This window comes from Moschus berezovskii, chromosome 15 (genome assembly GCF_049115385.1).
Source record: "Moschus berezovskii isolate FMDL1 chromosome 15, NW_MosBer_1.0, whole genome shotgun sequence".
Taxonomy (NCBI): Eukaryota; Metazoa; Chordata; class Mammalia; order Artiodactyla; family Moschidae; genus Moschus; species Moschus berezovskii.
Window position 1 is genome coordinate 9,677,676 of NC_142474.1, and position 143,554 is coordinate 9,821,229.

General features: G+C 48.7%; 2 protein-coding genes and 1 pseudogene across 4 annotated transcripts in view; 1 reads left to right on the forward strand and 2 right to left on the reverse strand.

Moving 5' to 3' along the window:
* The window catches only part of LOC148775334 (trophoblast Kunitz domain protein 1-like), a 9,104-nt gene extending 5,405 nt beyond the window's left edge, over positions 1 to 3,699 (reverse strand). The window contains exons 1-3 of the mRNA XM_088844344.1: positions 3,606 to 3,699; positions 1,511 to 1,594; positions 235 to 306 (exon numbers count right to left, since the gene is read on the reverse strand). Coding sequence (XP_088700470.1) covers positions 235 to 306; positions 1,511 to 1,594; positions 3,606 to 3,699 — 250 coding nt within the window. The remainder of the gene's footprint in view (positions 1 to 234; positions 307 to 1,510; positions 1,595 to 3,605) is intronic.
* Positions 3,700 to 35,616: 31,917 nt separating this feature from the next.
* On the forward strand, positions 35,617 to 93,787 carry LOC129554953 (maestro heat-like repeat-containing protein family member 2A). Of its 3 annotated transcripts, none has more exons than XM_088844346.1 (42): positions 35,617 to 35,692; positions 36,781 to 36,876; positions 37,090 to 37,271; positions 46,066 to 46,197; positions 46,407 to 46,569; positions 47,801 to 47,899; positions 48,495 to 48,646; positions 49,134 to 49,277; positions 50,566 to 50,658; positions 50,891 to 50,969; positions 51,092 to 51,205; positions 55,568 to 55,644; positions 56,601 to 56,720; positions 56,995 to 57,105; positions 59,965 to 60,148; positions 62,145 to 62,185; positions 62,762 to 62,903; positions 63,610 to 63,662; positions 64,002 to 64,109; positions 69,046 to 69,165; positions 69,344 to 69,466; positions 70,582 to 70,734; positions 73,185 to 73,307; positions 74,423 to 74,502; positions 75,774 to 75,882; positions 76,639 to 76,734; positions 78,837 to 78,941; positions 81,126 to 81,249; positions 81,797 to 81,915; positions 82,631 to 82,783; positions 83,205 to 83,359; positions 85,272 to 85,431; positions 85,503 to 85,696; positions 86,361 to 86,498; positions 87,110 to 87,227; positions 88,536 to 88,682; positions 88,776 to 88,961; positions 89,492 to 89,647; positions 91,874 to 92,005; positions 92,746 to 92,848; positions 93,103 to 93,168; positions 93,666 to 93,787. In XM_088844346.1, exons 1-42 carry the CDS (start codon positions 35,617 to 35,619, stop codon positions 93,785 to 93,787), a joined length of 5,148 nt encoding a protein of 1,715 aa, XP_088700472.1. The 3 variants fall into 3 exon arrangements, with proteins under 3 accessions (XP_088700472.1, XP_088700473.1, XP_088700474.1); XM_088844347.1 differs by having other exon boundaries at positions 59,965 to 60,109; XM_088844348.1 differs by lacking the exon at positions 35,617 to 35,692 and having other exon boundaries at positions 36,789 to 36,876; positions 59,965 to 60,109; positions 87,110 to 87,221.
* LOC148775335 (ubiquitin-ribosomal protein eL40 fusion protein pseudogene) lies at positions 67,797 to 68,206 on the reverse strand (annotated as a pseudogene).
* Positions 93,788 to 143,554: the final 49,767 nt, after the last annotated feature.

Sequence of the window (143,554 nt, forward strand, 5' to 3'; positions counted from 1 at the left end):
GGAGATGTTTAGGGCAAAGTGGGAGTGGAGGTGAGCAGAGCCTCTGTGCCCTGGTGAGCACAGCACCCTCACCTCACCACAATTTGTTCCCATCTCATAAGCTCTGTGAGCCAATATCTATGGATTTTTATTGAAGTTTCACTAAATAGGGATATCTATTGAATCCTCGACCAGTAGTAACTGATTTCAGTTTCAGTGCCATCCCCTCTCCCCACAGGTGCAGAAAGTTCAAACCTTCAAGGCATTTTTTGAATGTTTCAGCCGCTTTTCTTATGATCTTGCATGCCTTGCAGATAATTTTGGTACCTATGAAAGAAAAAAATTCCAAAATTTGTAGAAGTCTTGGCCCATAAGCCAGGATGAGATTCAAATATGGAAAATAAATTGATGCCAAAGTGGACAAGGGAAGAGGCCTGGAGACTTTGCTAATATTGTATCAGCCCTGGTTCCATGAGCCAGCCACACAAGGGCTGTGTCTCACGCATTCCAAGCAGCTAAGTGGTCCCAGGTCTTTCTAATTAATTTTTATTGTACAAGGATAATCATTGTGATGCATAAAGGTTCTTTCTCGTCCCACGCAAGTAGGTAGAGAAATCTTTTCAAATGAACATATCCTGGTGGAAATTAACCAAAATTGGCCAAGAAATGTGAATAAACTCTTTATATCTGTGGCTGGCACTATGTTCAAAGAAATCAAGTGGCATGTACCTGCTGTTCAGAAGAGGAAGTTGTAGATGACTTGCCGCAGGACACATGGCATGTGGGTGGCAGGGTCAGGACAAGATACATCCCTGCTATAACCCATTTGTTACACTATCCTGTTCTGCCAGGAACTCTGAAAATACCAATAACTGCTGAGAGCTTCTGGGTGCAGTGTCCTACTTTCATTACTCCCCTGTCCTCAGGACTCACTGAGCTCCCAAAGCTCAGGGAGAGTGAGTCTGGGTTTCCCTGACACCAGATACATGGTGTCTCTAGAAACAACATCCAATTCCCCAAACACCCACTAAGTGTCCAGCAAGTCAATTTACTTCTGACATAAAATTGAGGGAGTTGGTACAGACTCCGCGTGTTGAGGGCTAAATCTGTCCTCAGATGCCAACCATGCTGTCCCGAGTCATTCATGATTTGACAAAGTGGCTAAAACTGGGAAGTTCCAGTTATTGAAACTCCATGTTCAATAACTCAATAGATCTGATGACCAACTCAGGTCAGCCACTTATATACTGATCTCACATTGTTGTTGTGAAGGAAAATCTAAGGACAGTGGAGTAAGTGAGACGTGCAGGGCAAAGTGGAAATGGATGTACGGGGAGCCTCCAAGCCCTAAAGAGCACAGGACCCTCACATCACCATCATGTGTGACCACCCCAAAATCTCTCAGAATGCCTGTATCTGTAGATTTTTATCGCAGTTTCACTAAACAGACACACTGATTGATTCACTGTCCAGTGGTGGCTGTTCTGTCTCAGTGTCCTCTTTTCTCCCAAGAGATTCAGAAAGTTCAAACCTATAATCACATCATCGACGATTTCTTTAACCACAGATGATACTACAAGCTTCTCAGGTCCCCTTGTAAGGCTTGTCTCCAGACCTGTGAAAGACAGCAAATTCCAAGAGTTTCTGGAGATGTGGGACATGAACTAAGGATCAAATATGGATCATAAAATAATAGTCATCAGTGGACAAGGGAGGAGACACATGTGAATAACAGAATAATAATCAGAAGGGGACAAGGGGAAGGACCTGGAGACTTTACTAACATTGTTGTCAACCTTGGTCCAAGGAGCCAACTCACACAGGGCTGTGATTCATTCTTCCCCTACAGTGGCTCTGCTCATTCATCCCAGGTATTTCTGGTTATTTTTTATAATAGAAGAATAAAAATTATTTGATACCTAAATATTCTTTCTTGCCAAAAACAAGTAGGTAGAGAAATTGTTTTCAGATTAACACATCTTGTTGGAAAATGCACTAAATTCACCATGATATCTGATTCATCTCCCTTATATATATGACTGGTAATCTGTTCAAAAACCCATGCAACCTATTCCAATGAGAAAATTGCAGATGACTTGCCCCAGGACGTGGCATGTAGGTGGCAGGGCCAGGACAAGTTAGCGTGTCACAACCCATTTGATACACTCCCTCATTCTCCCAGGAACTCTGAAAATACAGATAAGTGAGAACAGTTTCTGGTTGTAACATGTACTTTCATTTCTCCCTTTTTCTGGAGCATCACCTGAGCCCCAAATCACAGGGCACAGTGAGTCTAGGTTTGCCTAGGTTTCCCTGACATCAGATATGTGGTGTCTCTACCAACAGCAACCAATTCCCCAAACACCCACTGGTTGTCCAACAAGTCCATTTGCTTCTGATTCCAATCCATGGAGTTAATGCAGATTGTGCGGGTTGAGGGCTCAAGACTATCCTTGGTTTAGATGCCAGCCATGAGGTCCCGAGTCACTCATGCTTGTGACTAAATGGCTAAAAATGGGGCATCCATGACCCCACCTTCACATTCAACAATTCAATAAAACCGGAGGCTGGACTTAGGAAAAGCCTTACTTACTGTCCTCAGAAAAATATACGAAATAAAGCTCAAGGCAACAAAGGGAGGAGATGTGTAGGGCAGAGGGGGAGAGAGGTGTGCCCAGCCCCCATGCACCAGTGAGCACAGCACCACCGCACCATCCTCCTGCATTCACCCACCTGCTAGCTCTCTGAATGCCAACATTTCTGTATTTCTTTCCAGGTTTTGCTAAACAAGCATATTGGTTGGCTAATCGGCCATGGGTGATTTTTCTCACTCTCTGTTCCCGCCCCTTAGCTCAGAGTGCTGGAATGAGAGGTGGTGAAAACTGTAACCTTTAAAGAGGTATTTGAGGTTTCTTAGAGACCAGCCCCATTCTTAAGGTACCCTGAGTCACCTTTAGTGACTCATCTCATAACCACTAAAATCAGTAAATTCCAAGAGTTTAGGAGGCCTGGGCCATATCATAAGAAGGATCAAATATGGATCTTTTTATTACTACACTACAGTGTGGTTCATGGACAAGGCAGGACCAGGATTAGATAGTCTCACAAATAGGGTCCCTGATCTGGTATAGTTAGGTGGGATTATTTATCTTTATATATATGAATTTTAATGTATCTCCTCATGCACATCATAATGTCAGTGGAGTTAAAAGCTTGCAACTTCCAACTTCCCTGGTGGTTCAGCAGTTAAGAATCCGCCTGCCAATTCAGGGGACGTGGATTCAGTCCCTAGTGTGAGAAAATTCCACGGTGCCTCAAGGGAACATGTGAACCTCAACTACTGAGTCCAGATGCCTAGAGTCCCTGCTCTGCAACAAGAGAAGCCACACCAATGAGAAGGCCACACATCGCAACCATAGAGTAGCCCTTGTGACTAGAGAATATCCTCACATATCAAGGATCACCAAGGCAGCCAACGCCAAACAACAAAATCCTGCCCAACTTGACGGGAGAAATCCAGAGAGGGTTGGCAACACCCACCCCACCACTGATCCCCTCCCCCAACCCTTCTATGGACTCTCCTAATTTCATGAGAACCTCTAGAGGAAAGGTGAGTCCAGACATACCTTGGTCCAGGGAACGGTGTTCATACACCGGAGAGCCATCTACCAGGATAACCAGGAGGGAGAGAAGGGCTGCAGAGAGGCAGAGGCAGTTCATCTTTGTGGCCTTGCAGGAGGGCTCCTGAGGATGCTGGGGACGGACTGAGCTTTTAATGTCCTGGCTGAGGGGTGGGATCAGGCGATGAGGAGGAGAATGAGGGAGGGGAGGAGCTGGGTCAGTCCTGTTTATTGCGTAATCTCGCTCCTAACCATGCCTCCTGCATCTTTCTGCAGGGGCCAAAAGTCCAGTAAGAGCAGAACCTAGACATGACTATGCCTGCGGGTCTCCTGTCAATACAGATCATGATTTCAGTATGTTCACTCGGGGAACATCCCAGGACCTAGAGCAGTGCATGGCACGTGATGGACGGTCAGTGGGTGGATGAGACAAATCACAGGACCTATAAGTGAATCTCAGTGTGTGAGCCCACGTCCTCCTTTCAGCCTCCTGCGGGTGTCATCTCACCTGGACCTCAATGCCCTGACCCCCTAGCTCAGAAGACAGGTGTGACACAGGTCACCTTCCTGCAACCACTGTCACAGCTTCTCCACTGCATGGACACTTACTCTTTACCAGACTCTACTCCAGGCAGGAACTTAGCTGGGGAAGTTGATGTCCTCCTGGACTGTAACCCAGTGTGTTCACTTTGATCACAGCATGAGCATGGAAATAATGGAATATTGAGGGAATATTGATACTGTGACTTATGTAAGAAATATTAATTCGGTCTTCTTCCTATTCCTGACACAGAGTTCCTAACGCTGCTGAAGTTTCCTGAGAGATGAGAGAAACAAGACTTTTGTCATGTGAGGAAGATGACTAGTAAACACTCAGCCTAAACCAAGAATAGAGTTGGTTGCCTGGGTAACCAACACTTGATTGGAGGAGTGGCAATCTTCATTTCCACCTTTCCTCTTTCCCTGCTCCCACACCTCAGGGAGGAGTGAGGGCTGGAGGGTGAATCCATCACAAATGCCTAAAGATTGAATGAATCATGATTTGGGATGAAGTCTCACAAAAATCTTAAGAGAGCAAGTCATATATGTTCTGCTAAGGAAATAAGATCTAGTCAAGGAACGACACAGGTACACACTGCACCGTGGCTCACTGGACCACTGCAGCAGCCTGCCCAGGGGCCTCTGTCTCTGCCCTTCACTCCGTAGAGGTCATTCTCCATTCTGCAGCCTCAGTAGGTCAGTTCAGTCAGTTTAGTCTGTCAGTCATGTCAGACTTTTTGTGAACCCATGGACTCCCGCACGCCAGGCTTCCCTGTCCATCACCAACTCCCAGAGCCTATTCAAACTCCATTGAGTCAGTGATGAGTCATTTCCATTGAGTCAGTGATGCCATCCAACCATCTCATCCTGTCCTTCCCTTCTCCTCACACCTTTAATCTTTCCCAGCATCATAGCAGTGAGTGGTGAAAGTCACTCAGTCGTGTCCAACTCTTGAGACCCCATGGACTGTAGCCTGCCAGGCTCCTCTGTCCATGGGATTCTCCAGGCAAGAATACTGGAGTGCGTTGCCATTTCCTTCTCCAGGGGGTCTTCCTTACCCAGGAATCGAACCCAAGTCTCCTGCATTGCTGGCAGATTCTTTACCACTGAGCTATGAGGGAAACTCCCAGCATCATGTCTTTTCAAATGAGTCAGTTCTTCGCATCAGGTGGCCAAAGTATTGGAGTTTCAGCTTCAATATCAGTCTCTCCAATGAATACTCAAGATTGAACTCCTTTAGGATGGACTGGTTGTATCTCCTTACTGTCCAAAGGACTCTCAAGAGCCTTCTCCAATACCACAGTTCAAAAATATCAATTCTTCAGTGCTTAGCTTTTTTACAGCCCAACTCTCATATCCATACATAACTACTGGAAAAACCAAAGCTTTGACTAGATGGACCTTTGTTGGCAGCCTCAGGGATCCTCTTAAAATTTGAGTTCTATCACATGGCTCCCATAACCAGTCTCTCAGTGACACCCCAGCTCTCTCAGAGTCAAATTCAGGTTCTGATAATGTTCTACAAGGCTCCTCATGACCTGCCCCCATGGCCTCTCTGCTTCATCCCCTTCCACTCCCCTCCCCTCACCCACTCAGCTCCAGCCACCCTGCTGGGCTGCTGGGCAAACACACTGGGCTCATTTTTGGCAGCCTCTGCTCAAGGCCTCCTTATTCCAGAGTGCTTCCCTGACCCTCTAAGCCTCATGAATCCCCATCGCTCTCTCTCTTCACGTCACTCATCATCCCCTGCCATAGGATTTTCCCATGTCTTCATTGTCTGGTGGTCTCAGAAGGCATATAATTTTACTGTATTTTGTTTATAACTGTTTTCCTAAACAAAGAAATATACCTTCTGGGATATTGATGTTGAGAGAGAGAGGCTTCATCACCAAATAGACTAACAGGAATTTTATTATATCCAGACTCTTCAATGACTGTGTACTTAGCTTGAGTATGACATGAGAGATTCGATTACTTGATAAATATTTATCAAATATGTAGGCTTTATGTCCCAGAAGGTATATCTTTTGGTGTGCGTATGTGTGTATATATATACACATACAGACAGAGAGAGCTTCCCTCATGTCTCCATGGAAAAAATTGCCTGGAATGCAGGAGACCTGGGTTCAATCCCTGGGTCAGGAAAATCCCCTCAAGAAGGGAATGGCTAACCAATCCACTATTCTTGCCTGGAGAATTCCATGGACAGAAGAGCTGATGGGCTACAGTCCATGGGGTCACAAAGATCAGACACAACTGAGCCATTAACACTTCTATTTTTTTTCACCTGTCTATACAGTTATGAGTCTCCTCTATAACTGCATATCCTGATAGGGAAAATTAAATAATAGTCTGACAGGACAACAAAATGAGGTGCATTGAATTTTTATTTATATCATACCAGCCTGGAAAGAACAGTCTTTGCACCTTCAAAAGTACTGCATTTTCTGCTGTTCCTACACTTGTCTCCAAAGGTAAGAAGCCCAGTGTTCACTCAACATTCTGATTAATTTCATTACACAGAAAAGATCATTATTTGAAAGATAAATTTTTTAGAGGGATGGTGAGGAAATGTAGGTAGAAAAGTCTTTTGGACTAAAACATTTTGGTAGGAAGTGGACATCATTGTCCACAAATGTGTAAACTCTTTACATTCATGACTGGTAATTCTTTCAAACAACTCATGTAACCTGGTCCCATGTTCCGGAAATGAAACTGCAGATGACTTGCTCCAGGTCAGAAATCCTGTGAGTAGTAAGATCAGCACAATCCAGTGTTGATGATTTTAATTGAGGGTTGGATGCAGGTCATTTGATTGAATCTTTGGCCACTGATGTCTGAACCCATATCAGTACCCTTTCCTGTCCCCAGAGGGACTGGGTTTGATAGTCCTAACCCTCTAATCACCTGATGGCAGGCAGTGGAATCCAGTCCTATCCAGACACTATCTTAGGCCCCAACCTTCACTCATCTCCTGATTTTGATACAGAAAATACAAGTATTTCAGGTGGCCTGGGGCATGGACAGAGACAGGGGTCAAATTTGGATTTCATTATGGCGTTACAGTAGGATCAGGGTCCAGGCAGTGACCAGGAATAGGCTCTCAGTTACGAGATCCCTTATCTGGTAGAATCAGGTGGGATTTTGTTTTTTTCAAAGCAGAACACATAATGATACATTTTGAGAGTCAAGGAATGTCCCTGAAATGAAAACTGCTAAATTTACCCGAGGAAATGCAGAGAGCTTTTGCTGTACCCACCCCACACCTGTACCTCAGTGCCTTCCTTGGACTCCTCTCATCACCTGTCCCCAGCCTGTGGAGGAGAAGTGAGCCAGGGCTTTCCCTGGGACCTGTTCCTGGTTTTACCAGGTGTCCAGGAAGACAAAAAGGGCTAAAGAGAGGCAGAGATGGCTCATCTTTGTGGCCTTGCAGGAGAGCCTCGTGGGAAAGCTGGGGGCTGACTGAGCTTTCTGTACCCGAGCTGAGGGGTCAGAACAGCTGACAAAGAGGGAAGGGAGGAAGGGGTTGATCTGGGATCAGACTTGGACAGTGTGCAAGTTCCCCACCTCTCATGGTTCTGCTTCTGCCTGTTGGGGCCAAATGCCCAGTATCATTGATTCTCACAGTTGCTTAAGCCTGTGGGTCTTACGGGAAACACAGCTTATGATTCCAAAGGGGGAATTTTGTTCCAGTATGGCCACTCAGGGAGAATCCCAGCTCCTAGGGAGCACTGCATGGCACATGATGGATGGTCAGTGAGTGGATGAGAGCAAATCAAAAGTGGATCATTGATCAGTGCTGTTGGCTCAGCGGGTGAAGAATCTGCCTCCGATGCAGGAGACTCAGGTTTGAACCCTGGGTTGGGAAGATCCCCAGGAGAAGGAAATGGCAACCCACTCTGGTATTCTTGCCTGAATAGTCCCATGGACAGAGGAGCCTGGTGGGCTACAATCCGTGGTCTCAGCTTGCAGAGTTGGAAACGCTGAGTGACTAAGCACAGCACACAGTTGATCAGTAGTGTGTTAGATCTTATCCCCTTTTCAGCTGAGTTAAATTCACCCATTCCAGTCCATTATAGTTCACTGGTTCATAAAATGTCGATGTTCACTCTTGCCATCTCCTGGTTGACCACTCCCAATTTGCCTTGATTCATGGCCCTAACATTCCAGGTTCTTATGCAATATTACTGTTTACAGCATCGGACTTTACTTCCATCACCAGTCACATCCACAACTGGGTGTTATTTTTGCTTTGTCTCCATCTCTTCATTCTTTCTGGAGTTATTTCTCCACTGATCTCCAGCAGCATATTGGGCACCTACAAACCTGGGGAGTTCATCTTTCAGTGTCCTGTCTTTCTGCCTTTTCATACCATTCATGGGATTCTCAAGGCAAGAATGCTGAAGTGGCTTGCCATGCCCTTCTTCAGTAGACCACGTTTTGTCAGAACTCTCCTCCATGACCCGTCCGTCTTGGGCGGCCCTACACGGCATGGCTCATAGTTTCACTGAGTTAGACTAGGCTGAGGTCCTTGTGATCAGATTGGTTAGTTTTCTGTGATCGTGGCTTTCATTCTGTCTGCCCTCTGATGGAGAAGGACAAGAGGCTTGTGGAAGCTTCCTGATGGGAGAGACTGACTGCAGGAGAACTGGGTCTTGCTCTGATGGGCGGGGCCACGCTCAGTAAATCCTTAGTCCAACTTTCTGTTGATGAGCAGGGCTGTGTTCCCTCCCTGTTGTTTGATCTGAGGCCAACTATGGTGGAGGCAGTGAAGACAATGGTGGCCTCCTTCAAAAGGCCCAGTGTGTCCACTGCTGCACTCGGTGTCCCCGATCCTGCAGCAGGCCACTGCCGACCAGTGCCTCTGCGGAGACTCCTGGACACCACGGGCAAGTCTGGGTCAGTCTCCTGTGGGGTCACTGCTCCTTTCTCCTGGATCCTGGTGCACAGGGTTTTGTTTGAGCCCTCCAAGAGTCTGTTTCCCAGGTCCTGTGTTAGTTCTGGGGGCTCTATGGTGGGTTAATGGTGACCTCCTCCAATAGGGCTTATGCCATATCCACGTCTGCTGCACCCGGAGCCCCTGCCCCTGTGGCAGGCCACTGCTGACCTGTCCCTCTGCAGGAGACACGCACACACAGCTCTGGCTCAGTCTCTGTGGGGTCTCTGGGCCCTGGTGCGCACAAGGTTGTTTTGTGCCCTCCGAGCATCTCTGGCAGGTATGGGGTTTGATTCTAAATGTGATTTTGCCCCTCCTACTGTCTTGCTGGGGCTTCTCCTTTGCCCTTGGATGTGGTGTACCTTTTTATGGTGGGACCCAACATTTTCCTGTCGATGGGTGTTCAGCAGTGAGTTGTAATTTGGAGTTCTCTGAGGAGAAGATGAGCACACGTCCTTCTACCCCACCATTTGTTTCCATCTCATCATGCCTCCAGGTAATTCTTCACAGAACTTTTGCAGAACATAAGCACCTTGAGGGCAAGGACAGTTTGTTGTTCTTCAATATATCCCTATTCTCTTTCCAGCATCATACACTCCACTTTACAGGGACCTGGAGTCAGCTTTTGTCCTGGAACAAAGAACTATCTGAAACTGAACTGACACCGCACTGCCCACAACATCTCCAGAAAAGTCCCTAGATATATTTTTACTATTCTCACTTTAAATTTTTTTAAGTTCTTTATTACTCCTTCCTCATTTTGATAACGTTCTAGTATCTTGTAAAAAAAACTATTTTAAAGCAAATTTCATATATAAACATTTTATAATTTTTTGCTTGATTTTGTTTTGTATTTTTAATATTGTATTTTTGGTAGTCTAACCTCTCCTCTAGAATTTTAATCCTTGCTTTTTGGTATTTGTTATCAATTTTGTACCTTTAAGAATCTAATCTTCAGTATCCATTTTCACTTGGGGTGAGATGACTGGCTTCATGCTCTCTCCCCTTCTGACTCTCCCTTTTCTGTCCCTGGCCACCTCTGTCTCCTCCCTCCCTCTTCTCTTCTCTGTGTCACTCCGTGAACCTCTCTGGGTGCTCCAGACTGTAGAGAGCACATAGGGAACTGATCACTGGCTAGATTGCTTGCACCCCTTTTGACTCCCCCTCTTCTCCTCCTGGCCACCTGATCTCCCTCCTCCCTCTTCTCTTCTCCATGTAACTCTGTGAACCTCTCTGGTGTCCCTCATGGTGGAGAATTTTTCACCATTAACCTAGATGTTTTATCATCTGTGCTGTATGGATGGAGAAGTCTTGAGGCTATTGTAAGAATAAGACTGAAAGCCAGAGGCAGGAAGCTTAAATCCAAAACTTGAGAACACCAGAGAACTCCTGATTCCAGGGAACATTAATGGACAAGAGATCATCAAAAAACCTCCATACCTTCACTGAAACCAACCTCCACTCAAGAGCCAACAAATTCCAGAGTAAAACATACCACGCCAGTTCTCCAGCAATGCAGGAACACAGCCCTGCGCATTAAAATACAGGCTGCCCAAAGCCATGCCAAACCCATAGACACCCCAAAACTCACTATAGGACACTTCATTGCACTCCAGAGAGAAGAGATCCAGCCCCACCCAGCAGAACACAGACACAAGCTCCCCTAACCAGGAAACCTTGACAAGCCACGAGTCCAACCCCACCCACAGGGAGCAAGCTCCACAATAAAGAAGAACCACAAACTTCCAGCCTACCAAAAGGCCACCCCAAACACAGCAATCTAAATAAAATGAAAAAGCAGAGAAATATTCAGCAGGTAAAGGAACATGATAAATGCCCACCAAATCAAACAAAAGAGGAGGAGATAGGGAGTCTACCTGAAAAAGTATTCAGAATAATGAAAGTAAAGATGATACAAAATCATGAAAACAAAATGGAGTTACAGACAAATAGACGAGAGACAAGGATTGAGAAGATGTAAGAAATGTTTAACAAGGACCTGGAAGAAATAAAAAGGAGTCCATCAATAATGAATAATTCAATAACTGAGATCAAAGCACTCTGGAAAGCACCAACAGTAGAATAACTGAGGCAGAAATAGGACAAGTGAGGTGGAAGATAGAATGGTGGAAATAAATGAAGCAGAGAGGCAAAAAGAAAAAAGCATTAAAAGAAATGAGGACAACCTCAGAGACCTCTGGGACAACGTTAAACGCTTCAACATTTGAGTCATAGGAGTCCCAGATAAAGAAGACAAAAAGAGAGGCCATGAGAAAATACTTGAGGAGATAACAGTTGAAAACTTCCCTAAAATGGGGAAGGAAATAGCCACCCAAGTCCAAGAAAGTCAGAGAGTCCCAAACAGGATAAACCCAAGGCAAAACACCCCAAGAGTCCCCTGGACTGCAAGGAGATCCAACCAGTCCATCCTAAAGGAGATCCGTCCTGAGTGTTCACTGGAAGGACTGATGTTGCAGCAGAAACTCCAATACTTAACCACCTGATGCGAAGAGCTGACTCATTTGAAAAGACCCTGATGCTGGGAAAGATCGAGGGCAGGAGGAGAAGGGGACAACAGAGGATGAGATGGTTGGATGGCATCACCGACTCAATGGACATGAGTTTGGGTAGACTCTGGGAGTTGGTGATGGACAGGGAGGCCTGGTGTGCTGTAGTCCATGGGGTCACACAGAGTCGGACACGACTGAAGTGACTTAGCAGCAGGAGCAGCAGCAAGAGACCTTGGTTCCTTCCCATTTGGGGAGATCCCATAGAGGAGGAAATGGCAACCCCCTCCAGTATTCTTGCCTGGAGAAATGCATGGACAGAGGAGCTTGGTGGGCTACAGCCTGTAGGGTCACAAACATTGGGACATGACTGAGGTGACTTTAGCACACGCAATAACATGAGGTGGGAAAAGGCCTGGACCTGGGTGAGGTCAATTACTGAAGCAAGAGGGCTTTCCACTACCTCTGAGGAACAAGGAGACCTATTTGGAAGAGAGACTGAAACTCCACTCTGGCACTGAGGGAACTTCCTGCTCTGCTGGTGAAATTCTATATCAGAAAGTGAAACTACAACCTCCAGGCCTGTTTCTTCCTTTCTTTACTAGAGTTGGCAGCACATTAAAGAGCAGTCAGGAGCCAAGGACAGTAAAAGTCTACGTGCTTCTTGACAATTTGCCTTGTTCTGTGCTGTTCCAAGCACATTAGCTGCATAAACAACATGGTTCTCAAACGTAACCAAATCTGGGGATTTCTTGATGCAGACACCACTATTCTCTTTTAGAAAGAAAGAATCTGTGTTTCGGGGAGATGAGATGACTTGCCCAAGACTGCACAGCAGCATAGTGAGTTACTTAAGCCAATATCTTTTCGTTAATAACAACTCATTATCCCATTGTTGTCCTTGTTCAGTCCCTAAGTCCTGTCTGACTCTTTTGAGACCCCATGGGCTAGAGTCCACCAGGCTTATCTGCCGTGGGATTTACCAGGCAAGAGTAATCGAGTGGACTGCATTTCTTCTCCAGGGGATCTTCTCCACCCAGGATCAGTACCATGTGTCCTGCATTGGCAGGTGGATTCTGTACCACTTAACCAAGAGGGCAGCCCTTAGGAAAAGGTAGCTTGTTTTTATTTAACTGTCTTATGAGTTCAGTATTTTTATTACTATCTTGGGCCGTCCCAGGTCGCTCAGTGGTAAAGCAATGCAGGAGACGTGTGAGACTGTTTCAATCCTTTTGTTCAAAAGATCTCATGGAGCAGGAAATGGAAACCCACTCAAGTATTCCAGCCTGAAAAATAGCATGGGAAGAGGAGCCTGGTGGACTGCGGTCCATGGGGTGGCAAGAGTCAGACACATTGAGCACACCCACACCTACCGATATTTTAGAGATGAAGAAACGAAGTTCACCTAAGGAAAAGTTTCTTGCTGAAAGAAAAACACCTGAAAATCAGAAAAGGACACTTACCAAAGTGTTAGTCATATATCCCAGTTCTTGACCAAGTACAGCTCTAACCTCTGTCTAGTCTTCCCTTCTTCGAGGTAGGTCTTCCCTTGTGGCTCAGTTGGTAAAGAATTCACCTGCAATGCGACAGACCTGGGTACGATCCCTGGGTTGGGAAGATCCCCTGGAGAAGGGAAAGGGTACCCACTCCAGTATTCTGGCCTGGAGAATTGCATGGACTGTATAGTCCCGGGGATTTCAGAGCCACACACAACTGAGCAACTTTCACTTCCCTTCCGTTCAATTCTTAGATTTAGCATTAAGATACCAAATCAGAGAATTACCTCACCTCTTCAGAGCCTTCATCCAGAGCAAAGACAGCTTCCTGAAACCCTCCACCAAGTCATATAATCCAGCCTATGTTCTATAAGTTCTTTTGAACATTGTCTTTATAAGACAGCATATTGTTTTCAGGATAATTCCTGTTCCTTGCTGTAGTAACAAACCCAACAAATTCAACTAGGGACGGGGGTATTTCTACTGGTCTCCTGCTAGAAATACTGAGAAGCAAGATCGTTACCCTTATTTTACACTAAAGGAAAGAAAGCTCGGGGACGCTGAGACATTTGCCCGAGACCCCGAGGAAGTGAGTCACAGCAGCAGCACCAACTGTGCTCCTGTGTATTGCAGCTCTGTGTTTGCCGCGGTCCCCAGGCCTGTTTCCCTCATCTGTCATGAGATGGGTACTGTTTGTCTTCCCAAGGCGCCTCCATCCTGCATCTTCCAGAGGCAGAAGCAGGAGATCATCAAACGCCCTCTGCTGGGGAGAGCCGGAAACTGCCACATTAGGAAATGAACACCAGCAAGTGACTTTATTTTTCTGGGCTCCAAAATCACTGCAGATGGTGATTGCAGCCATGAAATTAAAAGACGCTTACTACTTGGAAGGAAAGTTATGACCAACCTAGACAACATATTAAAAAGCAGAGACATTACTTTGCCAACAAAGGTCCATCTGGTCAAGGCTATGGTTTTTCCAGTGGTCATGTATGGATGTGAGAGTTGGATGGTGAAGAAAGCTGAGCCCCGATGAATTGATGCTTTTGAACTGTGGTGCTGGAGAAGACTCTTGAGAGTGCCTTGGACTGCAAGGAGATCCAACCAGTCCATTCTAAAGGAGATCAATCCTGGATGTTCATTGGAAGGACTGATGTTGAAGCTGAAACTCCAACACTTTGGCCACCACATGCGACGAGTTGACTCACTGGAAAAGACTCTGATTCTGGGAGGGATTGGGGCAGGAGGAGAAGGGGATGACAGAGAATGAGATGGCTGGATGGCATCACCAAGTCGATGCACATGAGTTTGAGTGAACTCCAGGAGTTGGTGATGGACATGGAGGCCTGGCGTGCTGCGATACATGGGGTCACAAAGAGTCGGACATGACTGAGCGACTGAACTGAACTGAAGTGTCATCTCCATGCCTCCATTTCCTCTCTTGAAGGACTCAGGATGGTTAATACAATAATGCAAGCAAAATTCAACAGAGAGCCCGGGGCACTAAAGGGTAATTGTCATTCTTTAACTGATCTAAGCCGCCCCCTCCCCACAGGTGACTTCAGGGAATCAGATACCTTAGAAAACTGGACAAAGGAGCCTCAGGCCCATTCTCCTTCTGAGAGTCCATGAGGACAAACTACCCCAAAATTTGACTGAACTTAGAAGAAAGGAATAAAAGCTGTCATGTGGAAGAGTCTGTCTCCCATGGTTTTGTGTGGCTTGTATAGCTATTAAGAGGTCAATGATGCTACAATGAACTTGCTTTCTGTACCTGGTAGGGCACAGTCTCTGGCCAGAGCAAGAGGAGGTGCCCACAGTTTGCAGAACAGAGAGAAGACCCACCGTTTCCATGGACCCTATTGCTTAAGGTTTGTAGTTGCAAATAACAGACTCCACTCCAGGCAGTTTAGTTTTGAAAATGCATTTATAGAAATAGAAGCCACAGTGTGTGAAGCTACAGAAAGGAAGATTGGAACATCATTGTAGGGTCAAGGGTCTTCTTTATCCCAAACTCTTCTCTCATTATGGATGCTGAGAACTGGATCCTGGAAATTCCACCTTGGCCACGCACAAGAAGAGCAGTGACAGTGGGGAGGGGGATGACGCTGAGGATGCCGTGAGGATGGGGGTGAAAACAAAATCCTGGCATCAAACCAAAGGGCTACGGTTACTTCGGTCATGAGGAACGTGCTCCTACATTCCTTCCTCCCTTCCTCGGATAATTATGAACTCTCTCCTTCATGCCAAGCGTCGAGCTTAGGGGTCTCACGGTGTTGAGAGCCAGCAGGATGAGGCAGAGGTAAGACGTGAAGACAATGGAGGAAAGGAAATAAGCAAGCGCAGCTGAGTCATGTAGGAAGAGAAAGAACTGGAAGGAGACTGAACTGTTTCAGAAGCAGACACAGCACAGCCCCACAGGGGTCCTCCTCGGGCTTCAGAGCTTCAGGGGATCATTCCTCTCAAGTCCGCTGCAAAACGAAAGGAACTTGTTGAGTGACTTCATTGTCGTCCCACAGGTGGACCCCAGTCACCTAGACAGATCCTAGACTTTCAGATAATATGGAACCACAGTCCTCACGCCCCCAGTGGCCTAAAAGAAGAAAGTGAGCTCTGCAAGCCTAGGTAGGGCACTGCAGGCCTGCCCTGGAGGGTGGCTGAGTCAGTGTTCCCAGCTGAGAAAGGGGAGCACGTGATCAGGCTGAGATGACCACAGAGAGGCCTCTGGGGTTGACCTTCTGCCGTTCTCTCCCTGGAGAACTTGCTCAGTGTGTGGTTTCACAGGACACTGCGGCCTCTTCCTGCAGCAGCGAGGAGGAAGACGCCCTGCAGGGTGAATGGTGTGTGGCCCCTGAGCTCCGCCCCTTTCCCCAGCCCCTCCCCTCCTCCTGTGCCCTGCCCCCTGTCTTACCACAGGGACTATGCCTTTGGATTGCAGGTCTCCATGCACTCCTTTTCACTTGGGAAGTTGTTTTTGTTTCCTCCACAAATGCCGTATATAAACTGATCACAGAGGCCGGCAGAGGCATTGTAGAAGTACCTGACCATCACGGTCTTGCAGACACCCGTTAATATAGGCTCCATGCAGAAATCAGGCTTAGAAGCTCCTGGAAGGAGAGGGGCAATGGCTCCGTCATGAGGACGGTCATCACTGCTCCATACGAGCATAACAACTAGAACCACCAGTTCGTTTGCAATAGAGAATACGAGGTGGTGGAGGATGGTCAAATTGAAAAGCCCATTTGAAGCCTCCTTTTTCAGACAGAATTATGAATGTTGTGTGGCATGATGTGATACGCAAATGTATCATGTACAAATGTATGTCTCTTCAGGAGTAATTTTCAGCAAAATTCATATAATGCCTTTGAAGTGAAGTGAAGTGAAGTCGCTCAGTCGTGTCCGACTCTTTGCAACCCCATGGACTGTAGCCTACCACGCTCCTCCATCCATGGGATTTTCCAGGTAAGAGTACTGGTGTGGGTTGCTGTTTCCTTCTCCAGAGGATCTTCCCAACCTAGGGATCAAACCTGGGTCTCCTGCATTGTAGGCAGACACTTTACCATCTGAGCCACCAGGGAAGTCATAATGCCTTTGATTAGCCTTAAAACTTCTATAGGATTCCCTGGTGGTCCAGGAGTTAAGAATTCTCCTTCCAAGAAGGGAATTCTGGGTTCAAATCCTTGTTAGGGAACTAAAGTCCCAAATGCTGTAGGCACTGAGTCAGCAGGCCATAATTACTGAGCCTCGGACCCACAACTAATCACCAGTCCACCCAAATAAATGCATAAATGCTCAAAAAAACTCATAGCTTTACAACAACAAAAAGAGGCCACAGGTGAAAAATATTCCTTATATGTCAATACTTATTGAGTATAGACACCTGAGTTTTATAAGACTATTAATGTTCTCTGCACTGATCTGTATGGTAAAAACATTTCACTACTCATAAAAATTGTGATGGAATCATGCTATAAAGGAAAAAGGCATTTAACAAAGCATACCACTCTGTTTACTTTGTTTACCTCATGGGATTCTATAAAATGAATAATGATTCTACTGATATTATAAGAGGAAATACATATAATTGTCTTTTCATCTTTTCCCTGACACTGTGCCTAAAAATCTTGGTATTTCTCATGTGATAAAAACAATGAAAGTGTCTCTTGGTACATGAAGTCAGTGAGTTTGTTAATACCCTCATAAACCAGAATGAACTCTGATTGCACAGGAAAGGGCTGCCTATAGGAGGGTGGGAAATTTCATTTCTACCCTCTTCCACGGTGTTTTATCCACCACCCCGCACTTTCCCTCAACCTCAGGGAGGGTAACGGAACCATCTATTGAACAATCTCCAATGGTTAATGATTTAATACATCATGACTAGGTAATGTTCTCATACCATACACCCTCTTCCAACAACACAAGAGAAGACTACACATGGACGTCACCAGATGGTCAATACCAAAATCACGTTGACTATATTCTTTGCAACTGAAGATGGAGAAGCTCTATACCGTAAGTAAAAAACAAGACTGAGTGCTGACTGGGGCTAAGATCATGAACTCCTTATTGCAAAATTAAGACTTAAATAGAAGAAAGTAGGGAAAACCACAAGAACATTCAGGTATGATATAACTCAAATCCCTAACGATTATACAGTGAGAGTGACAGATTCAAGGAATTAGATCTGATAGAGTGCCTGAAGAACTGTGGATGGAAGTTTGTGGCATTGTACAGGAGGCCGTGATCAAGACCATCCACAAGAAGATGAAATACAAAAAGGCAGCATGGCTGTCAGAGGAGGCCTTACAAACAGCTGAGGAAGGAAGAGAACTGGAAGGCAAAGAGGAGAGATGTGCCCATCTGAATGCAGAGTGCCCAAGGATAGCGAGGAGAGGCAAGAAAGCCCCCTCAGTGGCCAGTGCGAAGAAGCAGAGGGAAATAGCAGAGTGGGCACGACTAGAGAGCTCTTCAGTAGAGATGCCAAGGGAATGCTCCATGCAAAGACGGGCACAATAAAGGACAGAAATGGTATGGACCTAACAGAAGCAAACAATATTAAGAAGAGGTGGCAAGAATGCACAGAAGAACTGTACAAAAAAGATCTTCACGACCTGGGTAAAAAGGTCACATAAAGATCACAGTGTGATCACTGGACTACAGCCAGACATCCCGGAATGCAAAGTCAAGTGGGCCTTAGGAAGTATCACTACGAACAAAACTAGTGGAGGGGATGGAATTCCAGTTGAGCTATTTCAAATCCGGAAAGATGATGCTGTGAAAGTGCTGCACTCAATATGCCAGAAAATTAGGAAAACTCAGCAGTGGCCACAGGACTGGAAAAGGTCAGCTTTCATTCCGATCCCAAAGAAAGGCAATGCCAAAGAATGTTCAACCTACTGCACAATTGCACTCATCTCACACAAGAGCAAAGTAATGCTCAAAATCCAAGTCAGCTTCATCAGTACGTGAACAGAGAATTTCCAGATGTTCAAGCTGGATTCAGTAAAGGCAGAGGAACCAGAGATCAAATTGCCAACATCCAATGGGTCATCAAAAAAGCAAGAGAATTACAGAAAAACATCTACTTCTCCTTTTTGACTACACAAAGCCTTTGACTGTGTGGATCCCAACAAACTGTGGAAAATTCTTCAAGAAATGGGCATACCAGACCACCTGACCTGCCTCCTGAGAAATCTGTATACAGGTCAAGAAGCAACAGTTATAACTGGATATGGAAAAGCAGACTGGTTCCAAATGGGGAAAGGAATCCATCAAGGCTGTATATTGTCACCCTGCTTATTTAACTTATATGCAGAGGACATCATGAGAAATGCTGGACTGGAAGAAGCACAAGCTGGAATCAAGATCGCCGGGAGAAATATCAATAACCTCAGATATGCAGATGATACCACCCTTATGGCAGAAAGCAAAGAGAAACTAGAGCACTTCTTAATCAAAGTGAAAGAGGAGAGTGAAAGACTTGGCTTAAAACTCAGCATTCAGAAAACTAACATCATGGCATCCAGTCTGATCACTTCATGGCAAACAGATGCAAAAACAGTGGAAACTGTGACGGATTTTACTTTCTTGTGGCCCAAAATCACTGCAGATGGTGACTGCAGCCATGAAATTAAAAGATGCTTGCTCCTTGGGAAAAAAAGCTATGACCAACCTAGACAGCATATTAAAAAGCAGGTCTGCCAACAAAGGTCTATCTAGTCAAAGCTATGGTTTTTCCAGTAGTCATGTATGGATGTGAGAGTTGGACTATCAAGAAAGCTGAGCGCCGAAGAATGGATGCTTTTGAACTGTGGTGTTGGAGAAGACTCTTGAGAGTCCCTTGGACTGCAAGGAGATCAAACCAGTCCATCGTAAAGAAAATCAATCCTGAATATTCATTGGAAAGACTAATACTGACGCAGAAACACCAATATTTTGGCCATCTGATGTGGAGAGCTGACTCATTGGAAAAGACCCTCTTGCTGGGCAAGATTGAGGGCTGGAGAAAAAGGGGACGACAGAGGATGAGATGGTTGAATGGCATCACCGACTGAGTGGACATGAGTTTGAGTAAACCTTAGGAGTTGGTGATGGACAGGGAAGCCTCACCCTCAGGGAGGGTAATGGAACCATCTATTGAACAATCTTCAGTGACTAATGATTTAATGCATCATGACTAGGAAATGAAGCCTCCACAGAAACTTCAACAGAATAAGACATTCATGTTATTCAAAAGACATGGGATCCACCCAGGGAACAATATAAATAAACACTCCTTGTGAACCACTGCAGTAGCCTAATCACTGGGGCTCTGTCTCTGCTCTTTACTCCCTAGAGGCCACTCTCTGCACTGTGGCCTCAGGGATTCTCTTAATTCAGTCTTATCCCATGGCTCCCAGGAGACCAGTTCTTCAGTGAGTCCCCTTTTCTCTGACAGTCAAATTCTGATTCTTATAAAGCCCTACAAGGCTCCTCATGACCTGCTCCCTTTACAAATCATTCATGATTGGTAATCTGTTCAAAGAGGCCTCTATGCCTCCTCTGCTTCTACTCTTTTCCCCTCACCTACATACTCATCTCCAGCAGCACTGGCCCCTTCTGCTACTCAAAGCACAGCAGGCACGTTGCTTCTGCAGTCTCTGCTCAACACCTCCTATCACAAAGGGTTTCCCTGACCCTTTAGACAAAAAGCACAGCTTCCTTTCTCTGCCTCACTCTCTACCTTCCAGAAACGGATAACCCACCATAACATTTCTCCCCTTTGCTATTTTATGTCTCCCTTCTGGAAGGCAAGTTATTTTGCCATGTTTCCCCACCCCCAAGCACCGTGATTTGTAGGGACTTAATAATTCCCATTTTCATTCTCTCAACAAGTGCAAGGTCCTTCAACACCAAGGATATAATTGATTTCCTTGTAGTACACAGTCACCTTGACCATGGGGCACATTGACATAATGGTCAATCTCCCTCTACCCTTCAGTCTGCTTAGACGACAATGAAATGGTCTTCATGGGTGATCATTAACCCTGAAACCTCTCCGAACCCAAATATTTATGGATTTTTATGGAGGTTTTCAATAAATAGCCATATTCACTGAGTTTTTGGCCTTTGCTGATGGATCTGAATATCAGGCCCTGCCCCTCTTCCCAGAGGTGCTGGCAAGAAAGTGGTGAAATTTCAAAATTCTAACTGGGTGTTGGAGTTTTGGGGAAGGCCACCGCCCAGTACCTCTAGATTTCCTGGGTTGCTTTCCCTGAGTGGTCTCATGACCTAGCAAAGAAAGTAAATTCCAAGAGTTTCAGGAGGCCGGGGCAATGAACCAGGACTAGGATCAAATATGGATCAAATACAAATATTAAAATAATAGTCAAAAGAGGACATGGGAGAAGGCCTGGAGGCTTTACTCATATTGTCTCAGCCTCGATCCCACGAGCCAAACCACACAAGGACTGTGTTTCTTGTGCTTCTGCGGTTGCTGCTCAGTGGCCCCAGGTCTTTCTGCTTATTTTAATAATAGAGGAATAATCATTTTTGACACTTCAATATGTTTTCTTCCCTAAAGGAGGTAAAAGGATAAACTTCTTCAGATTAACATGTTGGTGGAAAATGACATAATTAGTCATTAAATATGAATAAATTCTTTGTACTCATGATTGGTAATCTGTTCAAAGAATGCTTGCAACATGTGTCCCCTGTTCAGATGAGGAAACTGTAGGTGACTTGACCTAGGACAAAACTTATGGGTGGTAGGGTCAAGACTAGTTACCATGATATTACAACCTATCTAACACAATACACGATTCTACCAGGAATTCTGAAAATACAGCTTCTTTGTGAGAGTTTCTGGATACAGGGTCTACTTTCATTACTTCCTGGCCTCAAGCCTCACGTGAGCCCCCGAATCACAAAGCAGAGTGAGTGATGTCACACCAAATATGTGATGTCTCTACCAACATCAATCAACTCCCCAAAGACATACTGGGTGTCGCCTGGCCAATTGACGTCTGATATGAAATCAGTGCATTGAGTGCAGACCCCACCCACTGAGGGCTCAAAAGTGCCCTCACTTTAGTGCTAGTCAGCTGATCCTGAGTTATTTATGCTTGTGGCCAAATGGCCAAAATGCGGAGGTTCCCTGATCACCCCTCTGCGTTCAATAACAGAAAGGAATTGACACCCAAACTTAGGAAAACCCGTACTGCCTCTTCTCAGGTGAACACACACATGCAGCTCACAAACAGTGAGATGGAGGAGATGCAGGACAGAGGGGAGCGGAGGTGTGTGGAGCCTCCTGCCCCAGAGAGCACAGCACCCTCACACCACGTACTTGTGCTCCTCACCCGGAAAACCCTCTGAGCCAAAACATTCTTGCACTTTTTGGAGGTTTCAAGAAATAGGCTTATTGATTGAATCATTGGCCCCAGGTGATTGATACCGATCTCAGGGCCATTCCCTCTCCGCAGAGATGCAATCACCACAAACCTTTATTCTCCTTTTTGAGTATTTGTGTTGGGAACTCCTGCACTGTGCGTTTCTCGTGGTATCTTCTGAAAATCATCTTCTCACCTGTGAGTTTCAGGAGGCCTGGTCATGAAACAGGAAAAGGATCAAACATGGATAAGAAAATAGCAGTCAAAATAAGACAAGGGAAAGGGCTTGGAGACTTTGGTAAAGTTGTCTGTCTTCGTCCCACAGCCTACCACAAGAGGGCTGTGTTTCTTGCTCTCCCTGCAATTGCTCTTCTCCATGGTTCCACATCTTTTGGTTAGTTTTCATAACATGAAAAATCATTATTTGATAAACATTTTCACTTGGTAAAGCAAGCTGGTAGAGAAAATTTGTTTCAGATTCATATAATGTGGTGGAAAATGGACAAATCTGGCTGTGACATGTGAATAAGTTGTTTATATTTCTGGCTCATCGTCTGTTCAAAGAACTCATGTAACATGTTTCCCTTAATCTGATGAGGAAACTGCAGGTGACTTGCCCCAGCACACAAGCATGTGGGTGGTCTGGTCAGGACAAGATACTGTCATGTCACAACCCATTTGATACACTGTTGATTTGCTAGGAACTTGAAAATACAGAGTTTCTGGGTCCAGGGTCCTACTATCCAATTCACCTCTCCCCAAGCCTCAGCTGAGCCTCCAAATCACAGGGCAGGGGGAGCCTCCGTTTTTTCCTGATATGAAACACATGGCTTCTCCACCAACACCATCCAATTCCATGACATTGACATTGAAGTCACTCAGTCATGTCCAACTCTTTGCGACCCCACGGACTGTAGCCTACCAGGCTCCTCCATCCCTGGAATTTTCCAGGCAAGAGTACTGGAGTGGGTTGCCATTTCCTTCTCCAGCAGATCTTCCCGACCCAGGGATCGAACCCGGGTCTCCCGCATTGTAGGCAGACGCTTTACCGTCTGAGTCACCAGGGAAGTCCTACATATGTAATATATTTATTCATGACATTCATAATATCAGTGGAGCTCAATACTTGCAACTTCAGACTTCCTTGGGGTGCAACAGTTAAGAATCTGTCTGCCATTGCAGCGCTGATGAGTTTGAACCCTGCTTTGGGAAGATTCCACGTGCCTCGGCACAACTAGGCAGGTGAACTGCAACTGGTGAGCCCAGATGCCTAGAGCCCCTGCTTTGTAACAAGAAAAGCCACCCCGATGAGAAGCTCACACACCACAACCAGAGAATAGACCCCAGAACTAGAGAATGTCCTCGTCTGTCGAGGAAGACCAATGCAGCCAACACCAAAATCATGAAAATCCTGCCCCACGTGACAGGAGAAACGCAGAGAGGGTTGGCAGCACGACCTCTCACCTTCCTGCCCCCCATCCCTTTGGTGGCCTCCCATCATTCCCTGGAACCTGCAGAGGAGAGCTGAGTCCAGACATACCTCGGTCCTGAATATTGTTTCTAAATGCTGGGGTGCTCTCCACCAGACTGACCAGGAGGACCAGAAGGGCTGCGGAGAGGCAGTGCCGGCTCATCTTCGTGGCCTTGCAGGAGGGCTCCTGAGGATGCTGGGGACGGGCCGAGGCTTTAACATCCTGGCTAGGGGGTGACCTCAGGTGATGAGGAGGAGAGTGGGGGAAGGGGAGGAGTTGTGTAAGTCCTTATTATTGCCCAATCTCCTTACCTAACCATGCCTCCTGCTTTTCTCTGCAGGGGCCTAAATTCCATTCATAGCAGTTTTTAGACTTGACTATGCCTGTGTGTCTCTGTAAACAGATTGTGATTCTAATATGTCACTCAGGGAAAGTCCCAGCACCTAGAACAGTACATGGCGTGTAATGAATGGTCATGAATGGATGCGAGCCGATCAACGGGCAGATAAGTGATCAGCAGTGTGTGAGCCCGCGTCCTCCTCTCAGCCTCCTTTGGGTGTCATCTCACCTGGACCTCAATGCCTTGACCCCCCTCACCTAGCTCAGATGACAGGTGTGACACAGGCCACCTTCCTGCAACCACTGTCACAGCTTCTACACTGGATGGACGCATGCTGTTTCCCAGACACTGGTCCAGGCAGGAATTTGGTTGGGGAAGCTGATGTCTTCTTGGGCTATGACCCTCCAGTGTGTTCACTCTGGCACAGCATGAGCACTGGAATCATGGAATATTGAGGTTATATTGATACCGTGACTAGAAAGAAATATTAATTTGGTCTTCTTCCTATTCCTGACACAGAGCTCCTAACACTGCTGAAGTTTCCTGAGAGATGACAGCAATAAGGAGTCTTTTATCATGTGAGGGAGGTGACTAGTAAACACTCAGCCTAAAAGCCACTCTAATATTGTAATTAGCCTCCAATTAAAATTTTTTTTAATTAAAAAAAACACACTCAGCCTAAACCAAGGATGGAGTGTGTTGTCAGGGTAAGCAACACTTGATTGGGGGAGTGGGAATTTTCATTTCCATCTTTCCTCTTTCCCTGCCCCCACACTTCAGGGAGGGGAGAGGGGTGGAGGGGAGGGTGATCCCATCACAAATGCCTTAAGATTGAATGATTCATGATATGTGAGGAAGCCTCCAGAGAAACCTCAACAGAGCAAGTCATTCATGTTCTTCTAAAGCACTGCGATCTACCCAAGAACAACACAGGTACATACCACCATGGCTCACTGGACCACTGCAGCAGCCTGCCCAGGGGCCTCGGTCTCTGCCCTTATTTCCTAGAGGTCACTCTCCAATCCGCAGCCTCAGGGTTCCTGTTTCAACTTGAGTCCTATCACATGGCTTCCATGACCAGTCCCTGCGTGACTCCCCAGCTCTCTCAGAGTCAAATTCAGATTCTTACAAAGTCCTACAAGGCTCCTCACGACCTGCCCCCGTGGCCTCTCTGCCGCATCCCCTTCCACTCCCCTCCCCTCACCCACTCAGCTCCAGCCACCCTGGTTCTGGCTGCTGCTCAAACACACCAGGCTCATTTTTGGCAGCCTCTGCTCAAGGTCTCCTTATTCCAGAGTGCTTCCCTGACCCTCTTCAGCCTCTTGAATCCCCATCACTCTCTTTCCACACCCCTCATCATGACGTGGCATAGGATTTCCCCCATCTTCATTGTCTGTCGGCCTCTTAGATAGCATATTATTTGACTCTATTTTGTTTAGAGCTGTTTTTCTACACCAAGAAATATGCCTTCTGGGACAAAAAGGATAAATATTTGTCAAGTAAATGAATCTCTATGTCACACTCATGCCAAGAGTACAGTTATTGAAGAGTCTGGATATATTAAAATTCATGTTAGTCTATTTGATAATGAGGGCTGTGTATGTTTATAGATAGATAGATAGATATGGTTTCCCTCATGTCTCAATGGTAAAGCATGCCTTCAGTGCAGGAGACCTGGGTTTGATCACTGGGATAAGACGATCCCGGAGAAGAGAAGGACTACCCACTCCAGTATTGTTGTCTGGAAAATTTCATGGATAGAAGAGCCTGGAGGGCAACAGTTCATGGGGTCACAAAGAGTCAGATCCAACTGAGCCATTAACGCTTTCACTTACTTTCACTTGTCTATATAATAATGTGTCTCTCTGACATCATATATGCTGACATGAAAATGAAATAAGAGCTTGACAGGACAATAAACTGAGGTGCATTGAGATTTGACTTGCGTTGTACCAGCCTGGAAAGAACAGTCTTTGCACCTGAGCAAACTCTCAGAAGTACTGCATTTCTAGCTCTTCCTGCAGTTGTCTCTGAAGGTAAGAAATCCAGTTGTCACTCAATGTTCTGATTAATTTCATAACAGAGAAACGATCATGATTTGACAGATGAACTATTTTTAGAGGGATAGTGAGGAAATGTAGGCAGACAAGTCTTTTGGAGTAAAATATTTTGCTGGAAAGTGAACCATCACGGACCACAAATGTACAAATTCTTTATATTCATGACTGGTAATCCTTTCAAAAAACTCATGTAACATGGTCCCCCTGTTCAGGAGAGGAAACTGCAGATGACTTGCCTCAGAACAGAAAGCCTGTGAGTATTAAGATCAGGATAAGTCACAATCCATTTAGTCAAGTACGTGATTCTGCCAGGAATTCTGAAAATGCAGAGAACTGGGAAGGGGTTCTGAGCGCTCTCCCCAGATAACATAGTTCCAGGCACCTGAACCTCATACCAGACATAAATGATAGGGAAGAGTGAGTCCAGGTGTTGTCCAGTCTCTGGACATGCGGGTTCTCTTCCAACAGCAACCAGTCCCCAACACCCATGGGCTCCAGGACTCGGTTCACTTCTGACACTAAAGACACAGAGTTGACAAAGACCCCACAGGGAGAGGGCTTGGTCCCTGAGGACTGTCCACACTTCAAGTGTTGATCACGAGTCCTGTGGTTACTTAACACGTGTGGCCCGCTGGCTACAAAACTAGAGGTTCCATGACCCACCTCCAAGTTCAATAACTTATTTGAACCACTCACAGAACTGAGGAAAGCCCTTTACTTACTGTCTTCAGTTATTATAAAGCACGAAGCTCAGGGACAACAAAATGGAGAAGAAGCATAGAGGAATTGGGGAGGTAAGGCTGCCAAGCCTCCAAACCCTCTCAGGACTCGCCCCTTTACAAACCCTTGATGTTATCACCTCCTCTGAAGCTCTCTGAACCCAAGCTGCATGGGTTTTCATTGAGGGTTGGAGGTAGGTGATTTGATTGAATCCTCAGCTATTGGTGACTGAACTCAGTATCCTCCAGAAGGAGTAGGGTTGATAGTTCCTAACTCTGAAGATATAATACAATACAGAGACAGTACCCTCACAAATTCAAAAAGACTTCCTAAGAATGGCCCACGTCAAAAAAACATCTTAAAGAATGAAACCAAGCATAACCTGAGGCTCACTTCTTCACAGCCCTTTATCAGTTTGTGATCACTCTTGTGGTCCACGTCCCCAGTGTCTCATTTCTCTGTTGATTTTATTCACAGTGATTTCCAGAGAAGGCACTGGCAGCCCACTCCAGTTCTCTTGCCTGGAAAATTCCATGGACGGAGGAGCCTGGTAGCCTGCAGTCCATGGGGTCACTAAGAGTCAGACACGACTGAGTGACTTCACTTTCACTTTTCACTTTCATGCATTGGAGAAGGAAATGGCAACCCACTCCAGTGTTCTTGCCTGGAGAATCCCAGGGACGGGGGAGCCTGGTGGGCTGCCATTTATGGGGTCGCACAGAGTCGGATACGACTGAAGCGACTTAACAGCAGCAGCAGCAGCACAGTGATTTCATTAGGTCACGCAGACAATTTTCATTTTCACAGAGTACAGTCTCTTTCTTTTCCTTTGTCTTTCTAAAGGATACTTTTTATGCATATGAAGGTCTATTCTATTCCATGTAAAGACTATAAAAATATTCATCAGTATATTCTTCCTGGCACTCCATGGTTGAATTTCATTTCATACACTTACATCTTTGTTCTAGGAGAACAAATCCTTCTCTAATGAGCTTTTTAAAAATATGCTCTTAGCTTTTATTCTCTTACATTTTTTTCATTAGGGCAAACGTGGAAATAATCTTGTCAAATAAAACTGACATATTTCCACAAATTTCCCTTTTGAGAAATTAGAAGTAAATTGCATTGCAGATCTTTATTTTTTTTTTTTAGGCCGCATCACTTGCTGTGCAGGATCTTAGTTCCCTGACGAGGGATCAAACCCTTCCCCCCTGCAGTGGAAGCACGGAGTCCTAACCAGTGGACCACCAGGGAGGCCCCTGTAGATTACCTTATAAGGTTGCAGATTACCTTGAGCAAAGAATGACACTTGAGCAACCCTGAGCCTTCCTAGTTAAGAAGCAGAGAGTGTGTATGTTTGGCCAGGCTTTCTTTCAGCCTTTCTGCCCCTTCTTGTAATTTGGGGTCCTTTACCTTGGTTCCACATATTTCATATATTCAGTATTTTTATTTGGTTACATATTTTACATTGTGTTGCTGCTTTGAATAGGGTCTCTTTTCATTATTTGTTTTCTTTGTTTATAGGAGAGATGATGGTTTTGCCTGTTACTTTTGCAGAAAGAATGACTCTATCTACCGGAATTACAAATCTGGAGGCTTCAGCAGCCTTGCTCCCCTCTACCCCCAGAGGATGCCTGTCTGAGTGATGAAGAGTCTGGGAGAGTCCTGATGAAATTCCTTAAGCCACTGTATCCAGTCGTGACTTTGAAAGCTATCTGAGCCAACGAAACCCTATTTATTTGTTTACTTTCCTTTAAGCTAGGTGAGTTATTGTAATAAGGTTGAATTATATGCATTGGCTTATTAAATACTACATACAAGTTTCTTTCAAATGGGCATCTGGCCCTGAACCGAGAGCTGATGAGATCTTATACCCACAAATCTATAGCACTTAGCTACAGAAGATATACATTGCTGGGTATATTTTACATATGCTATTATGAAGGGTGCATATTTGAACAAATGAAAACTTTAGTTGACTTCTCTAAAACTTCTTTTTAAACGTCTTTACTGAGGTATGATTGACATACCCCTAAATGAGCCCATTTAAGCTTTAAAAACTTGAAGCTCACACCTTCACCAAGTTGGGCGATGGCCATCACGGCCAAGGTTAGGACATTTTCATCACCCTAAAAAGAAATCCTGTACCCCCTGGCATCACCCCGCATTCCCCTCGTCTGTGACAACCTCCCGTCTAATTCTGTCTCACTGGAGTCGCCATTCTGACATTTTGCAGAGGTTGAGCGCCTCGTCGGCGGCCTTCGCGTCTGGCTTCCCGCACTCGGCGGAGCGTGTTCAGGGATCACCCTTTCCGTGCAGATGTCAGGGCTTCATTCCCTTTCCAGGCTGAATGACGCTCTGTTGCGTGGAGACGGCGCGTTTCGTTTACTCTGCGTCCACTGATGAACACGTGAGCTTTTTCCACTTTTTGGCTGTCTGAATGATGTTGCTCTGAATATTTACACAAAAGCTCTTGTGTGGACGTATGCTTTCACTTCTTCTGGGCATATATAATTAAGAGCATAATTGCTAGCTCATAGGTAGCTCCATATTTAACATTTCAAGGAAATGCCAAACTTTTTCAAAAACACTGTACCATTTTGTATTTATACCAGCAACATATCAGAGTCCCAATTTCTCCATATTCTCGTCAATATTTGTTATTCTCTGTCTTTTTGATTATAGCCATCCTTGTGAGTATGGAGTAATGTCTTGTGGTTTTGCTTTGCCTTTCCTTAATGGCAGTGATCTTGAAATTTTTTCATCTGATTTCTCGCCATTTGTGTATCTTTCCTTCAACCATTATTCAATTGGCTTATTTGTCATTGTATTATTGAGTTATAAGAGTTCTTTATATATTGTAGAGACAAGTCCCTTCTCAGGGGCTAGATTTGCAAATATTTTCTCTCATTCTCTGGGCTGTCTTCTCACTTCCTTGACGGTACCATTTTCAGCACAAAACTTTTTAGTTTTGATCATGTCCAATTTATCTATTTTTTCTTTCATCACTTGTGCTTTGGGGTGTTATTTCTCAGAAGGCTTTGCTGAAGATTTATATTTGTTTCACTCTAAGAATTTTATATTTTTACCTTTTATGTTTACACATGTGGTCCATTTTGAGTTAATTTTTGTGTATGGTATGAAGAAGGGGCCCGACTTCATCTTTTTATAAGTGGCTATGCCAGCTTCCCAGCATCATTTTTTGAAAAGACTACTCCTTCCCCACTGAATTGTCTTGGCACTCTTTTGAAAATCAATTGACAGTAAATGTGAGGTCTATTTCCAGACCCTCAATTCTATTCCATCATACACCTATCCTGATGCCAGTGTCACCCTGTCTTGTTTACTGTAATTATGCAAGAAGTCTTGAAATTGCAAAATCTGAGTCTTCCAGCTTTGTTCATTTTTAAATCATTAACTGTGTTGGCTGTTCCAGACCCATTATATTTCCGTAGGAATTTTAGGATCAAGTTGTCAGTCTCTGGGGATGGGGGCGGGAAGCCAGATGGGATTATAGTGAGGGTCGTGTTGAATCTATAGATAAATTGGAAAGTGTCACCATCTTAAATAGGTTGTCCTCCAATCTGTGTACATGAAATGCTTTCCATTGGTTGAAACCTTCTCTGATTTTCAACAATGTTTCTAGTTTGTAAAGACCCCTTAACGATGAAATATACACATGCGGTGGTCATGAGCCAACAGCTGGATGAGACAGGGAGGAGAAACTAGTGTGTGGGGAGGGATGGGGGTGGGTGTGCAGCAGCGTTTGAGAGGTATTCTGTTCTTCTACCCCTGTCTGCCACAGTGGAGGTCCACCACCAAGCCCCAGCTCTGTTTCCCCCTCCAGGCCTTATCTTCCCCCTGTGGCATCCTGTCGTTCGGTGTCACCTTCACCCCTTGCACTATTTACCAAAACACGGCCAGACATCTCATTTCTGGACGACACTGCAGGTGGGGGGTGAGGTGTGAGGAATGTGGAAGCTGGTGGCTGGGGGGTAAATGCCCCCCAGCTCCAGCAAAGCGGGTTCTCGAGGGAAAAACGAGACAGAACAAAACACTACAGCCCTGGGGCCTAAACCAGCCAGCCGTCTCCCCTCCCAGGGCACAGTGGACAGCCTCAGGCATACCTGGCCTCACATGCACTGTCCCCGGAGTCCCCTCCCTGTCTGAACGACCCTCCTTCTGGGAACCAACCTTCTCCAGGGAGGGGCTGTCAAAGCTTTCGATCTGGTTGTTCAGCTCTTTGCTCAGACGCAGGCTCCAGTTGGAGCCCCGAGTCTTCTTGAGGGAGTTTCTCAGAAACTGGGGGTGGGGGAAGAAGGCACAGGTGCGCAGTGCTCCGGAGGGCTGTGTACCCAGAGCAGTGACCTTCCCTCTCCAGGGCCTTCCCCGGGCTCTAGATGGCTTCGCCCCTCAGCCCCGGCCCAGCGCTAGTGTGGGCTTGGGCGCTGCCGGGAGGGATCCCCTGGGCCGCCTCTGGGGCTCTTGGTGTCCAGGGTGGGTCTCCTGCTTGTGCGCCCCAAGTCTTCTGACAGGAGGGGAACGTGTTCCTGAGGGGCTCCTAAACTCCCCACACGCCAAACCCACCGAGGGCTGCCCCACCGCCCCCACCCCGGCCTCAGGCGGCGGGATCACCTCTACCTGAATCAGCCTGTCCTCCCATGTCTTCTGGTTCCACGTAAACTCGGTGTGTTCTGCAGAGAGAAGGGCCACCCGTGCTCCTCTCTCCTGCCGCTCCTCCATGCCGCCTCCTAAATGCGGCAGCTGGGGTCCTCTGTGGACGGGCTCCCCACACCCGCACTTCCCTCCCCACCCTCCCGAGGACCAGAGTAGGCTGTGCCAGCCACTTGGAGCCTGGGCGCCTTGGCTCAGGCCATGTGACTAGTACTCAGCATGTACACTGACGGGGCGTGGCTCACACATCCCGGGCTCCTTTGCTCAGAACAGGTGGTTAGTACCCGGCATGTACACTAGGGGTGTGTGTGAGGGCATCACATCCGCACTCTGAGCTCCTTTGCTCAGGCACATGACTAGCACCCAGGGGGTACACTGCCGGGGGCGTGGTGGGGTGACTCACAAGCACCGCAGCCTCCTTTGCCAGGCCATGTGTTTAGTAGCCGGCGTGTACACTGATGGGGTGGGGGTGCTGGCTCATGGACACACCTTGGGCTCCTTTGCTCAGAGCCAGGTGATTAGTATACGGCTTGTACACTAGGGGTGTGTTTGTGGGATCACACATGCACTCTAGACTCCTTTGTTCAGGCACATGAATAGCATCCAGGGGGTACACTGCAGGGGGCGATGACTCACACAAGCACCTCAGGCTCCTTTGCTCAGGCCACATGTCTAGTACCAGCGTGTTCACTTAGGGGGTGGCTTGCACACGCACCCGGGACATCTCACCTTCCAGGTACTTGACCAGCAGCGGGATCTCCAGCTCCCACATGTCGGCCATGGACGGGGCGATACTCTGGCTCAGGGTCTTCAGAAGGTTTAGCATGGCGATCCCGCGGCCCTCCCCCTTGTAGGGGGACGACATCAGTACCTGGGGAACACCAAGACTCCAGTGGGGCCCCTCCCGGACTGGGCAGCCCCAGGCCCCGTGCTCCCCAACCTGGGACTTCGCTGTCCGAGTCCATAAAGGGAGAGTTGGACAGGATGGGGCCTTTCAAGCAGAGCTCCAAGGATTCCTAGGATCAGAGCATCCCTGCAGAGGATGCTGAAGAGAGGAAAGGAGACGCGAGAGCGCGGGTTCCCTCCCCACCCCTGGCTCCATGGAGCTCGGAGCAGGGTCAACACAGGGAGGGGGATGCATGGGTGCAGGGCGGAGCTGAGCCTCGGGGAAGGGCAGGCTGCCGACACTGTCCTGCAGACGCTTGGGGCCATTCAAAGGCCCAGCAGGGAAATCTGGGAGCCTGCTGCCCCTGCCACACCTCCCCAGAGGGACGACGGGGGCCTGGACAGCTCTGTCCTGCCCAGCATCCAGCTCCATGCTCTCCCTGGAGGCCCTGGGGATTAGGCGCTCATAGGAGGGGTGCCACAGGGCACAGCGGGGGCCTTAGAGCTCACACCTGGGGGAAGCCTGAGCCAGGACCCCTGCTCTGGGGTCTGGGCCAGGGTCGGGGGGAGGTGGGGATGAGAGGAGTGGGCTGCCAGAGGAGGAGTGTACGATTTTACCCTCTTCAGATTTCGGCAAGGGCAGCCTCTTTGGCAAGGCCTGGCTCTCTGGGCTCTGGGCTGCTTCCTGGAGACAGGGGGATGGTCCGAGGCATGGGGTGGCCCACCTGCCCAGTCCCTTCAGCTGGCGCAGGGGCGCTGTCACCGTGCCTGCTCTTGCCTGCGTTGGCCTCCTCATCCTTGGCGTGCACCTGGCGTTCGGCCAGGTTGGTGAGGCTGACGCAGATGGGGGTCAAGCCCTCCATGTAGTCTGTCTGCATTATGTAGCACAGGAGCCTCACCCAGAATTCCTAGGGGAGATGCGGGTAAGGGGGAGCTGGGATTAACCAGCCTGGGCATTGCACAACCATGCGATGAGATGGTTGCCTCCCCCTCCCGCCCCCCGCAACAGCACTGCCTCAGCCTCGCTACTCCAGAGCCACACTCTGACCCACTGACTGACCACCTCAGCCCTGCCCGGCTCCGCTGCTCAGCCTGGGTCTCTGCCAAGGCCATCTAAGCTGCACCCACCTGACACGGCCGAGGGGGTCAGCTAGTCCTGGGCCCTTGACCGCTGTGCCCGCTGGCCTCAGTCCAACTCCACATCCAGCACATCCTCTTTGACCAGCCCTCCCTCGAATGGCAACCCACTCCAGCATTCTTGTTTGAAGAATCCCATGGACAGAGGAGCCTGGCAGGCTGCAGCCCATGGAGTCTCAAAGATTTGGACATGACTTAGCTACTGAAACAATAATAAATGCATTACAGGTCAACAGAGCAAGACCCAACGCCGCTGAGGTCCAAGCCTTTTTAATTAAAATTCCCACTCAATGTCCGTCCACACTGCCTCAGCCTCTGCGTGCTGCCGCTCACGCCAGGGAGCCCGTGCCCCTCCGCAGTCCATCTCTCCTCCACTGAATCCGGGTGGTCAGGAAACAAGCATCCTCCACACAGCGCCCAACACTCATCCCCACACACTCACTCATGGTCCCTCAGTCCGCCTTCTGCGGACCTGTTAACCAGAGCAGAGCCCAGAAGGCACCTATCACACGCCCCTTCTTTCACAGCCCGCGTTTGCTCTACCTTCCACTCTCCCCCGTCTTTTTCTGTCAAAGATTATTCAAGTGACATGATTGCAATTCCATCCCAAAGACCCTGACTGTGCGCCGGCAGTGTGCAGCTCTGGTTCTCCACGTGGTGGATCCAGAGACGGGTGGCTGTCGCTCCGTCGGGTCCGGCTCTTTGTGACCCTGTGGACAGCCATCCGCCAGGCCGCTCTGTGCACGGGACTCCCCAGGCAAGAATGCTGGCGTGGGTCGCCACTCTCTTCTCCTGGGGACCTTCCCAGCCCGGGGTCGAGGCCGCCTCTCTCGTCCCCTGCTATAGCAGTCGGGCTCGTCACCACTTGCACCGCCTCAGAAGCTCACACTCTCTGGTAGCATTGTGTATTTCAGAAAGGTCACAATCAGTCACTTTAGGGACACCAGACCCAGTGGCTGAGTTGCCTGATACCAGCTGTGGCCATTCTGAAACTCTGAGGAAGAAAAAAAATGTATGATCTTCTAGAGGATATAAAACTTCTTTCTAGTCCCAAAGGAGAGGCTCAGCTCTCAAGGTGCTAGCCTGCTGTTTCCCTTTTGCCTGGAAAAAATAATTTACTCTTCTCTATTTCTTCCAAATTCTGTCTCTGCATTTCTGTTTGGGATCTGTGGACAAGGAGCCAAGATTTTGGGAACATAACTGGTGTGAACAGCTTGAGTTCCCAAAGCCACCTAGGGAAGGATTAAAGCAGGCTGGGGTCAGAAGAACTCCTAGCTAATATGATCCCAGCTCCAATTGGAAACCCACATATTTGAAACTTCTATGTGTAACACAAAGAAGAAAACAAACCAACAAAAGTGTGGACAAAATTAAAGAACAAGTGGAGGAAAAGATGCACGTGGATAGAAGGGTATTTTCAGTGATAACAGTTCAGTCGTTCATTTGTGTCTGACTCTTTGCGACCCCATGGACTGCAGCACGCCAGGCCTCCCTGTCCATCACCAACTCCTGGAGTTTACTCAACCTCATGTCCATTGAGTCAGTGATGCCATCCAACCATCTCATCTTCTGTTGTCCCCTTCTCATTTTGCCTTCAATCTTTCCCAGCATCAGGGTCTTTTCCAATGAGTCAGCTCTTTACATTAGGTGGCCAAAGTATTGGAGCTTCAGCTTCAGCATCAGTCCTTCCAATGAAGATTCAGGGTTGATTTCCTTTAGGATTGACTGGTTTGATCTGTAATGCATAGAAATTCATTATTTTATTGCTCAAACTGCTGATCAGGGCTCTGTCTCAACTGAAAATGACAAGGACAATCTTCGAGTCCCACTTTTGGTTCAGGGAAACAGGGTCCTTTCACTTGTCTTTGAAATTCTTTATATTCCACTTATTCTGTCAGTGGGACCACCCTGCCCCATCCTGCAAGCTGTCCAGTCCTTGGAGAAGAGGACTCTTCTTCTTAGAACCCTTCTGTCCACGCATCTCCTCCAACTGCCCTGACCACACCTCCCCACCCTGGGCTTCCATGCCTATATCCTCAGGGGACTTGGGTTTGAATCGCCACCTCCCCCCCAACTTTTCCTTTCCCCAAAAAGGCCACCATACCTCACCACACATGTGGGTGACAGAAACGTTGAGCTACAAAGTAATGTGAGATTTCAATCACCAGGACCTATGCGCTCCTCCAAGAGCGGCTTCACAGAGCTCAGGGAGGCAGTTGGATCCGAGAGTTCCAAGGGTCTGGGGCCCAACGGTGATGATTCCAGTGAAACCCACCCCCACCCTGCCAGGGCACCTGCTCCCCACTGAGTCACGACTGAGGACCCCGAAGGGCTCCTCCTTTGTCAACCCATCCTGCCGTTGTCCACACCACCGTTGATGTCTATCGGGCAGAGAACGGAGCTTTTCCTTGTGGTGTATTTTTGTTCTGTCCAGGAGAGAACTCGGAGAAAAGGTCAGTATATAGGTCCCAGGCTTACTCCTTAAAGGACTCCCAAGAGGAAGGGAGCACAGGTTAGTGAAAGGCCCTGGGATGGAGTCTGAGAAACTTGGGACGGGAGGAAAAAGGATCGGGGAGGTCTTAATCCTCCGTGTTGACATCTGTGTTGGTGTTGGTCAGCAATTCAGAAGCTGCTGGTGTGGAGGGAGCCCCTCGAGAGGAGCAATGAGGGCAGCTCAGGGGGATTCCTCACTAATCATTAGTTTTCTGTGTCCAGAAAAGAGGGAGAAAAGGCCCTTCCTAAGCAGGGGTGGTGATCTATCAGTGGGTGACAAATTACCTAAATGTACTGGCTTAAAATATTACCCATTTATTATCTCACAGTTTCTGTAGTCAGGAGTCCATGGCTCAGTGGGGTCATTTTCTTGGGGTCTCACAGGCTGCACTCAAGATGTCACCTGGGCTGCAACCTTTCTGAAGCCCAGTACTCTTCCAAGCTCATGTGGTTGTTGGCAGAATCCGGTTCCTTTAGGTTGTAGGACTGAGGACTTCGGTTCCTTGTGACGCAGGCAGTTTGCATCGCTGCTGTTTACTTTTCAAAGACAGCATGAGAATTTCCAGTTTGCTAAGATGGAGTTGTGGCTAAGATGGAGTTGTGTGAGACATAATGTAATCATGGGAGTGAGACCATCACGGGAGGTTCCCCTCAACTTTGCCATATACTACTGGCTACTGTGTGTGTGTGTGTGTGTGTGTGTGTGTCTACACATATATGTTCAATCATGTCTGACTCTTTGCAAACCTTTCATCTGTAGCCTGCTAGTCTCCCTTGTCCATAGGATTTTTCAGGCAAGAACACTGGAGTGGGTTGCCACATCCTCCTCCAGGGGATCTTCCTGAACCAGGGATCGAACGCGAGTCTCCTGCATCTCTTGCCCTGCTGGCAGATTCTTTACCCACTGAGCCATCACTAGAATATCGGTCTAACCAAGTTACAGGTTCTTCCCACACTCTAGGGAAGGGGGTTATGCAGGATGGAACTCACTGGGGATCGTCCTAGAATGGGTGACATGCCACGTATTTTATCAATCTTACCTCCAAAGAGCTTGAAGACGAGATGGTAGAAGCAGCAATAGAGTCACATGAGGACCCGTCAGAGGAAACAGAGGACCTGGGACCTCTGGAAGCAGATGACAGTGGTAAGAAAACCAACCCCCGCCCTGCACGCCTGCCTCATTTTTGCTACTAACTCCTTGAGGGGAAGCCCCAACCAAGGTCTCAGTTTTCCCATCTGTACAGTGGGCACATGCCCCAGGTGGAGCTAGGGCTGGGCTGGTGTCAGGGAGACTGGGGCACCAGGGGCACCCCCTGTCACAGTCATCTTGCCGTCACGTCCACCACCTTTGTCTCAGTTACCTTCCAGCAAGTCACAAACCTCCTCAACATCATGGAGAGCGAGTCAACCAAAACGGATGCTGCAGGGACAGGTTTTGACATGAGGAAGAGGCTGGCCTCGGTGATCATCACGGAGAAGGCCACCACTGAGCCTTCCGTGGTGATGAACACTCTTATCCACTGCCTGCAGGTGCCGGAGGTAGGGCCTCCTCCCCCTAGGCGCTTCTCTGAGCTTGGCCACCTGCTTGCACATCCATCCGCTGCTCAGCAGACATTTACTGACTGTTGTCAGGGCAGGGCTGGGTGCTGGGGCCCCTGAGGACCAACTGGACCCTGGGGTGCTGACAATTTTTCAAAGCGCCTCTGCATTCTGATTCGGCCGGTTTGGGAGTCATTGTCTTAGAGCAGGTGAGCCAAGTGACAGAGATACGGAGTAGCAGTGAAGCAGGAAGGTGGAGCAGAGACACGCAGACGCAGGGCGCAGGGGTGCTTGCCAGTGGGGAGGTTGTTTTGTGGGGCAGAGGGTGTTGATAGGAGTAATGGAGAATGTGGCCAAGATCACGCTGGGCCTTGGACAAGAGAACCAGAGCATCAGCATTCTCTGAGTGCTTGGTACAACTCAGATTTCTGGGGCTCAACGTGAGAGCTTCTGATTCACTGGATGTATAGTGTGCAACCCAAGACTCAGGATTTTTAGCAAGTTCCCAAGTGATGTGTCTACTGGTCTGCAGAGCACACTTAGAGAGTTGCTGGATTTTAGACTGTCCTTGAGATTTTGAGGATGGGTAGCAAAGGAGTTCTTGTGTGTGTGTGTGTGTGTGTGTTTCAGCCCCGTCATGTCACTCTCATGCAGGAAGGTTCCCTGACCAGGGGCTGAACCTGGGCCTCTGCAGTGAAAGTGCTAAATCCTAACCACTAGGCCACCAGGGAACTCCTTTTAGGAGTTCTTTCCTCCTCCTCGTTTTTTTTTTGTCCACTCTGAGCAGCATGTAGGAGCTTAGTTCCCCAGCCAGGGATTGAACCTGGATCCTTCCACTAGAAGCTCGGAGTCTTAATCACTGGACAGCCAGGGAAGTCCCTAGGAGTTCTCAGTAGCGAGCTTTATTTTACAGAAAGACACGTGGCAGCTGTGAGGAAGGCGTGTCAGGGTTCAGGAGCATAGGAAAGAGGTTTGCAAAACAGATTTTAAAATGTAGGTTTCATTATTACTCAGGCATAGGAGACCCCGGTTCAATTCCTGGATCAGGAAGATCCCCTTGGAGAAGGGAATGACTACCCACTGCAGTATTCTGGCCTGGAGAATTCCATGGACAGAGGAGGCTGTCAGGCTAGAGTCCACAGGGTCACAAAGAGTCAGACAGGACTGAGCAACTTCAACTTTCACTTTCATAGCAAGCCCAACAGCTCAGGAGAGGATCGCCTTGAAAAACTAGTCTGTTACTCACAGATTCCCAGAGACAGGGGCGTGCCATGCCATGCAGTCCCACAGGAAAGCACCAGGTTGGGCAGGAGGCAGAGGGAGCAAGGGGGAAATGTGTGCAGGAGTGTGGCTTCTCTAGGGGAGAAGCCCTAGATTAGCTAGTCAGCTCCGGGGTGTTGGGACTCCCTGAGTGGTCTGGTCCCTGGCCCCAGGGTGATTAGAGCAGGTGTATAGTGGTCCAGGGCTTCCCAGGTGGCTCAGCAGTCAAGAATACGCCTGCCAGTGCAGGAGACACGGTTTCAGTCCCTGCGTGGAGAAGATCCCCTGGAGGAGGAAAGGGCCACCAGCTCCAGTATTTTTGCCTGGAGAATCCCATGGGCAGAGGAGCCTGGTAGACTACAGTCCATGGGATTGCAAAGAGCCATACACGACTGCACGACTAAAGAGCAGCAGCAGCATAGTGGCCCAGAGCACGAGAGGCTGATGGAGGAGGTGCTTGGGCGTGGGCTCTGGACTGGTTTAACAAGCTTGCTGGTGGTGGAGCTGTTTGTTGTCTCCAGGAACTGACTAACCCCAGGCAGTCTTTCGGGTCCACGAGACCCCAAGAACTCAAAGCATGGGGAAATTTAGAAAATTACAAAAACCGTGATTAATACCCAGGCCTGATAAATGATCAGTGGCCATAAAGAAGTGATAAACAAGTAGGCACATTGTAAAACTTAATCTGAGTCAAATTTTTCAGTTATTCTTTATTCATTAGTGAAGGAACCAGTAAGATGTTGCATGTGTGCTCCTTTGCTTCAGTCGTGTCTGGCTCTTTGTGACCCCACGGACTGTAGCCCACCAGGCTCCTCTGTCCATGGGATTCTCCAGGCAAGAACACCAGAGTGGGTTGCCATGTCCTCTTTCAGGGGATCTTCCTGACCCAGGGATTGAACTCGCGTCTCCTGTGTCTCCTATGTCTCCTGATTGGCAGGTGGATTCTTTACCACTAGCGCCACCTGGGAAGCTAATAAGATGTTCGGTTCAGTTCAGTTCAGTCGCTCAGTCGTGTCCGACTCTCTGCGACCCCATGAATCACAGCACGCCAGGCCTCCCTGTCCATCACCAACTCCCGGAGTTCACTCAAACTCATGTCCACAGAGTCGGTAATGCCATCCAGCCATCTCATTCTCTGTCGTCCCCTTCTCCTCCCACCACCAACCTTTCCCAGCATCAGAGTCTTTTCCAGTGAGTCAACTCGTCGCATGAGGTGGCCAAAGTATTGCAGTTTCAGCTTTAGCATCAGTCCTTCCAATGAACACCTAGGATTGATCTCCTTTAGAATGGACTGGTTGGATCTCCTTGCAGTCCAAGGGACTCTCAAGAGTCTTCTCCAACACCACAGTTCAAAAGCAGATGTTAAAATCTGTTAAAATGAGAATTTTACTTCTAGAGATCTATATTCTTTACCAGTCAAAATTCCTTTGCCTTGTCACAGACAGGAATCATTTTCATGATCAGTTTCCTAAAACTAAGCTTCTATCCCATGGAGACATAGCCTAGACCATCAGAGTCGATCAAAGACACACTCACATGGTCCGGATCATCCTTCAGAGGCGGTTGGACATCCCTAAGCCTGCCTCTGGGAGGCCACTCAGTGCCTGTTTTATGACACTTTCAAAGTCTTGGGCAATTTTTCTCTTGCGACCGTAAATATTCTCCAAGATTAATTTTGCTCACAGATGAGACTGGGCTCATACTTTGCCTGGCTGCTGATGTATCTGCAGCCGTAGTGATAGCTGCGCATCGAGGCTTCCTTGAGTTTGCTTGGAAAACCAAGAGCATGAATTTTCAACAGGGTGAGACTGCTCCACCACAGGTAGAGTTGGTTCTTGCACAGTGGGGTGGGGAAGTGTGTGTGGGAAGGAAATTTTAGTTTTGATGTACAAAGTACAGATATGGATAATCAAACATATAATACCTTTGTGGATATATAATACATTGTCATGGTGGAGAGTGATTAGGAAAAAAAATGCTTAAGGAGGTTCCTTCGGTTCAGTTCAGTTGCTCAGTCGTGTCTGACTCTTTGTGACCCCACAAATCGCAGCACAACTCCCAGAGTTCACCCAAACTCATATGCATCGAGTCGGTGATGTCATCCAGTCATCTCCTCCTCTATTGTCCCCTGTTCCTTAGGGGACAATAAAAAAAAAAAAAAGAGGTTGAGAAAACTAGGACCATCAATACTGCACAGCAAAGGCCACACAGTTCTCTTCTGTCCAGGAGTTCTCATGAAGTCTCTCACCGGAGTTTTTAAGCCTCTGGGAAGTGAAAGTGAAAGTTGCTCAGTCACATCCAACTCCTTGGGACACCATGGACTGTAGCCTGCGAGGCTCCTCTGTCCATGGGATTCTCCAGGCCAGAATACTGGAATGGGCAACTGCTCCCGTCTCCAGGGGATCTTCCCCACCCAGGAATTGAACTGGGGTCTACCAACATTGAAGGTGGATTCTTTATCAGCTGAGCTATAAGCTTCTATTAGTTCCTGTATTCGAGGCTTTGGGAAGAGTGAGCGTCGACATTCTAGGAATCAGTGAACTAAAATGGACTGGAATGGGTGAATTTAACTCAGATGACCATTATATCTACTACTGTGGGCAGGAATCCCTTAGAAGAAATGGAGTACCCATTATGGTCAACAAAAGAGTCCAAAACGCAGTACCTGGATGCAATCTCAAAAATGACAGAATGATCTCTGTTTGTTTCCAAGGCAAACCACTCAATATCACAGTAATCCAAGCCTATGCCTCAACCAGTAACGCTGAAGAAGCTGAAGTTGAATGGTTCTATGAAGACCTACAAGACCTTTTAGAGCTAACATCCAAAAAGATGTCCTTTTCATTATAGGAGACTGGAATGCAAAAGTAGGAAGTCAAGAAACTCCTGGTGTAACAGGCAAATTTGGCCTTGGAATACGGAATGAAGCAAGGCAAAGGCTAACAGAGTTTTGCCGAGAGAATGCACTGGTCATAGCAAACACCCTCTTCCAACAACACAAGAGAGAACTCTACGCATGGACATCACCAGATGGTCAACAGCAAAATCAGATTGATTATATTCTTTGCAGCCAAAGATGGAGAAGCGCTATACAGTCTGCAAAAATAAGACCAGGAGCTGACTGTGGCTCAGATCATGAACTCCTCATTGCCAAATTCAGACTTAAACTGAAGAAAGTAGGGAAAACCACTAGACCATTCAGATATGACCTAAATCAAATCCCTTATGATTATACAGTGGAAGTGAGAAATAGATTTCAGGGACTAGATCTGATAGATAGAGTGCCTGATGAACTCTGGACGGAGGTTCGTGACATTGTACAGGAGACAGGGATCAAGACCACCCCCATGGAAAAGAAATGCAAAAAAGCAAAATGGCTGTCTGGGGAGGCCTTACAAATAGCTGTAAAAAGAAGAGAAGCAAAAAGCGAAGGAGAAAAGGAAAGATATAAGCATCTGAATGCAGAGTTCCAACGAATAGCAAGGAGAGATAAGAAAGCCTTCCTCAGCGATCAATGCAAAGAAATAGAGGAAAACAACAGAACAGGAAAGACTAGAGATCTCTTCAAGAAAATCAGAGATACCAAGGGAACATTTCACGCAAAGATAGGCTCGATAAAGGACAGAAATGGTATGGACCTAACAGAAGCATAAGATATTAAGAAGAGGTGGCAAGAATACCCAGAAGAACTGTACAAAAAAGATCTTCACGACCCAGATAATTACGATGGTGTGATCATTCACCTAGACTAGACATCCTGTAATGTGAAGTCAAGTGGACCTTAGAAAGCATCACTACGAACAAAGCTAGTGGAGGTGATGGAATTCCAGTTGAGCTATTTCAAATCCGGAAAGATGATGCTGTGAAAGTGTTGCACTCAATATGCCAGCAAATTTGGAAAACTCAGCAGTGGCCACAAGACTGGAAAAGGTCAGTTTTCATTGCCATCTCAAAGAAAGGCAATGCCAAAGGATGCTCAAACTACCACACAATTGCATTCATCTCACACACTAGTAAAGTAAAACTCAAAATTCCCCAAGTCAGGCTTCAGCAATATGTGAACCGTGAACTTCCAGATGTTCAAGCTGGTTTTAGAAAAGGCAGAGGAACCAAAGATCAAATTGCCAACATCTGCTGGATCATGGAAAACGCAAGAGAGTTCCAGAAAAACATCTATTTCTGCTTTATTGACTATGCCAAAGCCTTTGATTGTGTGGATCACAATAAACTGTGGAAAATTCTGAAAGAGATGGGAATACCAGACCACCTGATCTGCCTCTTGAGAAAGCTATATGCAGGTCAGGAAGCAACAGTTAGAACTGGACATGGAACAACAGACTGGTTCCAAACAGGAAAAGGAGTACGTCAAGGCTGTATATTGTCACCCTGCTTATTTAACTATGCAGAGTACATCATGAGAAACGCTGGGCTGGAAGAAGCACAAGCTGGAATCAAGATTGCCGGGAGAAATATCAATAACCTCAGATATGCAGACGACACCACCCTTATGGCAAAAAGCAAAGAGGAACTAAAAAGCCTCGTGATGAAAGTGAAAGAGGAGGGTGAAAAAGTTGGCTTAAAGCTCAACATTCAGAAAACTAGGATCATGGCATCTGGTCCCATCACTTCATGGGAAATAGATGGGGAAAGAGTGGAAACAGTGTCAGACTGTATTTTGGGGGGCTCCAAAATCACTGCAGATGCTGATTGCAGCCATGAAATTAAAAGACGCTTACTCCTTGGAAGTAAAGTTATGACCAACCTAGATAGCTTATTAAAAAGCAGAGACTTTACTTTGCCAACCAAGGTCTGTCTAGTCAAGGCTATGGTTTTTCCCGTGGTCATGTATGGATGTGAGAGTTGGACTGTGAAGAAAGCTGATTGCTGAAGAATTGATGCTTTTGAACTGTGGTGTTGGAAAAGACTTTTGAGAGTCCCTTGGACTGCAAGGAGATCCAACCAGCCCATTCTAAAGGAGATCAGTCCTGGGTGTTCATTGGAAGGACTGATGCTAAAGCTGAAACTCCAATACTTTGGCCACCTCATGCGAAGAGTTGACTCATTGGAAAAGACTCTGATACTGGGAGGGATTGGGGGCAGGAGGAGAAGGGGACGACACTGGATGAGATGGCTGGATGGCATCACTAACTCGATGGACATGAGTTTGAGTGAACTCCGGGAGTTGGTGATGGATAGGGAGGCCTGGCACGCTGCAGTTCATGGTGTCGCAAAGAGTCGGACACGACTGAGCTGAATTAAACTGAGGCTTCCCTGGTGGCTCAAACTGTAAAGACTCTGCCTGCAGTGCAAGAGACCCAGGTTTGGACACTGTGTCGAGACAATCCCCTGGAGAAAGATATAGCAACCCACTCCAGTGTTCTTGCCTGTGAAATTCCCTGGACGGAGGATCCTGGCAAGCTGAAGTCCATGGGTTCACAAAAGAAGCAGACATGACTGAGCAACTGAAAAACAGCATTACTCTCTATACCAAGACTCTATACTGGATAGACATGTACATTTCGGTGACTTCTCCTCATGAGGTCCCCAAATTTGCTACGGTCCTGACTGTTGAGAAGTGACCTCTTTGCAAGCAGAGAGAGAAGGACATCTTCTTAGAAGTTTTGCAGATGAGGCTCCATGGAGAGAGGAGTCCACCTTCTTTCTTTCTTGGTGGTGTACCAGCCCTGGTTGAATGAGAGTCATTGTCAAATCTGACTCTCCAGGAGTGGTCAGGTTGCAAAACCTATTTGTCCAATCCCATCCTCATTCGGGTCCCTTAAAGTGGTGACCAGAGCTATGTAGGAAGCAGAATAGAGCATGTTGTCTTGAGCTTTGCAAGAGGGTCAGTGCCAAGTCTGTGGAGGACCCTGTATGCTGACCGTTTGATCCCCATCTTGCTGAGTAGCGAGCACAGATGCAGGCCACGGGGGCAGGGCCGGTTGGATGAGTCTGATGGGGGAGGGGAGGGGGGGTGAGACAGGCTGGAGTTGGGGGCAGAGCTGGGGCGGTTTGAGGATCGTGGGGTCATCGATCAGCTGGAGTGTTAACCATACGGCATCCAAGTCCAATGTATGGATTACCCCCCTCAAGCCAATCTGCTGACACCAGCTGGGGGTGGGGGGAGTCCTACAATTTAACTCAATTCTGACACTGTCTACCTGGAGATAGTGTCAGATTCCATGGGTTAAGGGCTCAGTCCCATTAAGTTGGCACTGTGGTGTTGGAGAAGACTCTTGAGAGTCCCTTGGACTGCAGGGAGATCCAAGCAGTCCATTCTGAAGGAGATCAGTCCTGGGTGTTCATTGGAAGGACTGATGCTAAAACTGAAGCTCCAGTACTTTGGCCACCTCATGCGAAGAGTTGACTCACTGGAAAAGACTCTGATGCTGGGAGGGATTGGGTGCAGGAGGTGAAGGGGACGACAGAGAATGAGATGGTTGAATGGCATCACCGACTCGATGGACATGTGTTTGAGTGAACTCGGGGAGTTGGTGATGGACAGGGAGGCCTGGCGTGCTGTGATTCATGGGGTCGCAGAGTTGGACACGACTGAGCGACTCAACTGAACTGAACTGAACTGAGTGGTAAAGAACCTGCCTGCCAATGCAGGAGACATAAGAGACATGGGTTCAATCCCTGGGTTGAGAAGATCCCCTGGAGGAGGGCATGGCAACCCACTCCAGTATTCTTGCCTGGAGAATCCCATGGACAGAGGAGCCTGGTGGGCTATATAGTCCATAGGGTAACAAGAAGTCGGACACGACTGAAGTGACTCAGCACGCACACGGGCACCCATTAGACGACCCCAGCCTGGCTCGTGCTTCAGACGCCAGTGCTAAGTTTGGCCAATTGGCTATAGACCGGAGGTTCCCATGACCCCTCCTCAAGTTTAATGAAAAAGCTCTCTGAACCCATGTTTGATTAAATCACTAGCCATTGGTGATAGATTCAACCTCCAGCCCCACTCTCCTCCTTGGGGGTCCAAGTTGCTGGGACTGAAATTGCCAGTCCTCTAATCAGATGGTGGATTCTCCTGCCAACCATTCCCCATCCTTCAAGTGAAAGGGAAAGTCGCTCAGTCTTGTCTGCCTCTTTGTAACCCCATGGACTACAGTCCACGGAATTCTCCAGGCCAGAATACCAGAGTGGGTAGCCATTCACTTCTCCAGGGGATCCTCCCAGCCCAGGTCTCCCACATGGCAGGGGGATTCTTTACCAGTTGAGCCACAGGGAAGCCCTCCCCATCCTTAGGTGTGGACCAAAAATCATCTCATTAATACATCAGATACATAAAATTTTGTATGGCTTTTTTAATAGATAAAAAAGATATCTTTGTCACTCTCATTACTTAGGAAATTCCAAGGATTTCAGGCTTCTGTGCTTGGGTGAAGACCAAACACGCATCTTATTATAAATCACAATCTCCTAGGTATTAAGGGGAGGGCCAGCAGGAGGGAGACCACGGTGGATCTGCGGGCTTCCAGGCTCCACTGCCTGCTCTCAGACCTCCCCACCCGCCACACTTGTTCCCCAGATTTCCACTCAGCGCAAAATCAACATCTACAACATCCTGCAGGAGATTATCCAGCAGGAGGGAGAGCTGGAGGAGCGCTGCGTCCAGAGGCTGGTGGCCATCGCCTCCAAGGAGATGAGGGACATGCTGGAGGTAGTGGATGTCCTGCCCCCGCCCGCCTGGCCGCCGCCCCAGGGGGCTCTGGTGGGCGAGGCGTGGGAGGCCCGAGGCCCTTGTCCAGTTATCTCAGGAGGACCACAGTAGGCTGAGGGGGCCCGAGGGACCCAGGGAGCCCAGCGGGGCTGGAGCAGGTGAGGGGCAGGAACTGCTGGCGAGGCCACGTGTCCTCCCGTGCCCTGCAGATGGAGGGCTACGTGAGGGCAGAGGTGGCCAGCGACACCCTGGTGGCCCTGTCCCGAAACCACTTCAGCTTGGTCATGTACGAGCTGCAGCACCATCTCAAACCCCTCAACCTCACGGAAGAATTTGTCATCGTCACCCTGGCCAAGCTGGCCAACGGCAATGGTAGGGCTCGTGGGGACTGGGCGCCAGCGTCTGCCCGTCGGGCCACCCCTGTGCCTCTGCCCTGGTCCCTGCCCCACCGCCTCCCACTTCTCCCTCTTCTGGCGGTCCTCCGGCGTTCCTCCGTTTCACTCTCTGTCCCTCTCAGCTGCTGAGCTCCCCTCCCTGCACCTCCCACCCTGTGTCTTTTCTCCTGCCGGCCCTGCCCTCGCACCCCCTCTCTGACCCCGCCCTGATCCCGCCCCTCTCTGGCCCGCCCCTCTCTGGCCCCACCCCTCTCTGGCCCCGCCCCTCTGCCCCTGGCCCCGCTCTGGCCCCGCCCCCGCTCTGGCCCCGCCCCCGCTCTGGCCCCGCCCCTCTGCCCCTGTCCCTCTCTGGCCCGCCCGTCTGGCCCGCCCCTCCGGCACCGCCCACTCTCTGGCCCCGCCCCTCTGGCCCGCCCCCTCTGGCACCGCCCCCTATGCCCCCCCGTTCTGCCCCTCCCCTGCCCCTCCCCCTATGGCCCCGCCCTCTGGCCCCGCCCCTCTCTGCCCCCGCCCCCTCTATGGCCCGCCCCTCTATGGCCCGCGCCTCTGCCCCGCCCCCTCTCTGGCACCGCCCCTCTGGCACCGCCCCTCTGGCACCGCCCACTCTCTGCCACGCCCCTCTGGCCCCGCCCCCTCTCTGGCCCAGCTCTCTCCCTTGCTCCCTCCCTCTGCCCCTACTCAGTCCGCGAACCCCGCTGAGCGTCTGCTCCAAGCAGGCCTTGCGGTGGGCAGTGGGCACTGGAAACCAGGACACGAGAAAACGGAGGGTCACAATGCGAGCGGGCACGCGGCTGTCCTCGTAACCGCCGTCTCACTCAGTCTCTGGGTCGTCATTCTAGAATGTTTAGGAGACAACAAAGGAGTGGCGGCTTGGGAGGCCCACCGCCTGCCTCCTCTCTGTTCCTGCGGCTCCAGGAAGAGCAGGGCTCCTCCTTCTTTTCCTCCGCCCCTCCCCTCCCCCCTCGCCCCTCATCTCCCCTCCTCAGTCTCCGTCTCCCCATCCAGCCTCCCCCCTTCTTCCCCACTCCCGCTTCCCCCAGCTCACACTTCTTACTTTCCCTGCCTCCTCCCCTCTCCTGTGGCCCAACCCATGCAAAGGGGTTCGTTCCCTGGCCTTGTTCTGGGCACTGGAGGTGTGGGCAGTGGTGGTGTCCTCTCCACTGACCCTCCTCCTCCGACTCCCTGAGACCTCTGCCCACACCTCGCAGTGTTTGAATTCATGCCATACATGGGCATCACCCTGGCCACCATGTTCACCATGCTGAGGCTTGCCAATGAAGCCAAGATGCGCCAGGTGATCTGTGGTGGTAAGTGTCCCACCTGGGCCTGCACGTCTGGCCCGATCAGGGTGCCAAAGGGAGGAGGTGGGTAGACAGGTAGAGACGAAAGGGCAGTGGGAATCGCAGGAGAGGGAGACCAGGGAAATGGTCCCAGCTTGGGCTTGACTTGGATCATTTATATCTGATCACCTTGCCCCAGGTTTTCATTATGTCATGTTTTTGTGAGCCCAAATCCCCAGTACCTGAGAAAAGTAGGACGAAACGTGTTTGCCCCTCTTTGCTTTGGAGTCCCCAGGATCTGAGTGAAAAAGTCTTCTTCCAGGTCTCACCCTTGACCTTGCCACATGAACCTCAAGGCTGGGGCCCAGTCACACCTGTGTGCTCCACCCCTTGGGGGAGTCTTTCACCCTCAGACAGGGAGGGGCTTCGTGCAGGACAAAACTTAGGTGGGAGGGACTTTGGAAAGGCAGACAGAGACGCAGATTTTTCTAGCAGCATCTTTGGCCGTCTCAGTAACCTGCTGGTTATGGAAGTGTGAGGGCTTCTCCTGAGGAGGCAGCCCTGGAAGGCTTTATTCTGCGTCCTGCCCCGCGGGGCTCACTGCACGTCCCCCCGGTGGCAGCCATGGAGACCTTCTGCGAGACGGTGCAGTTTTACCTGAGGCATCTGGAGGACAGCGTGTACCCCGTGATGACCGAGGACCAGTTTGCAGTGAGGCTCTTCCCCATGTATCGCTACTTCGTGACGGTGTGGCTGCGGAGCAGCGACCCAGAGGTGAGACAGGCCCTGCTGGGTGGGGCTGGGAGCCCGTGGCGCTCGGGTCATCGCTCTCCAGCCTGTGCAGCTGGCGGAGCTGAGACACCATGGGGTCCAAGGAGGTGGAGACCTGATCAATGGCAGAGCCATGGGGTCCCTGGAGCGGCCTTGATAAAGGCCCCTGGAGTTTCTGGACCAGGGTCCCTGTTACACGTGTGCTGGGCGCTCTCCCAGCGGTTCACTTGTGGGAGCCACTTCCACACCAACTCTGGACCATAGGACTGTTTTACAAATGAGGGAATGGAGACAGAGGTTGAGTACCTGTCCAAGGTCACCTGAGTGACAGAGCCAGGACTTGGGGGACAGGCTTCGCACCTGGGGGGGCCCGGGGGAGGCCTGGACCCTACTCCAAGGTCCCCTCTGTTACCTGTCCTTGATTCCGAGTGTGGGGCCAATGTCACGGGGGTCCTGGCTGCAGGGTCTAGAGACCCGGCTCCTGCGTTAGGTGAAGCTGGGGGTCATCAAGTCCCTGAAGCCCATGCTGAACCTCCTCCTGCCCAATGATGACCTGCGGGAGCAGGTGTACGACTACATCCCCCTGTTGCTGGCGGAGTACCAGGGCAGCCTGGAGGCGCTCTTCATCACGCAGGTGAGGGGCCTGGGCTGGGGGCTCAGGGCATTTAGGGCTCCTGAGTGTCCTGTGGGGTGTCGTCAGGGTGGGAGATGGAGCCACGGGACCTGGCACTTCTCCGATTTCCGAGAAATAGATGCTGCTGTTCCACTTATGTTAGTCACTCAGCCATGTCTGACTCTTTGCAACCCCATGGACTGTATCCTACCAGGATTCTCTGTCCATGGGATTTCCCAGGCAAGAATACCGGAGTGGGTTGCCTGTTCCTTCTCAAGGGGATCTTCCCGTCCCAGAAATCAAAGCCAGGTCTCCCATGTTGCAGGCAGATTCTTTACTGTCTGAGCCACCAGGGAAGCCAGGCAGAAAGAATGATACCTCAAAGGGTTCTGGGGCCCACAGTGAGGTCACAACTTTCATATCGGTTTCCTAAAGCTGTTGTAACGAAGAACCAGGAGGCAGGTGGCTTAAAACAACAGAAATGTGTTCTGTCATGGTCCTGGAGGCCGGCACACTGAAATCAAGGTGTTGGCAGGCTGTGCTCCTGCAGGCTCTAGGGGAGAATCTTGCCCTTCCAGCTTCTGGTGGCCCAGGCACTGCGTCGCTGCAGTGTCCCCCTGTGTGGTCACACGGCTGTCTCGGTCTCTCTCTGTCTCTCTGTGTCTTCTCCTCTCGTAAGGACAGCGGTGCTTGGATCTAAGGTATCGTCAGGGTGATCTCATCTCGAGAGCCGTAGCTAATTATGTCTGCAAAGACCCCATTTCCAAGTGAGCTCGCATTCTGAGGTTCTGGGTGGACATGAATTCTGGGGGGGAACACCATGCAACCTCTTACCAGCCTTGAACGTGTGTGAGATGGAGTCTTTGCAAGATTCTGAGCCGAGCTGTGACCTGGGCTGGTGTGTATTGTGAAGAGGGTCACTCATTTACAGACATGGCGAGCCCCTTTGCCTGGTGAGAGCTGGGAACAGAAATGAACGTGCCGGATTTGGGGAGCCACGTGCAGATCTTCTGTCTGAAAGGTGGACTGCACGTCCCAGTGATGAGAGAGAGCGGGGAAGAAGGCCTCGAACGCCACGCTCGGTGGCCCTGGTGCAGCCCTGCCGAGCTGCAGTGTCCACCGCAATCCTCAGAGGCGGCTGGAAACAGTGGGACTCAGAGGTCTGGGCGGAGCTTGAGAGGTGGCCTCTTTGCCCCACTCCCAGGGGATACTGATACCTCCAGAGGAGGGAGAACGTCAGGGAGCAAAGGTCTGGCGTGTGACCTGAGTCGGTCAAAGGTCACCTGCCACCGTTTCCTGCCCGCGGCAGGTCTTGAGACAGATCCTGGAGATGTCCGTCATCACCAACAGCCCCGTCCCACAGATGCAGCTGCACACCATCTTCACGGAGCTGCACGTCCAGGTGAGCCCCAGGGCTGCGCGGGGCGGGGCCTTCTCTGGGGTCCGGGCGGGGGAGGCACGCTGGGGGCGGGTGGTGTGCCGACCAGGGCTCCGGGTGGCAGGGTGGCGGTGGGGCCCCTGTCCCGATGCCACAGGCCTCCTGCCTCCTGCCGGGGACGAGGCACAGGTGGGGCCCCTGCTCGCGTGCCCCCCTGTGGGGCTGACCTCTCCACCCCCTGCCCGCCCCGCCCCAGGTGTGCTCCAAGGCCCCCGCCCAGCAGCAGTACAGCAGCCAGAACCTGACGGAGATCGTGCACTGCTTCATAGCCCTTGGTGAGGCGCCCCCGGGAGCCCTTGGGAGTGCCGGCCCCCTATGAGTGCAGGGCCCCGGGGCTGCCTTGTCCCGCTGCTGCTCTTGACTAAAGCCGTCCTTCCCCCCCCCCAACCCCCTGCAGCCCGCTCCTACCCCAAGGAGCTGATGAAGTTCTTCCTCAGCCAGATGGAGATGAGCAAGGAGGCCGTCCGCGTGGGGACCCTGGCCCTGATCAGGGCAGTGGTGAGCGCAGATGGTGAGCATTCACCCCACAGGAAGACTGGGCGGGAGCTAGGGTGGCAGGTGTCACCCATATCTGGCCTTTTTTTTTTCTTAAATTTTTGGCCGCACCCTGCAGCGGCGTGTGGGATCCTAGTACCTTGACCAGGGATCGAACCCTTGCCCCCTGCGTTGGAAGCACGAACTCTTAAGCACTGGACTTTCAGGGAAGTCCCTGGACTATTTCCTCTCTTATAGACCCTGCTGAATGGGCCACGGAGTCAGGGATCTCTGTAGCTTCATGTTTCCTATTCTTGAACCTAAACTGGCCTTATGTCCCACCCTCCACACCCTCTCCTTCAATCCTGAATCCCAGCTTCTACCTGAACCTGAATTTCAAACCATTTGCCCAAATCCTAGTATAACTCCCAAAGCTAAACGAAAGGCCGAAAATAAAGCCTAGATACACAGTATAGATGTAGCCCTAAAGCCCCATTGACCCAGTGCCAAAGCTTAGACTGAAACCCTGCTTCCAAATCCCTAAGCCCAAACCCTAAACCTGGCCTTGCTATCCACAGGGAATCACTGTTCCCAAGAGCACCAGCTCAGCGCATCCGCTTGAATTAGAACAAGGTGCCCTCTACTGGCAGCATTTGGTTTTGCGTGATTTGAGAAGCACACGTGCTGTGCTCAGTTGCTTCAGTCATGTCCCATTGTTTGCCAGCCCATGGACTGTAGCCCGCCAGGCTCGTCTGTCCATGGGATTCTCCAGGCAAGAATACTGGAGTGGGTTGCCATTTCCTCCTCCAGGGGATCTTCCTGACCCAGGGATCAAATCCACATCTCTTATGTCTCCTGCATTGTCAGGCAAGTTCTTTTCCACTAACGCCACCTGGGAAGCCCTGAGAAGTGCATGGTCGGCTTCAGTTCAGCCCTTCAGCTGCATATCTTTGTACAGTACACAAACTGAGCAACTGTATGTGAAAGACCTCCTGACAGTAAACCCGTCTCTTACAGAAATGCAAATTTAAGCAACAGTGAAAGTGAAAGTTTCTCAGTCGTGTCTGACTCTTTGTGACCCCACGAATGATACAGTCCATGGAATTCTCCAGGCCCAAATACTGGAGTGCCACAGTGAGACCCCTTTTTACCTATCTGATGGGCAGAAATGAGAATGACTAGAGTTGGTCTCCCCATTTTTCTGCGGAAGGGCAGATAGCGAAAATGTTTTCAGCTTTGCAGACCACACAGTCTCTGACAATTATGCAAATTTGCCATTGTAGAGCAGAAGCAGTTATAACTTCAGAGCGTGGCTGTGTTCCAAGAAAGCTGTATCTACAAACACAGACTTTGGGCTGGAATTAGACTTAGGCCTAGACTTTGCTAGTCCCTGGTCTAGAATACAAGAAACAAGCTGCTGATACTTCCTTGTCTGGGGTGTAAACTGATAAACCATTCTGGATGCTCACTTGGATAGGGCCCAAAATCTAACATTTTATCAGCTGTCTGAAGGAATTAATTGCCCAAAGGCAGTTGGATAAAGATGTTCATTATAACACTGTGCATAGAAGCAAAACATTAAAAACAATCTACATGGTTTTCTACAAGAAATTTGTGGAATTAATGATACTATAGCCTTATATGGGCTTCTTAGGTGGCACTAGTGGTAAAGAACCCACCTGCTAATGCAGGAGACATAAGAGACGCAAATTCAGTCCCTGGGTTGGTAAGGTTCCCTGAAGGAGGGCATGGCAACCCACTCCACTATTCTTGCCTGGAGAATCCCCATGGACAGATAAGCCTGGAGGGCTGCAGTCCATTGGGTTACAGAGAGTTGGAAATGACTGACGCAACTTCACATATAGGCACGCATAGCCACATAGGGAGTATTATACCATCTTTTTCATGGAAAAGCCGCTCTTTGTATATTAAGTATAGAAGCACAGCGTGAGACAGTTATATATAGCATGACCTCGGTTCAGTTCAGTTCCGTTCAGTCGCTCAGTCATGTCCAACTCTTTGCGACCCCATGAACTGCAGCTCGCCAGGCCTCCCTGTCCATTACCAACTCCCGGAGTTTACTCAAACTCATGTCCGTTGAGTCGGTGATGCCATCCAACCATCTCATCCTCTGTCATCCCCTTCTCCTCCTGCCCTCAATCTTTCCCAGCATCAGGGTCTTTTCAAATGAGTCAGCTCTTTGAATCAGGTGGGCAAAGTATTGGAATTTCAGCTTCAACATCAGTCCTTCCAATGAACACCCAGGACTGATCTCCTTTAGGATGGACTGGTTGGATCTCCTTGCAGTCCAAGGGGCTCTCAAGAGTCTTCTCCAACATCACAGTTGGAGAAGCATCAAAAGCATCAGTTCTTCAGCGCTCAGCTTTCTTTATAGTCCAACTCTCATATCCATACATGACTACTGGAAAAACCATAGCCTTCGCTAGACGGAACTTTGTTCATAAAGTAATGTCTCTGCTTTTTAATATGCTGTCTAGGTTGGTAATAACTTCCCTTCCAAGGAGTAAGCATCTTTTAATTTCATCTGCAGTGATTTTGGAGCCCCCCCCAAAAAAGTCAACCACTGTTTCCCCATCTATTTGCCATGAAGTGTTGGGACCGGATGCCATGATCTTAGTTTTCTGAATGTAGAGCTTTAAGCCAACTTTTTCACTGTCCTTTTTCACTTTCATCAAGAGGCTCTGTAGTTCTTCACTTTCTGCCATAAAGGTGGTGTCATCTGCATATCAGGTTATTGATATTTCTCCCGGCAATCTTCATTCCAGCTTGTGCTTCTTCCAGCCCAGTGTTCCTTATGATGTACTTTGCATATAAGTTAAATAAGCAGGGTGACAACATATAGCATTAATGTACTCCTTTTCCTGTTTGGAACCAGTCTGTTGTTCCATGTCAAATTATAACTGTTGCTTCCTGACCTGCATACAGGTTTCTCAAGAGGCAGGTCAGGTGGTCTGGTATTCCCATCTCTTTCAGAATTTTCCACAATTTATTGTGATGCAGTCAAAGGCTTTGGCATGGACAATAAAGCAGAAATAGATGTTTTTCTGAAAGTCTCTTGCTTTTTCCATGATCCTGCGGATGTTGGCAATTTGATCTCTGGTTCCTCTGCCTTTTCTAAAACCAGCTTGAACATCTGGAAGTTCACGGTTCACGTATTGCTGATGCCTGACTTGGAGAATTTTGAGCATGACTTTACTAGCGTGTGAGATGAGTGCAATTGTACAGTATTTTGAGCATTCTTTGGCATTGCCTTTCTTTGGGATTGGAATGAAAACTGACCTTTTCCAGTCCTATGGCCGCTGCTGAGTTTTCCAAATTTGCTGACATATTGAGTGCAGCACTTTTACAGCATCATCTTTCCGGATTTGAAATAGCTCAACTGGAATTGCATCACCTCCACCTCCACGACCTCAGTTATGTGAAAGAAATCTAGGTTCTCATTTATGCATAAATGAGTTTAGAAGGATACACCTAAACTGTGAGGACTGGTTGTCTTTTAACTTCTCAGTGAACACAGACTATTTTTATAATCAGAAAGCAAGTTTTCCATTTTAGGGATGAAAAGCTCTTCAGTGTGACATCGTCCCTTGGTGCCTGAATTCCCACCGTCTTCCCCCCCCCACCTCATTTCCTCCCATTACTCTTCCTGCAGTGACATCTAGTGACAGCTAGACTTGCGTGTAGCAACACCCTGAGTGCCTGACTGTGGTTCTGTCCACGCCAACCTCTTGAGAGCCTGCTCCAGGCCCTTTCTCACCTCCCTAAGCTTCACCATCAGCCCCCCGTCCCGCACACACACAGCACTCTTGCACACCGGGCCCCGTGTGTGTCAGCTCGTGTCGCTGCTCACAGAGGCTTGATGAGGGACGCGCTCTCGGTGTCCGCCGCTTACAGGGGAGGAAGCTGAGGCTCAGAGGGGCTGAGTAAGCCCCCCGAGGTCACACAGCTGGGCCGCCGTGGCGCCAGAGCCTGAGCACAGCAGCCTGGCCCCAGAGCCCCGCCCGCTGCCACCGGGCGCTGTGGTCTCTGCGTGTCCACTCTGTATCTGGCCCTGTGTGTCCCGCTGAGGGAACCACCGAGCTCTCAGGGGGAGACCCTGCCCTCAAGGAGAGTCCACGCGAGGCAGAGGCCAAGGGAGCGAGGCATAGAGACCAGCCCCTGGGCTGGGGGGGATGGGCACTGAGCACCAGGGGACTTCTGAGGGCAGTGGCCCTGAGCTTGTGGGGTCAGTCAGAGGTTCTCAGGAGGCATGGCATGGATGAGCCCCCAAACCCTGTCTCCCATGGAAGGTGGCAGGTGAAGCCTCACCGCTTCTAGGCATCTCCTCAAAGCCCAGCCCTGAGGCCAGTGGACCTCCAGGCGGGTTTTCCTCTTTCAGAACCCAAAATGAACATGAGGACCATCTATCTGGCCATCCGGGTGGTCAAGAACACACTCTCCGACACCCGGTCCAAGGTAACAGGGTGGGGAGACCCAGAAAGAGGCTGTGTGCTGGGTCTCTGCGGGGCGAGTGGAGGGAAGTCAGGGCGCCTTCTTCCATCAGCTGCAGCCTGCTTGCCCACCCATCCCCTCCAGCTCTGTGCGTGGAGATGGGCTGCCTTCTCAAGGAAGGCCCTTTGATGGAAAACCTACCTTTCCAGCCAGTCCTGAGTGGGGCTGGAGAAGAATAAGGCTCCTCAAAGCTGTGGCCCTTCTACCAAGACCCTCCCTGTCACCAAGAACTTGGACTTTTCCTGTAAAGGGGCTCTGACACCACCCTGGACAGAGGAGAGGCCAAACACACCCAGCATCAGCCCCACCTGCTTGGCTAGCTAGGTGCTTTGTAAGGTCATTACCACATTTCAGAAAAGCAACTCTGCAAATAAAGGTTAAAACCCACCATCTTGGCCACTGCAGCCTCGGCCCCCTGGAGAATAGCTTGGCTTCTGGACACGGCCCCTGCAGCTGACCCCTCATGTCCTGGGGGTGCAGTTCAGGACGGTGAGGGTCTGCACAAACCAGGGAGGGAACGGGGCACTCGGTCATGAGCCTCAGGTAGAGCTGTGTTCAATACCTGGAGGATGTCAGGGGTAGAGGGAATAGGCTTGTTCTATGTTGTCCCCACGTATGAGCCCTGGGGCACCTGGGAGAAGAGTCAGGTGCTTCTCACCAGGGCTTCCTGAGGATGGAGCAACCCTACTGAGAGAGCAGTGTGCTCATGTCTCTGAAGGGCTTACATGAGGCTCCTGGGTAGACCTGCTGCTGAGCGGGGTCCACTGGGTGAGGCAGGTGGTGGTGGACAGAGTGGGCAGGTAACCCCAGAGACCCCTCCAGACCACAGCAGCCTCAAATCCCAGCTGTCTTGCGTCGTGGGATTGGGTGCAGGAGGCGGAACCTCTAGCGCCTAGCATGTCTGTGCTTTGTCTTCTCAGGTGAGGATGGCCATCCTCCGCATCATTGGGCAGCTGGCCCTGTCCGGCTTCCAGGACAGGATCAAAGGTTGGGGCCTGAAGTACGTGTCTGTGCAGCTGACCTTGTCCACCTACAAACTGGTGAGTGATGGTGGAGCAGCTGGGCTTTGGAAATGGTTTCCACCGCATTGAGGAAAGAGCACTGCTCGATGAGCCTGCACGCGTGTACAAGCACAGAGACACACACAGTAAGCTGCCAGGGGTCTAGAAAATAGTAAAATGTGTGCACAGCTCTGGGCATATGGGAGACTCAGTATCTGGATGTCAAGCCTCTTGCGGGAGATGAAACCACAGCTGAGTCCATGGCAAGCCCCTGCCGGTTCACAAGCAGGCACTCCTTGGTTCTGTCTTCCAGACCAACCGCAGGGACAACTTTTATCAGAGGGACCTAGAGGAGAAGATGGTCCACAAGGTCACCATGGACACCGTGAGGATCATAACCTCTTCTGTCAGTGGGATGACCAATGTGAGTTGGCCCACCGGGCTGGCACACTGGGGCTGATGGCTCATGTCTGTGCTGTGCTAGGCTGTGAGGGGACGAGAGCACAGGCCCAGAATTCTGCACTGTGGCTTCTCCCATTCCCACTACCTGGGAGGATGGGGGGCCCCAGATCTTCCAATTACCTGAGCTTGTTTTTCAAGATTCAGTTCCTTGGTGGGACCGTATTACCTTCACCAGGGCAGTGCTTGGCACACAGTAGGCCTAATACATTTCACTTGACTTATTGCTTGAAATGCATCAATTACCTTAAAGCCCCTTAGCCCGGGGGGCAGGGGGGAGGGGTGTGTGTGTGTGTGCGCGCGCGTGCACATATATTCAGTTGCTCAGTTATGTCTGATTGATTGCGGCCCCATGGACTGTGGCCCACCGGTCTCCTCTGCCCATAGAGTTTTCCAGACAAGAATACTGGAGTGGGGTGCCATTTCCTACTCCAGAAGATCTTCCTGACCCAAAGATTAAGCCTGTGTCTTCTGCGTTGGCAGTCAGATTCTTCACCACTAGGGCCACTTGGGAAGCCCATGTGCATGCGTGCATGTGTGTATATGTGTGAGTGTGCAAATAAATGATTCTAGGGATTATATTTCACAAACATTCGTGGGTTCCAACCATGTGTAAATCATCAGGGCACACACAGGAAGGCTCAGCATGATTCCCAAGTTGTTCCCAGGCTTTAGGAGAAACAAATGTGTCAATTTTTAATTGCATTATAATGTGACATAGCAGTAAGATAGGAAAAGTTTACCATGACTGCATATGGAGGGAATCATTGTCTATTAATTGAGTCCATGGGCCAGAGGCTCCCCATCCAGTGGCAACTTCTCTTAATTACAGAAATAATCCTTATAGTAATAATGATAATAATGGTTACAAGTCCTTGACCACACGTGGCAGGTACTGTACTAGATGTGTAATATCTAGTATCTTACTCAATTTTCCCAACCACCCTGTGAGGTAAGGTCTGTTGTTGTTATTACCTAGCCTTTATAAATGAGGAAACTGAGGCTCAGGGGGACCCATTAATTTGCTCAAGGATTCTAAGCTGGTAAAGAGGGGAGCCAGGATAAAAATGCTCTTTCCTGTTCATTATGCTGCGTCCCTGGGTGAACCCAGTAGCCAGGGATTCTAGTCCTGATGGCTAGAACACATCAAGCAAATTCACTTGTTAGTAGCACAGGAGCTCACCCCAAACTCCTTGAGGTAGGAGTGGGGCTAAAGGGAATCAGGGTCACTGGGGCTGTTGAGTGATCATCTGGTGAGATGGGAGATGGCAGGGTGAAGTTGGAAGGCTAGAGTCATGGCTCTAAGAATCTGTAGATAAATAGAACCAATAGGAGATGTGTGTGTGTGTATTTCAAAAATATCAATAAACTCAGATATGCAGATGACACCACCCTTATGGCAGAAAGCATAGAGGAACTAAAGAGCCTCTTGATGAAGGTGCAAGAAGAGAGTGAAAAGGCTGACTTAAAACGGAACATTTAGAAAATGAAGATCATGGCATCCGGTCCCATCACTTCACAGCAAGTATATGGGGAAACAATGGACACAGTGACAGACTATTTTCTTGGGCTCCAAAATTGCTACAGATGGTGACTGCAGCCATGAAATTAAAAAATTCTTGCTCCTTGGAAGAAATGCTATGACAGACCTAGACAGCATATTAAAAAGCTGAGACATTCCTTTGCAGACAAAGATCTGTATAGTCAAAGCTATGATTTTTCCAGGAGTCGTGTACAGATGAGATCCGTTCCGTTCCATCGCTCAGTCGTGTCCAACTCTTTGCGACCCCGTGGACTGTAACCTACCAGGCTTCTCCGTCCATGGGATTCTCCAGGCAAGAATACTGGAGTGGGTTACCGTTTCCTTCTCCAGGGGATCTTCCCGACCCAGGGATCGAACCCGGGTCTCCCGCATTGGAGGCAGACGCTTTAACCTCTGAGCCACCATAGTTGGACCATAAAAAGGGGTAATGCTAAAGAACTGATGCTTTAGAATTGTGGTGTTGGAGAAGATTCTTGAGAGTCCCTTGGACAGCAAGAAGTTCAAAACATTCAATGCAAAAGGAAATCAACTCTGAATATTCATTGGAAGGACTGATGGTGAAGTTGAAGCTCCAATACTTTGGCCACCTGATGGGAAGAGCCGACTCGTTGGAAAAGACCCTGATGCTGGGAAAGATTGAAGGTGGGAGGAGAAGGGGACGACAGAGGATGAGATGGCTGGATGGCATCACTGACTCAATGGACATGAGTTTGAGCAAACTCCCGGAGTTGCTAAAGGACAGGGAGGCCTGGCATGCTGCAGTCCATGGGGTCACAAAGAGTCCGACTTGACTGAGCAACTGAACAACAACATATATATTGTGCAGCTGTGAAGGCTGGCAAGTCTGAAATTTAGGGGGTAGGCTGGCAGACTGAAGACTCATGCAGTAGCTGAGGCTGCAACCTTGAGGCAAGCTCTCTTCTTCCTCAGGGAAACCTGTTTTTTGCCCTCAACTGACTTGATGAAGTCCACCCACATTATCCAGAGTAACCTATACGGATTATGGACTTTCATCAGATTGCATCAAGATACTTTCACTGCCACACCTAGATTAGTGCTTGATTGAATAACTGTGTGCATTCACTCGCCAATTGACACATAGAAACTGATCATCACAGTTGGCAAGCACGGCTAGGTTATCTGCCCAGTGTGCCTCTCTAGGGGATTGGGGGTTAGAGGGCGGGCTGGTCAAAGAGGATATGCTGGATGCGGGGTTGGAGTGAGGCCAGCAGGCACAGCATCGCAGGCTGATCCCAGCTCCCCCTTCCTGCCCCACCCCAGGAATTTTGGGTGAGGCTCCTGTGCTACATCATGGAGACGGACTACACGGAGGCCTTGACCCCCATCTGCGTCAGCCTCACCAACCTGGCCGAACGCCAGCTGCATGCCAAGGACGAGGAGGCCAACGCAGGCAAGAGCAGGCACGGTGGGCAGCGCCCCTGCGCCAGCTGGAGGGACTGGGCAGGTGGGCCACCCCATGCCTCGGACCATTCCCCTGTCTCCAGGAAGCAGCCCGGAGCCCAGAGAGCCAGGCCTTGCCAAAGAGGCCGCCCTTGCTGAAATCTGAGAAGGTTAAAATCGTACACTCTTCTCTCGCAGCCCACTCCTCTCATCCCCACCTCCCCCCGACCCTGGCCCAGACCCCAGGGCAGGGGTCCTGGCTCAGGCTTCTCCCAAGTGTGAGCTCTCTGGCCCCTGTGAGCCCCCTGGAAGGGCTGTATATCCCATCCGAGTCCTCAGGAACCACCCCCAGTAGGCCCTCCCACCCACCCCTGATGACGCACTTGTTAGCACCAGACTCTAAAAAGGACTAGACTGACCTACGTACAGGGGACGGTGCCATCCAAGGGGGCTGCTCTCATGGTCCTGGGGCTTTGAGGATGGGTGTGGCCGGTGACAGGAGGTAGCTGTGAGCCTCAGAGGACCCAGCAATGGTGAAGGGCAGAGCCAGCTCTGAGCATCCGGCTAGACCACCCCCTGGTCTGATTCCTGCCCCAACCCTGAGTCTGGGGCTGGCTCCCTCCTGGGTGCCGCCCTTCCCTGCAGCTTCTCAACAGGCCTGCCCCTCCCTTTCCCACTGGTCCAAATGCTGTGAGTTCCCTACTCCTGGCCTCACAGCCTCCCAAAGCCTGCAGAGGGAGGAGAGGGGAGGGGGCGGGTGTCTAGTTACTGTTGGCTCAAGGAGGCCGAGATTAACAGTAGGAGAGAAGCACTTTCAAGGCACTCATGGCCAGCCTGGTGTGCACTCCCAAGCGGGCACGTCCTGAAAAGAGCACAGTGTATTAACGCATATATATGGAATTTAGAAAGATGGTAACCTGACCTTGTATGCGAGACAGCAAAAGAGACACAGATGTAAAGAACAGACTTCTGGGCTCGGTGGGAGAAGGCAAGGGTGGGATGATGTGAGAGAATAGCACTGACACATGTATATTCAGTTCAGTCAGTTCAGTTCAGTCACTCAGTCGTGTCCGACTCTCTGCGACCCCATGAATCACAGCATGCCAGGCCTCCCTGTCCCTCACCAACTCCCGGAGTTCACTCAAACTCATGTCCATCGAGTCGGTGATGCCATCCAGCCATCTCATCCTCTGTCATCCCCTTCTCCTCCTGGCCCCAATCCCTCCCAGCATCAGAGTCTTTTCCAGTGAGTCAACTCGTCACATGAGGTGGCCAAAGTATTGAAGTTTCAGCTTTAGCATCAGTCCTTTCAATGAACACCCAGGACTGATCTCCGTTAGAATGGACTGGTTGGATCTCCTTGCAGTCCAAGGGACTCTCAAGAGTCTTCTCCAGCACCACAGTTCAAAAGCATCAGTTCTTCGCCGATCAGCTTTCTTCACAGTCGAACTCTCACATCCATACATGACCACAGGAAAAACCATAGCCTTGACTAGACAGAACTTGGTTGGCAAAGTAATGTCTCTGCTTTTTAATATGCTATCTAGGTTGGTCATAACTTTCCTTCCAAGGAGTAAGCATCTTTTAATTTCATGGCTGCAATCAGCATCTGCAGTGATATGTGAAATAGATCGCCAGTCCAGGTTCCATGCATGAGACAGAGCACTCAGGGCCGGTGCACTGGGATGACCCTGAGGGATGGGATGAGGAGGGAGGTGGGAGGGGAGTTCAGGATGGGGAACACATGTCCACCCATGGTTGATTCATGTCAACATATGGCAAAAACCACCACAATATTGTAAAGTGATTAGCCTCCAATTAAAATAAATTAATTAATTGAAAAAATAAAAGCATCTCCTCAGCCCCAGCCTGTAGCACCAGACTCCTTCTTCCCGGGATGGCCAGTTGTAATGATGTTCTTTGTGGAAAATCCCCTGTCCTGACCCCTCCTGCATTCTCGGGCACGATGGGATGCTGTTGGGGCAGCACCGTGCAGGGCGAAGCTCCCCCAGGGCATGGCAGCGGGGCAGCCTCAGTATCCTGTATCTTTCTCTCCCCAGTGGACCTGCCCGCGCCGCAGAAGCTGCTGGCCCGTCTCCTGGTGAGTGGCACACACGGGCTGTGCGCTGGCCTGGCCCCCGCTGTGCCCTGTGGCGCCCCTCCTATGAGCGCCTAATCCCCAGGGCCTCCAGGGGGAGCATGGAGCTGGATGCTCTCTTCCAGGGGGAGAATGGAGCTGGATGCTGGGCAGGACAGAGCTGTCCAGGCCCCCGTCGTCCCTCTGGGGAGGTGTGGCAGGGGCAGCAGGCTCCCAGATTTCCCTGCTGGTCCTTTGAATGGCCCCAAGCGTCTGCAGGACAGTGTCGGCAGCCTGCCCTTCCCCGAGGCTCAGCTCCGCCCTGCACCCATGCATCCCCCTCCCTGTGTTGACCCTGCTCCGAGCTCCATGGAGCCAGGGGTGGGGAGGGAACCCGCGCTCTCGCGTCTCCTTTCCTCTCTTCAGCATCCTCTGCAGGGATGCTCTGATCCTGGGAATCCTCGGAGCTCTGCTTGAAAGGCCCCATCCTGTCCAACTCTCCCTTTATGGGCTCGGACAGCGAAATCCCAGGTTGGGGAGCACGGGGCCTGGGGCTGCCCAGTCCGGGAGGGGCCCCACTGGAGTCTTGGTGTTCCCCAGGTACTGATGTCATCCCCCTACAAGGGGGAGGGCCGTGGGATCGCCATGCTAAACCTTCTGAAGACCCTGAGCCAGAGTATCGCCCCGTCCATGGCCGACATGTGGGAGCTGGAGATCCCGCTGCTGGTCAAGTACCTGGAAGGTGAGATGTCCCGGGTGCGTGTGCAAGCCACCCCCTAAGTGAACACGCTGGTACTAGACATGTGGCCTGAGCAAAGGAGCCTGAGGTGCTTGTGTGAGTCATCGCCCCCTGCAGTGTACCCCCTGGATGCTATTCATGTGCCTGAACAAAGGAGTCTAGAGTGCATGTGTGATCCCACAAACACACCCCTAGTGTACAAGCCGTATACTAATCACCTGGCTCTGAGCAAAGGAGCCCAAGGTGTGTCCATGAGCCAGCACCCCCACCCCATCAGTGTACACGCCGGCTACTAAACACATGGCCTGAGCAAAGGAGCCTGCGGTGCTTGTGTGAGTAATCGCCCCCCCGCAGTGTACCCCCTGGGTGCTAGTCATGTGCCTGAGCAAAGGAGCTCAGAGTGCGGGTGTGATGCCCTCACACACACCCCTAGTGTACATGCCGGGTACTAACCACCTGTTCTGAGCAAAGGAGCCCGGGATGTGTGAGCCACGCCCCGTCAGTGTACATGCTGAGTACTAGTCACATGGCCTGAGCCAAGGCGCCCAGGATCCAGGTGGCTGGCACAGCCTACTCTGGTCCTCGGGAGGGTGGGGAGGGAAGTGCGGGTGTGGGGAGCCCGTCCACGGAGGACCCCAGCTGCCGCATTTAGGAGGCGGCATGGAGGAGCGGCAGGAGAGAGGAGCACGGGTGGCCCTTCTCTCTGCAGAGCACACCGAGTTTACGTGGAACCAGAAGACATGGGAGGACAGGCTGATTCAGGTAGAGGTGATCCCGCCGCCTGAGGCCAGGGTGGGGGCGGTGGGGCAACCCTCGGTGGGTTTGGCGTGTGGGGAGTTTAGGAGCCCCTCAGGAACACGTTCCCCTCCTGTCAGAAGACTTGGGGCGCACAAGCAGGAGACCCACCCTGGACACCAAGAGCCCCAGAGGCGGCCCAGGTGATCCCTCCCGGCAGCGCCCAAGCCCACACTAGCGCTGGGCCGGGGCTGAGGGGCGAAGCCATCTAGAGCCCGGGGAAGGCCCTGGAGAGGGAAGGTCACTGCTCTGGGTACACAGCCCTCTGGAGCACTGCGCACCTGTGCCTTCTTCCCCCACCCCCAGTTTCTGAGAAACTCCCTCAAGAAGACTCGGGGCTCCAGCTGGAGCCTGCGTCTGAGCAAAGAGCTGAACAACCAGATTGAAAGCTTTGACAGCCCCTCCCTGGAGAAGGTTAGTTCCCAGAGGAAGGGCCGTTCAGACAGGGAGGGGACTCCGGGGACAGCGCATGTGAGGCCAGGTATGCCTGAGGCTGTCCACCAAGCCCTGGGAGGGGAGACGGCTGGCTGGTCTAGGCCCCAGGGCTGTAGTGTTTTGTTCTGTCTCGTTTTTCCCTCGAGAACCTGCTTTGCTGGAGCTGGGGGGCATTTCCCCTCCAGCCACAAGCTTCCCCATTCCTCACACCTCACCCCCCACCTGCAGTGTCGTCCAGGAAATGAGATGTCTGGCCGTGTTTTGGTAAATAGTGCAAGGGGTGAAGGTGACACCGAACGACAGGATGCCACAGGGGGAAGATAAGGCCTGGAGGGGGAAACAGAGCTGGGGCTTGGTGGTGGACCTCCACTGTGGCAGACGGGGGTAGAAGAACAGAACACCTCTCAAACCCTGCTGCACACCCACCCCCATCCCTCCCCACACACTAGTTTCTCCTCCCTGTCTCATCCAGCTGTTGACTCATGACCACCGCATGTGTATATTTCATTGTTAAGGGGTCTTTACAAACTAGAAACATTGTTGAAAATCAGAGAAGGTTTCAACCAATGGAAAGCATTTCATGTACACAGACTGGAGGACAACCTATTTAAGATGGTGACACTTTCCAATTTATCTATAGATTCAACACGACCCTCACTATAATCCCATCTGGCTTCCCGCCCCCATCCCCAGAGACTGACAACTTGATCCTAAAATTCCTACGGAAATATAATGGGTCTGGAACAGCCAACACAGTTAATGATTTAAAAATGAACAAAGCTGGAAGACTCAGATTTTGCAATTTCAAGACTTCTTGCATAATTACAGTAAACAAGACAGGGTGACACTGGCATCAGGATAGGTGTATGATGGAATAGAATTGAGGGTCTGGAAATAGACCTCACATTTACTGTCAATTGATTTTCAAAGAGTGCCAAGACAATTCAGTGGGGAAGGAGCAGTCTTTTCAAAAAATGATGCTGGGAAGCTGGCATAGCCACTTATAAAAAGATGAAGTCGGGCCCCTTCTTCATACCATACACAAAAATTAACTCAAAATGGACCACATATGTAAACATAAAAGGTAAACTATAAAATTCTTAGAGTGAAACATAAATATAAATCTTCAGCAAAGCCTTCTGAGAAATAACACCCCAAAGCACAAGTGATGAAAGAAAAAATAGATAAATTGGACATGATCAAAACTAAAAAGTTTTGTGCTGAAAATGGTACCGTCAAGAAAGTGAGAAGACAGCCCAGAGAATGAGAGAAAATATTTGCAAACCTAGCCCCTGAGAAGGGACTTGTCTCTACAATATATAAAGAACTCTTATAACTCAATAATACAATGACAAATAAGCCAATTGAATAATGGTTGAAGGAAAGATACACAAATGGCGAGAAATCAGATGAAAAAAATTCAAGATCACTGCCATTAAGGAAAGGCAAAGCAAAACCACAAGACATTACTCCACACTCACAAGGATGGCTATAATCAAAAAGACAGAGAATAACAAATATTGACGAGAATATGGAGAAATTGGGACTCTGATATGTTGCTGGTATAAATACAAAATGGTACAGTGTTTTTGAAAAAGTTTGGCATTTCCTTGAAATGTTAAATATGGAGCTACCTATGAGCTAGCAATTATGCTCTTAATTATATATGCCCAGAAGAAGTGAAAGCATACGTCCACACAAGAACTTGTGTGTAAATATTCAGAGCAACATCATTCAGACAGCCAAAAAGTGGAAAAAGCTCACGTGTTCATCAGTGGACGCAGAGTAAACGAAACGCGCCGTCTCCACGCAACAGAGCGTCATTCAGCCTCGAAAGGGAATGAAGCCCTGACATCTGCACGGAAAGGGTGATCCCTGAACACGCTCTGCCGAGTGCGGGAAGCCAGACGCGAAGGCCGCGGACGGGCGCTCAACCTCTGCAAAACGTCAGAACGGCGACTCCAGTGAGACAGAATTAGACGGGAGGTTGTCACAGACGAGGGGAATGCGGGGTGATGCCAGAGGGTACAGGATTTCTTTTTAGGGTGATGAAAATGTCCTAACCTTGGCCGTGATGGCCATCGCCCAACTTGGTGAAGGTGTGAGCTTCAAGTTTTTAAAGCTTAAATGGGCTCATTTAGCGGTATGTCAATCATACCTCAGTAAAGACGTTTAAAAAGAAGTTTTAGAGAAGTCAACTAAAGTTTTCATTTGTTCAAATATGCACCCTTCATAATAGCATATGTAAAATATACCCAGCAATGTATATCTTCTGTAGCTAAGTGCTATAGATTTGTGGGTATAAGATCTCATCAGCTCTCAGTTCAGGGCCAGATGCCCATTTGAAAGAAACTTGTATGTAGTATTTAATAAGCCAATGCATATAATTCAACCTTATTACAATAACTCACCTAGCTTAAAGGAAAGTAAACAAATAAATAGGGTTTCGTTGGCTCAGATAGCTTTCAAAGTCACGACTGGATACAGTGGCTTAAGGAATTTCATCAGGACTCTCCCAGACTCTTCATCACTCAGACAAGCATCCTCTGGGGGTAGGGGGGAGCAAGGCTGCTGAAGCCTCCAGATTTGTAATTCCGGTAGATAGAGTCACTCTTTCCACAAAAGTAACAGGCAAAACCATCATCTCTCCTATAAACAAAGAAAACAAAAATATGACATAATGAAAAGAGACCCTATTCAAAGCAGCAACACAATGTAAAATATGTAACCAAATAAAAATACTGAATATATGAAATATGTGGAACCAAGGTGAAGGACCCCAAATTACAAGAAGGGGCAGAAAGGCTGAAAGAAAGCCTGGCCAAACATACACACTCTCTGCTTCTTGGCTAGGAAGGCTCAGTGTTGCTCAGGTGTCATTCTTTGCTCAGTGTAATCTGCAATACAGGGACCTCCCTGGTGGTCCACTGGTTAGGACTCCGTGCTCCCACTGCAGCGGGGAAGGGTTTGATCCCTCATCAGGGAACTAAGATCCTGCACAGCAAGTGATGCGGCCAAAAAGAAAAAAGATCTGCAATGCAATTTACTTCTAATTTCTCAAAAGGGAAATTTGTGGAAATCTGTCAGTTTTGACAAGATCATTTCCACGTTTGCCCTAATGAAAAAAATAGAATAATGGCTAAGAGCGTATTTTAAAAAAAGTTCATTAAAGAAGGATTTGTTCTCCCAGAACAAAGATATAAGTATATGAAATGAAATTCAACCATGTAGTGCCAGAAAGAATACACTGATGAATATTTTTATAGTCTTTACATGGAATAGAATAGACCTTCATATGCATGAAAAGAATCCTTTAGAAAGGCAAAGGAAGAGACTGTACTCTGTGAAAACGAAAATTGTCTGCGTGACCAAATGAAATCACTATGAATAAAATCAAGAGAAATGAGACACTGGGGACATATGGACCACAAGAGTGATCACTTAAAAAGTGAGCTTCAGGCTATGCTTGGTTTTATTCTTTAAGATTTTTTTATGTGGACCATTTTTTAGAAGTCTTTTTTGAATTTGTGATGGTATTGATTCTGTATTATGTTTTGGCTTTTTTTTTTTTTTTTCAACGAAAGGGAAACTTTATTGAGGCCCCAGGACCATGGGGCTTGGGAAGGAGGCTGCCCTGCGGGCAAAGGAGAAGCTGGTGGAGGAGCTTTATTTGACCTTCTTGCGGCGCAGGTTGTTGGCGTGGCCGCGCTTCTTCTTGCGGCAGTTGACAGCACGGGGGTGCAGGCGCGCATAACACTTGCAGCAGATCAGCTTGTCACAGCTGTATTTCTGAGCGAGCTGGCGGAGGGAAGGCCCAATGATGATGCCTCGCAGACGAAGGACCAAGTGCAGGGTGGACTCTGTCTGGATATTGTAGTCTGACAGAGTGTAGCCAACCTCCGGCTCTTTGCCCGGGAAGATCAGACGCTGCTGGTCGGGGGGGAGGCCCTCCTTGTCTTGGATTTTGGCTTTGACATTTCAATGGTGTCACTGGGCTCGACCTCAAGGGTGATGGTCTTCCTGGCCAGGGTCTTCACAAAGACCTGCATCTCTGCATCTGCTGCTTGGCCGCCTGGTTGAAGAGAAAGAGGGCGGCGGATGTTTTGGCTTTTTGACTGCTTGATTTTAAACCCTGGTTCTACTACTACTACTACTACTAAGTCACTTCAGTCATGTCCGACTCTGTGTGACCCCATAGACGGCAGCCTATCAGGTTCCCCCGTCCCTGGGATTCTCCAGGCAAGAACACTGGAGTGGGTTGCCATTTCCTTCTCCAATGTGTGAAAGTAAAAAGGGAACGTGAAGTCGCTCAGTCATGTCTGACTCGTAGCGACCCCATGGACTGCAGCCTACCAGGCTCCTCTGTCCATGGGATTTTCTAGGCAAGAGTACTTTTCTTGTCTCAAAATACCTATTTGCCTTTTAGAGTTGTTGTGCAGATTAAGTGAGATAATATATGTCTGTTCTTGTTATTTTTTCCCAAATGTACACACAGCGTTCTTGTAAACAAAAAATAAGAGAAATAATCCAACAATGGGGAAATAATAGAGGCAGAAATTCCAAGATTGAACCATGAGAAGATGCAAAGATGACTAACCAAGATGCAAACATTCTATCTTTTCGTGGATAATATCCTAAATCAGAGAGAAGGCAGGAGGATAAGTGCTCCTAGGTTTGCTGGTGGGAGTGTAGATTGATTCAGTTTATATAGGAGAGAAACTTGGCCCCCACTCTTGGTAACATGCCTGCCCTGCAGAAACCTCACCTCTCAGATTAGCTTGGATACTTGTTTTTAAAAATATACAAAAGGCACATTTTTAAATCTGGAGGGACGAGTAGGGGCCTCCCCTTGGCAGTGACCCCAGAGGGCCAGGTCGGAGGCTTGAAGCTCCCTCTGTCCCTTGCACCTCTCCAGGGCTTTCTGTACCGGGCCTTGGGCTTCACGCTGGCCACGGGCCTGGAGGCCGACAAGGTGGAGGTGCTGCTGCTGGAGCTGCTGTACAAGACGGACTACGGCAATGACTTTGACCGGGAGGTGAGGGTGCCCCGTGGTCCCCTCCGGGCCTCGGGAGGACACGGTGTGTGCACGGCTGTGCATGTGTGCGTGCGTTGTGTTTATCTGAGTGTGCATGCCTGTCTGTTTATCTGCATGTGTGTGTGTGGAGGCAGTGGATGGGGTGTCCCCTCAGCCTGCCCGCTGGGTCTCCCCACAGGGCGTGATCCTGTGCTTTGGCCTGTGTGCCCGGGGCCAGGTGAAGACAGTGCTGGGTGTGCTCCATGACTTTGAAGAGAGGATCCAGGAGTCAGAGCAGTCCTGGCAGATCGGTGCCTGGCGGGTGAGGAACTCTTGCTCCATCATCAGCTCTCCGGGGGCCTCTTAGAATGGTGCTCTCAGCCCCCAACCAAAGCTCTTCAGTTCAGTTCAGTTCAGTCCAGTCACTCAGTCATGTCCTACTCTTTGCGACCCCATGGACTGCAGCATGCCAGGCCTCCCTGTTCATCACCAACTCCCGGAGTTTACTCAAACTCATGTCCATTGAGTCAGTGATGCCATCCAACCATCTCATCCTCTGTCATCCCCTTCTCCTCCCACCTTCAATCTTTCCCAGCATCAGGGTCTTTTCAGATGAGTCAGCTGTTTGCATCAGGTGGCCAAAGTATTGGAGTTTCAGCTTCAGCATCAGTCCTTCCGATGAACATTCAGGACTGATCTCTTTAGGATGCACTGGTTGGCTCTCCTTGCAGTCTTACTGGATCTCGATAAGAAACTCCCCTCTGTGTCTCCTTCCCCAAAGTGGAACGGGGAATTGGATTGAGGCGGCCAAGGGCCGGGCCCTGGAGGCCGTCCGTTCCATTCGCAGGGCACAGTGCCCGGGGCTGCCTGAGCCCCCAGGGGCCTCCAGCTCAGTCAATGATGCCTTATGTTTTGGCCTTGACCTTGGACCCTTGCCATGGGGATCTGGGAGTTTGGAGGGAGAGAATTGGGAGTGTCCTGGCTTCTCTGCAAAGTGGATCCTGAGACCTGGTTTTCTACTCAAAGCCTGGAGAGAGTGGGCTCCCCTGTCCCTCCTTCCACGGTGGGTTGGGTGGCCTCCAGCACCTCCTCCCAGAAGAGCTGCGCTGAGGCTCTCTGTTCCCAGTGAATCACCAGCATCTGGGGAGCCCCTGGCCCAGAGTAGGTGCTCAGTAGGTGAAGGCATGAAGGTGCACACAGCCGCCTCTGGTTGGGGTGTCCGCACAGAACCCCTGCGACTGGGCAGTCATGGCCATGGACTGACTTGCTCACCCCACTACAGCCAGGGCATAGCATATAGCAGGAGCTCAATAAAATGTATTCAATGAAAGAATACACAATTGAGCACTTCAGGTGCCCAGGAAACACCTGAAGGAATAGATCCTCTCCCTGATGGATGGCCACAGTGGTTTCTTCCCCTTCTCGTTGACCTCACAGAAGGACCATCCCTGGAGGCGGGAGACAGTGAAGGGCGCGCTCATGGTGATGTACAGCTGTGTGGCCTCATACTGCCACCCGCAGATGCTTCTCACCCACGTGGACAACCCCATCACCGCCAAGATCATCCACCACTACTCCAGCAGCTGCCAGGTAAGCCCAGGATCCCACAGACACTCCATGCCCTGGCGATGACCCCCTTGAGCCCCAGGCTGGGCAGGGGGAGAGCCACCCTGCATCATTATCTGGGCACTGCCAGCCCCACCCAGGAGATTCGAGTCCTGGAGTCTTGTCTGTCACTCAGCATTTGGGAAGACCACTGCCCCAGTCTCTGCTGTTCTCTGCTGCAGGGGGGTCGGCGGTGGGGAGCAGCCCTTTCCCCACTTACCAAGTAGGTGACTGGGTTATAAAGTCACAGGACAAGCCCTCACCCAACCCCTTGCACACGCCTTCCCTCACCTCTGCCCTGATACTGACACCTGACCCCAAGCCCTTTCATAAGTCAAGAAAGGGGCTGTCTCAGAGAGGCAAAGGGACCGGCTGCTTTCTTGGAAAGGCCAGGAGGAGAAAACTCAGGGAATAAAGGTGAAATGACTTTATTATTACTCTTTTGAAAACTGTGGTGAAGTACACATGGAGTGAAATTTGTCATCATATCCACTTTTATTATTTTTTTTTTCATATCCACTTTTAAACATGCAGTTCATTGGCATCCAGTTCAGTTCAGTTGCTCAGTCATGTCCAACTCTTTGCAACCCCATGCACCGCAGCACGCCCGGCCTCCCTATCCATCAACCACTCTCAGAGTTTGCTCAAACTCATGTCCATCGAGTCGGTGATGCCATCCAACAGTCTCATCCTGTGTCGTCCCCTTTCCTCCCACCTTCAATCTTTCCCAGCATCAGGGTCTTTTCCAGTGAGTCAGTTCTTCACTTCAGGTGGCCAGAGTATTGGAGTTTCAGCATCAGCATCAGTCCTCCCAATGAATATTCAGGATTGATTTCCTTTAGGATGGACTGATTGGATGTCCTTGAAGTCCAAGGGACTCTCAAGAGTCTTCTCCAACAGCACATGTCAAAAGCATCAGTTCTTTGACGCTCAGCTTTCTTTAGAGTCCAATTTGCACATCTATTCATGGCTACTGGAAAAACCATAGCTTTGACTGGATGGACCTTTGTTGGCAAAGTATTGTCTCTGATTTTCAATATGCTGTCTAGTTTGGTCATAACTTTTCCAAGGAACAAGTGTCTTTTAATTTCATGGCTGCAGTCACCATCTGCAGTGATTTTGGAGCCCCCAAAAATAAAGTCTGTCACTGTTTCCACTGTTTCCGCATCTATTTGCCATAAAGTGATGGGACCAAATGCCATGATCTTAGTTTTCCGAATGTTGAGCTTTAACCAACTTTTTCACTCTCCTCTTCCACTTTCATCAAGAGGCTGTTTAGTTCCTCTTCACTTACTGCCATAAGGGTGGTGTCATCTGCTTTTCTGAGGTTATTGATATTTCTCCTGGAAATCTTGATTCCAGCTTGTGCTTCATCCAGCCCTGCGTTTCTCATGATGTACTCTGCATAGAAGTTAAATAAGCAGGGTGACAATATACAGCCTTGATGCACTCCTTTTCCTGTTTGGAACCAGTCTGTTGTTCCATGTCCAGTTCTAACTGTTGCTTCCTGACCTGCATACAGATTTCTCAGGAGGCAGGTCAGGTGGTCTGGGATTCCCATCTCTTTCAGAAATTTCCATAGTTTGTTGTGACCCACACAGTCAAAGGCTTTGGCATATAGTCAATAAAGCAGAAGTAGATGTTTTTCTGGCACTCTCTTGCTTTTAGATGATCCAGTGGATGTTGGCAATTTGATCTCTGCTTCCTCTGCCTTTTCTAAATCCAGCTTGAACATCTGGGAGTTCTCGGTTCACGTACTGTTGACGCCGGGCTTGGAGAACTTTGAGCATTACTAGTGTGGCAGTAAGTGCATTCAAACTGCTGGGCAGCCACCGCCATCACTCATCTCCACACCTTCATCTTCTTAAACTGGAACTCTGCCCCACTAGCGTCAGCTCCCCAGCCCCCTCCCCGAGCCCCTGGCATCCACCCTTCTACTTCCTGCCTCTATGCTGGTGACGCTAGACTTCTCATATAATCTGAAATCACAGTGTTTGTCCTTTTGAGACTGGCTGATCTCATTTCGCGTAATGTCCTGAACGTTCTGTCAAGCCTAAAAGCAAAACTGATTTGACCTCCATAACTTACTCTGCCCCTGCGGTGACACAGAGGGTTCAGATCCTCTGGTCAGTGAAGGTGCGCCCCCTGACTGGCATTGCTGTACTCGGGCTCAGGATGGAGGGGTGTGAGGATGCAGCACCTCCTGGAGGGACACTGGGGGGCTGTTGCCTGTCCAGCGCCTGGCCCACGTCCCCGCCAGGTTGCTGAAGGGCACAATGGGGCGGCCGTCTCTCAGAGTGCCCTGACACTGTTACTTCCTCAGCAGGGGGGAGGGTGTTCTATGTGGCCCCAGGGTTGGGAAGCAGGGGCTTGGTCTTGGGGTCTTTGGGGCTCATCCACAACAAGGTCCTCCCTGCCCCTCGTCATGGTCACAGGACATCTGCCTCAAACTGGCCTTCATGAAGAGCGTGGTGCAGGTCACCAATGCTATCAAGAACATCAAGGACCTGGAAGACTTCCAATTTGCCCAAAAGGCGACCCTGACTCGCATTATCAAGGTAAGCCATCTGGGGGGCTTCCTCCATCCCCGGCAGTTTGGAGGTCTCACTCTGCTGACCTGAGGCCATCTGAGGCACAAGGGGTAGGAGGGGTCTCTGAGGCACTGCATGGCTCAGTTTGGCTTTGACCCGACTATAGGCCTTCTGCATGTGACATTCTTATATCTGATAAAGGTTTTCATGGCCAGGAAACATTCCAGAAGCCCCTAGCAAGCCCCAGCGTTTCTCCATAGTCAGGACCAGGAGTTCGGGCTCTGCCGTTGGCAGGACTTACAGCTACTTTTGCTCAGAACTTTGTCAAGATCTAGAAAGTATCAGCTGTCCAAAGGCAAGAGGCAGTGACAGGGGCTGCTGAGACTGTGGGTCAGCCCCTGTCCCTCGTTCCTAGACCTCTCCACTCCCTGCAATGGAAACCCTGCCCCTGGACACCCTCTGGCTGCATTGGCAGCAGCCTGGAAGGAAGGGAGATGCGGATGGAACAGGAGGCCCTGAGAAAGAATCAGACATTCATTAAGCTCCCGCTCAGGGTCGAGAGCTACATGCATGTAATTTCACACCAGCCTGGCACAGCCCTGTGGACCAGGCCCCGAGTCCTCATGTCACACCTGAGCAAGGGCTCAGGCTGAGGAAGTGATTTGCCCAAGGACACACAGCCAGTAAGTGGCAGAAATGAGCGAGAAGCACCGGCCCATCTTAGCTCCACTCCTACCATGAGATTTTGCTGCTTCCCCTGGGCTTCCCTCATAGCTCAGCTGGTAAAGAACCTGCCTGCAATGCGGGAGACCTGAGTTCGATCCCTGGTTTGGGAAGATCCCCTGGTGAAGGGAAAGGCTATCCGCTCCAATATTCTGATCTGGAGAATTCCAGGGACTGTATAGTCCTTGGGTCGCAAAGAGCTGGACACGACTGAACAACTTCACCTAAAACGTCAAAGGCCAGCTGATCATGAAAAGAATGAAAGCACATGCGGTATTGGAGCCCGTCGTACAATATCAGGTCCTGACTGTAACCCAGGGAGTGCCCCTGCCATCGTGATCACTGTCCGCCCAAGCCCCTCCCCAGCCATCGCGGGACTCCCGGTGGCTTGGCGGCTCACTGCCCTGCTGTCCTGGCAGGCAATCATCAAGGCAGAACCGACTGACAGCCTGGTTTCTCCCGTGCGGACCATGGCCATGGATGCCCTCTCATATTTGAGGTGAGCCGGGCCCCTGACCAGGCCCCAACTGCCTCCCTGGGCTGGAGACAAAGTCTGAGAGCACCTCTCAGTGCCTTTGGGGGAAGATTGCACCTCCTTTGGGGCTTCCCCGGTGGCTCGGATGGTGAAGAATCTGCTTGCAGTTAGAAGATGAGGGTTCTATCCCTTGGTCGGAAAACCCCCCTGGAGATGGGAATGGCAACCCACTCCAGATTCTTGCCTGCAGAACCCCATGGATGGGCTATTGCCCATGGGTCAAAGAGTTGGATACGAACACTTTCACTTTAAACAAACTTACTGGATTTGGGTAGGAGTGGGAAGCTCCTGGAAAGGTGAAATACAGGACCCCTTTGGAGGGCAGGAGTTTAAAGTTTAAGTGAAGGGTGGCTCTCCCTTCTGAAGGCAAAACAGAGCCAATGAGGAACTTGTAACAGTTCTGATACCCTGCCCCACCACAGACTTAAATAAGGATCCCTGGAGCTGGGCATGGCCCCTGGGGCCCTTAGAAAGCTCTCCTGTGATTCTAATATGCAACTAGGCTTGAGATCCACCTATGAAGGGGACAGAATGAGAATCAGCTGGCATGCATCACGCAGCTAGCTGCTGCCACCAAAGGTTTATTAAAACACAGGTGGCCTCCATTCCAGAAGTTTGGTTTTTTTTAAGTTTGTTTTTTTTTATGTGGACCATTTTTTTTTAAAGTCTTTATTGAATTTGTTACAGTTTCACTTCTGTTTTATGTTTTGACTTTTGGGCCACAGGACGTGTGGGATGGAGCCTGCACGTCTGGCACTCTATGGCAAAGCCTTACCCGCTGCTCTGCCGGGGAAGTCCTCCACTCTAGAGTGTTTGATTCAGCAGCTCTGAGGTAGAGACGCAGAATTTGCATTTTCTAATAAACCCCAAGGGGATGCTGCTGGTACTCCTGGTCCAAGTATTACAGTTGAAAACTCCTGGGCCAGGACCAACAAGAAGCAAAGTCTGTGCTTGCGGTCAGGGAGGACCAATGGCATGTTTCTGAACAGGAGAGAGAGAGACTCAGAGCAGGAGGGGCGGCTGTGGACGCCTGAGTCTCCCCTTCAGCCACAGACAGACAGTAGACACTGGTGGGTGGACCCAGGGCCCTTGCGGGGGACCGACGCCTGAACCCCCAAACAGAGAAGCTGGCCCCTCCCTCATTCTGTGACATGGCTCCTCCCACCACCCCCAGACTGGGCAGAGCAGGGTCTCAGCTCCCCACTGATCACTCCTCTTATCACTTCTTTCTCTAGCAAACTGAAGCCTTTCTACTCCACAGAGGAAAGCAGTGAGCTGATGGATATTAGTATACGCTCTGTAATTTCTCTCCAACCCCCAGGAGAGAGCAATGAGTCCATTAAGGTAGGTCCCTCTGGGCCACCTCATTTTCTGGGTCAGGACTTGGAAGTTGACGTTAACATGGGCAGTGCTGGGAGCCCAGCGTCCTGGACTGCCTGGGAGTGGTTGGGGCAGCAAAGTACAGCAGCCACTGCCAGTAAGGGTACGGTGATGCTAGCTGCTGGAACACATACTCTCTGAAATCTTCATGGCTTAACAAGACGACTGTTTTTCTCACTCGAAGTCCAGTTGGCAGCAGAGGTGGAGGGGGGCTGCTTCCTGCAGTTGTTCAGGGAGGTGGACTGACAGAGGCCCCATGGCTCCTCAGGTGGGCAGTGATACTCCAGAGAGAGTCTGGAGGATTTATGAGCTACTTTGCCCTTCTTATTGGCCAGAACTTGGTCACATGGCTCCACCTAGCTGCAAGGGATCCTGGGAAGTGTAGTCCCCGACTGGATGACTGTTCCCCAACAAGGCTGTGGAAGAGGAGGACAAACCTCTGTGGACAGGGAGCCATCTGTGCCTCCAGGTCCTGGCCCTGGATGCGAGGGGTCAGGAGAGCTGGCCTCTAGGAGTCCAGCTTCCTCCTTTGCAAAATGGGTTCCTCTTGAGGTTGTCTTATACATCACCTAAGGAACATAAAGAACTCAGTCTGAGCAGAAGTCAAAAGGAAGTTATCAGACCATCTCACAATATTTGATGCTGGCGTGGGCCCACCCAGAGTCCTGGCAGGTGGCTGTTCCCCCACTGCTGCCGAGCTCTCCCCTCTCTTGGCCACAGACCCTGTATACGGACGCCCTGCATGCCCTGGAGCAGCTGATGGAGGGCCTCATGCAGAGACACCTAGACCCCAAGGGGCTGCAGGAGATGGTGCATGTGAGTTGCCAGGAGCCGGTGGTGGCCACTCCTCCCAGAATGCTGGTCCCAGGGCCAGATTCTCAGTGGGAAACAGGCGTGCATTAAGAATTGATTTGATAATTTTCTTTAGACAAAGCTTCAAGCTGGCTGAAAAGTTGCAAGAACACAGCAAAGGACTCCTGTATGCCTTTCACCCAGATCCACGATTCTTAATATTTTGTGACATTTCAATATCACAAAACGTTCTTAAAAGTTGAAGTTAAATTCTTATAAGCTGAAAAGTTGCAAGACAGTACAAAGAACTCCTGCATGCCTTTCACTGAGATCCACAATTCGTAATATTTTGTACATGTTCTTTTTCCCTTTCTTTTTTTTTCCTCTTTACATAACATACACACACACACATCCTTTTTGAATCATGGAGAGTTAGCTCTAGACATCAACAAGAATGTTCTCTTATGTAACAATATATTGTTCAAAATCACGGAATTTAACATTGATACCAAGCTGTAGTCTAATAAATTTTCCATATTCATATTTCACAAATTGCCCAAGAATGACCTTCATAGTTATTTCCTCCCAGAACCAGGATCTAATCTGGATTATGAATTGCATTTAATTGTCTTATCTCTTTTGTCTCTCTCCTTCAATTTGGGACAATTTATCAGTCTTTGTCTTTCATAGTTTGGTATTTTTGAATTTAAAACTTGGATTGTTTGCTTTCTTATTATTGATTTTTCAGAGGTTGTATATATTCTAGAAACGAATCCTTTATCAGATATGTGATTTGCAAATATTTTCTCCTGGTCTGTGACTTGCCTTTTCATTAATTTCACAGGTTCTTTTGAAGAGAAGAAGCTTTTAATCTTGATGAAGTCTAATTTATTATTTTTTCTTTTATGGATCATGCTTTTGGTATCACGTCTAAGAAATCTTTACTAAGCAAGGTCACAAAGATTTTTTCCTAGATTATGTTCTACAACTTGATAGTTTCAGGTTTTATATTGAAGTCTATGAGGTATCTTGAGCTCAGTTTTCAAATATGGATCAAAGTTTAAATTTATTTTAATTTTTTTGCACATGGATAACCAGTTGTTTCAGCACCATTTCATGGAAATACTATCTTTTCTCCACTGAATTACCTTTGCATCTTTGTCAGAAATAGATTGACCGCGTATGTGTGGGTCTATTTCTAGGTACCTCTTCTGCTCTACTGATGTTTTTTTCCATCTTTACACCAGTGTCATCCTTTCTTTATTATAATCCTGTCAACATTATAGGAAGTCTTGAAACCAGGAGCAGATAGTGTAAGTCCACTCACTTTGTTCTTTGAGGCTATGCCCCACAAATATCGATACATTGTGTTCTAATTTTAGTTTCAAGATGCATTTTCATTTCTCTTTTGACTTCTCCTTTGACCCATGGATCATCGAGAAATTTCCAAATATTTGAGAGTTTTCCAGAGACCTTTTTAGTTTTGATTCTAGTTTAACTCCATTGTAGTCTGAGAACATACTTTGTACAATTCAAAGCCTTTTAAATCCATCGAGACTTATTTTGTTGCCCACGTATGGTCTATCTTGGTGAACATTCTGTGTGTGCTTGGAAACTATTCTGCTGCACTGAACGACATGTTCCTACATATCCTTTAAGCCAGGTATTGTTGGAAGTGTTGTCCAAGTTTTCTATATCCTTCCCAATTCTGTCTTCTCTGTCATCAGTTGCTGAGAAAGAGGCGCTGACAACTCTGTCCCTGGATCCGTTTGTTTCTCCTTTCAGTTCTGTCAGTTTTTGCCCCTGTTTTGCTGAGCTGTGATGTTAGGTGCAGGGGCACGCAGGTGCTGCAGTGCAGGATTGCTGGTGGCTTTTCACCTACAGGCGAACACTGGAACGAACCCAAACTCATCAGCCAAGCAGCAGCTTGATGAGGATGTTGGCATTGTTCTCTGTTTGCTCATGACCTCATCTCCCTCGTGTCGGGGGGTGGAGGGGACCTGGGAACCTCCCAGAGATTTGAAAATCAGGCTCTGAGTGGGAGAGAGGAGGAGCGCAGCACCTGGCCAGGAAAGGCTGGCCTCAGGATTTTAAAGTCCCCTCTGTGTTCTGGGCTCTCCCTACAGCTCCTGGAGAAGTGGATCTTGTCAGAGAAAGAATGGGAGCGGGAGAAGGCAGTGAACCTCCATCTCCATCTCGTGCAGATCTATGTCCAAAGCGTCGGCGTCTGTGTGAGTCCCGGAGACCTGCCCCCCACAGCCTGCCCTGCTGACACCCACAGGGAAATGCCAGTCTCTATCCCAGAAGAGGAAACGCCTCTGAAATCCAGCTGTGCCCCTGGAGAGACCCTTGGGAAGAGGCTGCCTCACTGGGGAATGTCAAAGGAGACCCAGGGGGAGCTGGCCCTGGGCCTCTGGGGTGGTGAGAGAGGATGGGCAGGGCGTGGTATAGATCTGGGTTTTGAGGGGCCTGAGGTTCACACAGGGTGAGGGCCCTCTTTAAGAGAACGGGGCACACGATTATGAATACCACATTGATTAGGAAAGTATTTACTTAGAATGAGAAAATGAATCACTACAAAATGACGAATTTTACAAAGCTTAACAAATACCATCGACGTCGCAAAATCTAGAAAAGCAATGAGGTTTTTTTGGTGATGGAGCCTCTGACACGGCTCCTCAAGACCTCTCTTCCTTCCTGTGTTGGCCTCCTACTCCTCGACTGTCTGGTCTTCAGGGATGGCGTTGGGAGGAGGACGATTGGGTCTTGGGGCCAGTGCACGGTGAGGACAGGGTGGGGCAGGACCCCAGTCCTGGAGCCCCATCCAGGTGGGCCCCAGGCCCAGCAAAGCGAACCCATGGCCGAGACTAGTGCTAAATAACTGGGTGCTGTGCAGAGTGCTTCCCCGGGACTCTGTCGCGAGTCTACAAAAATCCTAAAAGAGAGGATGAGAAGCTATTGATACGTTCTCATGTTACAGAGGAGGAACCTGAGGTAAAAACAAAATAATTTCCTAAAGTCCTAGAGTGGTCAGAGAGTTTCTGAACCCAGGATTCTGGCTTTAGAGTCTGTGCACGTGCACTCTGCTGCATTGTTAGCTGTAAACTATAGTGCACACGTGAGGGGGTGACACACCCACAGTCCCTTCACTCCCATATATTCACTCCCAGTTACAACCATGTAGCACAAGTCTCTTTACTCATCCACACACAGACAAGCATTTCCCAATCTCTCTCTCTCTCTCACACACACACACACACACACACACACTCACACACACCCCGTGCTCCACTTCAGGCCCAAGGAGAAGGGTGCTGGGCTCAGTGTCCAGAAGCCCCAGGAGCAAATCCAGCCAAACGTCAAGCAGGCTCAGAGCTGGGTGATGAGCTGCAGAGGACACAGGGGGCTGCCTTCCTGCACAGACACCCTTTCCCTGGAGAAGGGCAGGTGCTCTCAACACCGAGCTGCCCCAGGACAGAAGGGCTTCATGAGCCCGTGACCCACCAAACAAGCCACTGTGAGAGGAGGGTCTACTCTCTTCTGAGACACTCCACATGCATGATTTCATTTAGCCTCATGTCCATCCTACAGCATCTGAGATTCTCATCCCACTGTGTCAAGGAGAAAGCCAAGCCACTGTTGAGGCAGTGCAAGTGTGCTTAGAAAAGACTTTCCAGACACACAGCATTTCAGAAGGGTGTGAGTTTATTAAGAACCGAAAGCAGAGATAATGTGGGCCCTGCAAGCGCAGTGGGCCGGCGTCCTGACAGGCTGGGGAGACTCAACAGTTTCCTGGGTTAGTAGTTAATTTTTATAGCCTCAAGACAAAATTCCTGCAGGAAGGTTGGCATTAGGGTGCTGTAGAGTGACTACCAGGGTGGGCATCTCTGCCTAATTTGGGGTCAGGGGTCAGGAGGCCTGCTGGTGGTGACCGTGGGAACTTTGGCAATGATTACAAAGGGGCTCAGTCAGTTTCAGAGGTGACTTTGGTTCTGAGCTCTGCTTCTGTGGCCTTGGTACAAGCCTTGCACAAGGCTTTGGAGCAGGACTCAGCAGTTATCATCTCTGAGTAGCAGACAGGAACAAGAGGGCCTGAGACCAAGTCCCTCCCCAGGTCACACAGCCAGGGAGTGGGGAAGCCCAGATTTGAAGGCAGGGCTCAGGTATAGAAACAAGCACCTGGGCCTGGGTCACGGGGCGACATCCTAGCTGCTCAGCCTCCCGGGGCCCAAGCTGGGGGGCCTGGGGATGGAAGCTCAGGCTCAGGCAAATGGTGGCATTCTCTCCCTTCCCAAACAGGGGTGCTTTCAGAGCAGGGTTCACTCTCTTTGGCCCCTGGTTGCACTGCCCTCGGGCATCACCAGGTGAGCTCGGCTGGACAGAGGGTGTGAACTCTGAGGTCTCCCATCCCTCAGATCCCACTGAAGCTGGGGCAGTTTGGCAGCCTGGTGGGACTCATTGCACCAGGCACCTGCGACTCGCACAGAAAAACCCGCCTGGCCTCCATGGATGTCCTGGCCAGCCTGCTGGATCTTCGCGGTACGGGAGGGATGGTGTGGGTGGGCAGGACCGGGGCTCTCCAGGTCAAGAGGGAGGACCGATATCAGGGAGTTGGCTGTGGGGCTGTCCTGGGGGGCGGTGGGGATTGTGGTCTCTCTGTAGACAAGCAAGGGTGACCAGCGGGGGCAGGGGGTGCAGAGTTCACTGAGAGGTCATGGAAGCTTCTAGAAGGAGAGGCTCATTGTGTCAGCACGACTCGCTGAAGGCACATGAGGGGCCCCACTGGACAGGGTTGCCTCAGATACTACAGATGCTGCGGACCCGGCCAGAAACGAGCTCAGAGGGGAAGGCAGTTGGGAACCTTCAGGGTGGGTTTGCCTCTGGCTCGGCAGCTGGCAGAATGCCCATCTGAGCTGTGCACAGAGATGGTTCCGGGGGCCAGGCAAGAGAGGTGGGAATGTAGATGCTGGAGAGCGGTCCAGGCCCAGGAAATCAAGGCAACCCGAGCAGCAGGGGTGGGAAAGGGGGTCACCATGATGTGGGCCCTTGGCTCTGGATCATCGTGCCTGACATTGTATCCCAACAGCAAGCCAGGCCTGCTCCTCCTGGGGCACCTCCAAAGAGCTGGAGCTTGAGAAATGTAAGGAGGACCTGCAGGACTCAGACATGGAGAAGATATTCAGCGTATCCTCCAGAATCTCCAAGGTAATGAGCAGGAAGGCTGTGTGGGCGTGGCCTCCGGGTGTCTGGGCCATCTCTGGGGGCGGGGCCAGGCTCCTCCTGCTGGTCTTTCCTGGGTCTTCCACAGACCTTGGTCCAACTCAAGTCATGTGTATTTAAGTGACCTGTGATATGTACAGTCCCCACTGTGGTGCCTGGCACACAGTAGGTGCGTCACAGACCCCAGCTGTCTTCTCTTTGTCCGTGTCATGTGCTATACTGCGGGGGTCCCGGAAAGAACTGAACAGGGGGCCCTGCACACAGGTGTCGGCCCACCGGCAGGCTGACCGCACCCTGTGACTGCAAGTGTCCAGGGCCGCCCAGACCCTCGGGGCTGCAGAAGGGCAAGGCCTCTTCTGCCTCAGGGACCAGAGGACACTCCCAGGGAAGGCTGCAGGGCCGTAGAGGCGGGACTGGGAGGGTCTGGGGAGAAGCTCCCTGTGCGGGGTTCAGAGGGGTGGGGGCAGGCGATGGGGTGAGAGAGGGGTTGGCGAGCGTCCTCCCAGCTTTTACACTGAGTGATCTCCAAGCCGGCCTGTGATTGACAGGGCCAGAGGCTGGGCGAGGGGGCCAGGGGAGGCTCAGGATGGTTTGCGGGAAGATGGGGGCTGGGCTGGGCTGCGACACTGAGCAGAGCCGGGCAGGCAGGGGAGCCCCTGGGCTTGGTGTCGGACCCAGGAACAGTCTGCTCTGGCTATAGGTGGCCTGCTTGCAGTTCAACTGCGACGAGGTGGTCTCGCTGGTCCAGAAGCTCTGCGAGAACTTCGGGGCCATGGACCTCCAGCATGACAAGGCCTCTGTCACCTGGATATGCACCTTTCTCCAGATGCGGGTCAAGGAGCTGGAGGACAAGGTGACAGCCTGAGGCCGGGCCCACGGGGGCCTGGGGCTGCCTGGTGCATCCAGCCTAGAGGGCCAGGCAGAGGGGCCCAGCTTCTCTTGCTAAGGGCTCCCCACCATCCCCAAGTCAGTGATTATAAAGGGGGGAGGAAGTCGGGTTCTGGAAGGGGAAAGAACCTGTTGAAGGAGGCTTGGTCAGTGAGTGGACGCTGGGCTGGAGGCCCAAGGCTGGCTCTCCTGGAGCATGGCACCTCCCACCTGAAAATGTGATAAAATCCCTGAAGAGACCAGAGGATGCTCTGGAAGTGCCCGGCCCCTGGCGGGCTAGCCTGCCCAGCATCCACTTGGGCAGGAGGAGGGGTGTGCAGCAGGGGGGAGGGCAGGAGCCCCCCGAGGGCCGGGCAGCATGGTGATGCCCCGCCCCCCACCCCCAGGTGGCTGAGATCCTGGGCGCCATCCTGGTGCACCTACCCATGGTGGACCACCAGGGGGTGCGGCGCCTCCTGATTGAGGGCATCCTCCTGCTGGGCCGCTGCCACCAGGAGACCGTCCTCACGGCGCTGCTGCGGCAGCCCCTGCCCATGCAGAGGTGGGTTCCCAGGCGCAGGCCGCTGCCTCCCGTGCCCACCAGGCCTGCCCGACCCGCCACCATGGACACATCCCAGTGACTTGTCTGACCTGTGGCGGGGGAAGAGGGTGGTCAGACCCACCATCCCCCTGCTTGCATCTCTGTGGCTGGTACAGCCTCTGGGAACCTCGGACCTGGAGGCCTGAAGCTCCGGCTCCCTCTTATCAAGCTGCAGTCCAGACCCCATGTCTCATGGGTCCTGGCCGCCCGCTTTGGGCTCTCCCCTCGATGGCCCTCTCCTCCCTGCAGAGGACAGATTTCTGGGCCAGACAGACCACAGGTTGTGGTCCCCAGGGTCCATGCAGGCCTCTGGAAAAGCTCTACGCGGCCCTTCCCCATTTCCAAACGGGGCCCCGAGAGGGAAGTGACCCAGGTGCCCAAGGGGTGAAATGACAGACCCCCCATGCTCTCAGGTGGCCTCACAGGGAAGCAGGGCAAGCCTCCCTCTTCGTGTTATCTTGAACTGCACCCAACCCCCTTGTCTGTGTCACGGCATCGCGCAGGCAGCTGGTAGGAGCGCACCAGTTTGAGGAGTGAGTGTGCTTGGATCGAACTGGTATATACAGGGGAGGGCCCACAAAGAGGGGGACAGACATCCCCAGAGCAGCAGAGACCAAGGAGCCGAGGGCAGCCTTGAGGCTTGGTGGAGAGAGATGTGGCAGATGCTGGGAGCAGACAAAAGGAGAGTTTTGAGTACAGGTGTCAAACATGTGAGAGGCAGGCCTGGCCCCACGTGGAGCTGCTCCTCCGAAGGGCAGCCCTTCCCTGGGTCCAGGTAGGAGGGCAGTGCCGTGCAGGTGGTGCGCTTTAATGAGGGTTAGCCCCTCGCAGAGCAGTGCTGGACTGGGGCCTCTGGCTGGTTGACTTTCACTGTATTAGTTAGCTATTACTGCATAACAAATTGCTTCCAGCTCAGGAGCTTGGAACAGCAACCGGTTACCATCTGGTTTGTGTGGTCAGAAGCCTGGGCGTGGCCAAGCCGGGGCTTTGGCTCAGGGTCTCAGATGCGTCAAGGTGTCAGCCAGTCTGCATTGTTTCCTGGAGCCCGTGGCCGCCTTCGAACTCATGTGGCTGTTTCTTGAGTTACAGGGCCGAGGTCCCCATGTCCTGGTTTCCCTGCACTCCTGTGGCTTCTTTCTGAGTTGATTTTAATGAGCTTGCTGGGCCCACCCTTCTGTTCAGTTCCTGCCATTCGGCCCCTGCCACATTTTCCCCATCCTCGACAAAACTCCCTTATCTGCACTTACGCGTTTGGTTCTGTGGATTCGAATAGGCAGGCTGATTCTGTTGGATTTGTGGCTTTAGCCCTTTAGCGCCCACCGGACCCCCCCTGCCTGTACCTGTGCGTGTGCTGAGGCTCGTGAAGTCACTGTCCCTCCCCTTCTCAGCAGGCTTGGACTTGGGGTCAGGAAGGCTGCTCCAAGCTGTAGTCTGGCAGCTTCCCTGACCTCCTCAGGCGGCATTTCCTCTTCTGTGGAAATGGAGACGAAGGCTCCTTCCACATAGACGTGTTGAGAGGAGGAAGTGATAGGCGCCTGGCGCCAGCCTGACACACCGGGGCACTGGGGGGGCTGTGACCAGACATGTCCATGAAGTCATCACACAGTCGGCCTGGGTCCCCTCGTAGCAGAGCTGGGCCCTCCGAGAGAGAGAGAGAGACGAGGCCGTGGCTTCCCAGGAGGACCGTGGGCAGAGGTGCGGGGCGGGACTCGGCCTCTGGCTGTGCAGCCTTGGTGGCTCGCCCACCTCCCTGAGACCCTGCCTCCAGGGTCCAGCCCCTGCTCCGGGGGCTGCCCGGGGGTCCCTGGGGGGCTCTGACCTGCCAGAGCACACGACCCCAAACCCACAGTCCTTGTCACCTGTCTCTTGCTAGCCACCTGACAGAGGTGTGGCTGGCTGTGGCCGAGAACGTGCCCTTTACCCGGACGATGCTCCACGCGCTGATGGGCCGGCTGCAGGCGAGGTTCACGCCCAGGGCCAACGCCACCTCCAAGGCTGACATCTGGCGCCTGGCTGCGGTGGACCCTTTGATGGTGAGGCGGGGGGCAGGCCCGCCTCGGGGGCTCAGTGGGACCCCTGCCGCCTCCGGCTCTCCTCTCTGCAGACCCTGTGCACCATTCACCTGCTCATCGAGAGGATGGACTGGGACAGCAGGCTCCTGGATCTCTTCCCGGACCTCATCTATGCGCTCCTCCTGCAGCTGGGCAGCAGCCAGGGCCCAGAGGCCATGTCGCCCGTCCTGAAGACATGGAGACTTGTCCACACGGGGACCCTCCCTGAGGAGGTCAACCTGCAGAGGTGTGCTTGAGGGTGGGAAGGTGTGGTGTGGTGAGGCTGTGGGCCTGGGACGCCTGGTGGTCCAGTGGCTAAGACTCCAAGGTCCTAATATAGAGGGCCCAGGTTCAATCCCCGGTCAGGGAACTAGATCCCATATGCTGAAACTAAGACCCTGTGAAAGTGAAATTTCTTGGTGGTGACCAACTCTGCGACCGTCCGTGGGCTTCTCCAGGCAAGAACACTGGAGTGGGTTACCATTCCCTTCTCCAGGGGATCTTCCTGACCGAGGGATTGAACCCGGGTCTCCCACATTGCAGGCAGATTCTCTACGTAAGACCCTGTACAGCAAAATAAACAAATGTTCTTAAAAAAAAAAAATAAGAAGTCACTGAACTACAAGTGTCACCTCCACTGAGGTCCTTGTTTTCCCTTCCTGGTGGGGAGGAGAAATTTCTGGAAGCTCAGCTTACGACCCTCCCTCGTGTGGGTCCAGCACTGTGTGGTTTTCAGAGTTTGCAGACCCACCGTCTCCCACAGCTGCTCCTGGGCCCTGAGCAAGTCTCCCCGCCTGTGTTGGGCACCCCTCCACGGGCCTGGGTGATTAGCTTACCCAAGAGCTTATCGAAGGCAGGGCGGTGCTCCCAGTAGGGCAGCCTCAGCTTCATGTGGCTCCACCTTCTTCCAGGGTCACGATCAGATCCATGCAGCTCTTGTTCAGGAGACTCAACAGTGAGTCTCTGCTTTGCACCCTGGAGGAGCAGGGCGTGTGGACACTTCTGGAGAGCAGTTCGACGTTCCTGCAGGGAGTCAGCCAGCTGGCCAGGTGGGTGCCCAGCTCCCCAGAACTCCATCGTCTGGCTGGAAAGTCTGGGCCTGGTGGCTAAATGACTGGCTCCAGGGTGTGTGTGGGGTGTGGGGGACGGATTGGCATATTGACCCCCATCCCAGACTCTAAGTGGCAGGAGGGCCAGGGCAAAGGAAATCTTTTCTTCCAGCCCTTCCTGCTCCAAGGCAAGAAAGCGAGGTCCCAGGTGGGTGGGGTGTGCCCAGGGTCACAAAGGGCTTCCGAGCCGGGCCAGGACAACAGGACTGGGAGTTCCTTCCTGGGTCTAGACCCTCATTCTGGTCCCCTTTTTATAAAGAAGAGACCTAGGTTCGATCCCTGGGTTGGGAAGATTCCCCTGAAGAGGGGAGCGGCTCCCCACCCCGGTCTTGTGGCCTGAAGAATTCCGTGGACAGAGAAGCTGGGCAGCCTACCATCCATGGGGTCACAGAGTCGGACACGACTTGCACTTTCACTTTTTATAAAGAGGAGGTGGAGGGCCCCTACTTCGGTGACTCCCTGACCTGGAAGCCCTTCCCTGGGCACCCTGCTGCAGAGCGGCTGTGCAGGGCAGGAGCTGAGAAGCCCCTTCGGTGGTGCCATCCCTGCAGGCTGTGTGTGCGGAGCCCGGAGAGCTACTACCGGCAGAGGCTGTCGGAGCTGGCGCTCAGGGGCATGGCCTCGGAGGCCCTGAGCTGCCGCATCAGCAGCACGGCTGTCTGCGTAGAAGTGAGGCCACGGCGAGGGCTGGGTGGGGGACGGGCGGGAATGTGGGGTGGGTGCCGGGCGACCCCCCGGACTGTCCTGGGGGCTCATTTCAGGGCAGGCACGCAGGCTGTGTCTGAGTCCGGGGTTGGAGGGACAGGCGAACGTCCCTCATGCCCTCCTGCGTTCACTCATTCATCAAGCGCATGGTTCAGGGCGGGCACCGAGGGGAAAGGGGTTGAGGCTGCTTGATGTGGTGAGCGCCAGCATCATGGAGCCAGAGGAGGACTCTCCTGGGAAGACCGGGCAGAGGACTCTGCGAGGCGAGCCAGACTGAGCCAGGTGGGAAAGCCCAAAAGGGGGGTCAGAGTCACTGATGCCCAGCTACCCTTCCTTATGGGGTCCTGAGGGAATTGGCCAGAAAAGTTTTTGGGGGAAATCTTGATGGCTGTCTGACACCCAGAGTGTCATCGGGACCATCGCCCTAGGGCAGGGCTGGCAGGTTTGTTCTGCAGAAGGCCGAAGAATCAGTTTTCCGTTCCAGAGTCACCCACTGGGTATTTAGTTTTCTTAGGTTTGTAATGGGGTTTCCCTTGTAGCTCAGTCAGTAAAGAATCCACCTGCACTGCAGGAGACCCGGGTTCGATTCCTGGGTGGGGTAGATCCCCTGCAGGAGGACATGGCAACCCACTCCAGTATTCTTGCCTGGAGAATCTCATGGACAGGGGAGCCTGGCGGGCTACAGTCCATGGGGTTGCTAGAGTCAGACACGACTTAGCAACTAAACCACCACCACCAAGGTTTATAAAACACACGTGCACCCAGGCATGCCACAGGGCTTCGCGTGGTCCCGAGGGCCCAGCGTTTTGGGTGCAAGCCCAGAAGTGACCCTCGGAGGCCCAGGGAAGTGGAATCCGTGCATTTTGTGCATTTCTGCTCTGACTCAGTGGGCGTGGCTCTTGCACACCATGGCCACTCCCATCACCTTAACGGAAGGAACAGATGAGGAGCGTGTGTTCCTTTAGGAAACACTCAGCTAGGATTTCCCCACGTATTTCTGCATCGGAGCCTCACAGCGACCCAATGAGGCAGGTACTGCTGTTGCCCTTTTCACAGGTGAGGAAGCTGAGGTTCCGAGGGGTCCAGGGACTTGCCAGGGTCCCACAGCTGGCAGCGGAGGAGCCCCGAGCCGGTCCTGGGAGGTGGAGCTCCGAATCCTCTCCTGTTCCCAGGGACGCCGCCCCGGGCATCGAGTCGCATCACCTGTCCCGTTTTGAGGGTGAGGAACGAGAGCCTCTCTCGGGGGTGACTGTGAACAGTTCTCCTTTCCAGTTCATGAGTGACCCGATCCTGCACCGGGAGAAGCTGCTGAAGCGGGCGGTGCTGATGCTGGAGAAGGGCGCGGAGCAGGAGGACGAGGTCCTGCGTGTGCTCTCCCTGCGCGCCCTCGGCAACATGGCCCTCGGCGCCCCCAGGAAGGTCCGCGGGGGCCGGGGCAGGGGTGGGGTTGGGGGGCCCATGCCGGCCTGTCCTGGGCAGCCAGGCGGGGGCTGACAACCCCATGCCTCCCAGGTGAGGCAGTACCGGAAGCTCTTACTGGAGAAGTGCCTGTGCTCCCTGCGGGGGCCGGGCGTGACCACCAGCGTGACCTCCGAGGGCCTGGAGGTCCTGGCCAAGGTCTTGGTCGAGCTGCGGGAAGGGGACCTGGGGTCCGCCTTCAACGCCATCTCCGAGCAGTGCAGAGCCTTCTTTGACAATGTGAGTCCACACTGGCGCCTTGCTCGGCCCTGGCCCTCCTGAGGGTCCTCACGAATGGCTGCTCAGTAGACAGGCGGCCACTGCTCATCCCCTAAAGGAGAGAGGTGCCCCAGAATGAAAAGGGCTATAGTTCGGACTTGGGTGCTGATGTATCGATTGGCTGATCGTGGGAGCTGGTTAAAAAAAAAAATCTTGTTCCAGGGCCCATGGGACCCTCCTCCCCTGACTTTAACTCCTAGCAGCCACAAATGCTCTTTGGACACCGGTGATGTGTGGGGTGGGGACTCTGCTAGGTTGGGGTGGTAGGCAATCAGATCCAGTGCAGCCCCCACCTAGGGAAGAGAAGGTCACAAACAGCAGAATACTGCCCAGTCCCCAGAGCCCTGCAGGAGACACTCCATCCTGACAGAATGATCTGGAAGGCTTTGCAGGCACCAAGCCATTTAAGAAGGTCCACGGCGAATGGCGGGGGTTTTGTTGGGCTTCTCGCTTCCCACGTTTCAGAAATAGCTTGTGTGTTCTGGCTGCAGGAGAGCGAGCTGCTGCGTTTAAAAGCCTTCATCCTCTTTGGGAAGCTGGCACAAGTGGTCAGGATTTCCAAGAAGCACTTCTTCAAGCAGGAAGTGAAGAAAGCCTGGGTCCCCCTCATGCTACATTGCCAGGACCCCTGCTCCGATGCTGCCCAGGTGAGACATACCTGGGCTCTGTGCGCAATGCCCAGGGCCCGCTGTCCCCATGAGGAACACGTGCTTCAGGGCTGCCCCGGCTATCTGGGGTGTCCCCCACCTTGCTCAGTCTTCCCAGGACCCCAGAGGCCACCATCTGCTGGTTACTCCCTCCAGGCTGAGAAAGGGACCAGTCAAGATAACCCACAAACTGACTGATTGAGGAGTCTCGGCTTTGTGAGGGGAAACATGGCGTATTTTCCTTCTTCTCCAGATGCCTTTACCAGCCACCCTTTCTTCTGTCTTTCAGTCACTATGTCGTGTCCGACCCTGTGACCACATGGACTGCAGCACGCCAGGCTTCCCTAGCCTTCACTGTCTCCCGGAGTTTGCTCAGACTCACATCCATTGATTCAATGCTGCCACTCAGCCATCTCATCCTCTGCCACTCCCTTCTCCTCCTGTCCCCAGTCTTTCCTGGCATCAGAGTCTTTTCCAATGAGTCGGTCTTCACATCAGATGGCCAAAATATTGGAGCTTCACCTTCAGCATCAGTCCTTCCAGTGAATATTCAGGGTTGATTTCCTCCTTCAGGATTGACAAGTTTTATCTCCTTGTAGTCCAAGGGACTTTCAAGAGTCTTCCCCAGCACCACACTTTGAAAGCATCAATTCTTCTTCACTCAGCCTTCTTTATGGTCCAACTTTCCCATTCATACAAGACCACTGGAAAAACCATAGTTTTGATTATACAGACCTTTGTTGGCAAAGCGAATTGTCTCTTCTTTTTAATATGTTGTTTAAGTTTGTCATAGCTGTTCTTCCAGGGAGTAGGCGTCTTTTAATTTCATGGCTGCAGTCATCATCCATAGTGATTTTGCAACTCAAGAAAATAAAATCTGTCACTGTTTCTACCTTTCCCCCATCTATTTGCCATGAAGTGATGGGAACAGATGCCATGGTCTTAGTTTTTTGAATGTTAAGTTTTAAGAGATTTTTCACTCTCCTCTTTCACCCTCATCGAGTGGCTCTTTAGTTCCTCTTCACTTTCTGCCAACAGAGTGATATCATCTGCGTATCTAAGGTTGTTGATATTTCTCCTAGCAATCTTGATTCCAGCTTGTGATTCATCCATCCCAGCATTCCACAGGATGTACTCTGCATACAAGTTATTTAACAGGGTGATAATATACAGCCTTGATGCACTCCTTTCTCAATTTTGAACCAGTCTGTAGTTCCATATCTGGTTCTGTTGCTTCTTGATCTGCATACAGGTTTCTCAGGAGACAGGTAAGGTGGTCTGGTATTCCCATCTCTTTAAGAATTTTCCACGGTTTGTTCTGATCCACACAGTCAAAGGTTTCCCACGTGGCTCAGACAGTAAAGAACCAGCCTTCAATGCAGGAGACTCATGTTCGATCTCTGGATTGAGAAGATCCCCTTTAGAAAGGAATGGCTACCCACTCTAGAATTCTTGCCTGGAGCATTCCATGGACAGAGGAGCCTGCCGGGCTACAGTTCATGGGGTCTCAAAGAGTAGGACACGACTGAAGCGATTAACACTTTCATTATCCTCACTGCCTTCTATCAAAAGTTCACAGTTCTTTCATGTTTATCAACAACTCTCCTGGAGGCAGGGCTTCAGGGAAGAAAGTGACCGCCTACCCCAAAAGGGGAAGAGAGGCTTTAATGAAGGAGCCACAAAGAGGAGAGGCCAGCATGGCACGGGGCTCCCAGGGGTGCCGTTGCCCCTCCTGCTCCTGGGAGAGCAGACACCCCAACCTCCTTCCCTGCCCTCCATTCTAGAACCTTCCTGTGGCCCAGCCCCAGCAGAGGCCAGAGACCAGAGGACCTGGTTACTGCAGGGGACGGGGCAAGGGAGAGCTGGGGAGAGGGGCTGCGGGGATTGCAGCCAGGTCCCCAAACCCCAGGCTCCTGGAGGGGTAGGTCTCAGCAGGGCTGCTGAGGGCACCCAGCACTGGCCAATGGCCGAGGGGACAGTGGGGCTGCATCTACACCAATGGGGCTTCTCAGTAAATGTGCCCACAGTGTCACATGGGCAAGTAGGGCTTGGGTCCCAGGAAGCCCCCTGGGGCGCATCAACCCACCTTATTTGGCTTTCTGAGGCCTTTGGGGGCTGCCCCCTAGCTTACTGATGGAGCCCTGCCAGCCCCGCCAGCCCCAGCCCTTGAGTGACCCCCCGGGTCCACCTGACGCCTCTCCTGCCATCCTGTCCTGTGTCCCCCAGGCCTGTGTGGCTACCATGTTTCAGTGTGTGCACTTCTGGGGCTGGAAGACCCTGGAGAGCTCCGCGGACCACCGTGACGCCACTGCCCCCAAGGAGATGACTGGTTTCCAGATGACCCTGTGCTCCATCCTGGTGAGGAAGCTGAGGCAGCGGACAGCCAGGGGGCTTGGGGCTTCATCCTGTGATCCTGCTAGACTTGAGGTGTTGAGACCAGCTCTGTCCGACAGAATGCAAACCACACACCCATCTTTAAGATTTCTGTTGAAAAAAGTGAAAAGAGCTGAAACCAAATTTAATGATAGATTTTATTTAACCCAGTAGTTCCAAATCATTGCCATTTCAATATGCAATCAATAGGCAATTATTAATGTAATAGTTTACCTCTTTGGGATAATGTCTTCAGTATCCAGGAGGCTGTTTACACTTAATTCAGACTGGCCACGTTGGATGGCATCATCGAATCCATGGGCAGGAGTTTGAGCAATCTCCAGGAGATAGTGGAAGACAGGGAAGCCTGGCGTGCTGCTGTCCACGGGGTCACAGGGAGCGGACACAACTGAGCGACTGAACAGCAGCACGCCACGCTTCAGGTGCTCAGGGACCGTGTGTGGCCAGTGGCTCCTCTATTGGGCAGTGCAGGTGGCGGCGAGTGTGATCTCTCTGGGCCAGAGGAGAGTAACAGAAACCGCAAGGTCCTTAAGTTGCCTATCTGCTAATCTGCTGTGTGACGTTGATGTGAGCGCTCACCCTCTCTGGGCAGACCCTCTAGCATCAGATGGATGGGCATCTATGAACAGATGACCGCCACCTGTGAGCAGCCAGCCTGCAGGACCTCCTCTTCCATGGCTCTGGGTGTCACTTGTTTTTTTCAGACTCAGAAAAAGCCTGCCGTTCTCTACAACTTCTTGCTGGAAACAATGACCTATGTTAAAAGCAACTTGTCAAGGATCAGAATTGCTGCATGTAAATTGGCAGGTGAGCAGGCAGGTCTCCTGATGCAGGAGGGACCTTGAAGACCATCTGGTCAGACCCAGGTCTGGAGTGGGGACAGGTGTTGGGAGTCACGCTCGGGCAGAAGTCCCCCGGGTTTGTCCAATGGCACTTCATGCCTGCCCGATGCTGAACTAGACATCCTGAACTAAACCCTTAACAGAAACTCTCATCAGGTGAAACCAAATCTATCCCTGACCTAATATTCACGTGATGGACATTTCTGACTGTCATTTTAGGAATCATTATGAAGCAGATGTCTGCGCATTACTTGAAAAAGCTGGATTTTCCAGCATTACGGAATTGTAAGTAGTGGAGATTCAAGTGTGGGTCAAAAATGAGTCCACTCTGCTCATTTGGGAGCTTAGTGAAACCACCCGAGGGGAGAGTCAGCTGACCCTGGTTGTATCTGGGATGGTGGGGGCAGTGGCCAGGGCACAGAGAGGTGGATGAACCTGTGGGGGGCTTTCTAGGAAAACAGCTCTGATGGTTCCCTGTGCTTTCTGCCTACTCCCCGTCACACATTGATGTCTCTGGTTGGTCCCACAGCAGTTGGGGCCTGGGGCTCATTTCCTGTCCCTGTTGAAGTGACGGAAGACCCCAGGGACAGGAGATGCCTGTGGAGACACGACTGCACCTGCCATCTTCCAAATTCACACTCTGGGCGGGGACAAAGTTCAAAGCCCCTCTGAGCCCCTTGCCCCGCAGTCAGTTCTCGTCAGCACGCACCACACAGGGTGGGTGGAGGACGAGGGCCTGGCTGCAGGGTTCCCCATCCTCCTCCTGGCATGCTCACTCTCAGCCCTCCAGGAGCTACAGCTGGACGCAGATCCTGGGGTGTGGAGAGCAGCCCTGGAGACACTCAACATCTTGGATACCTGCAGTCAGCAGCAGCTTTTGGCTTCACCTGAAGGAATCTCCTAGGTGGTTCAAGTGCAAAATGTGCCTGCCTTTCTCCTGGGGGCCCAACCCCACCACAGCACCACAAACCACTTTTAATTCCGTTTGTAAGAAAAAGTATTGTACTTAAATAATCTGTGCCCCTTTCCTTCCTCACCTTGAAATAAACCTCCCTTGCTATCTGGAGAGCAGATTCCTGACTGCAAGGAGATGACACCCCAGAGCTGAGACAGTGGGGTGAAGGGAAATTTCAGTCCTAGCAGGATTCCATTCCTGTTTTCCCTGAGAGTGTGTGTGTGTGTGTGTGTGTGTGTGTGTGTGTGTGTGTGTGTTTGAGGCCAGAGGATCTGGGGTCCCCTTTGTGTCTTCACTGCATTTCAGTTCCTCCCACGTGGATGGTGTGTCCACTGCCAGGCTCTGTGCCGGGGCGGCCAGGGAAGCGCAGCTGCTGTCCAGCCCTGCTTCCAGGAGCCCCGCTCTTAAATGGAAAGGAGACATCTCCCAGCGACCATGATGCACCCAGGGTGAGGGAGGGCGGCCACCAGTGGGGGCATTGCTGGTGCCAGTGCACAGGGTGCAACTCAGGGGGGCCTCAGGGAGGAGGTGACACCGCACCATCCACCCTCGTCTCTTTCACATCAGGGTCCACTGGGCCAGGATGGGAAGGGACCCAGAGAGGCCTAGAGCAGAGCCCATGAAGGGTCAAAGGGAGGAATTACCTTCCAGTCCAAGAAACAGGCAGAGGGAGAAGGGCAGGGAAACTCTTCCTACACTCATGCTGCCAGCAGGACAGTCTCAGGTGGTCCCCAGAGCAGATGAAGGTGGGATTTCCAAACCAGTCCCACTGTAACAGCCCAAGGCAGTCACCAACCTGGGCCCATGGGTGGGAGGATTGCAAAGCAGTCCAGAAACCCAACCTGCAGCGGAGGCTTCTGGGGCAGACTGGTCTCACACTCCTGGTGGTGGCCACAAAACAGACAGTGAAGTTACTTCCTGCCAAGTGATGAAGACGGTGGCTGCCGGAAGACTCAAGTCCTGATGACACAGCCGGAAAGGAATGGGTCCTTCACTATAGGTCCTGGGGGAAGCCGTACGATTGCACAGTCAGGTCTCTGATCAATTCCATTGATGCCAGTGCAAAACATCTCCAGATGGTTTATAGTCCTAAACTCAAAGAGCAAAAATTTATGACAATATAGTCATTTTGATCCTGAGAGTAGGGTAGGATGTCCTTTAAAAGTAATAAGAGAAACCAGTTAAAAATAAAGGATTAACTTTTCTAAGTTAAAATATATCTTCTGGGACTTCCCTGGTGGTCCAGTGATAAAAATTCCATGCTTCCACTGCAGGGAGCTCAGGTTCTGTCCCTGGTTGGGGAACTAAGAGCCTCATGCCATGCAGTGCAATTTAAAAAAAAAAAATTCTTGAATAAAAATGAAAATACAACATATCAACATAAAAATTAAAAATATATTTATCTTATGTACAATAAAACATCGTAAAGTTAAGTCACAGATGGAAGAAGTTACTTGCAATTTATATAAAACTAGGTTGGTTCATATAAGCAGATTGGCAAACAGAATATGCCCAAATCAGTAATACAGCAAATTATAAAAACAAGTCACAAGAGGATGCTTGAAAAGCCAGTAGGAGGCTGGTTTGAGAAGTGACTGGGCTTGAATGAGGTCATGAGGGTGGGGCCCCCATGACAAGATTGGTGCCCTTTATAAAAGACACTAGGTAGCTCCTTTTCTCTCCACATGACATGAGAAGGTAGCCGCCTGCAGGCCAGGAAGTGGGTCCTCCCAGAGCCCCACTGTGCTGGCTCCTGCATCTCAGCCTTCATGTCCAGAAGCAAAGTTCTGTTGTTTAAGCACCCAGTCTCTGCTGTTTTGTTTTGGGAGCAAAGCTGGCTAAAGCACTCCAGTAACGTTGCAGTGTAAAGCTGTGGGTGGAAAGGGAACATCCACACAGGGAGTGGGTCACCTTGGGTAGGGGCGTGGGAAGGAAAGGTGTGCAACTTAATCTTTAATCAACTTGAAAAACCATTACACACAGCAACGTATTAACAACCATTTACTCAGGATGTTGCTACATGGGTTTTGTCACCGTATTGTGAATATTTGCAAGATTTTATTTAAAAGTTACTGTCCATTAAGTAAACAAAAAACCTTTGCACAACGAAGGAAACTATAAATAAGATGAAAAAACCACCTTCAGAATGGGAGAAAATAATAGCAAACAAAACTGATGAAGGATTAATCTCCAAAATATACAAGCAGCTCCTTCAGCTCAATACCAGAAAAACAACTCAATCAAAAAGTGGGCAGAAGACCTAAACAGGCATTTCTCCAAAGAAGACCCATTGATGACTAATAAACATGTGAAAAGATGCTCAATATAGCTCATTATTAGAGAAATGCTAATCAAAACTACAATGAGGTATCACCACACTCAGGTCAGAATGGCCATCATCAAAAAAATCCACAATAAATGCTGGAGAGGGTGTGGAAAAAAGGGAACTGTCCTGCACTGTTAGCAGAAATGCAACTTGATACAGCCACTGTGGAGAACAGTATGGAGACTGCTTAAAATATTAGGAATGAAACTACCATCAGTTCAGTTCAGTTCAGTCAATCCCACTACTGGGCATATACCCTGAGGAAACCATAACTTAAAAGGACATGTGTACCCCAATGTTCACTGCAGCGCTATTTACAATAGCGAGAACATGGAAGCAATGTAGATGTCCATTGACAGGTGAATGGATAAAGAAGCTGTGGTACATATACACAATGCAGTATTCAGTTCAGTTCAGTCGCTCAGTCGTGTCCAACTCTTTGCGACCCCATGAATCACAGCACTCCAGGCCTCCCTGTCCATCACCAACTCCAGGAGTTCACTCAAACTCATGGCCATCGAGTCGGTGAAGCCATCCAGCCATCTCATTCTCCGTAGTCCCCGTCTCCTCCCACCCCCAATCCTTCCCAGCATCAGACTCTTTTCCAGTGAGTCAACTTGTCGCATGAGGTGGCCAAAGTATTGGCGTCTCAGCCTCAGCATCAGTCCTTCCAATGAACACCCAGGATCGATCTCCTCTAGAATGGACTGGTTGGATCTCCCTGCAGTCCAAGTGACTCTCAAGAGTCTTCTCCAACACCACAGTTCAAAAGCATCAATTCTTCGGCGATCAGCTTTCTTCACAGTCCAACTCTCACATCCATACATGACCACAGGAAAAACCATAGCCTTGACTAGACGGACGTTGGTTGGCAAAGTAATGTCCCTGCCCCTCAATATGCTATCTAGGTTGGTCATAACTTGCCTTCCAAGGAGTAAGCGTCTTTTAATTTCATGGCTGCAATCAGCATCTGCAGTGCTTCTGGAGCCCAAAAAAAATAAAGTCTGACACTGTTTCCACTGTTTCCCCATCTATTTCCCATGAAGTGATGGGACCAGATGCCATGAACTTCGTTTTCTGAATGTTGAGCTTCAAGCCAAACTTTTCACTCTCCTCTTTCACTTTCATCAAGAGGCTTTTGAGTTCCTCTTCACTTTCTGCCATAAGGGTGGTGTCATCTGCATATCTGAGGTTATTGATATTTCTCCTGGCAATCTTGGTTCCAGCTTGTGCTTCTTCCAGACCAGCGTTCCTCATGATGTACTCTGCATATAAGTTAAATAAGCAGGGTGACAATATACAACCTTGACGTACTCCTTTTCCTATTTGGAACCAGTCTGTTGTTCCATGACCAGTTCTAACTGTTGCTTCCTGACCTGCATACAGGTTTCTCAAGAGGCAGGTCAGGTGGTCTGGGATTCCCATCTCTTTCAGAATGTTCCACAGTTTATTGTGATCCACATTACTCAACTCTAAAAATGAATGCATTTGAGTCAGTTCTAATGAGGTGGGTGAACCTAGAGCCTGTTATACAATGGGAAGTCAGTCAAAAAGAGAAAGACAAATATCACATATTAACACATATAAATGGAACCTAGAAAGACGGTACTTATGAACTCATCTGCGGGGCAGCAATGGAGATGCCAACATAGAGGACAGACTTGTGGACACAGAGGGGAAGGAGTGGGTGGGGTGAACTGAGAGAGTAGCATTGAAACACACACATTACCATAGACAGCCAGTGGCAATCTGTTGCATGATGTGGGGAGCTCAAATCCAACATTCTGTGACAACCTAGAGGGGGTGGGACGGGGTAGGTGGTGGAAGGGAGGTTCAAGAGGGAGTGGACATACATATACCTATGGCTGATTTCATGTTAATATAAGGCAGAAAACAGCACAGTATTGTAAAGCAATTATCCTCCAATTAAAAATAAATAAGATACTGTCTGTATCTTATGATGACCCAGATGAGAAACTTTCTTCACAACTGAAAAAAAATCAAAACAAGAATTAAAAATTTTAAATGTTGGGACATCTTGTGGTCCAGTGGCTAAGATTCTGTGCTCCTGATGCAGGGGGCTGGGGTCAGGGAACTAGATCCTACATACCACAGTGAAGACTGAAGATCCCTCATGCTGCAACTAAGAACAGCTGCAGCCAAATAAATACATAAATATTTTTAAAATGGATATTTGCATTTATTAAAAAATTTAAAAGTGCTATGCGTGTGTGTATCAAAAGAGTAAACAAAATTAAAGGGTATACAAGTTAAAAAAAAAAAACAAAAAGTCACTGTGATACTCTATTATAAACAGTTCCAATAAAAATCATGAGCTGTCACAGGTGTTAAGTGGCTGCAGGTGTTTTGGGACCATCACAGGACTGTTTATGTTTTCATCTAAAAATATTAAGCTGTTTGGAATTACTTTTATGGGTGAGTTGAATGGTGATTCAACTTGCTACCTCCAAATATTGGAAGTCCATTCTAAAGGAGATCAATCCTGGGTGTTCATTGGAATGACTGATGCTAAAGCTGAAACTCCAATACTTTGGCCACCTCATGCGAAGAGTTTACTCACTGGAAAAGTCTGATGCTAGAAGGGATTGGGGGTGGGAGGAGACGGAGACGACAGAGAATGAGATGGCTGGATGGCACCACCGACTCGATGGACATGAGTTTGAGTGAACTCCGGGAGTTGGTGATGGACAGGGAGGCCTGGTGTGCTGTGGTTCATGGGGTCACAAAGAGTCGGACACGACTAAGTGACTGAACTGAGCTGAACTGAGTTTTGGAAGGTCTGATGCCGAAGCCAAAGCTCTGTTACTTTGGCCACCTGATACAAAGAACCGACTGATTGGAAAGACCTTGATGCTGGAGAAAGACTGAAGGCAAGAGAAGAGGGTGACAGAGGATGAGATGGTTAGATAGCATCACCGACTCAATGCATATGAATTTGAGCAAACTCTGGGAGACAGTATTCTGGCCTGGAGAATTCTATGGACTGTATAGTCCATGGGGTTGCAAAGAGTTGGATACCACTGAGCGACTTTCACTGGGAGACAGTGGAGGACAGGGAAGGCCGGTGTGCTGCAGTCCATGGGGTTGCAGAGAGTTGTGCATGATTTAGTGACTGAATAACAATGACAAACATGGAAGACGCCACGTCCTGCCTGTCTGAGTTTAGAAGACTGAGCAGGGGGACGCTCTTTCTAGGGCTTAAACCTAGGTTGCAGAGCAAACAACTTCTCTAAGGAAAGAGGAAATGTAAAGGAGGATTTCTGGTCATGTCTACATTTAACAAAGAAAATATGAGAAACATAGGCTTATAAAGGATAACATTAAAAATTTTAATTGAGCAACTTTATTCAAATAATTTCCAAAAATCCAGAGTCACGTCAATGGAACCAATTTCATTGAAATTTCCTTTGAAGGGTAGGGAAGTGAAGCAAGTGCTTGCATTTTCTTGATAATTAAAAAATACACAAAAGTCAGTTAGTGCAAAGAGGGAATACTCCAAAATAACTTGGCAATAGATTTTCAGCTTTGAGTTTTTCTGACACAAAATCATTTGTCTCTTCCATCCTGAAAGATGTGCCATTCTTTCCTCTAGGGGAAAAAAAAATTCAGTACAATTTCACTAGAATTCCCAGTGCCAGCCCCCAAAGCTTAACTGTTATTTATTTGTGTTAGTCATTCAGTCGTGTCCAACTTTGCGAAACCATGGAACCCACCAGGCTCTTTTGCCCATGGGATTCTCCAAACAAGAATCCTGGAGTGGGTAGTCATTCTCTTTTCCAGGGGAAGATATATTTACTCCATTGAATATACATGAATATTTGAGTCATTATAAATACCCTAAGGAATGTAAAGGAAAAAATAATAACAGTAGTTCCTCAAGCAGGCAGTACAAACTGGTGGTTAAAACTTTCAAATCCTGACTTTCAAATTTGAAATGGGCTTTCAAATCCTGGCCCAGCCATGCATGCCTCTATGGATTCAAGAGTTAAGACTACATTTCCTTGGGAGCTTCCTTGGTGGCCCAATGGCTAAGATTCCACACTCCCAATGCTGGGGACCCAGTTCAATCCCTGGTAGGAGAGCTAAGACCCCATGTGCCACAACTAAGGATTCCCATGCTTCAAATAAGACCCAGCTCAGCTGGAACACACACACACACACTGTGCCACAATAAGAACTCCCATGCTGACTGTCCAGGATCTCATGAGCTCTGGGTCTGTCTGGCTTCTCAGAAGTGACTTTGTGTTTAATTTCCCAAGGCTTCTCTGGTGGCTCAGAGGTTAAAAGCGTCTGCCTCCAATGCAGGAGACCTGGGTTTGATCCCTGGGTCGGGAAGATCCCCTGGAGAAGGAAATGGTAACCCACTCCAGTATTCTTGCCTGGAGAATCCCATAGACGGAGAAGCCTGGTAGGCTACCGTCCACGGGGTCACAAAGAGTCGGACACGACTGAGTGACTTTACTTTACTTTACACTTCCCAAGGCCCACCATGCCCAACATAGTTTTTGTTGGTGGGATCAACTGCACTAGCAAAAAGCCACTCTCTCAGGTGTGTATTTGAGTGGGAATTTTATCTACCTGTATTCTAGCAAGAACTTTGAGTGGATGAACTTGTCATGGGTCTGCTGAGACAACCGCATTGATAAAAAGAAGAACTATCACCACGCATTGGACAGAACCTATCTAAACAAAGGGTTCAAGTGGGACTTAAGGAAGGTGTAAAAAGGTGTCAACACAGCCTGGTGCATGGAGGTTGGGCTCACAGCTCAGGAAGATCTGGTCCTTTTCCTCAATAAATGTATAACATTAAGTGGAGAATATTAAGTAGATAGTCCCCTGGACTGCAAGGGGATCCAACCAGTCAATAGAAATCAGCCCTAAATATTCATTGGAAGGACTGATGCTGAAGCTGAAGCTCCAATACTTTGGCCACCTGATGTGAAGATCTGACTCATTGGAAAAGACTCTGGATGCTGGGAAAGATTGAAGGCAGGAGGAGAAGGGGACGACAGAGGATGAGACAGTTGGATGGCATCACTGACTCAATGGACACTAATTTAAGCAAGTTAAGTATTGGAGTTTCAACTTCAGCATCAGTCCTTTCAATGAAAATTCAGGACTGATTTCCTTTAGGATAGATTGGTTGGATCTCCTTGCTGTCCAAGGGTAATAAATACCACATGAGAACAGACAGAAGATATTCTCCAAGAAAAGAAGTAGAAGTGGCTCATAGTCTTGGAAAAAAATCAGCCTTTAATAAGAATGTTACTGACTAGGGTTTTGCCTTCCTCAATTAACAGAAATTTACTAGAGGCCAGACAAGAAACTCAAACAAGGCTTTACTGGGACCTGAGATAGGGGGCGGGGCCAGAGGGGGCGGGGGCAGAGGAGCGGGGCAGAGAGAGGCTGGGCCAGAGAGGGGTGCAAGGGCCAGAGGGGCGGGTCAGAGAGGGGGCGGGGCCAGAGGGGGCGGGGCCAGAGAGGGGTACAAGGGCCAGAGGGGCGGGTCAGAGAGGGGCGGGGCCAGAGAGGGGTGCGAGGGCAGGGCCGGCAGGAGAAAAGACACAGGGTGGGAGGTGCAGGGAGGGGAGCTCAGCAGCTGGGAGGGACAGAGAGTGAAACGGAGGAACGCCGGAGGACCGCCAGAAGAGGGAGAAGTGGGAGGCGGTGGGGCAGGGACCAGGGCAGAGGCACAGGGGTGGCCCGACGGGCAGAGGCTGGCGCCCAGTCCCCACGAGCCCTACCATTGCCGTTGGCCAGCTTGGCCAGGGTGACGATGACAAATTCTTCCGTGAGGTTGAGGGGTTTGAGATGGTGCTGCAGCTCGTACATGACCAAGCTGAAGTGGTTTCGGGACAGGGCCACCAGGGTGTCGCTGGCCACCTCTGCCCTCACGTAGCCCTCCATCTGCAGGGCACGGGAGGACACGTGGCCTCGCCAGCAGTTCCTGCCCCTCACCTGCTCCAGCCCCGCTGGGCTCCCTGGGTCCCTCGGGCCCCCTCAGCCTACTGTTGTCCTACTGAGATAACCGGACAAGGGCCTCAGGCCTCCCACGCCTCGCCCACCAGAGCCCCCTGGGGCGGCGGCCAGGCGGGCGGGGGCAGGACATCCACTACCTCCAGCATGTCCCTCATCTCCTTGGAGGCGATGGCCACCAACCTCTGGACGCAGCGCTCCTCCAGCTCTCCCTCCTGCTGGATGATCTCCTGCAGGATGTTGTAGATGTTGATTTTGCGCTGAGTGGAAATCTGGGGAACAAGTGTGGTGGGTGGGGAGGTCCGGGACCAGGCAGTGGAGCCTGGGAGCCCGCAGATCCACCGTGGCCTCCCTCCTGCTGGCCCTCCCCTTAATACCTAGGAGATTGTGATTTATAATAAGATGTGTGTTTGGTCTTCACCCAAGCACAGAAGCCTGAAATCCTTGGAATTTCCTAAGTAATGAGAGTGACAAAGATATCTTTTTTATGTATTAAAAAAGACATACAAAATTTTATGTATTTGATGTATTAATGAGACGACTTTTGGTCCACACCTAAGGATGGGGAGGGCTTCCCTGTGGCTCAACTGGTAAAGAATCCCCCTGCCATGTGGGAGACCTGGGCTGGGAGGATCCCCTGGAGAAGTGAATGGCTACCCACTCTGGTATTCTGGCCTGGAGAATTCCATGGACTGTAGTCCATGGGGTTACAAAGAGGCAGACAAGACTGAGCGACTTTCCCTTTCACTTGAAGGATGGGAAATGGTTGGCAGAGAATCCACCATCTGATTAGAGGACTGGCAATTTCAGTCACAGCAACTCAGACCCCCAAGGAGGAGAGTGGGGCTGGAGGTTGAATCCATCGCCAATGGCTAGTGATTTAATCAAACATGCCTAGATAGTGAAGCCTCCATAAAAATCCAAAAGGACAGGGATCAGAGAGCTTTAGACTGGTGAACACATGGAGATTTAGCAGGGATGGGAGGACCAGAGAGGACACGGAAACTTCATGCCCTTTCCCATACCCTTACCCTATGCATCTCTTCCATCTGGCTGGTCCTGAGTTATAAGACACTGGTAAGTAAAAGGTTTCTCTGGATTTTGTGAGCCCCTCTAGCAAATTCATTAAACTTGAGGAGGGGGTCATGGGAACCTCCGGTCTATAGCCAATTGGCCAAACTTAGCACTGGCGTCTGAAGCACGAACCAGGCTGGGGTCGTCTCATGGGTGCACGTGTGCGTGCTGAGTCACTTCAGTCATGTCCGACTTTTTGTTACCCTATGGCTTCTCTAGTGGCTCAGAGATTAAAGCGTCTGCCTCCAATGCGGGAGACCCGGGTTCGATCCCTGGGTCGGGAAGATCCCCTGGAGAAGGAAACGGTAACCCACTCCAGTATTCTTGCCTGGAGAATCCCATGGACAGAGAAGCCTGGTAGGCTACAGTCCACGGGGTCACATAGAGTTGGACACGACTGAGCGACGGAATGGAACGGATAAGACTATATAGCCCACCAGGCTCCTCTGTCCATGGGATTCTCCAGGCAAGAATACTGGAGTGGGTTGCCACGCCCTCCTCCAGGGGATCTTCTCAACCCAGGGATTGAACCCATGTCTCTTATGTCTCCTGCATTGGCAGGAAGGTTCTTTACCACTCAGTTCAGTTCAGTTCAGTTGAGTCGCTCAGTCGTGTCCAACTCTTTGTGACCCCACGAATCACAGCACGCCAGGCCTCCCTGTCCATCACCAATTCCCAGAGTTCACTCAAACTCATGTCCATCGAGTTGGTGATGCCATCCAGCCATCTCATTCTCTATCTTCCCCTTCACCTCCTGCCCCCAGTCCCTCCCAGCATCAGAGTCTTTTCCAGTAAGTCAACTCTTCGCATGAGGTGGCCAAAGTATTGGAGCTTCAGCTTTAGCATCAGTCCTTCCAATGAACACCCAGGACTAATCTCCTTCAGAATGGACTGGTTGGATCTCCTTGCAGTCCAAGGGACTCTCAAGAGTCTTCTCCAACACCACAGTGCCAACTTAATGGGACTGAGCCCTTAACCCATGGAATCTGACACTATCTCCAGGTAGACAGTGTCAGAATTGAGTTAAATTGTAGGAACCCCCCCACCCCCAGCTGGTGTCAGCAGATTGGCTTGAGGGGGGGAATCCATACATTGGAATTGGATGCCATATGGTTAACACTCCAGCTGGTCGATGAACCCACGATCCTCAAACCGCCCCAGCTCTGCCCCCAACTCCGGCCTGTCTCACCCCCCCTCCCCTCCCCCATCAGACTCATCCAGCCGGCCCTGCCCCATCTGTCCTCGCTACTCAGCAAGACTGGGATCAAACGGTCAGCATACAGGGTCCTCCACAGACTTGGCACTGACCTTTATCGAGTCCATCTTTGCATGAAATGTTCCCTTGGTATCTCTGATTTTCTTGAAGAGATCTCTTGTTTTTCCTATTCTGTTGTTTTCCTCTATTCCTTTGCATTGATTGCTGAGGAAGGCTTTCTTATCTCTCCTTGCTATTCATTGGAACTCTGCATTCAGATGCTTATATCTTTCCTTTTCTCCTTTGCTTTTTGCTTCTCTTCCTTTCACAGCTATTTGTAAGGCCTCCCCAGACAGCCATTTTGCTTTTTTGCATTTCTTTTCCATGGGGGTGGTCTTGATCCCTGTCTCCTGTACAATGTCACGAACCTCCGTCCAGAGTTCATCAGGCACTCTGTCTATCAAATCTTGTCCCTTAAATCTATTTCTCACTTCCACTGTATAATCGTAAGGGATTTGATTTAGGTCATATCTGAATGGTCTAGTGGTTTCCCCTACTTTCTTCAATTTCAGTCTGAATTTGGCAATGAGGAGTTCATGATCTGAGCCACAGTCAGCTCCCGGTCTTGATTTTGCTGACTGTATAGAGCTTCTCCATCTTTGGCTGCAAAGAATATAATCAATCTGATTTTGCTGTTGACCATCTGGTGATGTCCATGTGTAGAGTCCTCTCTTGTGTTGTTGGAAGAGGGTGTTTGCTATGACCAGTGCATTCTCTTGACAAAACTCTATTAGCCTTTGCCTTGCTTCATTCCGTATTCCAAGGCCAAATTTGCCTGTTACACCAGGTGTTTCTTGACTTCCTACTTTTGCATTCCAGTGTCCTATAATGAAAAGGACATCTTTTTGGATGTTAGCTCTAAAAGGTCTTATAGGTCTTCATAGAACCATTCAACTTCAGCTTCTTCAGCGTTACTGGTTGAGGCATAGGCTTGGATTACTGTGATATTGAGTGGTTTGCCTTGGAAACGAACAGAGATCATTCTGTCGTTTTTGAGATTGCATTCAGGTACTGCATTTTGGACTCTTTTGTTCTTTTGTTGACCATAATGGGTACTCCATTTCTTCTAAGGGATTCCTGCCCCCAGTAGTAGATATAATGGTCATCTGAGTTAAATTCACCCATTCCAGTCCATTTTAGTTCACTGATTCCTAGAATGTCGACGTTCACTCTTCCCAAAGCCTCGAATACAGGAAGTAACAGAAGCTTATAGCTCAGCTGGTAAAGAATCCACCTGCAATGTAGGTAGACCCCAGTTCGATTCCAGGGTGGGGAAGTTCCCCTAGAGACGGGAGCAGTTGCCCACTCCAGTATTCTGGCCTGGGCAGAGGACATTCTATCCATGGACAGAGGAGCCTCGCAGGCTACAGTCCATGGTGTCCCAAGGAGTTGGATGTGACTGAGCAACTTTCACTTTCACTTTTCAGAGGCTTAAAAACTCCGGTGAGAGACTTCATGAGAACTCCTGGACAGAAGAGAACTGTGTGGCCTTTGCTGTGCAGTATCGATGGTCCTAGTTTTCTCAACCTCTTTTTTTTTTTTTTTTTATTGTCCCCTAAGGAACAGGGGACAATAGAGGATGAGATGATTGGATAGCAACACCGACTCGATGCATATGAGTTTGGGTGAACTCTGGGAGTTGTGCTGCGATTCATGGGGTCGCAAAGAGTCAGACACGACTGAGCAACTGAACTGAACCGAAGGAACCTCCTTAAGCATTTTTTTTCTAATCACTCTCCACCATGACAATGTAATATCACAAAGATATTATATATTTATTATCCATATCTGTACTTTGTACATTAAAACTAAAATTTCCTTCCCACACACACGTCCCCCCCTCACTGTGCAAGAACCAACTCTACCTGATGTGGAGCAGTCTCACCCTGTTGAAAATTCATGCTCTTGTTTTCCAAGCAAACTCAAGGAAGCCTCGATGTGCAGCTAACACTACGGCTGCAGATACGTAAGCAGCCAGGCAAAGTATGAGCCCAGTCTCATCTGTGAGCAAAATTAATCTTGGAGAATATTTATGGTCGCAAGAGAAAAATTGCCCAAGACTTTGAAAGTGTCATAAAACAGGCACTGAGTGGCCTCCCAGAGGCAGGCTTAGGGATGTCCAACCGCCTCTGAAGGATGATCCGGACCATGTGAGTGTGTCTTTGATCGACTCTGATGGTCTAGGCTATGTCTCCATGGGATAGAAGCTTAGTTTTAGGAAACTGATCATGAAAATGATTCCTGTCTGTGACAAGGCAAAGGAATTTTGACTGGTAAAGAATATAGATCTCTAGAAGTAAAATTCTCATTTTAACAGATTTTAACACCTGCTTTTGAACTGTGGTGCTGGAGAAGACTCTTGAGAGTCCCTTGGACTGCAAGGAGATCCAACCAGTCCATTCTAAAGCAGATCAATCCTGGGTGTTCATTGGAAGGACTGATGCTAAAGCTGAAACTCCAATACTTTGGCCACCTCATGCGAAGAGTTGACTCACTGGAAAAGACTCTGATGCTGGGAAAGGTTGGTGGCAGGAGAAGGGGACGACAGAGAATGAGATGGCTGGATGGCATCACCGACTCTATGGACATGAGTTTGAGTGAACTCCGGGAGTTGGTGATGGACAGGGAGGCCTGGCGTGCTGTGATTCATGGGGTCGCAGAGTGTCAGACACAACTGAGCGACTGAACTGAACAGAACCGAACATCTTATTAGCTTCCCAAGTGGCGCTAGTGGTAAAGAATCCACCTGTCAATGCAGGAGACACAGGAGACACAGGAGACGGGAGTTCAATCCCTGGGTCAGGAAAATCCCCTGAAAGAGGACATGGCAACCCACTCTGGTATTCTTGCCTGGAGAATCCCATGGACAGAGCAGCCTGGTGGGCTACAGTCCATGGGGTCACAAAGAGTCGGACACGACTGAAGCAAAGGAGCACACGTGCAACATCTTACTGGTTCCTTCACTAATGAATAAGAAATAACTGAAAAATTTGACTCAGATTAAGTTTTACAATGTGCCTACTTGTTTATCACTTGTTTATGGCCACTGATCATTTATCAGGCCTGGGTATTAATCACAGTTTTTGTAATTTTCTAAATTTCCCCATGCTTTGAGTTCTTGGGGTCTCGTGGACCCGAAAGACTGCCTGGGGTTAGTCAGCTCCTGGAGACAACAAACAGCTCCACCACCAGCAAGCTTGTTAAACCAGTCCAGAGCCCACGCCCAAGCACCTCCTCCATCAGCCTCTCGTGCTCTGGGCCACTATGCTGCTGCTGCTCTTTAGTCGTGCAGTCGTGTATGGCTCTTTGCAATCCCATGGACTGTAGTCTACCAGGCTCCTCTGCCCATGGGATTCTCCAGGCAAAAATACTGGAGCTGGTGGCCCTTTCCTCCTCCAGGGGATCTTCTCCACGCAGGGACTGAACCCGTGTCTCCTGCACTGGCAGGCGTATTCTTGACTGCTGAGCCACCTGGGAAGCCCTGGACCACTATACACCTGCTCTAATCACCCTGGGGCCAGGGACCAGACCACTCAGGGAGTCCCAACACCCCGGAGCTGACTAGCTAACCTAGGGCTTCTCCCCTAGAGAAGCCACACTCCTGCACACAATACCCCCTTGCTCCCTCTGCCTCCTGCCCAACCTGGTGCTTTCCTGTGGGACTGCATGGCATGGCACGCCCCTGTCTCTGGGAATCTGTGAGTAACAGACTAGTTTTTCAAGGCGATCCTCTCCTGAGCTATTGGGCTTACTATGAAAGTGAAAGTTGAAGTTGCTCAGTCCTGTCTGACTCTTTGTGACCCTGTGGACTCTAGCCTGACAGCCTCCTCTGTCCATGGAATTCTCCAGGCCAGAATACTGCAGTGGGTAGTCATTCCCTTCTCCAAGGGGATCTTCCTGATCCAGGAATTGAACCGGGGTCTCCTATGCCTGAGTAATAATGAAACCTACATTTTAAAATCTGTTTTGCAAACCTCTTTCCTATGCTCCTGAACCCTGACACGCCTTCCTCACAGCTGCCACGTGTCTTTCTGTAAAATAAAGCTTGCTACTGAGAACTCCTAGGGACTTCCCTGGCTGTCCAGTGATTAAGACTCCGAGCTTCCAATGGAAGGATCCAGGTTCAATCCCTGGCTGTGGAACTAAGCTCCTACATGCTGCTCAGAGTGGAAAAAAAAAAAAAAACCGAGGAGGAGGAAAGAACTCCTAAAAGGAGTTCCCTGCTTGCCTAGTGGTTAGGATTTAGCACTTTCACTGCAGAGGCCCAGGTTCAGCCCCTGGTCAGGGAACCTTCCTGCATGAGAGTGACATGATGGGGCTGAAACACACACACACACACAAGACCGCCTATAAGGAACAACTCCTTTGCTACCCATCCTCAAAATCTCAAGGATAGTCTAAAATCCAGCAACTCTCTAAGTGTGCTCTGCAGACCAGTAGACACATCACTTGGGAACTTGCTAAAAATCCTGAGTCTTGGGTTGCACCCTATACATCCAGTGAATCAGAGGCTCTCACGTTGAGCCCCAGAAATCTGAGTTGTACCAAGCACTCAGAGAATGCTGATGCTCTGGTCCTCTTGTACAAGGCCCAGCATGATCTTGGCCACATTCTCCATTACTCCTATCAACACCCTCTGCCCCACAAAACAACCTCCCCACTGGAGAGCACCCCTGCGCCCTGCGTCTGCCGTGTCTCTGCTCCAACTTCCTGCTTCACTGCTACTCCGTATCTCTGTCACTTGGCTCACCTGCTCTAAGACAACAACTCCCAAACCCGCCATATCAGAATGCAGAGGCGCTTTGAAAAACTGTTAGCACCCCAGGGCCCAGTTGGTCCTCAGGGGCCCCAGCACCCAGCCCCGCCCTGACAACAGTCAGTAAATGTGTGCAGAGCAGCAGATGGATGTGCAAGCAGGTGGCCAAGCTCAGAGAAGCACCTAGGGGGAGGAGGCCCTACCTCCGGCACCTGCAGGCAGCAGATAAGAGCGTTTATCACCACGGAAGGCTCGGTGGTGGCCTTCTCCATGATGATCACCGAGGCCAGCCTCTTCCTCATGTCAAAACCTCTCCCTGCAGCGTCCGTTTTGGTTGACTCGCTCTCCATGATGTTGAGGAGGTTTGTGACTTGCTGGAAGGTACCTGAGACAAAGGTGGTGGACGTGACGGCAAGATGACTGTGACAGGGGGTGCCCCTGGTGCCCCAGTCTCCCTGACACCAGCCCAGCCTTAGCTCCACCTGGGGCATGTGCCCACTGTACAGATGGGAAAACTGAGACCTTGGTTGGGGCTTCCCCTCAAGGAGTTAGTAGCAAAAATGAGGCAGGCGTGCAAGGCGGGGGTTGGTTTTCTTACCACTGTCCTCTGCTTCCAGAGGTCCCAGGTCCTCTGTTTCCTCTGACGGGTCCTCATGTGACTCTATTGCTGCTTCTGCCATCTAGTCTTCAAGCTCTTTGGAGGTAAGATTGATAAAATACGTGGCATGTCACCCATTCTAGGACGACCCCCAGTGAGTCCCATCCTTCATAACCCCCTTCCCTAGAGTGTGGGAAGAACCTGTAACTTGGTTAGACCGATATTCTAGTGACGGCTCAGTGGGTAAAGAATCTGCCGGCAAGGCAAGAGATGCAGGAGACTCGCGTTCGATCCCTGGTTCAGGAAGATCCCCTGGAGGAGGATGTGGCAACCCACTCCAGTGTTCTTGCCTGAAAAATCCTGTGGACAAGGGAGCCTAGCAGGCTACAGATGAAAGGTTTGCAAAGAGTCACACATGATTGAACATATATGCGTACACACACACAAACACACACACACACACTAGCCAATAGTATATGGCAAAGTTGAGGGGAACCTCCCGTGATGGTCTCACTCCCATGATTACATTAGGTCTCACACAACTCCATCTTACACAACTCCATCTTAGCAAACTGGAAATTTTCATGCTGTCTTTGAAAAGTAAACAGCAGCGACGCAAACTGTCTGCGTCACAAGGAACCGAAGGCCTCAGTCCTACAACCTAAAGGAACCGGATTCTGCCAACAACCACATGAGCTTGGAAGAGCACTGGGCTTCAGAAAGGTTGCAGCCCAGGTGACATCTTGAGTGCAGCCTGTGAGACCCCAAGAAAATGACCCCACTGAGCCATGGACTCCTGACTACAGAAACTGTGAGATAATAAATGGGTATTATTTTAAGCCAGTACATTTAGGTAATTTGTCACGCACTGATAGATCACCACCCCTGCTTAGGAAGGGCCTTTTCTCCCTCTTTTCTGGACACAGAAAACTAATGATTAGTGAGGAATCCCCCTGAGCTGCCCTCATTGCTCCTCTCGAGGGGCTCCCTTCACACCAGCAGCTTCTGAATTGCTGACCAACACCAACACAGATGTCAACACGGAGGATTAAGACCTCCCCGACTCCACCCGTCCCAAGTTTCTCAAACTCCATCCCAGGGCCTTTCACTAACCTGTGCTCCCTTCCTCTTGGGAGTCCTTTAAGGAGTAAGCCTGGGACCTATATACTGACCTTTTCTCCGAGTTCTCTCCTGGACAGAACAAAAATACACCACAAGGAAAAGCTCCGTTCTCTGCCCGATAGACATCAACGGTGGTGTGGACAACGGCAGGATGGGTTGACAAAGGAGGAGCCCTTCGGGGTCCTCAGTCGTGACTCAGTGGGGAGCAGGTCCCCTGGCAGGGTGGGGGTGGGTTTCACCGGAATCCTCACCGTTGGGCCCCAGACCCTTGGAACTCTCAGATCCAACTGCCTCCCTGAGCTCTGTGAACCCGCTCTTGGAGGAGCGCATAGGTCCTGGTGATTAAAATCTCACATTACTTTGTAGCTCAACGTTTCTGTCACCCACATGTGTGGTGAGGTATGGTGGCCTTTTTGGGGAAAGGAAAAGTTGTGGGGGAGGTGGAGATTCAAACCCAAGTCCCCTGAGGATATAGGCACGGGAGCCCAGGGTGGGGAGGTGTGGTCAGGGCAGTTGGAGGAGATGCATGGACAGAAGGGTCCTGAAAAGAAGAGTCCTCTTCTCCAAGGACTGGACAGCTTGCAGGATGGGGCAGGGTGGTCCCACTGACAGAATAAGTGGAATATAAAAATTTCAAAGACAAGTGAAAGGACCCTGTTTCCCTGAACCAAAAGTGGGACTCGAAGATTGTCCTTGTCATTTTCAGTTGAGAGAGAGCCCTGATCAGCAGTTTGAGCAATAAAATAATGAATTTCTATGCATTACAGATCAAACCAGTCAATCCTAAAGGAAATCAACCCTGAATCTTCATTGGAAGGACTGATGCTGAAGCTGAAGCTTCAATACTTTGGCCACCTAATGTAAAGAGCTGACTCATTGGAAAAGACCCTGATGCTGGGAATGATTGAAGGCAAAATGAGAAGGGGACAACAGAGGATGAGATGGTTGGATGGCATCACTGACTCAATGGACATGAGGTTGAGTAAACTCCAGGAGTTGGTGATGGACAGGGAGGCCTGGCGTGCTGCAGTCCATGGGGTCGCAAAGAGTCAGACACAAATGAACGACTGAACTGTTATCACTGAAAATACCCTTCTATCCACGTGCATCTTTTTCTCCACTTGTTCTTTAATTTTGTCCACACCTTTGTTGGTTTGTTTTCTTCTTTGTGTTACACATAGAAGTTTCAAATATGTGGGTTTCCAATCGGAGCTGAGGTCATATTAGCTAGGAGTTCTTCTGACCGCAGCCTGCTTTAATCCTTCTCTAGGTGGCTTTGGGAACTCAAGCTGTTCATACCAGTTATGTTCCCAAAATCTTGGTTCCTGGTCCACAGATGCCAAACAGAAATCCGGAAACAGAGTTTGGAAGAAATAGAGAAGAGTAAATTATTTTTTCCAGGCAAAAGGGAAACAGCAGGCTAGCACCTTGAGAGCTGAGCCGCTCCTTTGGGACTAGAAAGAAGTTTTACATCCTCTAGAAGATCATACATTTTTTTACCTCCTCGGAGTTTCAGAATGGCCACAGCTGGTATCAGGCAACTCAGCCACTGGGTTGGTGTCCCTAAAGTGACTGACCTGTGACCTTTCTGAAATACACAATGCTACCAGAGACTGTGAGCTTCTGAGGCGGCGCAAGTGGTGACGAGCCCGACTGCTAATGCAGGGGACGAGAGAGGCGGCCTCGACCCCAGGCTGGGAAGGTCCCCAGGAGAAGAGAGTGGCGACCCACGCAAGCATTCTTGCCTGGGGAGTCCCGTGCACAGAGCGGCCTGGCGGGTGGCTGTCCAAGGGGTCACAAAGAGCCGGACCCGACGGAGCGAGAGCCACCCGTCTCTGGATCCACCACGTGGAGAACAGTAAACAAGACAGGGTGACACTGGCATCAGGATAGGTGTATGATGGAATAGAATTGAGGGTCTGGAAATAGACCTCACATTTACTGTCAATTGATTTTCAAAGAGTGCCAAGACAATTCAGTGGGGAAGGAGCAGTCTTTTCAAAAAATGATGCTGGGAAGCTGGCATAGCCACTTATAAAAAGATGAAGTCGGGCCCCTTCTTCACACCATACACAAAAATTAACTCAAAATGGACCACATGTGTAAACATAAAAGGTAAAACTATAAAATTCTTAGAGTGAAACATAAATATAAATCTTCATGATCTTGGCTTGAGCAAAGCCTTCTGAGAAATAACACCCCAAAGCACAAGTGATGAAAGAAAAAATAGATAAATTGGACATGATCAAAACTAAAAAGTTTTGTGCTGAAAATGGTACCGTCAAGAAAGTGAGAAGACAGCCCAGAGAATGAGAGAAAATATTTGCAAACCTAGCCCCTGAGAAGGGACTTGTCTCTACAATATATAAAGAACTCTTATAACTCAATAATACAATGACAAATAAGCCAATTGAATAATGGTTGAAGGAAAGATACACAAATGGCGAGAAATCAGATGAAAAAAATTCAAGATCACTGCCATTAAGGAAAGGCAAAGCAAAACCACAAGACATTACTCCACACTCACAAGGATGGCTATAATCAAAAAGACAGAGAATAACAAATATTGACGAGAATATGGAGAAATTGGGACTCTGATATGTTGCTGGTATAAATACAAAATGGTACAGTGTTTTTGAAAAAGTTTGGCATTTCCTTGAAATGTTAAATATGGAGCTACCTATGAGCTAGCAATTATGCTCTTAATTATATATGCCCAGAAGAAGTGAAAGCATACGTCCACACAAGAGCTTTTGTGTAAATATTCAGAGCAACATCATTCAGACAGCCAAAAAGTGGAAAAAGCTCACGTGTTCATCAGTGGACGCAGAGTAAACGAAACGCGCCGTCTCCACGCAACAGAGCGTCATTCAGCCTCGAAAGGGAATGAAGCCCTGACATCCGCAGGGAAAGGGTGATCCCTGAACACGCTCTGCCGAGTGCGGGAAGCCAGACGCCAAGGCCGCGGACGATATGCTCAACTTCTGCAAAACGTCAGAACGGCGACTCCAGTGAGACAGAACTAGACGGGTGGTTGTCACGGTCGAGGGGAATGCGGGGTGATGCCAGGGGGTACAGGATTTCTTTTTAGGGTGATGAAAATGTCCTAACCTTGGCCGTGATGGCCATCGCCCAACTTGGTGAAGGTGTGAGCTTCAAGTTTTTAAAGCTTAAATGGGCTCATTTAGCGGTATGTCAATCATACCTCAGTAAAGACGTTTAAAAAGAAGTTTTAGAGAAGTCAACTAAAGTTTTCATTTGTTCAAATATGCACCCTTCATAATAGCATATGTAAAATATACCCAGCAATGTATATCTTCTGTAGCTAAGTGCTATAGATTTGTGGGTATAAGATCTCATCAGCTCTCGGTTCAGGGCCAGATGCCCATTTGAAAGAAACTTGTATGTAGTATTTAATAAGCCAATGCATATAATTCAACCTTATTACAATAACTCACCTAGCTTAAAGGAAAGTAAACAAATAAATAGGGTTTCGTTGGCTCAGATAGCTTTCAAAGTCACGACTGGATACAGTGGCTTAAGGAATTTCATCAGGACTCTCCCAGACTCTTCATCACTCAGACAGGCATCCTCTGGGGGTAGAGGGGAGCAAGGCTGCTGAAGCCTCCAGATTTGTAATTCCGGTAGATAGAGTCATTCTTTCTGCAAAAGTAACAGGCAAAACCATCATCTCTCCTATAAACAAAGAAAACAAATAATGAAAAGAGACCCTATTCAAAGCAGCAACACAATGTAAAATATGTAACCAAATAAAAATACTGAATATATGAAATATGTGGAACCAAGGTGAAGGACCCCAAATTACAAGAAGGGGCAGAAAGGCTGAAAGAAAGCCTGGCCAAACATACACACTCTCTGCTTCTTAACTAGGAAGGCTCAGGGTTGCTCAAGTGTCATTCTTTGCTCAAGGTAATCTGCAACCTTATAAGGTAATCTACAGGGGCCTCCCTGGTGGTCCACTGGTTAGGACTCCGTGCTTCCACTGCAGGGGGGAAGGGTTTGATCCCTCGTCAGGGAACTAAGATCCTGCACAGCAAGTGATGCGGCCTAAAAAAAAAAAATAAAGATCTGCAATGCAATTTACTTCTAATTTCTCAAAAGGGAAATTTGTGGAAATATGTCAGTTTTATTTGACAAGATTATTTCCACGTTTGCCCTAATGAAAAAAATGTAAGAGAATAAAAGCTAAGAGCATATTTTTAAAAAGCTCATTAGAGAAGGATTTGTTCTCCTAGAACAAAGATGTAAGTGTATGAAATGAAATTCAACCATGGAGTGCCAGGAAGAATATACTGATGAATATTTTTATAGTCTTTACATGGAATAGAATAGACCTTCATATGCATAAAAAGTATCCTTTAGAAAGACAAAGGAAAAGAAAGAGACTGTACTCTGTGAAAATGAAAATTGTCTGCGTGACCTAATGAAATCACTGTGCTGCTGCTGCTGCTGCTAAGTCGCTTCAGTCGTATCCGACTCTGTGCGACCCCATAGACGGCAGCCCACCAGGCTCCCCCGTCCCTGGGATTCTCCAGGCAAGAACACTGGAGTGGGTTGCCATTTCCTTCTCCAATGCATGAAAGTGAAAAGTGAAAGTGAAGTCACTCAGTCGTGTCTGACTCTTAGTGACCCCATGGACTGCAGGCTACCAGGCTCCTCCGTCCATGGAATTTTCCAGGCAAGAGTACTGGAGTGGGCTGCCAGTGCCTTCTCTGGAAATCACTGTGAATAAAATCAACAGAGAAATGAGACACTGGGGACGTGGACCACAAGAGTGATCACAAACTGATAAAGGGCTGTGAAGAAGTGAGCCTCAGGTTATGCTTGGTTTCATTCTTTCTTTAAGATGTTTTTTTGACGTGGGCCATTCTTAGGAAGTCTTTTTGAATTTGTGAGGGTACTGTCTCTGTATTGTATTATATCTTCAGAGTTAGGAACTATCAACCCTACTCCTTCTGGAGGATACTGAGTTCAGTCACCAATAGCTGAGGATTCAATCAAATCACCTACCTCCAACCCTCAATGAAAACCCATGCAGCTTGGGTTCAGAGAGCTTCAGAGGAGGTGATAACATCAAGGGTTTGTAAAGGGGCGAGTCCTGAGAGGGTTTGGAGGCTTGGCAGCCTTACCTCCCCAATTCCCCTATGCTTCTTCTCCATTTTGTTGTCCCTGAGCTTCGTGCTTTATAATAACTGAAGACAGTAAGTAAAGGGCTTTCCTCAGTTCTGTGAGTGGTTCAAATAAGTTATTGAACTTGGAGTTGGGTCATGGAACCTCTAGTTTTGTAGCCAGCGGGCCACACGTGTTAAGTAACCACAGGACTCGTGATCAACACTTGAAGTGTGGACAGTCCTCAGGGACCAAGCCCTCTCCCTGTGGGGTCTTTGTCAACTCTGCGTCTTTAGTGTCAGAAGTGAACCGAGTCCTGGAGCCCATGGGTGTTGGGGACTGGTTGCTGTTGGAAGAGAACCCGCATGTCCAGAGACTGGACAACACCTGGACTCACTCTTCCCTATCATTTATGTCTGGTATGAGGTTCAGGTGCCTGGAACTATGTTATCTGGGGAGAGCGCTCAGAACCCCTTCCCAGTTCTCTGCATTTTCAGAATTCCTGGCAGAATCACGTACTTGACTAAATGGATTGTGACTTATCCTGATCTTAATACTCACAGGCTTTCTGTTCTGAGGCAAGTCATCTGCAGTTTCCTCTCCTGAACAGGGGGACCATGTTACATGAGTTTTTTGAAAGGATTACCAGTCATGAATATAAAGAATTTGTACATTTGTGGTCCGTGATGGTTCACTTTCCAGCAAAATATTTTACTCCAAAAGACTTGTCTGCCTACATTTCCTCACTATCCCTCTAAAAATAGTTCATCTGTCAAATCATGATCGTTTCTCTGTTATGAAATTAATCAGAACATTGAGTGACAACTGGATTTCTTACCTTCAGAGACAACTGCAGGAAGAGCTAGAAATGCAGTACTTCTAAGAGTTTGCTCAGGTGCAAAGACTGTTCTTTCCAGGCTGGTACAACGCAAGTCAAATCTCAATGCACCTCAGTTTATTGTCCTGTCAAGCTCTTATTTCATTTTCATGTCAGCATATATGATGTCAGAGAGACACATTATTATATAGACAAGTGAAAGTAAGTGAAAGCGTTAATGGCTCAGTTGGATCTGACTCTTTGTGACCCCATGAACTGTTGCCCTCCAGGCTCTTCTATCCATGAAATTTTCCAGACAACAATACTGGAGTGGGTAGCCCTTCTCTTCTCCGGGATCGTCTTATCCCAGTGATCAAACCCAGGTCTCCTGCACTGAAGGCATGCTTTACCATTGAGACATGAGGGAAACCATATCTATCTATCTATCTATAAACATACACAGCCCTCATTATCAAATAGACTAACATGAATTTTAATATATCCAGACTCTTCAATAACTGTACTCTTGGCATGAGTGTGACATAGAGATTCATTTACTTGACAAATATTTATCCTTTTTGTCCCAGAAGGCATATTTCTTGGTGTAGAAAAACAGCTCTAAACAAAATAGAGTCAAATAATATGCTATCTAAGAGGCCGACAGACAATGAAGATGGGGGAAATCCTATGCCACGTCATGATGAGGGGTGTGGAAAGAGAGTGATGGGGATTCAAGAGGCTGAAGAGGGTCAGGGAAGCACTCTGGAATAAGGAGACCTTGAGCAGAGGCTGCCAAAAATGAGCCTGGTGTGTTTGAGCAGCAGCCAGAACCAGGGTGGCTGGAGCTGAGTGGGTGAGGGGAGGGGAGTGGAAGGGGATGCGGCAGAGAGGCCACGGGGGCAGGTCGTGAGGAGCCTTGTAGGACTTTGTAAGAATCTGAATTTGACTCTGAGAGAGCTGGGGAGTCACGCAGGGACTGGTCATGGAAGCCATGTGATAGGACTCAAGTTGAAACAGGAACCCTGAGGCTGCGGATTGGAGAGTGACCTCTAGGAAACAAGGGCAGAGACCGAGGCCCCTGGGCAGGCTGCTGCAGTGGTCCAGTGAGCCATGGTGGTATGTACCTGTGTTGTTCTTGGGTAGATCGCAGTGCTTTAGAAGAACATGAATGACTTGCTCTGTTGAGGTTTCTCTGGAGGCTTCCTCACATATCAGATTGAATCATTCAATCTTAAGGCATTTGTGATGGGATCACCCTCCCCTCCACCCCTCTCCCCTCCCTGAAGTGTGGGGGCAGGGAAAGAGGAAAGATGGAAATGAAAATTCCCACTCCCCCAATCAAGTGTTGCTTACCCTGACAACACACTCCATCCTTGGTTTAGGCTGAGTGTGTTTTTTTTAATTAAAAAAAAAATTTTAATTGGAGGCTAATTACAATATTAGAGTGGCTTTTAGGCTGAGTGTTTACTAGTCACCTCCCTCACATGATAAAAGACTCCTTATTGCTGTCATCTCTCAGGAAACTTCAGCAGTGTTAGGAGCTCTGTGTCAGGAATAGGAAGAAGACCAAATTAATATTTCTTTCTAGTCACAGTATCAATATAACCTCAATATTCCATGATTCCAGTGCTCATGCTGTGACCAGAGTGAACACACTGGAGGGCCACAGCCCAGGAAGACATCAGCTTCCCCAACCAAATTCCTGCCTGGACCAGTGTCTGGGAAACAGCATGCGTCCATCCAGTGTAGAAGCTGTGACAGTGGTTGCAGGAAGATGGCTTGTGTCACACCTGTCATCTGAGCTAGGTGAGGGGGGGTCAAGGCGTTGAGGTCCAGGTGAGATGACACCCGCAGGAGGCTGAAAAGGGGACGCGGGCTCACACACTGCTGATCACTTATCTGCCCGTTGATCGGCTCGCATCCATTCATGACCATTCATTACACGCCATGTACTGTTCTAGGTGCTGGGACTTTCCCTGAGTGACATATTAGAATCACAATCTGTTTACAGAGACACACAGGCATAGTCAAGTCTAAAAACTGCTATGAATGGAATTTAGGCCCCTGCAGAGAAAAGCAGGAGGCATGGTTAGGTAAGGAGATCGGGCAATAATAAGGACTTACACAACTCCTCCCGTTCCCCCACTCTCCTCCTCATCACCTGAGGTCACCCCCTAGCCAGGATGTTAAAGCCTCGGCCCGTCCCCAGCATCCTCAGGAGCCCTCCTGCAAGGCCACGAAGATGAGCCGGCACTGCCTCTCCGCAGCCCTTCTGGTCCTCCTGGTCAGTCTGGTGGACAGCACCCCAGCATTTAGAAACAATATTCAGGACCGAGGTATGTCTGGACTCAGCTCTCCTCTGCAGGTTCCAGGGAATGATGGGAGGCCACCAAAGGGATGGGGGGCAGGAAGGTGAGAGGTCGTGCTGCCAACCCTCTCTGCATTTCTCCTGTCACGTGGGGCAGGATTTTCATGATTTTGGTGTTGGCTGCATTGGTCTTCCTCGACAGACGAGGACATTCTCTAGTTCTGGGGTCTATTCTCTGGTTGTGGTGTGTGAGCTTCTCATCGGGGTGGCTTCTCTTGTTACAAAGCAGGGGCTCTAGGCATCTGGGCTCACCAGTTGCAGTTCACCTGCCTAGTTGTGCCGAGGCACGTGGAATCTTCCCAAAGCAGGGGTCAAACTCATCAGCGCTGCAATGCCAGACAGATTCTTAACTGTTGCACCCCAAGGAAGTCTGAAGTTGCAAGTATTGAGCTCCACTGATATTATGAATGTCATGAGTAAATATATTACATATGTAGGGCTTCCCTGGTGACTCAGACGGTAAAGCATCTGCCTACAATGCGGGAGACCCGGGTTCGATCCCTGGGTCAGGAAGATCTGCTGGAGAAGGAAATGGCAACCCACTCCAGTACTCTTGCCTGGAAAATTCCAGGGATGGAGGAGCCTGGTAGGCTATAGTCCGTGGGCTCGCGAAGAGTCGGACATGACTGAGCGACTTCAATGTCAATGTCAATGTCATGGAATTGGATGGTGTTGGTGGAGAAGCCATGTGTTTCATATCAGGAAAAAACGGAGGCTCCCCCTGCCCTGTGATTTGGAGGCTCAGCTGAGGCTTGGGGAGAGGTGAATTGGATAGTAGGACCCTGGACCCAGAAACTCTGTATTTTCAAGTTCCTAGCAAATCAATAGTGTATCAAATGGGTTGTGACATGACAGTATCTTGTCCTGACCAGACCACCCACATGCTTGTGTGCTGGGGCAAGTCACCTGCAGTTTCCTCATCAGATTAAGGGAAACATGTTACATGAGTTCTTTGAACAGACGATGAGCCAGAAATATAAACAACTTATTCACATGTCACAGCCAGATTTGTCCATTTTCCACCACATTATATGAATCTGAAACAAATTTTCTCTACCAGCTTGCTTTACCAAGTGAAAATGTTTATCAAATAATGATTTTTCATGTTATGAAAACTAACCAAAAGATGTGGAACCATGGAGAAGAGCAATTGCAGGGAGAGCAAGAAACACAGCCCTCTTGTGGTAGGCTGTGGGACGAAGACAGACAACTTTACCAAAGTCTCCAAGCCCTTTCCCTTGTCTTATTTTGACTGCTATTTTCTTATCCATGTTTGATCCTTTTCCTGTTTCATGACCAGGCCTCCTGAAACTCACAGGTCAGAAGATGATTTTCGGAAGACACCATGAGAAACGCACAGTGCAGGAGTTCCCAACACAAATACTCAAAAAGGAGAATAAAGGTTTGTGGTGATTGCATCTCTGCAGAGAGGGAATGGCACTGAGATCAGTATCAATCACCTGGGGCCAATGATTCAATCAATAAGCCTATTTCTTGAAACCTCCAAAAAGTGCAAGAATGTTTTGGCTCAGAGGGTTTTCCGGGTGAGGAGCACAAGTACATGGTGTGAGGGTGCTGTGCTCTCTGGGGCCGGAGGCTCCACACACCTCCGCTCCCCTTTGTCCTGCATCTCCTCCATCTCACTGTTTGTGAGCTGCATGTGTGTGTTCACCTGAGAAGAGGCAGTACGGGTTTTCCTAAGTTTGGGTGTCAATTCCTTTCTGTTATTGAACGCAGAGGGGTGATCAGGGAACCTCCGCATTTTGGCCATTTGGCCACAAACATAAATAACTCAGGATCAGCTGACTGGCACTAAAGTGAGGGCACTTTTGAGCCCTCAGTGGGTGGGGTCTGCACTCAATGCACTGATTTCATATCAGACGTCAATTGGCCAGGTGACACCCAGTATGTCTTTGGGGAGTTGATTGATGTTGGTAGAGACATCACATATTTGGTGTGACATCACTCACTCTGCTTTGTGATTCGGGGGCTCACGTGAGGCTTGAGGCCAGGAAGTAATGAAAGTAGACCCTGTATCCAGAAACTCTCACAAAGAAGCTGTATTTTCAGAATTCCTGGTAGAATCGTGTATTGTGTAGATAGGCTGTAATATCATGGTAACTAGTCTTGACCCTACCACCCACAAGTTTTGTCCTGGGTCAAGTCACCTACAGTTTCCTCATCTGAACAGGGGACACATGTTGCAAGCATTCTTTGAACAGATTACCAATCATGAGTATAAAGAATTTATTCATATTTAATGACTAATTTTGTCATTTTCCACCAACATGTTAATCTGAAGAAGTTTATCCTTTTACCTCCTTTAGGGAAGAAAACATATTGAGGTGTCAAAAATGATTATTCCTCTATTATTAAAATAAGCAGAAAGACCTGGGGCCACTGAGCAGCAACCGCAGGAGCACAGGAAACACAGTCCTTGTGTGGTCTGGCTCGTGGGATCAAGGCTGAGACAACATAAGTAAAGCCTCCTGGCCCTCTCCCATGTCCTCTTTTGACTATTATTTTAATATTTGTATTTGATCCATATTTGATCCTAGTCCTGGTTCACTGCCCCGGCCTCCTGAAACTCTTGGAATTTACTTTCTTTGCTAGGTCATGAGACCACTCAGGGAAAGCAACCCAGGAAATCTAGAGGTACTGGGGGGTGGTCTTCCCCAAAACTCCAAAACCCAGTTAGAATTTTGAAATTTCACCACTTTCTTGCCAGCACCTCTGGGAAGAGGGGCAGGGCCTGAGATTCAGCAAAGGCCAAAAACTCAGTGAATATGGCTATTTATTGAAAACCTCCATAAAAATCCATAAATATTTGGGTTTGGAGAGGTTTCAGGGTTAATGATCACCCGTAAAGACCATTTCATTATCATCTAAGCAGACTGAAGGTTAGAGGGAGATTGACCATTATGTCAATGTGTCCCATGGTCAAGGTGACTGTGTACTACAAGGAAACCAATTGTATCCTTGGTGTTGAAGGACCTTGCACTTGTTGAGAGAATGAAAACGGGAATTATTAAGTCCCTACAAATCACGGTGCTTGGGGGTGGGGAAACATGGCAAAATAACTTGCCTTCCAGAAGGGAGACATAAAATAGCAAAGGGGAGAAATGTTATGGTGGGTTATCCGTTTCTGGAAGGTAGAGAGTGAGGCAGAGAAAGGAAGCTGTGCTTTTTGTCTAAAGGGTCAGGGAAACCCTTTGTGATAGGAGGTGTTGAGCAGAGACTGCAGAAGCAGCGTGCCTGCTGTGCTTTGAGTAGCAGAAGGGGCCAGTGTTGCTGGAGATGAGTATGTAGGTGAGGGGAAAAGAGTAGAAGCAGAGGAGGCATAGAGGCCTCTTTGAACAGATTACCAATCATGAATATAATGATTTGTAAAGGGAGCAGGTCATGAGGAGCCTTGTAGGGCTTTATAAGAATCAGAATTTGACTGTCAGAGAAAAGGGGACTCACTGAAGAATTGGTCTCCTGGGAGCCATGGGTTAAGACTGAATTGAGAGAATCCCTGAGGCCGCAGTGCAGAGAGTGGCCTCTAGGGAGTAAAGAGCAGAGACAGAGCCCCAGTGATTAGGCTACTGCAGTGGTTCACAGGGAGTGTTTATTTATATTGTTCCCTGGGTGGATCCCATGTCTTTTGAATAACATGAATGTCTTATTCTGTTGAAGTTTCTGTGGAGGCTTCATTTCCTAGTCATGATGCATTAAATTATTAGTCACTGGAGATTGTTCAATAGATGGTTCCATTACCCTCCCTGAGGTTGAGGCTTCCCTGTCCATCACCAACTCCTAAGGTTTACTCAAACTCATGTCCACTCAGTCGGTGATGCCATTCAACCATCTCATCCTCTGTCGTCCCCTTTTTCTCCAGCCCTCAATCTTGCCCAGCAAGAGGGTCTTTTCCAATGAGTCAGCTCTCCACATCAGATGGCCAAAATATTGGTGTTTCTGCTTCAGCATCAGTCTTTCCAATGAATATTCAGGATTGATTTTCTTTACAATAGATTGGTTTGATCTCCTTGCAGTCCAAGGGACTCTCAAGAGTCTTCCCCAACACCACAGTTCAAAAGCATCCATTCTTCGGCGCTCAGCTTTCTTTATAGCCCAACTCTCACATCCATACATGACTACTGGAAAAACCATAGCTTTGACTAGATAGACCTTTGTTGGCAGACCTGCTTTTTAATATGCTGTCTAGGTTGGTCATAGCTTTTTTTCCCAAGGAGCAAGCATCTTTTAATTTCATGGCTGCAGTCACCATCTGCAGTGATTTTGGGCCACAAGAAAGTAAAATCCGTCACAGTTTCCACTGTTTTTGCATCTGTTTGCCATGAAGTGATCAGACTGGATGCCATGATGTTAGTTTTCTGAATGCTGAGTTTTAAGCCAAGTCTTTCACTCTCCTCTTTCACTTTGATTAAGAAGTGCTCTAGTTTCTCTTCACTTTCTGCCATAAGGGTAGTGTCATCTGCATATCTGAGGTTATTGATATTTCTCCTGGCGATCTTGATTCCAGCTTGTGCTTCTTCCAGTCCAGCATTTCTCATGATGTCCTCTGCATATAAGTTAAATAAGCAGGGTGACAATATACAGCCTTGATGGACTCCTTTCCCCATTTGGAACCAGTCTGCTTTTCCATGTCCAGTTATAACTATTACTTCTTGACCTGTATACAGATTTCTCAGGAGGCAGGTCAGGTGGTCTGGTATGCCCATTTCTTGAAGAATTTTCCACAGTTTGTTGGGATCCACACAGTCAAAGGCTTTGTGTAGTCAATAAAGCAGAAGTAGATGTTTTTCTGTAATTCTCTTGCTTTTTTGATGACCCATTGGATGTTGGCAATTTGATCTCTGGTTCCTCTGCCTTTACTGAATCCAGCTTGAACATCTGGAAATTCTCTGTTCACGTACTGATGAAGCTGACTTAGATTTTGAGCATTACTTTGCTCTTGTGTGAGATGAGTGCAATTGTGCAGTAGGTTGAACATTCTTTGGCATTGCCTTTCTTTGGGATCGAAATGAAAGCTGACCTTTTCCAGTCCTGTGGCCACTGCTGAGTTTTCCTAATTTTCTGGCATATTGAGTGCAGCACTTTCACAGCTTCATCTTTTAGGATTTGAAATAGCTCAACTGAAATTCCGTCCCCTCCACTAGCTTTGTTCGTGGTGATACTTCCTAAGGCCCACTTGACTTTGCATTCCAGGGTGTCTGGCTGTAGTCCAGTGATCACAGCATACTTTTTATCTGGGTCGTGAAGATCTTTTTTGTACAGTTCTGTGTATTCTTGCCACCTCTTCTTAATATTGTTTGCTTCTGTTAGGTCCATACCATTTCTGTCCTTTATTGTGCCCGTCTTTGCATGGAGCATTCCCTTGGCATCTCTACTGAAAAGCTCCCTAGTCGTGCCCACTCTGCTATTTCCCTCTGCTTCTTCGCACTGGCCACTGAGGGGGCTTTCTTGCCTCTCCTCGCTATCCTTGGGCACTCTGCATTCAGATGGGCACATCTCTCCTCTTTGCCTTCCAGTTCTCTTCCTTCCTCAGCTGTTTGTAAGGCCTCCTCTGACAGCCATGCTGCCTTTTTGTATTTCATCTTCTTGTGGATGGTCTTGATCACGGCCTCCTGTACAATGTCACAAACTTCCATCTACAGTTCTTCAGGCACTCTGTCAGATCTAATTCCTTGAATCTGTCACTCTCACTGTATAATCGTTAGGGATTTGAGTTATATCATACCTGAATGTTCTTGTGGTTTTCCCTACTTTCTTCTATTTAAGTCTTAATTTTGCAATAAGGAGTTCATGATCTTAGCCCCAGTCAGCACTCAGTCTTGTTTTTTGCTTACTGTATAGAGCTTCTCCATCTTCAGTTGCAAAGAATATAGTCAACAGGATTTTGGTATTGACCATCTGGTGATGTCCACGTGTAGAGTCTTCTCTTGTGTTGTTGGAAGAGGGTGTCTGGTATGAGAACATTACTTAGTCATGATGTATTAAATCATTAGCCATTGGAGATTGTTCAATAGACGGTTCCATTACCCTCCCTGAGGTTGAGGGAAAGTGCGGGGTGGTGGATAAAACACCATGGAAGAGGGTAGAAATGAAATTTCCCACCGTCCTATAGGCAGCCCTTTCCTGTGCAATCAGAGCCCATTCTGGCTTATGAGGGTATTAACAAACTCACTGACTTCATGTGCCAACAGACACTTTCATTGTTTTTATCACATGAGAAATACCAAGATTTTTAGGCACAGTGTCAGGGAAAAGATGAAAAAACAATTATATGTATTTCCTCTTATCATCACAATATCAGTAGAATCATTATTCATTTTATAGAATCCCATGAGGTAAACAAAGTAAACAGAGTGGTATGCTTTGTTAAATGCCTTTTTCCTTTATAGCATGATTCCATCACAATTTTTATGAGTAGTGAAATGTTTTTACCATACAGATCAGTGCAGAGAACATTAATAGTCTTATAAAACTCAGGTATCTATACCCAATAAGTATTGACATATAAGGAATATTTTTCACCTGTGACCTCTTTTTGTTGTTGTAGAGCTATGAGTTTTTTGAGCATTTACGCATTTATTTGGGTGGACTGGTGATTAGTTGCGGGTCCGAGGCTCAGGAATTATGGCCTGCTGATTCAGTGCCTACAGCATTTGGGACTTTAGTTCCCTAACAAGGATTTGAACCCAGAATTCCCTTCTTGGAAGGAGAATTCTTAACTCCTGGACCACCAGGGAATCCTATAGAAGTTTTAAGGCTAATGAAAGGCATTATGACTTCCCTGGTGGCTCAGATGGTAAAGTGTCTGCCTACAATGCGGGAGACCCAGGTTTGATCCCTGGGTTGGGAGGATCCTCTGGAGGAGGAAACAGCAACCCACCCCAGTACTCTTGCCTGGAAAATCCCATGGACGGAGGAGCGTGGTAGGCTACAGTCCATGGGGTTGCAAAGAGTCGGACACGACTGAGCGACTTCACTTCACCTCACTTCAAAGGCATTATATGAATTTTGCTGAAAATTACTCCTGAAGAGACATACATTTGTACATGATACATTTGCGTATCACATCATGCTACACAGCATTCATAATTCTGTCTGAAAAAGGAGGTTTCAAACGGGCTTTTCAATTTGACTATCCTCCACCACCTCGTATTCTCTATTGCAAACGAACTGGTGGTTCTAGTTGTTATGCTCGTACGGAGCAGTGATGACCGTCCTCATGACGGAGCCATTGCCCCTCTCCTTCCAGGAGCTTCTAAGCCTGATTTCTGCATGGAGCCTATATTAACGGGTGTCTGCAAGGCCGTGATGGTCAGGTACTTCTACAATGCCTCTGCCGGCCTCTGTGATCAGTTTATATATGGCATTTGTGGAGGAAACAAAAACAACTTCCCAAGTGAAAAGGAGTGCATGGAGACCTGCAATCCAAAGGCATAGTCCCTGTGGTAAGACAGGGGGCAGGGCACAGGAGGAGGGGAGGGGCTGGGGAAAGGGGCGGAGCTCAGGGGCCACACACCATTCACCCTGCATGGTGTGTTCCTCCTCGCTGCTGCCGGAAGAGGCCGCAGTGTCCTGTGAAACCACACACTGAGCAAGTTCTCCAGGGAGAAAACGGCAGAAGGTCAACCCCAGAGGCCTCTCTGTGATCATCTCAGCCTGATCACGTGCTCCCCTTTCTCAGCTGGGAACACTGACTCAGCCACCCTCCAGGGCAGGTCTGCAGTGCCCTACCTAGGCTTGCAGAGCTCACTTTCTTCTTTTAGGCCACTGGGGGCGTGAGGACTGTGGTTCCATATTATTTGAAAGTCTAGGATCTGTCTAGGTGGCTGGGGTCCACCTGTGGGACGACAATGAAGTCACTCAACAAGTTCCTTTCGTTTTGCAGCGGACTTGAGAGGAATGATCCCCTGAAGCTCTGAAGCCCGAGGAGGACCCCTGTGGGGCTGTGCTGTGTCTGCTTCTGAAACAGTTCAGTCTCCTTCCAGTTCTTTCTCGTCCTACATGACTCAGCTGCGCTTGCTTATTTCCTTTCCTCCATTGTCTTCACGTCTTACCTCTGCCTCATCCAGCTGGCTCTCAACACCGTGAGACCCCAAGCTCAACGCTTGGCATGAAGGAGAGAGTTCATAATTATCCGAGGAAGGGAGGAAGGAATGAGCACTTTCCTCATGACCGAAGTAACCATAGCCCTTTGGTTTGATGCCAGGATTTTGTTTTCACCCCCATCCTCACGGCATCCTCACTGTCATCCCCCTCCCCACCGTCACTGCTCTTCTTGTGCGTGGCCAAGGTGGAATTTCCAGGATCCAGTTCTCAGCATCCATAATGAGAGAAGAGTTTGGGATAAAGAAGACCCTTGACCCTACAATGATGTTCCAATTTTCCTTTCTGTAGCTTCACACACTGTGGCTTCTATTTCTATAAATGCATTTTCAAAACTAAACTGCCTGGAGTGGAGTCTGTTATTTGCAACTACAAACCTTAAGCAATAGGGTCCATGGAAATGGTGGGTCTTCTCTCTGTTCTGCAAACTGTGGGCACCTCCTCTTGCCCTGGCCAGAGACTGTGCCCTACCAGGTACAGAAAGCAAGTTCATTGTAGCATCACTGACCTCTTAATAGCTATACAAGCCACACAAAACCATGGGAGACAGACTCTTCCACATGACAGCTTTTATTCCTTTCTTCTAAGTTCAGTCAAATTTTGGGGTAGTTTGTCCTCATGGACTCTCAGAAGGAGAATGGGCCTGAGGCTCCTTTGTCCAGTTTTCTAAGGTATCTGATTCCCTGAAGTCACCTGTGGGGAGGGGGCTGCTTAGTTCAGTTAAAGAATGACAATTACCCTTTAGTGCCCCAGGTTCTCTGTTGGCATTTTGCTTGCATTATTGTATTAACCATCCTGAGTCCTTCAAGAGAGGAAATGGAGGCATGGAGATGACATTTCAGTTCAGTTCAGTTCAGTCGCTCAGTCATGTCCGACTCTTTGTGACCCCATGAATCACAGCACGCCAGGCCTTCCTGTCCATCATCAACTCCCAAGTTCACCCAAACTCATGTGCATCGACTTGGTGATGCCATCCAGCCATCTCATTCTCTGTCGTCCCTTTCTCCTCCTGCCCCCAATCCCTCCCAGCATCAGTCTTTTCCAGTGAGTCAACTCTTCGCATGAGGTGGCCAAAGTATTGGAGTTTCAGCTTCAACATCAGTCCTTCCAATGAACACCCAGGACTGATCTCCTTTAGGATGGACTGGTTGGATCTCCTTGCAGTCCAAGGCACTCTCAAGAGTCTTCTCCAACACCACAGTTCAAAAGCATCAATTCTTTGGCTCTCAGCTTTCTTCACCATCCAACTCTCACATCCATACATGACCACGGGAAAAACCATAGCCTTGACCAGACGGACCTTTGTTGGCAAAGTAATGTCTCTGCTTTTTAATATGCTGTCTAGGTTGGTCATAACTTTCCTTCCAAGGAGTAAGCGCCTTTTAATTTCATGGCTGCAATCAGCATCTGCAGTGATTTTGGAGCCCAGAAAAATTAAGTCCCTTGCTGGTGTTCATTTCCTAATGTGGCAGTTTCTGGCTCTCCCCAGCAGAGGGCGTTTGATGATCTCCTGCTTCTGCCTCTGGAAGATGCAGGATGGAGGCGCCTTGGGAAGACAAATAGTACCCATCTCATGACAGATGAGGGAAGCAGGCCTGGGGACCGTGGCAAACACAGAGCTGCAATACACAGGAGCACAGTTGGTGCTGCTGCTGTGACTCACTTCCTCGGGGTCTTGGGCAAACATCTCAGCGTCCCCGAGCTTTCTTTCCTTTAGTGTAAAATAAGGGTAACGATCTTACTTCTCAGTATTTCTAGCTAGAGACCAGTAGAAATACCCCCGTCCCTAGTTGAATTTGTTGGGTTTGTTACTACAGCAAGGAACAGGAATTATCCTGAAAACAATATGCTGACTTATAAAGACAATGTTCGAAAGAACTTATAGGACATAGGCTGGATTATATGACTTGGTGTAGGGTTTCAGGAAGCTGTCTTTGCTCTGGATGAAGGCTCTGAAGAAGTGAGGTAATTCTCTGATTTGGTATCTTAATGCTAACTCTAAGAAGTGAAGGGAAGGGAAGTGAAAGTTGCTCAGTTGTGTGTGGCTCTGAAATCCCCGGGACTATACAGTCCATGGAATTCTCCAGGCCAGAATACTGGAGTGGGTACCCTTTCCCTTCTCCAGGGGATCTTCCCAACCCAGGGATCGTACCCAGGTCTGTCACATTGCAGGTGAATTCTTTACCAACTGAGCCACAAGGGAAGACCTACCTCGAAGAAGGGAAGACTAGACAGAGGTTAGAGCTGTACTTGGTCAAGAACTGGGATATATGACTAACACTTTGGTAAGTGTCATTTTCTGATTTTCAGGTGTTTTTCTTTCAGCAAGAAACTTTTCCTTAGGTGAACTTCGTTTCTTCATCTCTAAAATATCGGTAGGTATGGGTGTGCTCAATGTGTCTGACTCTTGCCACCCCATGGACCGCAGTCCACCAGGCTCCACTTTCCATGCTATTTTTCAGGCTGGAATACTTGAGTGGGTTTCCATTTCCTGCTCCAGGAGATCTTTTGAACAAAAGGATTGAAACTGAGTCTCACATGTCTCCTGCATTGCTTTACCACTGAGCGACCTGGGGCGGCCCAAGATAGTAATAATAATACTTAACTCATAAGACAGATAAATAAAAACAAGCTACCTTTTCCTAAGGGCTGCCCTCTTGGTTAAGTGGTACAGAATCCACCTGCCAATGCAGGACACATGGTACTGATCCTGGGTGGAGAAGATCCCCTGGAGAAGAAATGCAGTCCACTCGATTACTCTTGCCTGGTAAATCCCACGGCAGATAAGCCTGGTGGACTCTAGCCCATGGGGTCTCAAAAGAGTCAGACAGGACTTAGGGACTGAACAAGGACAACAATGGGATGATGAGTTGTTATTAACGAAAAGATATTGGCTTAAGTAACTCACTATGCTGCTGTGCGGTCTTGGGCAAGTCATCTCATCTCCCCGAAACACAGATTCTTTCTTTCTAAAACAGAATAGTGGTGTCTGCATCAAGAAATCCCCAGATTTGGCCACTTTTGAGAACCATGTTGCTTATGCAGCTAATGTGCTTGGAACAGCACAGAACAAGGCAAATTGTCAAGAAGCACGTAGACTTTTAGTGTCCTTGGCTCCTGACTGCTCTTTAATGTGCTGCCAACTCTAGTAAAGAAAGGAAGAAACAGGACTGGAGGTTGTAGTTTCACTTTCTGATATAGAAATTCACCAGCAGAGCAGGAAGTTCCCTCAGTGCCAGAGTGGAGTTTCAGTCTCTCTTCCAAATAGGTCTCCTTCTTCCTCAGAGGTAGTGGAAAGCTCTCTTGCTTCAGTAATCGACCTCACCCAGGCCCAGGCCTTTTCCCACCTCATGTTATTGCGTGTGCTAAAGTCACCTCAGTCATGTCCCAATGTTTGTGACCCTACAGGCTGCAGCCCACCAAGCTCCTCTGTCCATGCATTTCTCCAGCAAGAATACTGGAGGGGGTTGCCATTTCCTCCTCTAAGGGATCTCCCCAAATGGGAAGGAACCAAGGTCTCTTGCTGCTGCTGCTAAGTCACTTCAGTCATGTCTGACTCTGTGTGACCCCATGGACTACAGCACACCAGGCCTCCCTGTCCATCACCAACTCCCAGAGTCTACCCAAACTCATGTCCATTGAGTCGGTGATGCCATCCAACCATCTCATCCTCTGTCGTCCCCTTCTCCTCCTGCCCTCGATCTTTCCCAGCATCAGGGTCTTTTCAAATGAGTCAGCTCTTCGCATCAGGTGGTTAAGTATTGGAGTTTCTGCTGCAACATCAGTCCTTCCAGTGAACACTCAGGACTGATATCCTTTAGGATGGACTGGTTGGATCTCCTTGCAGTCCAGGGGACTCTCAAGAGTCTTCTCCAACACAGTTCAGAAGCATCAATTCTTCGGCACTCAATTTTGTTTATATTTCAACTCTCACATCCATACATGACCACTGGAAAAGCCATAGCCTTGACTAGATGGACGTTTGTTCGCAAAGTAATGTCTCTGCTTTTTAATATGCCGTCTAGATTGGTCATAACTTTCCTTCCAAGGAGTAAGCATCTTTTAATTTCATGGCTGAAATCACCATCTTTAGTGATTTTGGATCCCAAAAATATAAAGTCTCTCACTGTTTCCACTGTTTCCCCATCTATTTGTCATGAAGTGACAGAACTGGATGCCATGATCTTAGTTTCTGAATGTTGAGTTTTAAACCAACTTGTTCACTCTCCTCTTTCACTTTCATCAAGATGCTCTTTAGTTCTTCTTCACTTTCTGCCATAAGGGTGGTGTCATCTGCATATCTGAGGTTATTGATATTTCTCCCAGCAATCTTGATTCCAGCTTTGCTTCTTCCAACCTAGCATTTCTCATGATGTACTCTGCATATAAGTTAAATAAGCAGGGTGACAATATACAGCCTTGATGTACTCCTTTTCCTATTTGGAACCAGTCTCTTGTTCCATGTCTTGTTCTAACTGTTGCTTCCTGACTTGCAGAGTTTTGTTCATTTTTGCAATAGTCTCCTTTGTTTCTTTTTCATTTTTTTCTGCCCTAATTTTTATGATTTCTTTCCTTCTACTAACCCTGGGGTTCTTCACTTCTTCTTTTTCTAGTTTCTTTAGGCATAAAGTTAGGATATTTATTTGATTTTTCTCTTGTTTCTCGAGGTAAGCTTATATTGCTATGAACTGTCCCCTTAACACTGCTTTTACTGAACCCCATAGGTTTTAGATTGTCATGTTTTTATTTTAATTTGTTCCTATGCATATTTTGATTTCTTCTGTTATTTGTTGGTTATTCAGAAGCGTGTTGATTAGCCTCCATATGTTTGTATTTTAATAGTTTTTTAGATATAGTTGACATCTAATCTTACCACATTGTGATCAGAAAAGATACTTGAAATGATTTCAATTTTTTTGAATTTACCAAGACTAGGTAAATTCACGGCCCAGGATGTGATCTATCCTGGAGAATGTCCTGTGTGCCCTGAGAAAAAGGTGAAATTCATTGTTCTGGTGTGAAATGTCCTATAGATATCAATTAAGTCTGACTGGTCCATTGTATAATTTAAAGTTTGTGTTTTCTGGCTACTTTTCTGTTTGGCTGATCTTTCTAAAGGTGTGAATGGGGTATTAAAGTCTCCCAGTATTATTGTGTTACTGCTAATTTCCCCTTTCATATTTGTTAGCATTTGCCTTACATATTGTGCTGCTCCTATGTTGGCTGCATATACATTTATAATTTTTATATCTTCTTCTTGGATTGATCCTTTGATCATTATGTAGTGTCCTTCTTTGTCTTTTTTCATAGCCTTTATTTCAAAGTCTATTTTATCTGATATGAGTATTGCTACTCCTGCTTTCTTTTGATCTCCTTTTGTATGAAATATTTTTTTCCAGCCCTTCACTTTCAGTCTGTATTTCCCTTGTTTTGAGGGGGGTCTTTGTAGACAACATACAAAGGGGTCTTGTTTTTGTATCCATTCGCCAGTTTTTGTCTTTTGTTGGGGCATTCAACCCATTTACATTTAAGGTAATTATTGATAAGTATGATCCTATTGTCATTTACTTGGCTGTTTTGGGTTAGAGTTTATAAACCTTTTCTGTGTTTCCTGTCTAGAGAAGCTCCTTTATCAATTGTTGAAGAGCTGTTTTGGTGGTGCTGAATTCTCTCAGCTTTTGCTTGTCTGTAAAGCTTTTGATTTCTCCTTCATATTTGAATGAGATCCTTGCTGGGTATAGTAATCTGGGTTGTAGGCTTTTCTCTTTCATCGCTTTAAGTATGTCCTGCCATTCCCTCTGGCCTGAAGAATTTCTATTGAAAGATCAACTGTTATCTTTATAGGGATTTCCTTGTACATTATTTGTTGCTTTTCCTTTGTTGCTTTTAATATTTGCTCTTTGTTTTTAATCTTTGTTAATTTGATTAATATGTGTCTTGGGGTGTTTTGCCTTGGGTATATCCTGTTTGGGACTCTCTGACTTTCTTGGACTTGGGTGGCTATTTCCTTCCCCATTTTAGGGAAGTTTTCAACTGTTATCGCCTCAAGTATTTTCTCATGGCCTCTCTTTTTGTCTTCTTTATCTGGGACTCCTATGACTCAAATGTTGAAGCGTTTAACGTTGTCCCAGAGGTCTCTGAGGTTGTCCTCATTTCTTTTAATGCTTTTTTCTTTTTGCCTCTCTGCTTCATTTATTTCCAACATTCTATCTTCCACCTCACTTGTCCTATTTCTGCCTCAGTTATTCTACTGTTGGTGCTTTCCAGAGTGCTTTGATCTCAGTTATTGAATTATTCATTATTGATGGACTCTTTTTTATTTCTTCCAGGTCCTTGTTAAACATTTCTTACATCTTCTCAATCCTTATCTCTCATCTATTTGTCTGTAACTCCATTTTGTTTTCATGATTTTGTATCATCTTTACTTTCATTACTCTGAATACTTTTTCAGGTAGACTCCCTATCTCCTCCTCTTTTGTTTGATTTGGTGGGCATTTATCATGTTCCTTTACCTGCTGAATATTTCTCTGCCTTTTCATTTTATTTAGATTGCTGTGTTTGGGGTGGCCTTTCTGTAGGCTGGAAGTTTGTGGTTCTTCTTTATTGTGGAGCTTGCTCCCTGTGGGTGGGGTTGGACTCATGGCTTGTCAAGGTTTCCTGGTTAGGGGAGCTTGTGTCTGCGTTCTGCTGGGTGGGGCTGGATCTCTTCTCTCTGGAGTGCAATGAAGTGTCCTATAGTGAGTTTTGGGGTGTCTATGGGTTTGGCATGGCTTTGGGCAGCCTGTATTTTAATGCACAGGGCTGTGTTCCTGCATTGCAGGAGAATTGGCGTGGTATGTTTTACTCTGGAACTTGTTGGCTCTTGAGTGGAGGTTGGTTTCAGTGAAGGTATGGAGGGTTTTTGATGATCTCTTGTCCATTAATGTTCCCTGGAATCAGGAGTTCTCTGGTGTTCTCAAGTTTTGGATTTAAGCCTCCTGCCTCTGGCTTTCAGTCTTATTCTTACAAGAGCCTCAAGACTTCTCCATCCATACAGCACAGATGATAAAACATCTAGGTTAATGGTGAAAAATTCTCCACCGTGAGGGACACCAGAGAGGTTCACAGAGTTACATGGAGAAGAGAAGAGGGAGGAGGGAGATCAGGTGGCCAGGAGGAGAAGAGGGGGAGTCAAAAGGGGTGCAAGCAATCTAGCCAGTGATCAGTTCCCTATGTGCTCTCTACAGTCTGGAGCACCCAGAGAGGTTCACGGAGTGACACAGAGAAGAGAAGAGGGAGGGAGGAGACAGAGGTGGCCAGGGGGAGAAAAGGGAGAGTCAGAAGGGGAGAGAGCATGAAGCCAGTCATCTCACCCCAAGTGAAAATGGATACTGAAGATTAGATTCTTAAAGGTACAAAATTGATAACAAATACCAAAAAGCAAGGATTAAAATTCTAGAGGAGAGGTTAGACTATCAAAAATACAATATTAAAAATACAAAACAAAATCAAGCAAAAAATTATAAAATGTTTATATATGAAATTTGCTTTAAAATAGTTTTTTTTTTCACAAGATACTAGAACATTATCAAAATGAGGAAGGAGTAATAAAGAACTTAAAAAATTTAAAATGAGAATAGTAAAAATATATCTAGGAATTTTTCCGGAGATGTTGTGGGCAGTGCGGTGTCAGTTCAGTTTCAGATAGTTCTTTGTTCCAGGACAAAAGCTGACTCCAGGTCCCTGTAAAGTGGAGTGTATGATGCTGGAAAGAGAATAGGGATATATTGAAGAACAACAAACTGTCCTTGCCCTCAGGATGCTTATGTTCTGCAAAAGTTCTGTGAAGAATTACCTGGAGGCATGATGAGATGGAAACAAATGGTGGAGTAGAAGGATGTGTGCTCATCTTCTCCTCAGAGAACTCCAAATTACAACTCACTGCTGAACACCCATCGACAGGAAAATGTTGGATCCCACCAGAAAAAGGTACACCACATCCAAGGGCAAAGGAGAAGCCCCAGCAAGACAGTAGGAGGGGCAAAATCACATTTAGAATCAAACCCCATACCTGCCAGAGATGCTCAGAGGGCACAAAACAACCTTGTGTGCACCAGGGCCCAGAGACCCCACAGAGACTGAGCCAGAGCTGTGTGTGCGTGTCCCTGCAGAGGGACAGGTCAGCAGTGGCCTGCCACAGGGGCAGGGGCTCCGGGTGCAGCAGACGTGGATATGGCATAAGCCCTATTGGAGGAGGTCACCATTAACCCACCATAGAGCCCCCAGAACTAACACAGGACCTGGGAAACAGACTCTTGGAGGGCACAAAAAAACCCTTGTGCACACCAGGATCCAGGAGAAAGGAGCAGTGACCCCACAGGAGACTGACCCAGACTTGCCCGTGAGTGTCCAGGAGTCCCCGCAGAGGCGCTGGTCGGCAGTGGCCTGCTGCAGGATCGGGGGCACCGAGTGCAGCAGTGGACACACTGGGCCTTTTGAAGGAGGCCACCATTGTCTTCATTGCCTCCACCATAGTTGGCCTCAGATCAAACAGGGAGGGAACACAGCCCTGCTCATCAACAGAAAGTTGGATTAAGGATTTGCTGAGCGTGGCCCCGCCCATCAGAGCAAGACCCAGTTCTCCTGCAGTCAGTCTCTCCCATCAGGAAGCTTCCACAGCAGACGGAACGAGATGGCGGAGGAATAGGACCGCGAGACCACTCTCTCCTCCACAAATTCATCAAAAGAACATTTGAACGCGGAGTAAAGTCCACAAAACAACTTCTGAATGCTGGCAGAGGACGTCAGGCACCCAGAAAAGCAACCCATTGTCTTCGAAAGGAGGTAGGAAAAAACATAAAAGATAAAAAGCGAGACAAAAGAAGTAAGGACAGAGCTCCATCCTGGGAAGGGAGGCTTTAAAAAGAGAGAAGTTTCCAAACACCAGGAAACACTCTCACTGGCGAATCTGTGGCGAGCCTTGGAAGATCAGAGGGCCACATAACCCTCTTTTTTTTTTAAGATTTTTTTAAAACCCACAGACTACCCACCAAACGGTAACTCCCAGCGGAGAAGCAGCACAGACGCCTGCATACGCCATTCACAAGCGGGGGCTGGGCAGGGAGGAGCCGGCTGAACTGCTTAGAGAGAGGACTGGGCTTGAATGCCGCGAGAACAATTTGAGAGAACTGGGGAGAGCAAAGCAGACTGTGGGATAGCTTCCCCACGAAAAGGCGGAAACCTCTAACCTAAGATTCGGCCAGCCCTGCTCACAGAATACAGGACTGAGCAGAGTGAGCCGGCTGCGGTCGGCCCATCCCCCATCCCCCGCCGAGACAGGCAGGGAGCGCAGCCAGAGCCAGAGCGGGCAACCGCAGCCCCAGAAAGGCATCTGATACAAACTGCAGACAGGCTTGTTGCTAATCAGGACTTCTTGGGCTCGGGCCGGTCGATATCCCCCTGAGAAGGTGCGCCGGTTGTACATCCAGAAAACTGAGTGGCGGGGACTGGGGAGGCGATAAGTCACAGAGACCGCACTCGCCAAACACCTGGTCCCCTGAGCTGCTCGGACCGGGGAAGGCACAAAACACAGGCCCAACCAAGTCTGCACCTTTGTCGAGTACCTGAGAACCTGAACTTGAGCCGCTCAGACCTGGGAAGTGCATACAACCCTGCGCCGGCCTCGGACAGTTCCCGGCAGAGCAACCTAGAGCCTGTGCAGTGTAGACTGGGACAGCACACGCGCTGTGAGCGGGGGCAAACCCAGTGTGGCCAAGTCGCTGCGAGCACTCCCCACAGACGCCAGAGATATTTGTCTGCAGCGTTCCTCCCTTCCCAGAACAGGACTGTACAACTGAGCCTTAAAAAGTGTCCACCCACCCCCTAGTATCAGGGCGGAAATTAGACACTGAAGAGACCAGCAAACAGAAGCTAAAACAGAGGGAACCACCTTGGAAATGACAGATAGAGATGTCTAGAGGCTACTCCAAGAATAAGACCAGAGAACTCCTGACTCCAGGGAACATTAATCGATAGGAGCTCATCATACGTCTCCATACCTACACTAAAACCAAGCACCACCCAAGGGTCAACAAGTTCCAGAGCAAGACCTACCACACAAATTCTCCAGTAACACAGGAAACTAGCCCTGAGCTTCAATATACAGGCTGCCCAAAGTCACTCCAAACCCACTGACATCTCATAACTCATTACTGGACACTTCATTGCACTCCAGAGAGAACAAATCCAGCTCCACCCACCAGAACACCGACACAAGCTTCCGTAACCAGGGAACCTTGACAAGTCACCTATCCAACCCCACACACAACGAGGAAACTACATAATAAAGAGAACTCCACAAACGGCCAGAAGAGGGAAAGGCCACCCCAAGCAAAGCATTATAAGCAAGATGAAGAAGCAGAGAAATACCCAGCAAGTAAAGGAACAAGATAAATGCCCATCAACACAAACAAAAGAGGAAGATATAGGGAATCTACCTGATAAAGAATTTCGAATTTTGGTGGTGAAAAGGATTCAAAATCTTGAAAGCAAAATGGAGTAACAGATAAATAACCTGGAGAAAAAGATTGAGAAGATGGAAGAAAGGTTTAATAAGGACTTAGAGGAAATAAAAAAGAGTCAATATACAATGAATAATGCAATAGATGAGATCAGAAACACTCTGGAAGGAACAAACAGTAGAATAACAGAGGCAGAAGACAGGATAAGCGAGTTAGAAGATAGAATTGTAGAAATAAATGAAACAGAGAGGAAAAAATAAAAACAAATTAAAAGAAATGAGAACAATATTAGAGACCTCTGGGACAATGTTAAATGCTCCAACATTCGAATCATAGGAATCCCAGAAGAAGAAGACAAAAAGAAAGACCATGAAAGAATACTTGAGGTGATAATAGTTGAAAACTTTCCTAAAATAGGGAAAGAAATAATCACCCAAGTCCAAGAAACCCAGAGTCCCCAACAGGATAAACCCAAGGCGAAATACTCCAAGACACATATTAATCAAATTAACAAAGATCAAACACAAAGAACAAATATTAAAAGCAGCAAGGGAAAAACAGCAAATAACACACAAGGGGATTCCCATAAGGATAACAGCTGATCTTTCAACAGAAACTCTTCAGGCCAGGAGGGAATGGCAAGACATACTTAAAGTGATGAAAGAAAATAACCTACAGCCCAGACTACTGTACCCAGCAAGGATCTCATTCAAATATGAAGGAGAAATCAAAAGCTTTACCGACAAGCACAAGCTGAGAGAATTCAGCATTACCAAACCAGCTCTCCAACAAATGCTAAAGGATCTTTTCTAGACAGGAAACACAGAAAGGGTGTATAAACTCGAACCCAAAGCAATAAAGAAAATGGCTACGGGATCGTACTTATCAATAATTACCTTAAACGTAAATGGGTTGAATGCCCCAACAAAAAGACAAAGGCTGGCTGAATGGATACAAAAACAAGACCCCCATATATGTTGTCTGCAAGAGACCCACCTCAAAACGAGGGACACACACAGACTGAAAGTGAAGGGCTGGAAAAAGATATTCCATGCAAATAGAGACCAAAAGAAAGCAGGAGTAGCAATACTCATATCAGATAAAATAGACTTTAAAACAAAGGCTGTGAAAAGAGACAAAGAAGGAAACTACATAATGATCAAAGGATCAATCCAAGATGAAGATATAACAATTATAAATATTTATGCACCCAACATAGGAGCACCGCAATATGTAAGACAATTACTAACAAGTATGAAAGGGGAAATTAACAATAAAGCAATAATAGTGGGAGATTTTAATACCTCACTTACATCTATGGATAGATCAACTAAACAGAAAATTAACAAGGAAACACAAACTTTAAATGATACAATAGACCAGTTAGACCTAATAGATATCTATAGGACATTTCACCCCAAAACAATGAATTTCACCTTTTTCTCAAGTGCACACGGAACCTTTTCCAGGATAGATCACATCCTGGGCCATAAATCTAGCCTTGATAAATTCAAAAAAGTTGAAATCATTCCATGCATCTTTTCTGACCACAATGCAGTAAGATTAGATCTCAATTACAAGAGAAAAACTATTAAAAATGCCAACATATGGAGGCTGAACAACACGCTGCTGAATAATGAACAAATCATAGAAGAAATCAAAAGAGAAATCAAAATATGCATAGAAATGAATGAAAATGAAAACACAACAACCCAAAACCTCTGGGACACTGTAAAAGCAGTGCTAAGGGGGAAGTTTATAGCAATACAGGCACACATCAAGAAACAAGAAAAAAGTCAACTAAATAACCTAACTCTACATCTAAAGCAACTAGAAAAGGAAGAAATGAAGAACCCCAGGGTCAGTAGAAGGAAAGAAATTGTAAAAATTAGGGCAGAGATAAATGCAAAAGAAACAAAAGAGACCATAGCAAAAATCAACAAAGCCAAAAGCTGGTTCTTTGAGAAGGTAAATAAAATTGACAAACCGCTAGCCAGACTCATCAAGAAACAAAGGGAGAAGAACCAAATCAATAAAATTAGAAATGAAAATGGAGAGATCACAACTGACAACACAGAAATACAAAGGATTATTAGAGAATACTATCAGCAATTATATGGCAATAAAATGAATAACCTGGAAGAAATGGACAAATTCCTAGAAAAGTACACCTTTCCAAAACTGAACCAGGAAGAAATAGAAAATCTGAACAGACCCATCACAAGCACGGAACTAGAGGCTGTAATCAGGAATCTTCCAGCAAACAAAAGCCCAGGTCCAGACGGCTTCACAGCTGAATTCTACCAAAAATTTAGAGAAGAGCTAACACCTATTCTACTCAAACTCTTCCAGAAAATTGCTGAGGAAGGGAAACTTCCAAACTCATTCTATGAGGCCACCATCACCCTAATCCCAAAACCTGGTAAAGACCCCACAAAAAAAGAAAACTACAGGCCAATATCACTGATGAACATAGATGCAAAAATCCTTAACAAAATTCTAGCAATCAGAATCCAACAACATATTAAGAAGATCATACATCATGACCAAGTGGGCTTTATCCCAGGAATGCAAGGATTCTTCAATATCCGCAAATCAATCAACGTAATACACCACATTAACAAACTGAAAAATAAAAATCATATGATTATCTCAATAGATGAAGAGAAAGCCTTTGACAAAATTCAACATCCATTTATGATAAAAACCCTCCAGAAAGTGGGAATAGAAGGGACATACCTCAACATAATAAAAGCTATATATGACAAACCCACAGCAAACATTATCCTCAATGGTGAAAAACTGAAAGCATTTCCCCTAAAGTCAGAAGCAAGACAAGGGTGCCCACTCTCACCACTACTATTCAACATAGTTCTGGAAGTTTTGACCACAGCAATCAGAGCAGAAAAAGACATAAAAGGAATACAAATTGGAAAAGAAGAAGTAAAACTTTCACTGTTCGCTGATGACATGATCCTCTACACAGAAAACCCTAGAGACTCTACCAGAAAACTACTAGAGCTAATCAGTGATTACAGTAACGTTTCAGGATATAAAATCAACACACAGAAATCCCTTGCATTCCTATACACTAATAATGAGAAAATAGAGAAATTAAGGAAACTATTCCATTCACTGTTGCAACGAAAAGAATTAAATACTTAGGAATATATCTACCTAAAGAAACAAAAGACTTGTACATAGAAAACTATAAAACACTAGTGAAAGCAATCAAAGAGGACACTAATAGATGGAGAAATATACCATGCTCATGGATTGGAAGAATAAATATTGTAAAAATGAATATACTACCCAAAGTAATTTATACATTTAATGCAATCCCTATCAAGCTACCAAGGATATTTTTCACAGAACTAGAACAAATAATCTCACAATTTGTATGGAAATACAAAAAACCTCGAATAGCCAAAGCAATCTTGAGGAAGAAAAATGGAACTGGGGGAATTAACCTGCCGGACTTCAGGCTCTACTACAAAGCCACAGTCATCAAGACAGTATGGTACTGGCATAAAGACAGAAATATAGATCAATGGAACAAAATAGAAAGCCCAGAGATAAATCCACGCACCTATGGACACCTCATCTTTGACAAAGGAGGCAAGAATATAAAATGGAGAAAAGACAGTCTCTTTAACAAGTGATGCTGGGAAAACTGGTCAGCCACTTGTAAAGGAATGAAACTAGAACACTTCCTAACACCATACACAAAAATAAACTCAAAATGGATTAGAGAGCTAAATATAAGACCAGGAACTATAAAACTCCTAGAGGAGAACGTAGGCAAAACACTCTCTGACATAAATCACAGCAGGATCCTCCATGACCCACCTCCCAGAATATTGGAAAAAAAGCAAAAATAAACAAATGGGACCTAATTAAAATCAAAAGCTTCTGCACAGCAAAGGAAACTATAAGCAAGGTGAAAAGACAGCCTTCAGAATGGGAGAAAATAATAGCAAATGAAGCAACTTATAAAGGATTAATCTCCAAAATATACAAGCAGCTCCTGCAGCTCAATTCCAGAAAAATAAATGACCCAATCAAAAAATGGGACAAAGAACTAAACAGACATTTCTCCAAAGAAGACATACAGATGGCTAACAAACACATGAAAAAACGCTCAACATCCCTCATAATCAGAGAGATGCAAATCAAAACCACAATGAGATACCATTTCACACCTGTCAGAATGGCTGCTATCCAAAAGTCTACATGCAATAAATGCTGGAGAGGATGTGGAGAGAAAGGAACCCTCTTACACTGTTGGTGGGAATGCAAACTAGTACAGCCACTATGGAGAACAGTGTGGAGATTCCTCAAAAAACTGGAAATAGAACTGCCATATGATCCAGCAATCGCACTCCTGGGCATACACACCGAGGAAACCAGAATTGAAAGAGACACATGTACTCCAATGTTCACTGCAGCACTGTTTATAATAGCCAGGACATGGAAGCAACCTAGATGTCCATCTGCAGACGAATGGATAAGAAAGCTTTGGTACATATACACAATGGAGTATTATTCAGCCATTAAAAAGAATACATTTGAATCAGTTCTAATGAGGTGGATGAAACTGGAGCCTATTATACAGAGTGAAGTAAGCCAGAAAGAAAAACACCAATACAGCATACTAACGCATATATATGGAATTTAGAAAGATGCAAATGATAACCCTGTATACGAGACAGCAAAAGAGACACAGATGTATAGATCAGTCTTTGGGACTCTGTGGGAGAGGGTGAGGGTGGGATGATTTGGGAGAATGGCATTGAAACACGTATGTTGTCATATGTGAAATGAATCACTAGTTCAGAGTCAATGCATGTTATAGGATGCTCGGGGCTGGCATGCGGGGATGACCCAGAGGGAGGATAAAGGGAGGAGGGAGATGGGAGGGGGGTTCAGGAGGGGGAACTTATGTAAACCCGGGGCGAATTCATGTCAATGTATGGCAAAACCAACCAATATAATATTGTAAAATAATTTGCCTCCAATAAAAAATTAATTAGTTAAAAAATAATAATAATAAAAATAAATAAATAAAAAAGCCTTGGGAAAAAAAAAAGAAAAAGGAAGCTTCCACAAGCCTCTTGTCCTTCTCCATCAGAGGGAAGACAGAATGAAAGCCACAATCACAGAAAACTAACCAATCTGATCACAAGGACCTCAGCCTAGTCTAACTCAGTGAAACTGTGAGCCATGCCGTGTAGGGCCGCCCAAGACAGACGGGTCATGGAGGTGAGTTCTGACAAAACGTGGTCCACAGGAGAAGGGCATGGCAAGCCACTTCAGCATTCTTGCCTTGAGAATCCCATGAATGGTATGAAAAGGCAGAAAGACAGGACACTGAGAGATGAACTCCCCAGGTCGGTAGGTGCCCAATATGCTGCTGGAGATCAGTGGAGAAATAACTCCAGAAAGAATGAAGAGATGGAGACAAAGCAAAAATAACACCCAGTTGTGGATGTGACTGGTGATGGAAGTAAAGTCCGATGCTGTAAACAGTAATATTGCATAAGAACCTGGAATGTTAGGGCCACGTGAGTGAAGTCACTCAGTCGTGTCTGACTCTTTACGACCCCATGGACTGTAACCCACCAGGATCCTCGGGCCATGGGATTTTCCAGGC

Bases quoted from the DNA above. Each gene is read 5' to 3' on its own strand.
- LOC129554953 (XM_088844346.1), top strand. From the start codon at position 35,617: ATGTCTATCGGGCAGAGAACGGAGCTTTTCCTTGTGGTGTATTTTTGT. The intron at 48,647-49,133 runs GTGAGACAGGCC...CTCCTGCGTTAG, and splicing joins TGCGGAGCAGCGACCCAGAG to GTGAAGCTGGGGGTCATCAA. The intron at 85,697-86,360 runs GTGTGCTTGAGG...ACCTTCTTCCAG, and splicing joins GAGGAGGTCAACCTGCAGAG to GGTCACGATCAGATCCATGC.